This window comes from Topomyia yanbarensis, chromosome 2 (genome assembly GCF_030247195.1).
Source record: "Topomyia yanbarensis strain Yona2022 chromosome 2, ASM3024719v1, whole genome shotgun sequence".
Lineage (NCBI taxonomy): Eukaryota > Metazoa > Arthropoda > Insecta > Diptera > Culicidae > Topomyia > Topomyia yanbarensis.
The window spans coordinates 468,055,201-468,181,851 of record NC_080671.1 but is presented as its reverse complement, the minus strand read 5'-3'; the positions used below and the strand labels follow the sequence as shown (position 1 = coordinate 468,181,851).

The window sequence follows — 126,651 nt, the reverse complement described above, 5'->3', positions numbered from 1 at the left end:
AGCGTCACAGTCAGTGGTTTACTAGGTGCGCGAACTACTAACGTTCAGAATCTAGAACTGGAACGTTCATCACATGACAACATTTTTATTAAAATAGATTTTTTAGCGAATCGAATTTGAGGTAGCTTATACTAAGAATTTTATCTAGTGTTAGAATAGTTTGTTCGCACTTGATTCGTAGTAATGCTGCCTAAGCTCGACACCTGCCAGCAGAAGACAAAAGATTAGGCCGTAAGATTTTAAGCCTGTTTCTAATGACTCTGCCACTTCTAGTTTTCCGATCTGTATATTTCACATCCTTACTCTCACTGGAGTACTATGGCTCTAACTTTTCATAACTCTCCCTATTCAGTTATCTCTACCGAATTGAATGTTGTTAAAAAGTCAAATATTACTCTTAGAGAAGACAACCAAGAAAAAAGAAAAGCACCAAGAAATCTCGAAAAAAATAATCAAAATTAGTAAAAAAACTGAGGTTACAACTGAAAAGTTATCGATTGTATTCGCGACGAGAAAATGAAATAATTTTGAAAGGCCCAAAATAAGCATACACTGTAAGTGAAAAACTTACCTTGCACGACTAGCGCGCGCTTCGTCTGTAACTACTAAAGAAAGAAGCAAATAGCACTGCAAGATAATTTGTATTTGTATTTGTATTTGTATAAAAAAAAAGTCCAACTGACAATTTGTCTTAATGAACTATACTAAACTAAGGTAAACTAAACATAATTAAAATAGTGACAATACACGACGACGAAACTGCGAAGAGTTCATGACGAAGTCGAAAATTTCAGCAAACTCGTTGAAGCGACGACTCATTGCTAAAATTGGACTATTGGTAGCGTAGTTAGTGCTGCGCATTTCAGAATGCAGCAGGGCTCGAGGGCGAAGAGAACGGGTAGGCGCGTAGAGGTTGATTTGCGCTAGTAGCTCCGGATCATCATATTCAGCCAGCAGAATCTTTGACACGAAGGTAGCTTGCGCTGCATGCCTCCGGCGTGTTAAAGTATTAAGTCCTAAAAGACGACAACGGTCCTCGTACGGTGGCAGGTTTAATGGATCGTTCCACGGCAATTCACGTAACGCATATCGTATGAATTTACGCTGGACTGCTTCGATCCTAAGGCTCCACGTAGCTTGATACGGGCACCAAACGACGTTTGCAAATTCCAACTGCGGGCGCACCAATGAGCAATAAAGAGCCTTGAAGCATAGAGGATCCCGAAATTCGTTGGATATTTTGAAAATAAATCCCAGCAAACGATTGGCTCTGTCGATGGTCGCTGAGACGTGATGAGTATACGTTAGCTTATCATCAAGAATGACTCCTAGATCCTTCACGTGGTCAACGCGTTGTAGTAGAGTTCCTGCGATGTTATAGTTGAAGGTAACCATATTTCTCGTTCGGTAATAGCTGATGACAAAACATTTTGCAACGCTAAGGACCATCATGTTTCTTACACACCAGCTATAAAAGGTGTCAATAAGATGCTGTAGCTCACGGCAATCGGCTTCATTCCGTATAACAAGAAAAAATTTTAAGTCGTCGGCAAAAAACAGCTTTCCTCCACGGCTTAGAACGAAAACCGCATCGTTCACGAACAGTGAAAAAAGTAGTAGACCTAGCGTACTACCTTGAGGAACTCCGGAAGTGTTGAAAAAGGATTCTGAAACAATATCGCCAATTTGAACAACGATTTCACGGTGCACAAGGTAGGATCGAAGCCAATGGCAGAATCTAGTAGAACACCCTAGCTTATCAAGCTTTGTTATCAGTATCTCATGATTAACTCTATCAAAAGCTGCCTTTAGATCAGTGTATATTGTATCCACCTGCAATTTCTTAGACATTTGTTCCGTGCAAAATGACGTAAAGCAGACGAGATTCGTCTCGACTGAACGTCCTGGGAAAAATCCGTGCTGAGATGTACTAATGTAGTGTCGACAAGCAGAAAATAACGCCTCGTTGATAATTGATTCAAAAACTTTAGATTCGACTCCTAGCGAAGAGATTCCGCGATAGTTCGCTATGTTGCGTTTGTCACCTTTCTTGAATACCGGGAACATAACTGAGCATTTCCAATCCTCAGGAAACGTTTGCTGCTGAAGCGATAGGTTAAAAATATATGCAAGTGGTGTTACAAGTAGGTCCGAACATTTTTTCAAAACAGTTGAAGGTATAGCACTGAGGCCGGGTGCATAAGATGACTTGGTTTTCAGGATTGCAGATATAACCATTTGTTCAGAGACAGTAAACACATCCAAATCAACAGCACAAGCAGGAACGTCGCGAGAGGCATTTTCGAGTTCGTTTGCGGTTGGCGAGTCAGTTGAAAAAACACTCGAGAAGAATCTGGCAAACAGCGTACATTTCGCCACAGTTGTCGTAGCTTCTTCGCCGTCGTAAAGCATCCTTGATGGAAGTCCAGTTTCTTTACGCTTCGTGTTAACAAATGACCAAAAGCCCTTCGGGTTTCGGCGTAGATTATTCTGGATGCGGTTTACATAGCGTTTGTACAGAAGCTTGTTGTAACAACGATACTCATAATAGTGATATCAACCTACTAGTGGATACCAGCCAGCTCTACGATTTCCAGATATCGAATAAACGATAACTGTTTATCCAAACATTTATTGTATTATGGGAAAATGATATAAAAATAGAATTGTTGAAGCAAACCCGATGCCAACTACAGACATGACGGGAAGGGACAGAACAAAAGAGCAACAGTTCTTCATTTGTTGTTGCAGCTTCGGCTTGGGTGTGTTCGTTATGCCAGCAAACAGGATGCGTCAAAGGTGATGAAAACTTTCATGTGAATGGCGGACGAACGGTTCGAAATGCGATGTTTCCCAGCCTTGCGAGCAATGAAATTGTTCCGTCCATTATCGAGTGAGCATGAGTAGAATCTACTGGATTATTCCTATAGAACCGAGAGTCGAATGATTAAAAAGTAGAAGGAAACATTCATAACTGCTCGTAAAGTACGATATAAGCGTTGGAGTGGAACCGACTGCAATATCCGAAAAACCTAAGGTTATTTGGAAAATGGTCCGAAAATCTGAATACTAACTGCTGTATTGTTGAAAAATCCATCTCCGAAAATGCTACAAATATTGCCGAAAAAATCGAGGAATCCCCTGAGAAAGCAGCCGACCGCAAAATATGACCATCGTCGATTCGAACGAATATTTACAGTTGTGTTCGGTTTATGATTTTCTCTGTCAATTGCAATATTTTGATACAAGAGTACTTCCATTTCTTCCAAAAAAATTTGTACGATTACTGTTTTTTAAACAGCAATTCCATTTCTTCCAAAAAAAATTGTACGATTACTGTTTTTTAAACAGCAAAATTATCTGAGAATAAGTTACAGGGAATAAATACTTCTGTTCGAAGAAAATATACACTGGAAAAAAAATATTGTGCTATTTTCCACAAGAACAAAAATTTATGTTAAAAATTTAAATTGTAAAAATCCATTTTTTAAATGTTTTATATTTTGTCAACAAAACCTTAAGAGAAAGGGAACATTTTGAATGTGATTGCACGATGGAGAACTTATCGGTAAAAAAGTCTTTCTAACAATAACTTTGCACATGTTTTTAAATTTCATACTAACTGACACCGAAAACTGTAATTTTATTACAGAATATGGTTCTAAGTATCATTTTAAATCAAAATTCATTTAACAAAAATCCAAAATGCCATAGTTGTCGAGATATTTGGAATTTTGCTCCAACAAGAATAATTAATTCGTATATTTATTCTCTTTTTAAAAGTTATTCTCTGTAATTCGTTGTAATATAGTTTTGCTGTTGAAAGTACAGGAATCGTACGAAGAAAAAGTTGAAAGTAATGCTCGTATTCACGCCCTTTTGAAAAATGTCTCTTGCTTCAAAATATTGCAATTGCCAGAGAAAATCATAGAGATTCATAAACCGAACACAACTGCAAAGTTTCGTTAGAATCGACTCCCATCAAAATAAAGAGCAATTGTTCAAGATGACTGCCCTGCGGCACACCAGCACTAGGGCATTGCAAAAAAAACTTTTTTTTGAATTCTCAAAGGCCCCCCCTCTCATATTGTGACAAATGTCAAAGTAAGCTCAGATGCCAAATTTCACATCATTTGGACAATTTTAGACCCCCGCCCACTTCGCTTGAAATTTTTTGAAATTGGTACTATGGGAAAATATGGAGGAAAAATACATTAAATGCTATAACTTTCGAAGTAGCAATCAGAAAATTACAATTTATACCTCTTTTGAACGGAAATAATCTAAGTATTTGAATGAAGAGATATTTGTTTCTTGAAAAATACGGGAAAGTGGGGTACTGGCTCATTTTGACCCCAAAATCCCCTATTTTTAATGATTTTTCTGCTCCGTGATGCAAATCATACATATTTTGTAGTTTTTCTAATGTGAAAAAATCTCAGAAATCGAACGGAACCATTTTGACCTTAGTTCGAATACGAGAAGTTGGGGTTATAGGGCTTTTTGTCAGTCATATTAAATTTTATCATTTTCTCATGCATATATCTCTATTATTCTTCAATCAATTTTCATAAAATGTAACTTATTGAACGTGTAAAATTCTGAGGAATAAAACAAAAATAAAAACGTTAAAGGTAAAATTCAGAAACATCAAACTTTTTGATATTTACTCTACAAATCTAATTTTTTTTCATTATTTGTCATAATACCTCAACTTCCCCTATTTTTCCAGGAATGGAACTTTTCTCATGTGATCCCTAAGCATATTTTACACTAAAAGTAGTAAATTAAATAAGAATTTTGTTGTTAAATGGAGTTAATATGTGCGATTTTATGATAAAAATGTGAAATCGACACTATATGTCAGATAATTTGATGTTCCTGAATTTTACCGGTAACGAATCTATTTTTGTTATAATCCTAAGGATTTTCCACGTTCAACAAGGTATAGTTTATGAAAATTGAGTGAAGAATAATAGAGATATATTCACGAGAAAATGATGAAGGTTAGTATTAATATCAAAAGGCCATTTAACCCCAACTTCTCGTATTCGGACTAAGGTCAAAAGGGTTCCGTTAGATTTCTGAGATTTTTTTACATTAGAAGAACTACAAAATATGTATGATTTTCATTACGGAGCAGAAAAATCATTAAAAATAGGGGATTTTGGGGTCAAAATGACCCAGTACCCCACTTTCTCGTATTTTTCTAGAAACAAATATATCTCCATTCAAATACCAAGATTATTTCCTTCCAAAAGAGGTATAAATTTTAATTTTCTGATTGCTACTTCAAAAGTTATAGCATTTAATGTATTTTTCCTCCATATTTTCCCATAGAACCAATTTCAAAAAATTTCAAGCGAAGTGGGCGGGGGTCTAAAATTGTCCAAATGATGTGAAATTTGGCATCTGAGCTTACTTTGACATTTGTCACAATATGAGAGGGGGGGCCTTTGAGAATTCAAAAAAAAGTTTTTTTTGCAATGCCCTAACCAGCACAGATATCAAAAGGTGCAGAACGTGTGTCGCCCAATCGAACAAAAGCCCTACGTCCTGTGAGATACGAGACAATCCAATCTGTTAACCAGACAGGAAATCCAATGCGTTTAAGTCAAAATCACAATCGACTACAGTATCGATACATTTTAACTCAGAATCAAATATCATTATGAACGGTATGTGGTGCGAATCAACTCTCATAAATGGCATAGGGAGCTCAGTTAGCTCAAACATATTCGGTTCATTAACAAAAGCAAAATCGAGCATTCTATTATTGTGATTTGATTTGTTTCAAATGTGCAATTCCTGGTAATCCTAAAGTATCATTGATCAATACCGGCGCCGGCCAGGCCCGAACGTAGATCGCCGAAGGAAAGGGAAGGGGAATGCACAGTGGTCGGAAACGCCAAAAACGTGAACCTAATTCACTAGAGGCCAAACCATCGAATATATTCACAAGGTGTCTTTGGAAGAATTGTTTGTATGAATATTCCCCACAATCTGATAATAATTGAAATTAGGCATGGCTTACTATGATCGAACTAAAAAAATAACTTTTTATGCTGACGAGGTAGAAAGTTGGTGTCTTCGAAAAAGTTTTAGAAATGCTCACAGTAAAGAATTTAGTTGAAGAACTTGAGCTTGTAGGACTAAAGGTTATCGAGTTATAAGGCGTTTTCTATGGCAACCCCCTTAAATCTAGTTTTTTTAATATAACTTTTTTCATTGTAACTTTTCGTGCAAACTATGTTCAAGACAAATGTTGAGGTACCAAAAATACATAATATTGTCGAAGACTGTATGTAAAAATACTCATTCGTTTCAAGGTTATTGACGATTTTTACATTTTTTTACACCAATTTCAACTAGGTATAAGAAGGAAAGGTGCAAACCAAAATGCACTGCAGTAGAAAGTTACCTCGTCAGTATAAAAAGTTAATTTTTTTAGTTCGATCATAGTAAGCCATGCCTAATTTCAATTAATATCAGATTGTGGGGAATATTCATACAAACAATTCTTCCAAAGACACCTTGTGAATATATTCGATGGTTTGGCCTCTAGTGAATTAAGTTCACGTTTTTGGCATTTCCGACCACTGTGGAATGGTTAGTACGATACTTGCTTTTGCTAGAGGCCGTATATACTACTGTGCACTCCACAAACATCACGGGAGGAGGATATTTGTTAGTAAGTATAGAAGTTGGATTTTTACTTCTTCTTTACCGACGCCAGAGAGGTGACTCCACTATCTGGACTAGATATCGATCCATCAACTCATAGACCGGGGACCAACGGCTTTACTTCCCTTCCGAAGGAAGACGCGACCACAGACTTGTTCTCCTCAGTTTAGTAGTACGATATAATCTCCAACCACTACAACGGTATCATACTCACCCGTTCGATCACTTATCTGCTGTGTGCACGATGCATGATTTTCGTATATGTCGGTTTCAGAGTTAGGTGGAGAATAAACTGTACATATCTAGAGCGAGCCGGTGTTTAATTTAACTTGGATAGCTTTTTGCTCTAAGTGATCACCATCGATGAGAGAAATCATACTGTTGTTCAGATAATTTTTATGCCTATTAAAATACCCCCTTTGCGTTCGCATGTGCTGGTATGAGAGCTGCGATCGCATCGATAAATCGTATAATTACTGGCTAGTTCAACATTTAAAAAATCTTCATTCAACCAAGTTTTGGCAAATGCAATAACATCGTACTCACAGAAGGAGAGTACCACATATAAGTTATTTATTTTCGTTCGAAGACCTCTCACATTCTGATAATAGATAGTAAACGGCGTTTACTCGTTGCGTTCCTTTTCTATTCTATTCTCTTCTAACCCTTACACAGCCAGTATTGAAAAGCAACCTGGAAAACACTGCAGTTATACTTTAGTGTTTTTCATGTCAATATTAATAATTGAAGCATATTATAATATGTCGCTAATACTGAAACGGCCAGGCCTACTGTGCAGAGTTGGGTTTGAAGATGTTTCAATATTATACGGCAATTGAATTATTCATTTATTAGCGCATTTACCCAAAATTCCACGCGTTTTGCTGATCTGACATAATATCGCGACTTTACATAACGAAGCGCTGACTGAGAAAACAAGTTGTTCCAAAAATTAGCCCTTCGTTATGCAACACTTTGTGCAGGTTGATTATACGAGATACAAGTGGTGCCAAATTCACCACGCTCAGTATTCTACAAAAATTCTTTTTTAAATTACAGAATTGATAAAATTGGCTAAATGAGTTAAACTAATCAATCAAATATTGTTTTAAAAATTGTCCTTGCGTTTGAACCGAAATGGGAAACCCTACATTACTTAATTTCAAGCGCAAATAGCAAATACAAATACTAGTTTACAACAAAAGCTTACTGCCAGCCTTACAGCGGCATTTTGGAACTATTTAGAGCGGCGTATACTTTTCGGCGAATGTCTCAATAATGAACAATTCAACCAACGAATCGTTTTGAAACTTGAATGAGGAAGAAACGAGGACAACCATACCGACCGTTTCAGAATATAGGGGGTTAGGATAAAACGTTGGGAGTGACTTGGCTAAGAAGGTTAATGTCACTCCTTTTGTCCTTTTGGATGAGACAGAGGTATTTACACCTTGCCCCAGCTAATGAGCCTAGGTTAAAGCGCCTTTTCTAGTTCCCTAATATAAAAAAATAATGAATTTAACCCTTAGAGGCGCCCTTTAAGGTTTAAATTCATTTAACTTCGTGAAAATCATTTCAGTGTCAGTACGTTACCGTGATAATTTTGAGATGATTTTCGCAATGTTGTTTTAAAACAACATTGCACAGTTAAGGGTTAAAGCAAATAACTTTCACTATATGGATTTATATGGGCTTCAATGCTATTTAATCTGTAAAATAAAAGAAAGATTAAATAATTTTGGTAACGGATAATTGATGAGTTTAAATACCATTTGTTTATTATGTTATTTTCAATTCTGATCTGACAATTCACTGTCCGAAAAGCAGAAAATTCAGATGATATAAGAAATGATTGGTCCCATCATTTTCCATGACATGGAAGAAGGAATTCATTGGATCAGCTAATTGCAGCTGTCCGATATTTTACATCATTTAAACTGACTTCGCCCGGAGAAACACAAGCGCTATTAAGCAATTAATGGAGTTTTTAATTAAATAGAAACACAGTAAAACTCAATCAACCATGAAAGAAATATACAAAATTGAAACTAGATGAAACATGAAATATAACCGGAACAGGCTCACCGGAAACAGTCTTGAGGTTCAAAGCTTTTCAAACCAGGCGGCCTCAAACTCTTCTTCACTCCTATATCCTGAGATCTTCCTTGGGCCTTCCTTTAATGTTGCGGATCGCCTGTCGTATTGGATCGCTCGCCTCTTCAGCTCTTCCGGAAAGTTCCTCCACTTTTTTCCGAAAAATCGTAGAAAATATCGCGAGAAAAATTATCGACAGAAAAAATGAACTGTCTCTAATCAGATCTCGCCTACTATTCCTACACACTATTTGTCCATGGAATGTTTAAAATGTACAAAATGAGCTGAGCTTCTGTAACTCCAAGAGTTTTTGTTTTTGCTATGTGCAACATCAGTATAGTACAAGAAATATATCGGTTTCGTCCCTGCATAGTGCACCGGTGTAGTGTGAAAAAAACTCATGCAAGTTCACCAAATAAAATTGTCGATAGGGCGATGAGCCCATTTTCGCCATTTTCTATTATAACACTACCCATTTGAAGCCATTGGTTAGAGCAGTGTCTGCCATCTTTGTTCAACGCATTGAGTCAAATGGTAGTGCAACAATAGGGGTACTCGATTCGAGTTTTCGTTGCGCTCAAACACGAAAATTTCGTTATTTTCAGCACATCTCTGTTATTATATTAGTTTTTAACAACGAAGCAAAGCTCTTTATTTCATTTTTTACGCATTCCATTAATTATAGGCCTAGAAATTAATAAATTAGTGAGGCACCCTGCTTAGTATGGTGAAAATAGGCACTTTACCCATTATAAATTGTACTCCCTTATTGCTCATTGGATTTCCTATGTGACTTCACGTAACACAAACTTTTTCGGTTGAAATAATGTAAAAATCAGAACTTCATCATTTCTCGTTAATTGTCCCTAAAAACCGTAATGTCTATTCACGATACACATCGACGCACATTGGAAACCGTAGGTATTAAAAGAACAGCGCGAATCAGCTGTTCAAAACCGAATTTTTAACATATTTATTTGTCAGAAAATCTAAACGCAAAAAAAAATTTCTTTTTTCGTCCCACTTGCTACCGTAGCTTACTTCGATCTGACGGCGTTTACTGATGGCGTTTCGAACCAATCTCTTCATTTTTATTATTTTCATAATAAACAATTCAAAAGGAAAAATACAAAAGGAAAAAAACTAGATAAATTTAAAATAATTCCTCTTGTTGTGAATTACTTTTTAACAAATTTCATCATCCCATGCAGAAAACTTCATACATGGTTAGTCAAACATATATAAGAGAGCGGCATGTTCGACTTTTTGTTCCGAACGGAAAAAACCACGCGCCGTCACATCCAATTCAACGCCATTTTTGCACAGTTATTTTTGTCGCTCAAAAGCTAACTTAGAATTCAAGGAAATACAACTGTTCAAAGTTAATATTTCTAAGTGATCTATACTCAAAAAGAATGAACAAAGCATAAATGTTATGTTTCGATCTGATTTTTCGCCAATTACAAATTATAAACCTATAGCATTTTCTAGAAACGGATACCTATTATTTGTAATGATTGCTAAATAGCAGTCTAAAGCAATCTGAAATATCTTTTAATATAATTTTATGAAGAAATTGGAAGTAAAAATAATTGCTAATTGATTAGTAGATGGGTCGATATAATGAATACAACAAATTCGTTTTAAATGGAAATACCGCTAAAATAAATTTGAATTTAAATCCCATTCCTGCACAGTGTCACGTTTTAAGGCAGTAGCAACGGTGATGACGATCAGTTGATAAACCGCCAAAATCGGTATCTTTGGTGTACGATCTCTAATTGAGTACAAGTCCAAAGAGAATCCCGCTGGGCGTTCTTCCTATATGAATAACACATGTGCTACGACTGTCACTGTACCTACAGTGTACAGTACAGACTTGTGAACATATTATTTAAGCAAGCAGGGACAAATTTTGTGAGTGCTGCTGCCGTAGTCCCTCATCAAAGTAGTTGAACATCACGAAACTGCATTGGTTTAGTAGGCGAAGCTCTCTACGCCATTCAACGGCAAATCGAGCGCGAGGAGTGAACTGTCAATTAATTTTGGTGGTCGATCGCGGTGGTAATTTGTCTCAAATAGATTTCTGGCATGTCTGCTTGGGGAAAACGATTAGCGGTTGTGGCGGAAGGGTGATCAGTTAGCGTTCCGGGATAGGAGCAGCAGCGTTGGCCAGGTCGTAGCAATGTACGGTTGGTTCTTACTCAAATATCACCACCACTACCACTATTAGCTACGCTTGGGTATTATTTTTCTTTGGCTGTTTGTGTTTACTGATCTAGAAGTGTCATTTCAATTAATCGATTTGGCTATTATGCAGGTCATTTGAGAAATGATATAGTTTGAATATTTCATTTTAAAGAAGCTTGTGTATGTATTTGATTAGTCATTCCAATTTTTGCAAAATGGCGGCGAAATTTAATCCTATGTGACGGCTCGCTTGAATTCCGAACTTTTTGAGATTTTTTCACTATTCATTTTTAATCAAGAATCCTCTTTGCGGCAATAGTATCTTCTGTTATATTCGTACGAATAACATCACAAATAGTGCGGATAAATAGTACCTTACTGTGCAAACTTTTTGTGACTATGTGAGCGCGCAAAGCATGGGAGTAAAACGATATTGTATCTCGTGGTTACATTTTTGTTGATATTTTGATTGTAATTAGCCTTTATCGTCCAGAATGGAGTTATATAATATTTGCACTAATATTAACTGATTTTAAAGGAAATGTTCCGAAATTCCCAGTCTATCTTGGACTGAGTCATCAATTTAAAGAACAAATCAAACAGCACAATTTTGTGAAGTTGCAAGTATAGTTTCGCTACAAATTTGTCAGTAGACATCAGTTGTAGCTATGTGTTAGAATGTGACCGAGACTGCACATCAAGATGGATATTAGGGTGGGACAAAAATTAGATTCCAGCTCCGAGCAACTTTTTAGGTAACATTTGGGTCCTAGAAGAACTGTGCATATTCTTAGCTCGATCGGTGAAACTATATTTTTGCGCCCACTGTTTAAAGTTTACATGGGATTTTGTATGGGAAAATTAACTTTCACAAAATAATTCCTCCAGGAGCAGCCCATTACTTCCTAAAAATAAATCGTTGTGTGGCTTTTATAGGAAATTTAATAACTTGAGAAAAAAGTTATTAAGCAGAAACCGATTGATGCTCTGACGATTGATAAAATATTCATTTTTTTCTAGCACCACTGCAGTTGCAGATTAATGTGTCTAAATCGTTTATCTATACTATTTGGCCACTTCGCAAGGTTTTAAGGGATAAATTGAGGCTTCTTTTGTACATAATAAGAGAAAGTTAAAAATGTTGTATACAATTAGACCGTCAGAAGCAGTGATGCTATGAAAAGTGAAATTTTCATCAATCTTCAGGGCATCAATCGATTTTTGCTTGATAACTTTTTCCACAAGCATCAGATCGTTTTGCAGTCTTCTAGAATTTGTTTCCTTGACAAATTTCCAATAAAAATCAGACATCTACTTATTTTTAGGAGATAACGAGCGACTCTTGGAAGTATTAATTTGCCAAAGACAATTTTCCCATGCGAAATCCCATGTAAACTTTAAACCGTGGGCGCAATAATACCTATAGTTTCACCGATCGAGCTAAAAATTAACAGAGTTGTTCTGGGAGCTAAATGGGACCCAAAAAGTTACTCGGGGTTAAATTTTATTTTTTTTTTTTCATATAACCATATCCCACACTAAATTGGATATGCTTTGAAAACAATTATTAGGAGCTGAGATCTGGCAGGTAGATTCTTACTTAATTTATTTTGTTTCGTTCCGTGCTGGTGCTTGGATTTTTTTTATTCAATTCGTTGATTTGATAAGGCTCGTTTGCGTTAGCTCAAAGGTGCCAATTTTGTTTTGTTTTACAGTTTGAATTACTTAGAACTATTACATATTGATTTTTTAAGGAGATTTTATATTTATTTATTTACTTCGTCTTTGGCGAATTTTGCCATACAGACTGTTACTTAAATTAATTTAACATATACAATAACAATATATAACAAAACGAGTAGTCGAACAACGTGCAAAGGTAACAATACATTATTTCAAACTAACTAGATTAACTAGATTCAGCACTTCGGAGGCTCCCAAATGTCAAATTGTCCTAATGGCCGTGTTGATGGAGATAGTGCTGTTTTTCCTAGCCTCGCGTCAATTTCTACTTTGAATGAAATGAACGACATTAATGCCTCGTCCTTCCATTCAGGTACGAGTTTCTTCACAATTGCAGCATTAGTTCCAAGTGATTCAGCGACCAGAGTAGCAATATCTTTCTCACTCACTGTGTTCTTGACACGAGTAAAGAAGAGCCAGCAAAGATTAGTAGAATTACTTGACTCCGACGAACCAGCAACCCTACACCCTTGTTTCAATCGAGTGGACGACATTTGCGGGATGGATTGAACAAGAGGTGAACTTGTTTCCGTGAACGAAAATCGCGAACCAGCCATTTCGGTAATCGATTCACGAATTGCGGCGATTTCATGTTTCATGTTCGACACGTCTTCGATTAAATCAGAACTGTACTTATCTGTCTGAGTATTCACATCGACAGCAACAGTAGCCGCAAGAGCAGGGGTAAATGAAGTAGCATCTGTGATCGCCTCGCGTTTATCTCGAAAAGCCTGCATCTTGCGAACGCCGTCCATGATCGTCGAACACGGGGTACACATCCACCAGATATTCTTGTACCTGTTGCAGCAGGTGACCTCTGCAGTAGTCAGCACAGCACATTCTGCATGATAATTATCCTGACAAAATCCATCGCAAGAAATGATTACTTCTCCGGGCGCGATAGGCAAGGCACATTCACAGCAAAACATCTTCAATCAGCGCGACTTTCTCTTGTTCAGTACTGGTAGTATGATGAAGAGCAACGTTCTATTGTGTTCGACTGTATAGCTATCTTATACATATTCACAAGGGGGTAAATTAATTTTCTTAAGATTAAGGGGGTCATTTAGTTTTTATGGCAATATGGTTTGACATTTTAAGCAGGGAGATTATTGGAGCAAATAATTTTTAAATAAGGGGGACAATTTTACAACTATCTTAAGGATGGAGGTTGATGGTTTTCTTTTTATGCCCAGCTGTAAATGCTGTCGAATATCAATTTGACAGTCAATTCGTTATATTCGGTGTTTTGCAGACGAGGTACGCATAAAATGTTAAGCTTGCCAATATTTTCCAGTAGATTTGAGCGATATTTTTCAAATGTTGATTATTATCCGTGTTTATTTTACCGTGGTGTTTAAAATCTTATATTTCGGAATGCAGTTAGTTTTGATGTGATCTGGTTGCAACATCTCCAGGTTTGAACCGGAGTCTTCGGGTTTCACGGAAAAGCCTGACGGTAATTGAATATGCAACGGGATATGGAGATATGAATTCATCTTGTCTCGGTAAAAGTCTTTTTACATCCTCCAGGTAGATTCTTTGTGGTGCATCGGTTCCGACTGCAGGATACTGACCGGGAATGGTGTGCCGTAAAGAAGAAACATCTGTACGTGAACTGTTAGGCTGAAAATTGGAAGTGGGTACTTAACTGGAGTCATGTCCACGTGGGGGGTTCTAGAAACCCATACAGCAAGGCTTGGAACTTTACAAGTGAACCAAGAACCGCTCAATACCCCCGAGCTTGGGCTAGGATCTCGTTTAGCAACTCATTTCCCCTAGTAGACGCCCGTAGCTCGTCGAGCGGCTCTATTCCCTGAGCAAGGGCCTTCATCTGGCGTTCTTGGGCTACTAGTCGGTGCGGGATTGGGTGCTACACTAGATGGCGCAACTTCAACCGGAAGTAAGAAGATCTTCGGGATGGCGCGTTGAACAAGCCGGAAGGTCGACTTCACAGTGGCGACACGAACAAGTCCATAAGGGCCGGGATAAACATTGAGCACGCGTCCCAGGGGTCATTTCAACGGGGATGTTCTTTTATATTTGCGACAGTGGACCCAACGGCTAGGTTATCCATGGCTACTGTTCAGCGGTAGCGATGTTGTGCATTGTGGCGAGATACTCCTTGAGCCATCGCGCCCGAAACTGCTGAGTTAGCTGTTGTACACTTTCCCATCGAGACAATCAGGAGCTTCTCGGTAATCTGGATCGGGTACTGCATTCAGCGGACGAAAAATCAGAAAGTGTCCCGGGATCATAGCAAGGCCATCGGAAGGACTATCCGGCAACGGTTTGATTGTACAAGAATTTAGCATTGACTCGACTTTGTAAGGTGCGCATTTCCAAGAATTTTGTCTTCACGGACTTTACGCAGCCTTTCCAGATGCACCTAACGTGTGAGAGCGAGGTGTAACCTTGGGTTCGACACAGCTTTTGAAGTGCGTCCAGTTCTCGTTGTGCTCCAACGAAGTTCGTGGCGTTGTTACAGTAGATATCCCAAGCAGTGATGTCCCTATCCTCTGTGCAGTAAAGAGAAATTGAAATTACTCCCCACACTCTGGCAAGCAAAACGAGAGCGCTTCTCTTTCGTTCATATACACCACCGCATTTGATATGTGTAAGCGCATGTTGATGGCAGAGGTAAATTTTCATACACCCAACACTGGAACGATCTAGAGTGTGGAGAAGAGCTCTTGAAATTCTCTGTGACGCGCTCAGATAAATTCGCATCCGCGCGCGCCACAGAGTCGCTGTGGTGTATTCACTGGAGTGTGTTCACTGGTGTGTGTGATCTTTGGTTTGTTTTCGTCTTACAAGCGGCAGTGCGGGTGAGATTGATTTTATTTGCACAGGTTGTTGCATTGTGTTTTGTGGATGGTAAAGCTTGGTAAAGCTTACGAGTTTATAGAGTGTTGTTACACTACCGTGGGAAATCTGAAGTATTCGAGCCTAGGGGCAAACAAGGAAAACGTTTTACGTATCAATGTATCGGCTGGTATAAACAAAGTTTTATAATGATCTGTAGTATCAGATTAATCGTATAACAGATGTAAGACGGGATTTGTACATCCACATTAGGACCGGCCTATTTTTTGTTCGACTGAATAACTCAATGGTAATTTAACTTATTTTGATTGCGAATTTGGTGACGCCAAAAAGTAAAGTGTTCCATTACAAGTAATGTCCTGGTATTACACACGTTTTCGATTATTATCATACGCAGGTGTTGCGATTGCAACGAAAAAGAGACAGTTTTCCGATTTTCTGAACGATGTATTTTACAGTATATGACAGCGTTAAAAAATACCTGCCGGAGGGATACATAATTTTTAGTGTAGGTGGTACATATTTCCAGTTAGTGGTTCGATATAATGTTTAGTTTATAAATTTAAGAAAACTTACGTTTAGTGTCCCTTTTATGTCATTTACAGTAGTTCAATTGGTGGTGGTAATGCTAAAATAAGGTTTGTAGGTTAGGTTAAGTTCACCACGTTTTCATACTGAATATTTTACCTCTTATTGCGTGTAGTATGATTAATTTAGTTTTTACGATACCGTAGATGAAAGGATAGCAACTTTGTAGTACCTAAGGATTTTTATGGTTTAATTTAATTTAGTTAAGAACAATATATAGCACTAAACTAACCAATTTCAATCAGCCGTACTAATAGCTGTAGGATTTTACTGCTTTTAATTAGAATTTTTCAATTTATCGTACTGCACTCGTTTTTAGAACTATAATTTTAGATTTACTGCACTGTACTTGATTTTAACTAGAATAATTAATCTACTGCACTATACTTGTAGTATTTAATCCTGAATTATAAATGGCAAATAAACTTTAGTAGAGTACAACTTTTCCTCGCTGACTTGAAATTCTTTTTGACGTTTCTCCCTCGATCATCTCCTAACGCCAGCGGCGCCCGATTTATAGGGGCGATCGCACGGCAAAGATGTTTACATATAGGTGCAGACTATTATTTTATTTGGATGTATGGTGCGGTGCAACGAGCAGTTGCGACAGCAGGCATTGTAATTCTCTCTCACTCACGCGAGAAGAGGCTTATCCGATGTCCAACTTTTCCGAGATAAAGTCCACATAAAACAAGATAAATTTCACTAGAATTCACATTGTTACTTGTTTTTTTATGTAGCGCGATATTAAAAATAATGACGTGCCAATTTAGAAGCGCTTTTATTAGACCGGTATAGTGCTTTCAAGGGGTTACAGCACTGTAGATTTTTTAAAACATTTAATTTTTATTTATTGGTTGAATTTTGTTTACTGGTGCTTTGGGATGCTGAATACGATAACAAATATTAAAATTTTTCGCAACGCCTCTTATGTATACCCCGAGTATACTGAGAACGTGAACCGTGTTTTTCTCGAAATAATTTTTTTTGATCTGGCCGGAAATGTAACTCGAACAAATGATTTTTGATCAGCCTAAAATTTTTACAGCATGTTCAAGATTACTTTCTCCAGCGATGTACGTGGGATTTAATTTTTTCATTGCATAATTTTTAATAAGCAATTTTGTGTCGATTTTTAACACATTTTCAGCGTATTCGGCTAAAAAATGTGCCATTTCGCGAAAAATCAAGGCATAGAAAAAATCTTACGTACGCCGCTTGCTGTCGTTCTAAGAAGTTTAAAAAGCTTGGGTTTTTGGCTCTGGATCAAAAATTACTGGACATAGAGTTCCGGCCGTGGACCCCTTCCAAAAAAAACTCCCCAACGGGAAAGTGCTGCACAGCCGCCATCTTGTGATGAAATTACTCGAATAAATCATTTTTTTGCAATTCATTACTTATGTTATATATCTCATTAACCATCCGGAAGTTGCGCTTAGGGCCCACTGAACGCGCAGCCGCTGATGCTTTAAGACGATTTCGCTTAATTTTCAGAGCAGCGTGCACTGCCGGAAAGTTAAACAAGATCTCAATTCATCTCATTATTGCCAACAGTTTTTTCGGCATTTAATTAGCAAGGGACTGGAAGGTGAAGTATATTTTTCAATATTTAGAGCCATAGTACTCAAGGGAGAGCAAGGTGTTGAAAGGAGAAAGTTTAGAAAAGCGTGGAAGGATCATATATGCAAGCTTAGAGCTCACCGGCGACTTAACCTTTTGTCTGCTACCGTAGGGGTCAGGGTCTTTTGGCATTAGAAATGCGAATCACCTGAGTCTACGGCATGTCCGAACAAGCGTAAAGTAACTTGTTACTTCATGCTGTCGGAACCGACTCATTATTGCGTCAAGATAAATTCCCGAAATATGCCTATTTTTCGTGCTCTATAGTGGTGTAACCCCTAAACAATTAGTTCTGGAATCTTTTGACGGCATTTTTCTTCTGTGCCATCATTTAAATAAATTAGTTGGTTTTCTCTCGAATTTACACACGATGGAATAATAAGAGAGAGAATTAAAATTAAAACCTAACATGTTCGGGTACGAGTATAGCAAAGAAGTTCAAAATGGCAAATTCACCGTCTTTGCAGTACATACTAAATTGTTCCAAGGAACGTGTATCTGTTTACCGTGATTTTATAATTTGTAAAACTTATAATATTAAGTTTATGTATCAGAGGATGTTTATGACCTCACCGAATAAAAATCTTCTTGTGTAAACCTTGAACCTATAGTTGATTTCGTGACGTGAGGATGTGCTTTTGTTTTCATTTTGATCCGAAAAAGGAATACGATCTACGTTTATTCCAAAAATTAACTTCGTATTCTATACATATATTAATCAATTCACCTGTATGTATTCATGCCTACACTTCGAATCGAGTACACTTCCGTGATTTTTATTCTTAGTCCAATTAGGTGATTCAAATTTTCTAATAAACAGAAATATAGGATTTTATTCATGATGAAATAAATTTTTTGGATATTTAGTAATATTGTATCAGACAATACTAATTATCCTCAACATATTCCAACAATTTATCAATTTCGAATGCTGTAGTAATGCTAACAAAGTAAGTACGTAATAGTTTAATAGTTCTGCACTTTGTGAGTCGCATTTTAGTCACGCTTGGTGTTTCGCTCGCGCTATCGTGAGGGGGCGCGGCGCGGTAGATCTTCTGTGCCGGGGCGGAATCCGGACAAACCTGCTTGGCGAAATCTAATATCCAACGGTTTGAATATTCTGCATTCTCGTTAGTACTGTTTCGGTTTCGCAAACGCCGGGCCGTGCCGCAAAGATAGTGCTCATCGATGTTTCTCTCGTTAGTCTGTCAACGAACCGGCGCCAGTAACTACGTTTTTTGGCTTTCATCAGACTCTTCTTTCGCATTTCTAACGTCGCATATTGTCGATAGCTAGCGGGTAACCCGTGAGGAAATGTTCCTCCTCTTCCTATAACTTCTAGGCACCCTAGTAGATGTTCCCTCTTGTGAGTCACCAGCCTCGCCCTCGTCAGGAGACAAGTGAGCAAAGAATGTTTCGATCGTCCCGCAAGGGAACGTTTCAGTTTATCTCGCGTAGTTTGTACGCGGGACATGCCGAGATATCATGCAGACTCTCTGCACAGTAAGGACACTTTTCGGCTTTCTTACTGCACGAATCATCTAGATCTAGAACTTTCATGGTACTGAATGGAGTTATATTTCCACTAATCAGTCAAAAAAAGATTTACCAATTTGGCATTAAATTTTTAAATATTAAAAACCTAATTTTCAAGAAAATGTTCCGAAATTCTCATGAAAAACAGTTCATGGGGCTATATACGCTCACTAGCCTCATCTATGAACAAATACCGGATTTGATTATGTTGTGAACTTGCATAAACACCGAAATATTGCGCATTTCCATCAAAATGCACTCTCATACATTTGAGCACTCTCATTCAAAATGTGGTAAAGGAGCACGATTCCGCCTAATCACTTGAGGAGCATTTACTTATTATAAACCAAACAGTAAGTACACTGAAAACTCCAAAGCGATCCGACAAGAACATGCGCTTCTTCGCACTTTGAAGGAAGGTGAACATTTATGTGATAGTCCAAATTTGGGTGAATTTAGCAATACCAATAGTTTCGTGGCCAAGCTTTTGAAGCATACGGAGGATATATTTAGGAGAATGAAGGGGTGACCGGGGCTGGTTGGCTGAAGGGGCAGGTTGACCGAGTGTCTTTTATGAAAAGGCTATTACGCGCAGTAGCAACATCTATAGTGATTTTGGTGGGATATTAGGTCGCCCGTGTACTGACGTAATTTGAAATATTTTTTGTGTGGCCGTTTGTACAGGAAAACGTTTGTTGTTTTTCCGGCACTGATAAGTACATTTTTGTTTTTGTGAAGAAATGTATTTAACGCGAATCAATTCGCTTTCTAGAAATGCCAGAAAGATTATTCAAAACCCAACAAAATGGTATAACGGTTTCCAGTGTAACCTTACTTTTGTTTTTGTAAATCGTGATTGTTCTCGAAAATATGCATTGGGGTAGGTTGGCCGAATTGTGTGCGGGGCTGGTTGGTCGAATTGTTTAGCGTAGAGCAATGTGCACTTTAATAATCGTGGAATGCTAAACTTTTTTTAGGTGAAATGGATATTATGCTAATATTTACCACAATAGATGTAAATACTGGTCACGGTGGCACAAAAATGCTAATATTGAAGATTATAAGTCAAAATATACATGAGATATAAGTAATAACAATAAATTATTGACAAGAAGAAACTAGAGATAAGTATCATTAAAAATTGGAATTAAAAATTGGAAACAGATAATTCCAATATTGCCTTTTCAATTCTGATTTTTTTCCTCCTAAGGATTTCCTGGCAGGATTTGTAACAGATCAACCCAACCCCGAACAAAACTCATCCATCAGTATAGAATCCGCTGCAGATGTAAGCCTGCCTGAGGACGACATCCCTCTCCCCAAGGCGAATGCACAGGCTGATTCAAAGAAGCGTCAAGGTCGTAAACGCCAATCGACTCAGATTTTGACCGATTCCCCAAAAAAAGCAGCATTGGAGGAGAAGAAACATGAAAGCACACTTAAGCGTACGCTGACGGAAGAAAAAAAGCAACGGGAGCTGTAAAAAGCCCTAGGGTTGTGTTGTAAACTCCTGAATATATGTGAGAATTAGTAAAGAGGTTATGTGCGTATGTATAAACTACTCACTTTTAATGATCGTTAGTAGTTCTCCTTGGATTGAGAAATGCCAGATCAGTTAGTAAACGCACAACCCTGTTGGATTTTATAACGAATTTAGATTTAGCTTCAGATCCTAATTCAACTTATTTTCTTACCCTATTACTTAAAACGCGGCCTTTATGCCACCACAAATTCAATTTTTGTGAATTCGCTCGTAACAACCTAGTAATTAAATGGAGAATTTAATACAAGGAGCGTAATTCATTAAATTCAATAGTTATGCAACCTTTACAGGTAAATTTAGGCAAATGTTAATTTTAGATTAACTCGATGAGTTTTATGTACGACTTTCATCTATTCTGTTGGTTGTTGGAAAGTCTTTGGTCCAGCTCGTTCTTATTCAACCTCGGTTGACATTGATGTGACGATCCCTCAAATGTGCGACGGATGCGACTGACCGGGATTGCTTGACGATGTCGCTGATCTTCATCGATTGGCGAACAAGGAGTTTGCTGGATCGACGTGGCGCTATCAACAGGTTGGTTGGCCGATTTTTCATTGCACCTTTGATTGTTAATTAAGTTTTTCCCTGATTTTGTTTTATAAATGAAAAAATTCACCTATGTGTTCAAGGGTTTTATCTTCATGACAGCGCAAACCGTTTATCAAAAAGTCTAACCAGAATGATCGGTATATCCAAAAAAGAACAATTCATAGAAGCTACACCTGCTTAGTGGGTTGTCGACTCTGTTGCATATCTTTATATTTCAATGAACATTGTAATATCAATACATTGAATTGACCTACGTTTTTTCATATTTTGTTCTGCAGTATTATCAATGTTTTGAAGTATTTCTTCATTTTTTATTGTGACTAACATGTAGTCAATAAGTACTTAATAAGTATCTTGAGTGTTTTCCCGGGAAAACTAGCCTCCGACCACAACTCGTATCGTTCGGCATATTATTTCTATCAAATAAAAGACAATTCATGCACACATTCTTGACTCTTTTGAATTTCTACGATATTAAAGATTGTTGATTCGTAATCTAGTTGTGAAATTATGGAAATTTTGGATTGACAATTAGTAAAAAATAAGGTTTCTGAAATGAAACGGCTACGGTACCACATCGAAAATATAGTCCCTTTCAAGAGTGTGCAACGAAATACGCGAATTAATCTCAATCTGTCAAAACTATCGACTGGAAATGGGTTTGGAAGCTAGTGAAACACGCTATAGCAAACACTCCCGCACCAATATATTACAATTTGCTATATAACAAAAAAAAAACAAATTTTAAAATATCACGAACTAACATTTCAGAAAATTTTTGTTATAAGCATTACAATTTAATATTGCGTTTATTCATTGCATATTCGAAAAAAATGTATTTTTGACTGCACATACTATGAATCAGATCTCGTATCTTTTTCTTTATGTTTTTGTTAAAAAAAATATAATAAATTTAAAAAAAAATGTTTTACATTTCTTACAAAAGAAATGTATAGGATTCGCTCAAACTTTGAAAACTTTTTCCGAGGCCCGGAGGGCCGAGTTTCATATACCAATCGACTCAGCTCGACAAATTGAAACAATGCCTGTATGTGTGTGTGTGTGTGTGTGTGTATGTGTGTATGTATGTATGTACAAAATGTCATGTAATTATCTCAGCAATGGCTGAACCGATCTTAATGAAACTAGTTTCAAATGAAAGGCCTAACGCTCCCATTTGACACTATTATTTTTGTTTTTCGATATGTTGTTTACTTTCTGAGATATGGGTAGTTTTGTCAAAACAGGGCTGGCTTGAAGCGAATAACTTTCGAACAAGGCAATTATATCGCACAAACTAAACAGAAACAAAAAGCTTATGAAAATACCTTTCCAACAAGCTATAGATTGTCAAAATCCGTTCCCAAACGGCGGAGATATTAAACATTTTGTGTTTTTATTCCTCGCTTATCAATTTTCACCAACTGAAAACGAGATCGTTACGTACAGAGTATTTCTTTACTGGTGTTTTAGGGGTAAAACTAAACCGATTTTGAACATCGGGATATGAAAACACATCTACGTGATTCAAGGAATTCGATTATGAAAGCATTTTGTGAATTACCTATATAATAATTGAACTATTTCTCAAAAAGCAATATGTAAGTTCACTACAAAAACAAAATAATGCGTTCATAGTGATTTTTTTTCTAGAGTTCATGTATTTATCCCTTGGATTAGGCGTTGCGTTCAATCGTGAAGTAAATATTGGATGGTATATAACTATACAGATCATCAAATAATTCACCTAGTAGTGAGATAAGACTTCTCATCCAATTATACTCGTGGCATCACCGAAAGAAACTGTATTTTTGAATCCCAAAACTCTAGCAAAAATTTAGCTCTGCAAAATTTAGATTATATTGGTTATGGCGCAAAAATTACTACTTACATTATTTATAATAAGGATGTAAGGAATCAATATATCGCATAATACACCTATAAAAATAAGGTCTGGCATGGCCTCACATCCCGATCAGAACGACATAACAGAAAGCTATCAAATTTATATCTCATGTTGATATTTATAACTCACTGTGCTATTTTTATGATATCCCAATCAGCAAGGCAAGCAAACTTATATCAAGATTATATCTTCTGGTGATATCATTGAACTGCTAATATGATTTTAATGTACGCATATAACGATGATGTTATAATATATTACATATTCTTTCACAATTATCATTGAACGCTAACTGTAAACTGCAAAGCGCGCAAATGACCAGTTGGTTAAAGCCCCAATAACAAATCAATCAATCAACTGTGAATGATTGTTATATTGCACAAATGACTGTCTATTTGCTAATACGCTGAAGCCTCTTTTTATGCGTATTTATTCAACTTTTAAAAGCAAATTTTCGAAGTTTTTATTGATTTATTTGCGTTTTCCACATGGATATTCAAAGTTCCACGATTTCGAGAATAGATAAGTTTTAGATGCAAGCGATCGGAAAACTTGAAAGTAAGGTGTTTAACTTACTTGGTTGCATTTTGATAGAGATTACCTATTTTCTGAGACACTCGTCTGACACACATAACACTTAAAAACAAAGCTTCGCCCGCTTTAACAGTCATTTTAAATATATTTGTAGTTGGGACTGTAGCCACATTTGAAATTATGGCGCCACTGTCATATAAACAAGCATACGGGGGATAGACTACTAGTGAAAAATTGCTCCCAAACCTGAGGGGTAACATACCAGTAAATGAGTGTTTGGGACCGTGAAGAAAAGGTGGAGCTAGTGTTCTGGGAAAATTGTCGGATCGATGTTTTTTGAGGGAATTCCCTCATAGTGTTATGTCTGTTAGTCTGTGACGCAATTTCGAATATGTGACATATGATTTCAATGTTGAAGCTTTTATTCAAAATGTTTTAGAACCGTAAAGTTATCAACAAGCTGTTCTAAAGATTATAATTTTCATATAAAACTTATTTTAAAGAAGATGCAGGAAGTATCAAGCACTCCAGATGAAATAAAGAAACGCGGATTCAAATAAAAAGCATTTTTTAAACTATTTGTTATGGTTTAGTCAAATGATTATATAAATAATTTTCTTTTAATTGTGCATATTGCGAAACGAATTTGCAGAACTTAAAAAACTGTTTGATATATACTGATTTCCACAATACCGTTATGAATTTTGAGGATCTTCAAGGATCTTCAGGCCGATTTCTCTAATTTATGCGGGTTTTTCATAAACAACCGAAACTTGTCCTGTTTGTGGGTATCTGATTTTGTACGTTCTCCGAATAACCAAAGCATGTTTTTTTTTTATTTAAACCCCCGCATAGAAATGGTCTAGTTTGAGATTGTTGTATCTTTTCATTCCACCTAAGACAGTTTGACATTTACAATGAACTGACAATTACTTTGAATGCGCCTATGTACTAATGTTCCCGTTGTATTCGATGGTGCTTCGTTCGTTTTAAAAAAAAACATCGAACTAACAAATTTTCGTAATAATCAAGATACTTGATTCTATTTGTAGAAATTTAAAAAACGGAATAATACGACCTGTTCAAATTGTTGAAAGATTAATATTTGTGAGTATGCTGCATAAAGCTTTCAATATTTCAAAATGGCCTAGAAATCTCTGAATATATACATATCCCAGCTGGTATTATTGTTTGCTGTTACAATTTAAATATGTGTCTTAGATAGTGCTTGAAACAGCTAAAAACTTGAATGTAAAAATTTTGAATAATTTCCTCCTTAAAACTAAATAAAATTTAGAAAAGAAAATGTATTTTAGAAAACATGAAATATTCTAAAATTAGTCACACCGGAGAATCCTCAACAATTTCTCGTATTTTATGATCATCTGTTATAATCTTCGCTCTTGATAGATTGAACTATTGTAAAAAACTGTATTTCTACGAATTTATTAGATGTGAGATAATTGCACTGGTTTGCTTAATCTTCCCCATAATAAAAATGCCAATAACAAAACCCCGAAAGTGACTTTACTTAAAATTCTCAAAATGCAAGCTTCAAAACTTTGGTATTTGGTTCTTTGAATCTATTCGGAATCATAAGTAACATTTGTCGTATTCTTCGTAAAATAATGTATGTAAATTATTCGCTCAATGTTACCAGATCGCATCGACATTATTTGTAAAAATCGTGTAAATCATGTTAATCTACAAGAGAAGCACCGAAACGCACTATTCAGAATCTGAAAATAGCTCCACTTCCTAATCTGAAAAGATATTATAAAGCTATTCAGTCTATCGTAATATAGGCAGCTGTAATAGTGAGCAAAACTGTATGAAAACAAAGCGTATTATACAAGGAAAACAAACAGTCCTTAGGCTTTGGCAAAGTACAATGTGTGCATTCTGGAAACATCTTCTGCATCTATAATCGTTTTGCCCTTGACGAATCCGTAGAATATTATGCTAACATTAAACATCGATCGAAAGCAACGTCGTTGGTTCATGCAGGAAACATCCTCATAAAACTCAGAATACCCCGGTTCAAATCGCTATATCCACAAATAACAACAAGCGTGTCATATATTCATAATAACAATCAGCCAGCATGTATGCAATCATTTGACAAAACTATAAAAAGCTTTTGCTACATAAAGCTTTTTGCTTCCAAACGAAAAACGCCTTAATGTATGCTATATTTTTCTATGCTATTCTATTTTTAGACTTACACGCTAAATTCGTTGATACTATACAATAAGTAATAAAAGCTTGGCCGTGGGGGAACCTAACAAAATTTGTTATAATTCTGATAGAAGCCTATCACAGGATGCCATATTTTTGATACATACTAGAAGATTTTCTGTTATGTTTTCTGTTATTTTACCAACTAACGAGACCAAAGTTATAACACAACTTGTTATCATAACAAAGTAACTCAGCCTGTAATAATTCTGTTATTTCTTTCTGATCGGGATGCCCTCCCCATCTCTATCTCACTCTCTCTTTCTCTCCCTCTCTCTCTCTCTCTCTTTCTTCATGTTGGTGACAACTTTCACGACTCACATCTATCTTGCTATTTCTCTATCCATTTCTAAGTTGTGTGATAAGATTCTCTGCTAATCTTTATTAATATTCAAGCTTTGAGAAAACAAAACTATTTTTTGTCTGTTACCCTATTATTTTCTTTGCATTTTAGTGTAAAAGAGACTCGCGGAAACAAGTTTAATAATACATCCTACATGTCAAATAAAATATTTGTAGTCCGAGAAAATTTGCAAAATATTTGCCTTATGGGAAAACTATAACTATTTTCAAGGTGATATTGGTATTTCGAAACGTTGCACAATGGGTAGACAGGTGACCATCGAAAACTACATCAACTCAAATTTAATTCAGTTCTATTCAAAGCTTGTATAAACACTATAATAAAGGAAATTCATGGTTATCTCAGAAAAATATGTGACTTGAATGGGAGGTGGGACATTCCACGTGCGATATTTCAACTCTTCGTATCTCTATTGAATTTTGAATAAAACATATGCTCAAATATGTCATGTGAAAACTAAGAACACCTTTTTGTGATGTTATTATTGAAAATGCACATACATTATATTGGTATGAACTTTCATGAAAAATAACGGACCAAAGCCCAAAAATATCCACGAATTAGATCCGGGAAAAGAAGTCTCCCAAAGTCCCCACTCTCAATGGGGGATGCAAGTACAAGGTGTCTTCTAACTTATCGTCGTCCATATCTGCTCTATACTGACACTTCAATTGAAGTTTCAATGGAAGTCACAATTAGTAGTGAGGCATTGGATAATTCAGCACACGTTTCGTTCGAGTATTCCATATTGTACAAGTAAATTAACGAGGATTACAATCAGAGTTTATGCCTTGGACAGATAGTTGATCTGACTACATTTTTGCCATCCGGACAGTTTGAACCATTTCTTTTTCACAGTAATGGATTGTCCAGGGCTTATTTATCCATATTTCCTGAACGAGAATTCCGAACGAAACAATACGCAAACTATAAGGATGACTGGAAAGAGACTGCATTATAATCAACTGAATGCACGCCGTTTATGCTATCGGCATAGCCTAGACACTTCACACTATTTATTTTAGTTCAAATGAAAACTTTGAAATATCTACTGGTCTCTTTTATGAATCGCATTCTCCATCTTTTGCTCTATGTTCAAAGGGCTTTCGTGAGATTTTGTCTACTTTCCGAATCTGTAATAAGTTTTGATGTAGGCGTTCATTTGATAAAGTTATGACATATTTGTCGAATGAAGATTCGTCAAATCGTTGTAAACGTCACGAAAGAATGTGTCATGTGACCTTGTCTCACTTTACTATATTCAATTGCGCGTTAAATTACTGGACCAGCAAATTCTATTCTGCACAATATTTTTCGGGAATATATGCACTTTAACAAAAGCACTGTTTTGAGCGACTTAGTGGAATGTTATATTAAACACAACGACAACGGTTTAAAGGGAATATATGACCAAAAAGTAAACTTTGATTTCCAAAGCAAATTTAACGTTCCAGGTTTCTGATAACTAATTAAGGTCTATCAATAATGTTGAAACACTAAATAATCACGACGCCGTCAAGTAAAGAAGCGTGAAAACGAAAAGACTAAAACAAAAAAAGGATAGAAGCCCTAGAAATTTTGTTCATCTGCGTTCATTTAATCTACTTTATTCGTTTCATCATTTGGATTCACTCTGATCAGTTTATTCATTTCGTGCATTTTAGTCATATCATTCATTTCACTTATTTTATTCACTGTTTTCATTCAATGCATTCTATTCATTTTCCCAGTTCATACATTTTGTTTAAAATGAAGAACATTTTATTAACCTGACTATTTTTTCAGTTTTGTTCATTTCATCCAAATAATTCTTTTGACGCAATTTATTTTTTCTATTAATGTATAACCTTACAACATCGATTAATTCATCATTTCAATCAATACATTTTCATCTTTTTTATTCATTTTGTCAATTCCCTTCATTTTGTTTATTTGGTTCGTTTGTTTCATTTATTCATTTAATTTATTTTTTATTCATTTTATTTTCTTTGTTCATTCCATTCATTTTATTAATTTGAACCCTTAAATTAAATTGATTCATTTAATTCATTTGATTCATTTAATTCATTTTGTTCATATCTTTAATTTTATTCATTTCAGGTTCAGTCATTCCATTTATTTATTTCATTCAATTTGTTAGTTTGAGTCAATTAATTCTATTAATTTTATACTTTTTTCAAAATATAGTCTAAATTTTCATTAATTAAGCTAATATAATTCGATTCGTGTATTTTATAATTTTGATTTACTACTTCGCATGAGTTCTGTAAACTAATGAATGATCCAACAGTGATATGTGTAAGAAATGTCTCATCTCACTGCTAGGTGGATTAAATCGGTTTTTTGTTAAATTTTTACCCTATTTTTTTGTTTTTGTGAAAAATGACGTAACATTTTGTTCAGTCTATATTTTTTTTGTACAGATGTATTTATTCCCTGTAACTCATTCTCAGATGGTTTTGCTATATAAAATACAGTAATCGAACAAAAAAATTAAAATAGTGCACGTAGAAACATCTACGCTCTTTTGAAAGTTTGCTCTTGTATCAAAATATTACAATTGACAGAGAAAAGCATGGAGATTCTTAAACCGAACACATTTGCAAAGTTTCGTTCTAATTGACGATGATCATATTTTGCGGTCGGCCGGTTTCTCATGGAATTCCTTATCCCCATTTCAATCTGCGAATGACGACAGTACTGAATCATTCTATGAAAAATCATGCAAAAACTAAGTTCTTGTAAAACCGTGTGGTAACTTGATCCCCTGCCTACTAGGGCTAAAGAAACAAAGCAGACCATGACTAATAGAGATAAAAGATCAGCTAATAACCTATCTTGATAAATTAATTAATAAGACTACTACTTTCTGAAAATGATGTTTTTTTCTATTTCTATATATTTAGAAATTGTTTGGTAGAGATAATGATTGGGATTAAGAATACCCAGTGTTACGGGGATCAATGATACCTGGTGAACAAAATTTAAAATTTTTTGCTTGTGTTTTGAGACTTTTTATTCGAAAAACGTGTTTTTCTAGACAAAAGCCCTTAGAAAGAAATCGTACTTGAAAATATTCATATATAATTAGTACGACGATCTCATTACCCGTTCAAAAAAAATTTAAAAAGATTTTCGAGACGGATTTAAACCCATATTTTCTAAAATATGATATAACTTTACCAAAACAAATATGATACATTGGATTTGTTTTAAACATCATAAACGACTTAATATTTCATTTTCTTTTCATACTGTGATAACTTCTTGTGTATAGATTACAAGATATGGCCAACGAATCAAATATCCCCAAGGATCAAGTTTTCTCACTGTCCGCTATGCATATTTTAGTATTTATCAATTCTTTTGTTGAATTTGGATATTGCGTCAAATTATTAGCATCTATTATCCTTGATTTGAGTCCGATTGTATTATCGCATCAGACTTTAATGTTAATTCCACTGAAATTATTTTTGGTAAAAATTAAATGTAGTGTAATGACCTTCGACGAAACGATCTTCGGTGACACGAGCAGTTCGCCGAAATGACATTCCATCCATTCCGACAATATCAAATCCAGCCATTTGAATAACATAATCAGACTAGATGGTTTCACAAAAAAGGCGCATCAAACCACTCGACATTCCGGCTAACTTAAAAGCCATTGAGAGATTAGCCATTCCAGCTAATCACAATTCAGAGCAGCCCACGAAAGGGAAAACTTTTCGCTTTTGTTACAGATTTGATTGACGAATAGCGGTTCGTTAGATTTTTCCCTCAAAATGAATTTTGACTCTTGAATTTTATTCCTTAATCCTAAGTTATCCGGGACATGAACTATTAAACCGTGAGTCCGGCGAATTATAGAAGTTTCTATGTTCAAGAAACTAACAAAATCTAAATCGTTAGTATGAAGAATGAGCCTTACATATAACACTATTGCACGTATTTATAATTTTATTAACAAATCTGAAAAAACCCGAAGCAAAATATTTATGTCCAATCGCAAAGGAGACGCATTATCTTTCAGAATAACGTAAAACACTCATTTAACATCTCTGTGCACTCGGGACTAGCAACCGCCGATCAATCGGATCTCCTATGCTGTGTGATCTTCACCAGCCCCGAGAGAGCAGAGAGCAGCCGGTTCACACGCCAGAGAGTCACAAAGAACAGAGCGTAAACGGGATCACTGCAATGCTTTTACTAATGCACTGGTTTAGTACACACAGATTTTTTTTTATTTTGCTGTACATACCCCGTTGCATCATTCATTGACATGCACACGCACACATCGACACGGGGTGGGCAAATTATTGTTAGAATCTTGAGTCGGTTCGAATGTTCTCGCGGTGTTGGTAGTCCGTGATGATCGCTTCGTTGCGATGATGGTCGATTGAACGGCGGTGTCAGCAGATTCGTTCGTAGTAGGCTAGAACGCGTCAAGGGAAACAGCCAGCAAAGAGTGTTTCGGTCAGTGTTGAACATGGCGCGGGTTATACCATTATGATCATCATCGCCTGCTCTGCCACCCCAAAAAGTCAGTGTTGAAGTCCTCGGTACATGTTTTCATCTTCTTGCTGTTGTTCGTTCGTTCTTACCGCCATCATCGTCGTCGTCGGGTTGTGTTCTGCTGTTGGCTGCTGCCAGCCACTGCTGCTCATATGGTGATGTGTTTTTTTTCTACTGCTCGCGCGGGATGAAAATGTGTGCCGCGCGGCATCTCTTCTCTAAGTTGTAGGGCTTAATACTAGATGCTTCGGAGGAAACCAGGCATTTCGTGTTAGAACGCTGACTAATGTAAACGTGCTGACTGTGCGCAGAAGTGTGTTACTGGGTATAGTGTTACTGTGCAGCAAATTGCTGGTGGCCTCAAAGTGTAGTTAGGGGATATCCGCGCGCGCGCCTGTTCAACCCACTCGCTACCCCCACCGCACCCAGAGTCGAGGCAAGCACCCGTATCAAGAAGGGATCACACGAATGCAACTCGGTTCGGTCGGTGGTAATTGATGGCGAAGAGTTCCAAGTGCCGTGGTGTATTCATTCCATATATTTTTCTCTCTCTAATGATCCAATTACCCATAACGTGGAATTAGCGTGTTTGGATGAATCGACGCCAGTGTGACGAGTTGATTGAAAACACATTCGATTCACAGCCGCCTCGGGTGAAGAAGAGTCTTGATGTTGTGCAGTGAAGCGCGCACCAGTTTTGTGGTGATCAATGAAAAGGGCGTGACTATCACGCGCGCACACATGTGACGAGCGGTGGTCAAAGAGTGTTCCCTATTGGAATTTTTCGGTCGATTTTATTACTTTTTATTAGAGTCGAGTAAGTGCATTTTCAACAGGGTGTCGACGTTTTGGTGATCCCACCGAAGAAAGGAAGATTATCAGGCTAACGATCGTGGACAGAGATCAAACAAGGAGCGAAAGCGAAGAAAGAGGCGAAAGACGTACCACAATTATTCCAATTCTTGAAAAAAGGACGGTACCACTCAACATCTGGCCCCTCGTTGTCGTCACCGTCGCCGTCCTTCTTCTCGCTCCGATGGCAATGTGAGTTTTCGAACCCATAAGCGTGTGTTTTGTGTGTTGGTTGGTTTTGTGCGCTATTTTTAGAATGTACTAACTTCAAAAACACTCTTTTGCTTGCTGTGTGTATATGTTCTCTTGAGCTGTTGCTGGTGCTGCTGCTGCTGTTGCTGGCTAATATACACATTTATTGTGACCATCATGCATTAGAGAGACACCCCAACTGATTGGACGAGTCAGACCAAGAACTGCTGCTTGTGTGTATCTTGTGTGTGCTAGCCGCAGCGTATTTTGTTTGATTATCTCAGCGACTATGTTATCAGCAACTGGGACGCAGCTAAGGAATAGTGGTGTACGGCCCCGTTGTTATTATTGCTTCAACTGCTTCAGAAGGCGATAGCAGTTTCCATCAGCACATTTAAGGCCATCATCTCCCTGTCTCTCTCTCTCTTCCACTCTCACTCAACCGCAGCCAAGAAAAAATAACAATAACAGACCGACGAAGAACAAATGCTGGAATGAATTGTCATTGTAAGTTAAATTTGAATTTATTATTATGATACCATCTCGCGGCACGGTATTAACACTGTTGATGTATATGTAGACTAGAATTGCATGCTTGTGTGTGGCAGAAGCAGCTTGTTGATGCGGTGATCGAATTGAACGGCACTGTGGACGTGCTGGCGGCGTCTCCATCATCCATCGCCGCGTCGCCTCTATCGAAGGCCATAAAACTATGGTTCTAAGTCTAACATCTCTTATAACCCGACTACTCGGCGACTGTTCCTAACTCAACTCTTTATCAGTGAACAAAGAGACTCGTTGTGTGCGATGTGTGCTACTTACACCGCTCTTGTGCTTTTGGCTTACAGCACTGGCAGGCTAACTCTGGTGGCAGATTAGAAGAAGCACAACTGTAGGGTATATAGACGTTACAACGGGGAAACGGGAGCATTGGGGAAGGACGGAGACCGCAATGGCTAACCACAGTCTCAGTAACTCTCCGGGACTTTGCCTTGGTGATTAGCCTTGTTCGAAACGTACACTTTTCTGTTTGGATTGGGTGAGCACAGTGTTACCATTTGTTAGTTAAGTTTTGTTGAATTTTCTCCACCAGTTTAGTGCACGTGCACCATTTAATAAGTTCTAAGGTACAAGGTGTTCTTTAGGGTGAGCCATCACACAATATCATTCGAGGTTGGGGGTCGAGGTTAACTACTCCCTCCTCAAACCAAAAAAATTGCATGAAGAAAAAATGTTGTCAAACTGTAGGCGAATAAACAAATTGAATTAAAATATTTATTTTTCGATCATTTCCTATTTAGTTTAGGTATTTGAAACTTTTGGAAACTGAAGAAATACATTCAACTTGAGTATGCTGGCTTAACTTAGTCCATAGTTTCATCATTTAAATAAAATATTATTCCATAAATTTACTTTAAATAAAATAGCGCCAATCAGTATGAAAGATTTTTTTGCATAAAACCTAACCTTAAAAAATCCACATTTCAGAAACTGCGAATAACTTTTATATCATAATATAGCAATCTTATTTCAGAAAGGTTATACGTGTTGAGCTGTCTAGCCATAAACTTCGCTGACCTTTGAAAACTTGACTTTTAAAAATTAAATTATGTTATCTTAAGAAAATGCGTTGTGTTGTGACGATGATTTTGGTGCCTTGCATACTGGGTTTGCCATGTTTCTCAGTTGATTAGTGGTTGAAAAATTGTACTGAGAAGTCAATGTTATTTATACTCAAATTAAAACTACAAGAGTGAAGTATTCGGCACAAGCAAGCGTGTGGCTTCTCAAAGAAGAATATTGATTTATGGAGATTTTTATACTCTTAGCGTTCGGCTACTAGGCGTAAACATCACAGGGTTCTAAACAATGGTAGATTGAACTCCACACAGCCGGCCGTGAGAGTATTCACTACATTACGAATTAACATGATCTGAATGATCGCCTGACAAAATATGTAAGGTCGAAATAAAACAGACGACATTGCGCACAATTACCATTTTTACCAAAATGGATGCATTAAAACACTATTTCAACAGTATATTATATTATAATAGCAATCGTGCAAATTACCATTTTGTTCAAGAACTATTAGAATGATTACAGGAAATATCGAGATAAAATTATTCTACGACGGTACGAAACAGTCTAAATTCCAATAATGAAAAACTTGGTCGACAATAAACATTTAATACTACTTGAAAAGTATGGTTTTTTAGTGTTTCAGATTCTCCTCGTCAGTAACTAACACCAACTTAATGCTAGTTAGATAAGTCCAAACCAGCACCAAATTGGCGCTAGCTAGACACTATAATCCAAAAAGTCACACGTCTTGCGTGAACCCAGTACAATTGGCCTACCCGAGCAAATTCTCACCACAAAACCCCATAAAAATACCATGAATATGGTCCGCGCTAAATATACCGAGTTATGTCTCGATAGTAAACACAGTGGTTCTGTTTGCCGAATGGAACAATTTTGGACAAAACCAAATTTTTGTGCATAAGGACACAACACCTAACATAAAGTATGGTATTCTTTAGTGTTTTGGATTCTCCGCGTCAGTAACTAACATCAACTTAATGCCAGTTAGATAAGCCTAAACCAGCACCAAATTGGCGCTAGTTAAACACTAAAATCCAAAAAGTCACACGTCTTATACCAAAAGACGTTTTCCTAAGAAAAACCTATTTTGCGATTATCAGCGCTTTCTTTATTTTTCGCCTGCGTTGCAACGTATCGATTCCCAGCAGTTGACACCTATCCGGATATAATGGCAAATTAACTGGATCATGCCACGGTAGATTTCTTAGTGCCATACGCACAAAACGTTTCTGCACACTTTCGATTCTAATGCACCACGTTACTTGATGCGGACACCAGATCACTGAGGCGTTTTCGAGAATTGAGCGGACGAGTGAACAGTACAGTGCCTTCAGACAATGCGAGTCGTTGTAGTCCTTAGCAATCTTGGAAATAAATCCCAACTGACGTATTGCTTTTGAAATAATCAGCGAGCGATGCAAATCGAACTTCAGTTTCACATCCAATTGCACTCCTAAATCACACACCTGCTCAACTCATGTCAGAATTGTACCGTTAATCCTATAATCGAACTGCACCGGGCATAAAATACGAAGGAACATGACAAGCTTATTTCTGCTACACCAATCCACGAAAAGTTGTAGTAAACCCTGTAGGCACCAACAGTCTTCTGCATAACGAACAACAAGGTACAGCTTCAAGTCGTCAGCATAAACTAGTTTGCAGCCGGCTCCCAGCAGCAATGCGATGTCGTTGAAAAATAGTACGAGCAGCAGAGGTCCCAAGTTACTTCCTTGTGGAACGCCAGACTTGTTGGAAAGTTGTGACGATATACAGTTATCTAAGTTTACTAGCATAATTCTTCCGGAAAGCTATGAATCTAACCAAGACACTTGCATAAAAGTATTCTATGATCAATTTTATCGAATGCTGCTTTCAAATCAGTGTAGATGACGTCCATCTGCGCTTTGGCCTCCACGCTAGCGACCCACATGGACGTGAAACTCAACAAATTTATTGTCACTGATCTCCCTGGCATGAATCCGTGCTGATCAAACGATATGTAGTCTAAAATAGCACCACTCACAATAACCTCAAATAGCTTGGAGGAGGCTGAAAGATTAGTAATTCCTCGAAAGTTCGCAACATTTCGTCGATAGCAATCCTTAATTATGGGGCATATGAGCGATTGCTTCCAAATGCGAGAGAATTTGGCTTGCTCAAACGAACGATTAAAAATTAAACTCAGCGGTCCAGCACATTGATACCGATCGTAGATCGCAATAGGAAAGGGAAGGAATGTTAGTCCGACACTTGATTTTACTAGTGACCGTATATATTACTGCGCACTCCACAAGTGCCACGGGAGGAAGGAGATTGTTAATAAATAAAATGACTGGAAATTGTACTGGAATTCGCGCGCGATTCGCGATATTGGGAGTCTATGGGAACCCCGCTTTCATTAGGTGCTTAAATTACGTTTTATGAATATCGTAATGTTGGACAGTGAGACAATGTTTAAAATTATACTCAATTCAAATATCATTTTAACAGAAGACAAACTAGCAAAAGGAAAATCAACAAAAAAAAATTAATATAGAAAAAAATAAGTGTGGAAACCAACTGAGAAATATCGATTATTTTCGCGACAAGGATATGGAAAAAAAATTTGAGCGGTGCAAAATTAACTGAATTGAAAACCTTACCTTATTATTATCCTAACTACTATAGAGAGAAGCAAGTAGGTTTATCACGACTAGAAAAGAAAAAAATGATCAGAGTAAATCTACTAATTTAGTACAAAAGCACAAGAGAGATCGCCTGTGCCTGCCCCTCCGTTACCGACCAGTACCCATTGAGACCGCAAAATGTTTATTGGACAATTTACTAATTTAGCACAATAAAGATGCACAAGTTTAAAAGATGCAGGAGATGAAGTATAGAGAATCCTGTTTTTGTCGCTTTTTAACCTAAAAATCAGGCTAAAATATTATTTTGTTCATTAGATTTTTGTCTACTTAGCACTCAATAATATAGTGCATGTACTACTCAATACAATATAATGAGAGAGAAACATGTAATGAACATGGTTTAATGAACTGAAAGCAAAACAATGAACATGTCAATAAAATATTTATTTTTCGTGCTGATATGACTGAAGAAAATTGTTAACTGGTGTTCAATCCTTCTCGCGAATTGTTAATTCTCAAACCTTATATATGATTGAAGTTATCATTCCACTCGGACAAGACCATGCGTTTTCTCTATGCACAATTAATGCTTAGTTTCCTAGTTGGTCAAATAAACACTAAACAAACACCGAAATTAGTTTGTTCAGTTCACAGAAATGTCAGCTCGATAGACATAACCCGGCCATACAATGCCACTTCATGTTACCTACCAATGCCATCAAATCACCGAATATCTAAAATTATATGCGAAAAAATATGCGCAATTTTGAAAATAATAGAATTAAGATTACTACTTATTTTCAATTAAATAAGAACGGAAAAAATAGTTGCATAACTAATGTGTCTCATTTTTAAAATAGGCGCATTTTTGAATTATAATATAATATTGTGTTATAAATTAGGTCTCGTTAGAAGTTAAAATAACAGAAATTTATAACAAATAACAATGCGAGATATAGTTTTGAAATATTTCTGTTATGTGTTTTTGATCGGGAAGGGACACGGGCGAAAAAAAGCTGACCACCGTCAGGCAGAAGACCGTTAACGAGATTATACATTATGCTATATTAATTCCCAAAAGCGAAAATTGAATTAATGGATCAAATTGCGCATTAAGGGCACAAGACCTAACTTAAATTAAGTTTGATTTTTGTGTTTCGAATTCATATCGCCAATTTGGGTACTAGTTTAGATATATCGTTTAAATAGACTCCTAGTTGGTGATAGTTGCTGACTAGATGAATTCAAAACAAATCAAACTTAATGATGGGATGTTCATGCCTACATGTGAAGAAAATAAATTGTTCAGAATAGATGTTAGAGTACCAAGGTATTTTAGACCTAAATTCCGCAAGATTGTAAGAAATATTTTAAATCTTTAAGTGCAATAAAAATAATTCGGTCTTGCTCTTATAGCCCTTTTCACACTATTTTCGTTTTCCAAATTCGAACAAAAGGGGGACTAGACAAACCTTTGTCATAACGGCATAGTAAATATTAACATTGCAGTAAAAAGGATGGTTGAAAAAATTATTTCATCGTGGTGATCCAAATTAAATGTTTTAAGTAATTCTGACCCGCTGAATAAAATTTGAACATGAAAATACTAATGTTTGACATTTCATTTTTCACTGGAGTGGACTAAAAACCATTAATTCAAATTAAATTATTTAAAGTAATAATAATATGTTAAAACAAATTACAATGCGAAACAAAGACTTATTTCTAAGTTTTAATGGGTGATTAAAAAATATATTTATCGTTACAATCTTAATGAATAAAAAAACTGTAGGTGAATTGATAACAGGGTGAGAAAATATATGTACTCACGCAGGAATTGAACATGCGATCTCCCAGTCGCTAGTAGGTTCGTCAACCACGACGCTATCGAGGAACTGTGATGATGTCATCACAAATTCCCAACAGTATCGTGATCACCGCCACAGCCCCAGTGCCTACTAATGGACCCATCGACCCGCCAATGTCTCCTTTAAGCAAATCGTCACCGCCCCCTCTCTTCGATCGGCCAAATCTCTCTTCATTTATTAAGATCTGTAATAAAGTCATTAAATAATGATTCAAGAGTATTTCTGGTTTTCGTGGTTGAAAATTAATTTACAAAATTAAAAGAGTCTTGATATTTTCTTGTGCACCATCTGAATGTATCCTATTTCAACATTGTACAACTCCGCCATTTTCGAGCCGATTTTGACAGATATACACAATTCTGAAACTCATTTAGTACCATTCGTCATTTTTCATTACGATGCAATTAAAAAAAATGATGAAAAAGTTGGACTAAATTCATCTATGCACTTTGTAGGCCTTTAATCAAAGAATTTAAATCCACATACACTTTTTATGCTTTCACTTTAACAATAAGAAATATCCTGTAGTCAATGATACACAAAAATCAAATCAAAAGTTGTAAAAACACACTTATTGTTGTTTGAGCATCTCAATGTAGACTAATAAAATGCTGTCATACCACCATTATAATTATTTTCGATGCTCTACACGACAACAATTAATATTAGTTCGCGTAGTGCTTTCGATTTTCGATAACAGAGGGGAGTCGGGTTTACTACCAGGAGGATTACTTGATGTATTCATATACCATCCAACGTTTATCTCACGAGTGAACGCATTGCTGAATCCAACGGGTAAATTCATCAACTCTGGACAATGAGAGTGGATGTAGCGCAGTTGGTAAATCGATTGCCTTGTACGCAGCGCACCTGTGTTCGAGTCCCGACACCGCACATAGGATTAGAAATTTTTCATAAGGGATTTTTCTAACCCGAAGAGGCGAATGACCTTAAGGCTAAAACCTCTATAATCGAAATAAAAAAAACTCTGGACAAATTTGCACTTTGAAGTGAATTTACACATTATTTTGTCTTCGAAATGAACTTGCTTATTAATTTTTGAGAAATAGGTAATTGTTTATTAAGTAAATTCACAAAATGTTTTCGGAATCAAAATCCTCGAATCACGCAGATGTGTTTGCATACCCGGATATTCAAAATCGGTTTAGTTTTGACGCTAAAAAACAGTAAAGCAATACTCTGTATGGAACGGTCTCATTTTTAGTTAGTGGAAATTGGTAAGCGAAGACTGGAAATACAAAATGTTTAATATCTCCGCCGCTCTTGAACGGATTTTGACAATCTATAGCTTGTTAGAAAGGTATTTTCATAAGCTTTTTGTTTCTGTTTATTTCACGCGATATAGTTGCCTCGTTCGAATGTTATTCGCTTCAAACCAGCCCTGTTTTGACAAAATTACTCATATGTCAGAAAGTAAACAACATATCGAAAAACAAAAATAATAGTGTCAAATGGGAGCGTTAGGCCATCATTTGAAACTAGTTTCATCAAGATCGGCTCAGCCATTGCTGAGATAATTACATGACATTTTGTACATACATACATACACACATACACACATACACACACACATACAGACATTGTCTCAATTTGTCGAGCTGAGTCGATTGGTATATGAAACTCGACCCTCCGGGCCTCGGAAAAAGTTTTCAAAGTTTGAGCGAATCCTATACATTTCTTTTGTAAGAAATGTAAAACTTCTATTTTCAACAAGACCACACCGTAGCCGCTAAAATCAAGTTCTTGTAGAGCAAATTCCCAGGACGCGTTGTTTCAAGAAATGGTGATTTGGAATGGCCTCCTCGTTATCCGGATTTAACGGCACCAGACTTTTTTCTGTCGGGTTTCTTGAAAAGTTAAGTTTCTTCTAGCAAACCTAAAAACCTTGACGAACAAATTAACAAAAAAAATTTTTTGCCATGATTAAGAGGTTCTATAATTAATATAAGGACTTTTTGTAAAAAAAATTAAATGAGATTTATTCTCTAAGGTTCACAGAAAAATAAAAAAAATATTTTAAAAATAATTAGGCTTTGAAAAAGTTGCGAAAACCACTTATATACGACAATTTTGCTCAAAAATGACCATTTTTCATAAATCGCATTTGCGGAATCTCTAGCTGATTTTTTAGAAACTTGATTTGTTCTACAAAAGTGCTTAAAATATGCTTATCTTTCATTATAGGGTTGAGCACCATGACTTTTCGAACATCGTTTTTTTTGGGACAGCCTACTGTACACCCCTCATATTAAAGATTTGTGTGTCTACTGGTTGATTTTGTCATTAGTTCCTTCAGTTGTGAAAATGGTATGGCACATCACAACACGGAAAAAAATCCGTTCAAAAATTCATGAACAAAAAGTAACGATTTGGTGAACTGAACGATTTACGAAAACCGTGACCAAGTTCCTGAAATTATGAATAATAAACCTCGTATTCATGAAACTATTTCTGTTTTCAAAAAAACTAGTTCACTCCCAATATATGGCGTTACATTAGAATGTTTGGTTGAGTTGCTGTTCCCTGGACATGTTTAGTTTTTGTTGTGATTCTTGTTCATGATTTGGGAATACACAGCCGACCGTCAAACGTTCATGATTTCAAGAGCTTATTCGCGATTCTGGTGCTATTTTATTCATGTGTTCACTATAGGATTTTTCCGTCAGACTAGAATGATTAAAGTTCATGATTTCAGGATTTTAGTCGCGATTTTCGTAATTTCTACTAACGTTATCGTGATATTTTAGTCATGAGTAGAATGATTCATGTGCATGATTTCAGGATCTATGTCACGAATTTAAATATTTTTCTCACGAGTTGTGTGATTTGTGTGCATGATTTCAGGTCTTAGTCACGATTTTCATAATTTCTGTTCATGTTATCGTGATATTTTATTTCAAAAGTTTCCTTTCAAATTTGACACGAAGAGTAATGTGACTAATGTTCATATCAGCAGTTTTGTCATGGTATTCGTAAATTTTCTTGGCCTTATCGTGATCTGTTTTACTAACGATTTTTTTACTCGGAATAACGTGACAATATGAATTGGATCATAAAAATGTGACTAATTCGCGATATCTGGTTCTGTGTACTAAATCACGCACACTATTTGGGGTTTACAGTGCAGTTTTCTTTTTCTGTCCAGACACCTTATCAAACGAATAACGATATTCGCGGACCTAATAGTTTTTTTAGATCTACTGCTCGTACCTATTGCTGGTCACTAGCAGCTGGGCATTTCATTAACAAGTGTATGGAACAAAAATGATTCCACGAATATTACTCCAAAGGTTGTGAAAGAGTTCACTTGAAAATTTCATTACCATATTGCATGAAATTGCAAAAGATTAGGGATCTTCTAAATATTACCAGCATGCTAAATAGATTGTAAATCATGTACTAGAAATCATGAGCCAGTTCACAAATCTACAAATAATATTTTATGATTTCCTGAACTATTTCACGAAAACGAATGGAAAATTGTGACTATTATACTAGGTATCATGAACCTGTTCACGAACACATGAATAATATTTCATGATTTCGTTAACTATTTCACGAGTACAGATATTGTATTGTGACCAAAATATTAGAGATCATGAATTAGTTCACAAGGATTAAATAAATTTAAATTCCGAATTTTGTGAAATAGCTCACGAGACAATAATGAGAATATTCAGGTTTTGCGAACTAAGGTCCCAAATTTCTATGAAAAACATCATAAGTCAACCTTTGGTTTTATGAATATTGTTCATAAAGTTGTGAACTAGTTCGCGTACTAAAAATCGAATAAGAAATGGCATGGCGGAAACCATGACTGACAAAACAAAAACAAATATTTTTCATGCGGGCGTTTTTGAGGGGAAATTGAACATAATTATAAAACACATGATGTTTGTGCATGGTCCTGTTTTCATAACGTAAAGACGTGATTGGTCCAGCACTTTATTCACGCGATTTTGGGAACAATTTTTTTTCTTGAAAATATTGATAAATCGGTTACTTTCAAAGCCACTAATAATGTCGCAGAGATATTCATAAAAAGTTTTATGGTCAAAATTTAGTCGACTTAAACTTAGCACGATATTCTACAAAAAAAACTTCATTTGCCTGTGTGCAGAAAAATGCCCTTGTTATTCTGATATTTGCTCTTCAGTTATAAAAGTGTCGTTCAAGCAAGAATTAGAACTACGTGCACGCCAAGTTAGCGAAACGTTAAAAGTGGCCACATTAACTGTCACCAGCGCAATGGCAACCGGGAGGAATATTGGCCGATATTTTCAAGCATATAAAGCTGTCGAAGCTTACACAGAAACATATGGTTTGGCAGGCTTTCTGTACCTGTGGTTTAAAAGGGACATTTTCATTGCGACCGAGCTGGTCAACAACGCAAATTTACCTTTAATGAAGCAACACGATTATTCCACGCTATTAGTAGTAGAGTCGTTGGTCCCTGTCCATATGTTGAACCGATATCTGGTTGTGGAGTCACATCTCTAACAGCACTAAGTGTATTTTTCTATAGTTCTCCACAAATGTTTCTATGCAGTATACATAATAGCAGATAACTATTTTTTCCAATAGATTTCGGGTTTCTGTGTTCGAAAAATCCACAATGATAAAAGGGCCCAATTGTTGGACCCCCCGGGCACGTAATTTCTCTCTACAGCTCTGAGCGTGTATAAGAATAGAACGCTTGGTAATATGCGCCCGAAAAAATGAAATCAGTTCTATCTCCGGTTTATCCATATAAAATCTTTATTAAACTTTTTTTAAACTCTTAAAGAATGCAAATGTTTCGATGCACTTTGGTATTGAACACAATTTGTTTGGCGTGAACAGCACAAAAGATTGTGATGGAAAGTTTTGGACAATGGCAAAAAATTAGGTAAAAGAGGGCTCTGCTTGCGGTTTATTTCTGTTTAATTTACAATTCAATTAAATTTTGGTGTTAAATTATATATAAACAATGTCGGTTTTAGAATGGATGGATTGGTGAATTTTTTTTCCACGGGCGGATGCTAAAATTCTTATCACGTGTTAGTTTTCGACAGAATAAACATGAAATTTTTCAAAACTTGTTTCATGATACTCATCCCGCAGCACGTTAATGTAGTAGTACCTAGGCATACCGGTGATCTGCACAGTTTGCTCTTTGATTTGTGCCATTGTTCCTGCGGTACACTACCATTGATGTAGTTGAGGCTGCTACTGGTCATGTCAGTTAAAAAATTCGGTTCCGAAGGAATTGTGATTCTCAGCTCTCCGTTTGACATAATATCCGCGAAATTAACACATTTAAAAAAATTAAAACACTCCACCCAAACAGAATAAATTAAGTGACATTCAAAGCTGCTCATAGACGAGGCAACATGACACACGTCACAAGAAATATTCACTATGAATTTTATTCTAGCTGTTTACATGCGACAACACATGTTGCAGTAAGTAGTAGTAAAATCCATAGTGTATATTTTGTCTGGCGTGTTACCTGCTGCCTCATCTGTAGACAACTTGACAAGCTTTTTAAACTTGGTAACTTCTGCCGAAATTGGAGCCACCAGTGATCTTGACTATTATCAAACATGGTGTCTTAAAGCTGTAGAATCCCTTTAAACTTGTTTACTAGTTTTGTTGATATTTGACTAATATCATATAAAATCTTGAAAAAAACTTTTTTTAAATTTTATTATTGAGAATTTATGATACATACCCAATAAATGCTATCGTATTCAATGTACCACTAGAAACATCCACAACAATCTATTTTTGAAAACGCAAATAGTAATTCAAAGCAAATAAATGTCACTTAAATTTCTATGTGAATGGTAAGTTTTCAATGAAAAATATGAGGAAAAATATTGGCGCTCAGTTCGGTTTGGCTTAACGCAGGCCAATTCTGCAAGGAACTTTTATGGATTTAAAACTAATTAACAAGCGTCAATTGGACAAAGTACGCAATAAAAATATATCAGAATCAAAGGAAGGGGTGGATATAGCATAGTTGGTAAATCAATACGCAGCTCACCTGAGCTCGATTCCTAGCCCCGCTCATACCCAAAAAATAGGTGAATAACCCTAAGGTTGAAACATTTATAAACACAACACATAAAGAATCAAAGGAATGTGTTGTTTTTAAATTAGGATTTGTAATCTACAATTTATTTGCAACGTGTTGTTTAGTGCCATACCAAGTGCCATACTAAATGCTTTATATATAACATCTGAGCGTCTACACTATTTCCCAGAACTATCAGCTGGAACTGCTTCCGATTGGTAATTAAATAGTACTGAAACAGAAAGTACACCAAGCAATCGTTATATAGATAAACCGAAGGTTTGACTGATGCTTTACACTCCTGCACAAAAAGAACAACCGTCCTAGTTAGTTATTTTCCTAAATCGGAACCCCTTTATTTTTTACCCTCCATCATCGAAGTAAACTGAACGACCTAGAACTTGCCGAGAATAGATCAGTGCATCATCACTGAGCTACTGAATTTCATCCCCATTTAGTTAGTACGACGGACCAACAGTGCAAAGAAGGCGATAACGATTTTTCCGTCCACCGGCCAGCAGCCGGATCACCGCTGATTGATGATGATACTTCAGATTTTTTATTACCCCTTTTTAGTTACATCACGTGGAAGTTGTTGTTCTACTAGAAAAAGAAAAAAAAACAATTGCAAGCCAATCAGCTAGTTAGTCTCGGTGCATCATCGCATCCGAGTCGTGGAAAAATGGCGATTAGTACCTTTACTTATTTAGTATAATAGCATATGGTAGTGTGGAGCGTTCGCATGCCTCTGCTCTCGGTCGGCCCTTCAATACTAGCTCAATGCACGCTCTGGCTGTGGTTGGGAAGCAACGGCAGTAGCAGCAGCAGCAGCAGCAGCACCAGTGGCTATACAGCAGAAGCTACACAGCCAAGTTCTAACAGCCAAAGAGGCAAGCCGATAGCGAAACGCTTGCAGCAGAAACACGTGCGATCGTTACCTTCACTTGCCATTGCGCGCTTCTTTTTTCTGTTATTCGAACGCCGCTGCTTCCTCGATGCGATTATGTATATATTGTAGTGGGACTTGTTGATTGTGACGATGTCTGAGTGCTTCGAGCGAGCTTAGTACATATTCTATTCTCTTGGATCCATCTCTCTCGCTCTCGCGCACTCTTTGTCCCAGCTCTGCCTTTTGTCTGTACAGAGTAATTTTGCTGTTGCGAAGGGGCACTTTCCGTGCTTTCGATCGCGGTTTTAGAGGTTTTGCTACGTCACTTCACGTGCAATCTGCGGAAAAGATCTTGTTTTACGCATTTAGGAATGCGCTCGTAGCTTCTTTGGCGGGTTGTTGGAAGATGCCAATCAACGATTTAATAAGTGGCTCAGATGCGTTCGTTGATCACATTCGGTTAATGCTCAAAGCGAAGAATATCCGTGAATGTTTAAATTAGCCCATTTTCTCTGATGGACTGTAGCAGTTTTGATTTTATTTATATTTGGATGATTTCCTTAGGTCTTTAAATCTGGATACTACGTGTATACTGGAATACGTCATGAATTCAGCATAATATTAGATTTTGTCCAGAAAAAAATGCTTGAAATTGGCGAAAAAATATATCCGCAGGATGATTTACTACTGATCTGCAATATTTAATTATATTGTCCTCATTTAGTTCCGAGGGCACGGGGGTTCGTTCAAACTTTATTCCTCCTCCAAGGGGGTTTAAATTCTTTCTGACATTTTTGATTTGGAACTTTCGCGCTACCATTGCTACTGACGCTAACTCACTGGTATAGGGTAGACGGGTTCGCCCCTCCCCAATTTTCGCCCCCCCTTGTAGAACAAATAAAAATAATTCTATCTGCTTTACGATCAGGACTTTACTTTTCGACGAATATTAAAAAACAAACTAAGACGATTAAAATATGCAAACTACATTAATTTAAATGAGAATAGTTCATATCAAATTTTTAATCGTAAATAGAGTCATACCTGTAGAGCACCAATTTTCCTGAAAACTAAAAATGGTCATGATTTCTATCACAGGGAAAAATGCATAGATTTTATGATTGAGCGTTAGAATATTCGGTAGCAATGATTTTGAGCATCGCAGGAATACATATCAACGAACATTCGTTATTATTACCATTATTTCATTAAATTTGAACAATTTAAAAAAGTGGCGAAAATTAATGCAAAATGAACTTCAATTCTAATCTTCGCCCCTGGCAAAATCCCATATAGCATTCTTTTCTTTCAATGGGTTTCTATCTTCGCCCCGTTCCACAGTGATCCAGAGCAAAAAGGGAGCTTTTTTGATTTGATTTGATTTGATTTGATTTTAGCTATGTGCTGTCTCTGAGGGAATTTCTTGAAATGAAACTCCCCTTTTTCGATCCTATCAGATCGATGATTGATTCCCCTAATAGTGTGTTACAAAATTTATTTTCTTCAAATATTCAGATAGAAGAATACTCACTTCAGTAAAGTTGTAGAAAAACATACCACGAAGATTTCTTTCGGAGACTTTTGGTATTCGAGATTTAAGGCGCTGTTTGTTAAAGGTCCCTCAAAACAGTTTTTTCATCACAATTTCTTTTATGGAGCGATTTCTAATCTTTTAGAAAGTTATGCAGACAGTAAATACGCAACCATGCTTATATTTACAGAGCTATTTGCGTTTTTCGAATGAAAATATCGCACTTTCTAAGGTTCACATCTCTAACTGAAAGTACATTTTTTTAAATACCGGAAAAATCAGAAACCTACCTAAACAGTTGCAGTGAAGACAGTGGGATTCTGCAATCTACATATTTTCGAATCCCGCGCAGTTGCACTCGATTTCTAAAATATGTTATTAACAATTCAATTAAACTACTTTAATAGCATTTTAAAACATTTTACAAACGTATTGTTTGGTGTTGTACGAATGTATAGGGGAATTCGGGGCTATTCGGACCTACCTGAGCAAAGCGACCTTTAGGTGGGTAGACGTGAAATAATTTATCGGTCAAAGGTCTTAATTGTTAGTTTGAAACCTCAGCTATTTTTGGAGCAATAAAAATCATTTGCACTGCTTCGATCGATTTTTTTAAGATCTTTTGCAATATATTTTTAAACCATGTAGAAACTCCTCACAAAGATTCACGAGATTCATCTGTCAAAATTAATGGTTCAGAATGGCGCTTCCACGAATATGTACGACGGTGAAAAAGTCTTACGATTTTCTGAGATATCGAGGGGGTCCCCCACGGTCTTAAAAGCCCCGGGTTCTCTTATATATTCATGATACGCGCATTCTAAAGAGTACATAAAATATCGAGCAGGTTCGAGCGTTCTCTGCAAGGAAGACAAAACCTATCAAAATACATCCTCTCCATTAATCTTGTTAATAGCTTATAGAGAAATAAGACAAAAATTAATTCGTTTGGGAAGTATTATTAGGGTTATTGAAAACAAATACAACGGAGTTTCTGTCTGTGATTAATATAAGTGAGTAGGGGAACATGGGGAGACTTGACCAAGCGCAAGATTCTATTTTTGGATATGACGTCTTCTATTCGGTTCTTCAATTTTTTTCAAAAATATTTTTATACTTGTTTCGATCCCTTAAGGTAATTTTAAAAGATTGGAATGAAAAATCCTTCCCTTATAAAAAATACTCCGTAATTAATGAATTTGCATTAAATTATGTATTTTTTATCAAACCAATGTTGGGGAAACTTGACCAAGATTTTATGGGGAGACTTGACCAAGTGGCAATAAGCTGAAGAAAAATACAAAATTCCTGATATGATAATCCCACCTCAAACATCAGTCTATATATTTTGGTATTAGTAAACAAAGTTAGCAGTAATATGACTGATTTCGTGACGTGTGAACATGCAATGTAAGCAAAACAGTTGATCCTTAAAAAGAAATTCATAAAAAGTCGAAATTTATGAAATGTAACCCTTCTATATTTTTACTACTACCTAATGATCTCGACAATATGGAAAAATGTCATTATTTTTTGTTATGATTTTTCGAAATTCTTCCCCGCAGTGGGGAGACTTAACCAAAAAAAAACTATCACAGAAAAACTTTTATAACTTTTGAAAAATTTAGCTGAAGATCTAGTCAAGTCTCCCCATGTTCCCCTATCTGTAGTCATTTTGGAAATATTCGAAATATTTGAACGAAACGCTTTTGTTACTTCTAGTCTACTACAAAAAATCTAACTGTTCCATACACGATTTACAAAAAGAATATCAGCTGGTATTTCGAAAATAACTTTTAAGAAAAAATGTTTCCAAATACATTTCATGGTAGAATCTTCACTGTAACTATTTTGGTAGAGGGAAGCTTTGGGGTGTCCTAATTTTTCAAGCATTTAGAGCATTTTTCTAGAAATTTCATTTAGTTAACGAATGGTTGATCCCTTTCACCCGTTGTGGATGGAAAATGGACTATCTTTAATCCAAAACCGTAAATAGATAGAATGAATACAAGCGCTTTTAAATTAACGTTTTATTTCTTTAATATTTGGCAATTGACAATACAACCTGGATTTGTCTAATCTTTTCTCTATTGCCTATTCTGTGATATTGTAGCATGATAGAATTCATGAAATTGTGCCTGGAAGCACGGAGACGAAACAATAGAACAAGAGGGGGGCGAAGATAAAATTTGCGAGGACGAAAATTAAAACAGATCTAGATTCAGAATATTGTTATTTTTCCGTTAATTGTTTTTTTTTTATAACTTTCAATCAGGATTAATTGTTATTATATGATACCTGAAAAGAATGATAAAATCAAATTAGTTATACCAGTTCAATAGTGTTATAAATTCACGGTTTTTTGAAAACAAATGCTTTAGGGTGGCGAATTATAGTACATCTACCCTAATTGCGAAGTCAAAACACTGCATTATGTTTCACAAGGGCGGTTTTTTGTACAAAAATCAATAACTCACAACCCGTTCATTTTAGAGAAATTATGCCTGAAAGAATATTTTTGGGAATTAAATTGGCTTTCTTTTAAAGCAAAATGTAACTAGGGTGGTTCTCTCGAACATTCTTTTCAAAAAATTATTTTTCGAACAAAATGGTACAGCAAGGTACTCACTTCAGCAAAGTTGTAGAAAAATGTTCTTCAAGTAGCATTTTCAAATGCATCAAAGTTATAGCACTATCGGTTTTCATTTTATAGTTATTTTTATTCTTTAACTTAGGGTGTATCTGAAAAAGTCAATTTTTTTAACTATAACTTTTTAAATAGTTAGTCTATCTTCATACTCTCCATGAAGCAGTTTTAGTACTTTTCATTGCGCATATTTCTGGTGAAGAATGTAAATCGATATCATTTTTCGTTATCGAGCTACGCTCATTTTTTTAAATAAAAATGATAGTTTTCAATGTCCTCTAACTCAGAAAGTTGCAAAAAATAGTAGCTAAATTTGTACTCTTTCGAAAGTGGATCAAAAATACTAAAAAATATCTCAAAATCAACTTTTGCTTTTTTGTCCTTCGATGTCAAATATAAACAACAACACCACGAGTCGTGACAGTTTAATTGGTATCAATCCCATTCATGAATCGAATCGCAGTAGCCGACGACTGCTTTGATGAACGCGTGTAGTGCTTTGTATTATTAGTGCCATTTGGATAGAAGAAAATTGTTCAATCTCTGGAAAGTGACCAAAGGTGAAAATAAAAATAAAATAAAAGTTGTGTTTGAGGAAATTATGAGATCATTTGATGTGGGAGAAAAAGAAAAAAAGAATTTCGCTCAGAATGCAAAAGCTGTAGCAATTAAAATATGTAAGAGGTTTGATCAATTTTGGAAAGAAAGTCATCGAATTGAGACGAAAATGCTCGATAAAAAATCCAAATCTTTTGAGAAGCCGTTAACAGTTCCTACAAAAGATTCAAAATGCACTTCCTCCCAAACCAGCATTCACAGAAATTCGTCGCTTACTCAGAACAGAATGAAGGGTAATCCTTAATTCATTCGCTTTTTAAAGCAAAATGCTCTACATTTTATATTGTTTATATAATGTTCAAAATTATAGGCCGTCCAAAAAAACGAGTGCTTGAATTGTGCTTGAAAAGGAAAAGGAAACTTGCACGAATTCAGGCAGAGGAGTCTGAACACAGCGAGCTTGTCCTTCTTGAATCCGTAAAGGCTGCAGCAAAAAGAAATGGAAATGTTAGCTTGTGCAATTTAATTAGAAAAATTATAGATAATTTCGAGAACATTCCCAAAATGCTGGAGCAACTTGAAAAACATTATCCTATACCAACGGTTCCAAGCGAAACATTAGGATTTTTACTAGATCAAAATTTGAGCAAAGTCACCTACTCGCGATTAAGGTTAGAGGCTAAGGAGCGTAATGGTTTGCGTACCGAAAAACCGCCCTTGTGACCCATAGTGCACTGAGGCTTTAGCGGAACTACTACTATCATATTTTGCAATTTTTATATGCAAATGTTCCATTTCGAAAGGCGTAATTCCCACATTTTCATTTTTTGGTTACTCCAATCAATTCACTTTTAGTGTCATTTGAGGAATTCTAAAATTATGTTTTATGCTGATATTGATCAAAGCTGACCTTGGAAGTAACCCCACGTTACTTCTTATGGAAACTCGAGATTTTTCGTTCATTTTATGAGCTTTTTTCTACTTTTGTGTGATTTCTAACGAAAGTTTGTGGTATGTTTGTCAGTGGAAAAACAACTGAAATTTTTGTAGCACAAGAAGTCAAAATCATCAAAAACGAATACTACAAGAATATTTTGAAGGCTGTAGTATGTCTCTGGGCCAAGCAGCACTTTTTAGATGAATGTTACTGTAGGGCCCAGCGCTTTTCGATTTCACATCTCAGGAATGGTCACCATACTCACCGGATATTAATCTCTTAGATTAAAACAGATTCTCAATATTTTAAACAAGGGTTTGTGAAACTTGTCATAAAAGTTTGGAGTCATTAAAGCAAGTATTGCGCTGGCAATGGGATCGATTAACAATAAAGGAACTGCGGCCCTAAGCCAAAAATTTTGTAAACATGTTTAAATTGTGTATTCGTGCTGCAGTAACTGATTATTTTGTTACTTTTTAGTTATATTATTTATTTTTTGTCGCCTTGTATTTGATTTCATCGAATTAGTCGATGAAATCAAATACAAGGGCGGCGCTGTTCTCAACGTTTTTAATATAACTAAATAGAAAGTATGTGTCCGACAAAGTTATAGTTTGTCTTATTATTAAGCTATCTTCTTAAGAAACGAACTTTTTATGTTATTTTACCCAAACTTTGCTCATTTTTTTCTAATCGTTTATCATTATTCAGCATATTTCACTTCATAGAATTAACATTTTTCCAATTCATAAAATAATAAAAACATAAATCAATTCGAGTACCTTATTAACTCACGTTTGGCAGCACAGACTCCCTCTGAATAAACATTTTAGGGTTCCTTAGCAACTATCTAATGCATATTTGGTTACCAAAATTTGACGTTTTACGGTAAACAAATGCGAAGTGTGTTTTATGCTGTCAATTCAAATGATATTTTGCTCTATGAATATCTTTTGTTGTTCTTCGAATCACAGTACATCACGTAGTGAAGAAATATGCAGAGCAATGGTGCACGGTTAGATTCAAAATACGCAAGTTGGGGGTAAAATTAAACTTGAAGTTTGTTTTCAAAAAGTTTTGGTAGTTTTAACTACAATATATCAGACAATAAAACGAAGAAAAGAACTAATAATTTAGATTAAAAGACGTGTAAAAACAATCAGAATAAGACCGATAAAGAATTGGGTTCATTGATATCTGAGTTTATTTAACTGCACAGCACTGCAATTCACACTCGTGTATTATTAGCTTGGCTGATAGGAGGTAACGTATATACAATAGCAATGGGACAAATTGTCTTATTTTGTTCTTTCTCTCAATTGAATTAATTCGCAATTCAGCGGTGCGACCAAAATGTTGGGACTGGTTGCATCTTTAAGTCAATAAGCTAGGACTAATGCTTCGTTTTCATCGCTTGTGGCAGCCGACTTATCTTTATGTTATGCCACGTGCGGTCTTAAAGAGCAACAGGTAGCGAAGCATCGTCTCTCGTTCTTTTTTGTTCTTTGTGGAATAAATAGATAGAGATGATCAGAAATCAGTAAGAAAAGGGAAAAAGAATCAATCAATGAGAATCAACTCAAAAGCGCCTGTGTTGTCTTTCCCATACACTGAATACAACCGCTTTCGGAATTGCGATCTGATCCTCTTATTATGAATCGAGGAAAATTACGTTTTCGAAAGCACTTTACGTCTTTGTTGTTCGTTTGGCTTTGATACGTCAAATGGCAACAGCTTTCCAAAAGTAGAGTAAACGCTTCCTAATTCAGCTCAGGTCCTCTATTCATCTAAATATAACAACACACGACTTCACAGAATCAACAATTTCATTTGCGAAAAAAACTTTGAGGTTTGAATAATGTTTTAGGATTTATCACTTTCTTAAAATAGGCGCGGTAAATTAACAACAATTTTAAAATAAATCACTCATTATTTTTTTTTTCCGATTTATTACCTTGAAATTAGCGATGGGACAAATTCCTTCATCGCTAATAGCTCAATCTTTGCAATACGCACCGACATCTTTCACCTAACCTCCCAACAATTCACATTTTAATCACTTATCTTGTCCCACAGAACGATTCTTCACTAAATTCGAAACAAATGGCTTACTTCAGAAATGTATTGTAAGGATTTTTTTTGATAATAAGAAAATGATGAAAAGAATGTTTTCAAATTTTTTATTTGATTTTTCCTGAATTTATTTCGATATACAATTAGTATAATTAACATACGCAAAAACACGCACAATGTTACCAAAGCGATATATGATATTGCTTATTAGCTACAAATGTTTCAAACAGTATTTCGATAAATGACATAGTAGTATGCATCCCAATTTTAATTAACCATAAGGACTAATTTCATAGAAATTTTGTTTGAAGGCTTGTTCGTGACAAAATCTGGGCACCCAAAACACATAGATCTCTTGAAATACTCAACCGATTAAATATTGCTCACAGATTTAGATTTATGTCTGTTCTATCTAAAAATGTATCGTTCGGCGCTTTCGAAAGTAGCGTCGAGAGAAGTGCGTGTTAGAAAAGTTATTATGTGCAGTCCAAACTAAAATCTAGGATATCTAAATAGAATACTTCTAAAAAAGCTTGACTAACCTGCAAGTACTGTTCACAATATATGCATCAAAATCGTCTAATACTAGATTGCCAGCAGTTACCAAAAAAGAAGTGCAAAAAACAATCTTATTTCAATAGATCTATGTGATTTTGGGAGTCCTGATTTTGTCGCGAACAAGCCTAAACTTTAAGTTGATTTGACTTCTTCCACACGGAGGAAGTAATATGATGCATAAAAGCATTAGTTTCTAAGAAATAAATTGTACGTAAATTATTTTTTGCAAATATTTCAAACATGTTATCATCGTAGTTAGCATTTTGAGCACACTGCTTTATCGACAAACAATTGAAATTGGAATGATATACAGTGCGAAATCGCATACACCATTCGCATATCCCCTTTATTCCAACGCCTACTATGGGACCCTGCAGAGGTAGTCGCTAAAAGCCAGCTTTCGGATAAATTCACAATACATTTTATGATGGATATCACTTCATTTGTTTTCAATTGGAGTACACCTGAGTCATGATGAGTTAATGATGAACTCTCGACATTTAGGCATTAAAGACTGCTGCCATAGTCCACTTTTAGGGAAAATTTCAGTGAAACCGTTTTTGATCAAACGTTCGGTTACCTTTTGCAAATATATTTACTATATAAACAAACATATTAAGCATGACCGTACAATTCGCAGTTTCTATTCCGTGATCGACCAGAACAAGTGAAATTGCATAGAGAATCAACGAATGGGACCTGGGACTATCCATTCTCAATGTGCACGTTTTGAGAGTTCTATACTTTGAAATGCCCTTAACGGTGTGGGTCACGTCCTTACTGCTATCGAGGAAAGAAAGGAATGTTAGTGTAATAAACGTTGTTATGGAAACCATGTATACCTCTGCATCTCCACGTTTGCCACGGGAAGGAGTTTTTGTAAGTAGGATGAGATAAAGTGTTGCACAAATCGTGATTCACCTTGACAAGTGATACGATCTATGCAACTCTCAGAAGTGTTATCATGTGTTTATTGCTCTGGGCAGCCAGCCGCCAAAAATTTATAATAGATCTATCGTTTCTTAAATTAAATTTAAAATGCACGGTTTGCAAAGAAAGCAACTTAACATAAACAACAATCGCCGAACAGCTGACTGACTATTTCGAATTGAATCAAAAGGCATGTGAACAATTTTATTTTTCCTTGTTTCTTTATTCCGACAAAACGCTACATTCTAAGAACAATGCAAGAACTGTCTCGAGACATTAATCGTTTTAGATATGCTAATGACTATAAAGATTTCGCAATGCAAGCATTATTTATTAAAGTGTATTAACCTTCATGAATGAAATGATAATTATATATATATATATATATATATATATATATATATATATATATATATATATATATATATATATATATATATATATATATATATATATATATATATATATATATATATATATATATATATATATATATATATATATATATATATATATATATATATATATATATATCGATTTCTTTCGCCGCGAACGTTTGGATAAAGTGTCGTTTCTTATATCATCATAATTCGCACGCGTTGTTATGCTAACTGAAGTGGATTTGGCCGGTATAAAATAAGCACTACCGAAGTACCTAAAGCGACTAGCTTTGTAAGTCGAATATACAACCGATACCATGCACGCGAGTTTTTTAAGCTAATTACTAGAACAATATTGTAGATAATAAAAACAAAGAGAAAGTAATTTAATTTAAAACAACAATGTGCCCATAAAATGGAGCACATGTAAGAAATGTTTGTCAAATTCCTGGTTTTGTTCACTACACGTCAATAATCAAGCTGTTTGACATGATAATACTACTCCGAAGTATATGAAAGTACTCAATACAATGAGGACAATAATTATGATTGATTGATGATTTAATTAACTAAAATATAAATATGAATATGACAACAATGCATTTGTTCTTCGTGCTGATATGACTGCCGCAAATTGGTTACTGGATTTCGATTCTTCTCGTGAATTGTCAATTCTTAAATCCTCATACACGATTAAACAGTCATTATTGCACTCAGACAAGATCATACGCATTCGCTACGCACATTGAATGCCCAGTGGATTAGTTCCCTAATTGGCCAAATAAACACTAAACGAACAAAGAAATTAGTTTGGTCAATTCAAAGAAATGTCAGATCTTTTAGCACCACCCGGCAGATACGTGGCAGATATGTGCATTTCTGAATATAATAGAATGAAAACTTACTTCGTATTTTTGCAATAAAATAAGATCAAAGGTTGCATAACCAAGATGGTTCATTTTCAAAGATAGATACAATAAAAATAAGCGATAAGGGACGCGGAAGAAAATATGTAGTTGACCATCGCCTGGAGTAATGGCATGAAGCCAAATCGGGCTAAACAATGGTTTTTGATCGCACGAACGAAAAAACGGCAAAAGCCGTTTTGGAGCCAAGCAGTTTTGCAAATCTCACCTTGTATGGTGCCTTTGATCACGAATGGTTCACTTCGTTTGCCGCAAGTTCATGTTGCCCGCTAAATCCAGTACTTTGAGCCGAATTTCAATAATAATTCAAAGCTACACACCAAAAAATGATGAAATTTAAACGACATGTAAATCAATTCGAATGTAAACATACAAAGATTGAACCAAAAATTTGATTGAAAATTACGTTAAAATCAATTGGATCATCAAACAGCATACAATTTTACACTTTCATCCGTATAATATTACATGTCATTCATTTTACAGCAGTATTCGAGTAATTATGCATTGGCTTTCCGTTTAAAGCAACTGTAATTTTCAATCCACGTGTAAAATTATAATAAAATTTGTTGAAGAAAGCACGAGAAGTCGTGTATATTTGTGGTAAATTTTACATTTATATTCATGCTCCAAATATGTGCATGAAAATAAACTTAAAATTACAAAATATTTTTTTCTGTGTATATTTCTCCGCATTGGAGAACAATTTGGTAAAAACTATTTTTTCTACATTAAGGATAATTTTTTTTTAAATAATCTTATGCGTGAAGAGCACAAAATTTATAACTAAATTAATTATGGAATTTGCGTTTCGAATTCGTCCCATCAGAATCCGACACTAACTTAGTGACATGACTAAGCTAGCGCCGGATTGACACAGTTTGTGTTCCTAAGCAAACCTCTAGTCAAGCGTGATGGCTCGCAAAAAAAAGCTCATTTTAAGCTGATGAGAACTAATGAAATCGAAACATTTAATTTGGATTAGCAAATTTCATTTGTCTTAAGCTATGAATAACGAACATTAACTTTGATTAGTTCTTACATACATTCACGGTGTAATTGCCCAAGAAGGAAATATATGGTTTGAAAAACAACTCATGAAAGAAAGAATGATGCATTTTTTATTCATTCAACGAATACATGAATATTGCTTAGATTCTAAAGACAATCAAAGATAGAACTACGGAAACTGTCTGATATGAGGGAGGGTTTTTTTCCGTGTACTGTGTCGGTTACCGAAACAGAAAAGGTATGGTCATGAACGTAACAGCCGTAGCCTAATACTGCTGCTGTTCATAATACTGCAAGTTTGCATAGGTTCCAAACTTAATGTTTGTTCATTATTTTGCTTTATTTGTCAATATTTGGATACACTGGTATTGGAAATACATCTAATAGGCTTCAAACATGCTTGAACCAGGACTGTTCACCTAATTGAAGAAAGCATCCAGCTCATCCACGGGAAAAAAAATCTACACTTATAAGTGATAAGTGATAAATCTCTTATGGTATTTTTTATTTTGCAGTCTCCCGATGGTATGGTATAACAAAGCGTAGTTTTCTAATAACCCTAAAAAACAAGCCAATGGTTGAAATTTCTACAATAAAGTAAGCCTTGCGATTACTTTTATATTTTTCTGTGAATTATGCCTAACGTACATTATGACAATTATGCCCAAGATTCATTATGCCTAACGTTCATTATGCCTAACGTACTTATGCCTAACGAGTGTTTTATCCTCGATCTCATCCAAGGCACTTGGAGATTCAATTGTTGGTAGAGTCACCAAGCCCTCTTCGCAGAGGTCCCAGTGCGTATAGTTGAAATTACGATATATGATGATATCTAGCGAGACATTTAAATGATCAAAGAAGATGTACTGATGCCTAGAGAACTACGGTTCGTGCTTGTCCAGTACGAGCCAATTTGCCAACTCATGCGTAATACTGTCAGAGCAAAGAGGTACATCTAACACCTCTTCTCTGCCAGCTCGTTATGCGATTTCCTACATTAAGTATATTCATATTTGTAAAACATCAGAAGGGTATGGTTCATTATGCGGCAAAAATACCGAACAATAGACGTATTTCTTGCCATACCGGCTTGAACCTTCGTTCGAACCGGTCACAAATCTTGATAGCTCCTGGTTTACCTAGAGTTTTTCAACAGCAACAGTCTTTCTAAAGATTACCTATATTTTTTAACAATTAGTCTTTCTCAAGACTACCTACTTTTTCTACTCAATCAGTCTTTTTCAAGACTAAAACATTTTTCAAAAACAATTCAGCCTAAAGAAATATTTCATTCTTCCAACATCCCTGGGTCCTCCCAGGCCCTTGTGCCAAAAATTAAAGCTAAACGGAAAAGGATATCTTCTCCACCCGAAAATTCAATTGACTGCAGCAACTCATTCGATGTTTTATCCGAACGTGAAGCTGATAAAATTTCTAAATTTCCTCGCATTGCGCTTAATGCCAATGAGAAGAAAACGCAATCACCTCCGTCGATAACAGTGATGATCTCCGACTTCAAGGCCTTTCGAACTGAGCTTTCGACGTTCCTTCCGGACGTGAAAGTCTCTTTTCAGATTGGCCGAAGAGGAGAATGTCGAGTTACAACGGAGGAATTGATTGGCCACAAACGACTACTCCAGTATCTTACGGAGAAGTTATAAAAAATTTATTCATATGATTTCAAGACAGCTAGACCATTCAAGGCTGTCTTGAAAGGGATACCACAAGGTCAAAGTTTGGATGAAATATCCAACGAATTGAAAAATTTACTTGGCTGTTCTCCTTGACAAGTTATTCTTATGAAGTGAAAGGCTAGCGGCGATAACACGCCAGTACGCTCTGGAATTATCCAGGAGCTTTATTTAATTCATTTTAACCATAATGAGGTTAATAATTTGAAAGTATTTGAAAAAGCACGTTTTATGTTCCACATGCGAGTAAAATGGGAACATTATAGACGACATGGGGGCAGAATTCAAAATCTGATCCAGTGTCGTAGATGCCAAGGCTTTGGGCACGGCACAAAAAATTGTCATTTGGATTCCAAATGTATGATCTGTAGTGATAAATCGCACACGAAAGATACTTGTCCGGTGAAAAAAACCACAAAAAGTTTCAAATGCGCTAATTGTAGCGAAAATCATAAATCGAATTTCTGTCCTGTCCTGTTAGAGAAAAAATTAGAAATTCTCGTTCTAGACAACAAAAACAGCAAATAAAAAATGTACCTACTTCTTCAGGTACACTTCAAGAAAACACGTCCAAACGTGTTAATCCGAATCAAAATAGATTAACAATTTCTTCTACATCCGTCACACCATTTTACAATGGTGTGTCATCTTATGCTTCAGTGGCAGGTAACAAGGCCCAAAATAACGGCTAACGTTACCACGCCCACAAACTCGTTTGCACCCAACGCTTCCTTTAGTCCAATGGATCTAGGTAGCGTAACGGGAGAAAAATCAAAATACCTGCAGGACTCTATGTTACCTATGATGATTGCTATGTTAAATTCTACCTCCATGTTTGAAGCTTTTCAAGCGGGGTGGAAATTTGCTAACAAAATTGTAATGAAATTAAAGTTTAACAATGACTTTTAATAATCATTTTAATTTATTAAATTGGAATGCTCGTTCACTAAAAACGTGCGAAGACTAATTTTTCAACTTCTTGAGGATACATAATGTGCATATAGCCGTTGTGACCGAAACTTTTCCAAAACCAAATATTAAATTGAAGAGTAACTCTAATTTTGTTATTCATCGATTTGATCGAATTGTTGGATTCGACGGAGGAATCGCAATAGCGGTTAATCGCAGGATCAAACATTCCGTTACGCCGTCTCTTGACACCAAGGTTATCGACAGTTTGGGTATCGAAGTTGAAACTGATCTTGGTATCATTTTTATTGCTGCAGCCTATTTGCCTTTTCAGTGCACTGGCGAGCAAATTAATTTCTTGAAAGGAAACTTACAAAAACTTACAAGAAATCGGTCGAAATTCTTCATAATCGGTGATTTTAACGCCAAACACCAAGCCGGGAATAATGCTCAAACCAATTCCAACGGTAAACTACTTTTTAATGATTGCTCTGCTGGTTATTATTCAATTTTGTTCCCGAATGGTCCTACATGCTATTCGTCTGTAAGGAATCCATCAATAATTGATTTGGTTTTGACAGATCAAAGTCACATTTGTAGCGAATTGATTACACATGCTGACTTTGATTCTGATCATCTTCCAGTAACTTTTTAACTTTCTCAAGAAGGTGTTTCCAATCCCATTAGCTCAGTGTTCAATTATCACAAAGCTAATTGGGAAAGGTACAAAACTTATTGAGAATAATTTTAATCATGACCTTGATTTACAAAATAAAGCTGACATTGATACGGCATTACAAAATTTAAGTATATCTATAGTTGATGCTAGAAATTTATCAGTAAAATTTAATACTCCTATTATTGACGACGATCTTCAACTTCTGATTCGCTTGAAGAATGTTCGAAGACGTCAATATCAACGTTCTCGTGATCCTGCTATGAAATGTATCTACAAAAAGAAATTAAGCATAGATTCACACTCTTAAGAAATGAAAATCTCGCGAAGGAGGTTGCACAAATCAAGCCAAATTCTAAATCTTTCTGGAAACTTTTCAAGTTTCTTAAGAAACCTCAGAAGCCAATTCCAGCTTTGAAGGAAGGTGACCACATACTTCTTACAAACGAAGAAAAAACTCAAAAACTTTCTCAGCAGTTTGAAAGCATCCATAATTTTAATCTCAACGTCGTGAGTCCTATTGAAACCGAAGTCTTACAAAAATATGAAAACGTTTCAAATCAAGTATTGTCTCTAGACGATATTGTTGAAACAAACTATGATGAGATCAAATCCATCATGAAAAAATATGAAAGCTCCAGGTTATGATGGAATTTTTATTATTATTCCTATTTTGAAGCCAGATAAAAACCCAGCAGAATCATCTAGCTATCGACCAATTAGTTTACTCTCTTCTATTAGTAAATTATTTGAAAAAATCATCCTAACTAGAATGATGTCACATATCAATGAGATTTCTATTTTTCTTCCAGAGCAGTTTGGATTTCGTATTGGGCATTGAACTACTCATCAACTTGTGAGAGTAACTAACATGATAAAGGCAAATATCTCAGAGGGCTATTCCACTGGAGTTGCTCTTCTAGATATCGAAAAAGCTTTCGACAGTGTTTAGCACAAAAGTTTAATTGCCAAAATGTGGGATTTCAATTTTCCAATTTACATAATAAAGATAATTAAAAATTATCTTACAAACCGTATCCTACCGGTTTCTTATTGGAATTGTAAATCTAATAAGCTACCCGTTAAAGCAGGCGTTCCTCAAGGATCAAGCGTCGCACCAATACTATACAATATTTTTACCTCTGATCTTCCAAATCTACCTACAGGCTGTAAAAAGTCACTTTTCTGTGATGATACTAGCACTTCAGCCACTGGTAGGAGTCTTCGTATTATCTGCAGTCGACTGCAACGAAGCTTGAATATTTTCAATGATTACCTGAAAAAATGGAAAATTTTCACTAATGCGGCAAAAACTTTGATTGTGTTTCCGTATAAGCCAAGAGCTTCTTCTCTTAAACCAAATAATAACCATATTATTAAATTTAATGGTTTGAATTTAGCGTGATCAGATCAAGTTAATTACTTAGGTTTGATTTACGATAAAAAAATAACTTACTTTTAAGGATCACATTGAGGGATCCAAACAAAATGCAACAAATATATAAAATGTTTATACCCTCTTATAAACTTATAAATAGGAATTCTAGGCTCTGCCTAAAGAACAAACTATTAATTTAAAAACAAATATTTAGACCGGCAATGCTATATGCAGTTCCAATCTGGGCAAGCTGTTGTGCTACTAGGAAGAAAACGCTTCAAAGGATTCAGAATAAAATTCTGAAAATGATTTTTAAGCGTCCTCCCTGGTTTAGCACAAATGAGTTGCACAGACTCGCAAACATAGAAACATTAGAAATTATGACGAACAGTATTATAAGCAACTTCCGACAAAAATCGTTGCAATCTTCAATTAGCTTTGTTTATAGTTTATAAGTAAGTTTATAAGATTTGTTTAGCTCCTTATTCACAAGACAAGTAGGTTTAAAACATCCCACTGAAAAAAAATACTTAACTGCGAAAGCATATTATATCTTAATAATAATTAACCGAATCATGTAAACAATAGGGATGAAAAGTCACCACTTGTGGCTGAACACCCAATATACTAAATTAGAAATGTAATGCAAACAAAACAATATAATCAAATAGAAAATAATATACAAAAAAAGACGTATTTCTTGTATATATTATCTGCAGTCATATTGCAAAAAGCGCGTGTTATGAGGCCGGATATAAGACGTGCGTCAATAGCACTATTCGCAAGTATGCATGTACGAGGCATTTCACGTGGATTTGTCATGCCATTTTTGTTAAAAGCTACGAAGACGGGGTTAAGTATTGTTCTTTCAAGGAAATACGATTCTTAAACCAAACCTATGGAGGCTCTTCCTTCCTGCACAAGGCGGAATAGATATCTATATTCATGTTCATGCTGAATATTAATTTGTGCTACTCTAACCATGGTCGATCAGAGCTCTACAGATCTTCTGCACTTATTGACACTCCGTGCGCGACTGGCACAGAAACCCAGTGGCTCAATTCTGGGCTGAGATACTTCAACTCGCAGGATGCCCCACGGCCTCTGGGCTTGTTTTGTCCGGAGAAAGATAACAGATTGTTATCAAACTCCTAGTGGACCACAGCCACATGCGAATACCAGCATGAGTTTGGAGATTGAACTTTAATCCAGATCCGCTACGAAGGATCGGTAAACTTTAACAGACCTTGAACCGAATACAAACACGGTTTTGAAAATCTATACCGAGAGTTTTGGCTTGGTTTGAAGAGGATCTACAGTGGAACTGCAAATTCTGATGTTGGTTTTTAGAGAAGAAAACCGCATTGCCAAATGCACCAAATATTTGCTGTCGGAAGCGAAACCGAGCTTTACAACCTTGGCGAAGAGGGAACGTACAGCGGCACAGCCGGAAAATCGATGTACAGGCCATATTCGATTATCCGTAGTCTCGATTATCCGTAGACTCGATTATCCGTAACTCGATTATCCGTAGTCCGACCACCCGAAGAAATCGTTTTGTTTATCCGCACATTATTTTTTCTCAAACTATATTACACATCTATATTTTATTATTTGATACCAACTACAGTTTCTGAAAGAATAAATATTTTCTAAAAAATAATGAAAGCTTCGTAGAAATACAGAAATTTTACTTATTTAGCATATAATTTTGTATTCGATGCGATGGCTTACATATTTTCGCACACCAATCAATTACAACTTATACTAATTACAGGTTCTGGAAGACCAGAATTCTATGTTCTTAAAATATATTCACAAAATTACGTATAAATACAGAAATTTCACATTTGTGACATAAAAAACCTTTTTTCTACCCCAATATTTAAATACAAAAATCGACAGAAATTGATATCAGGTACAATTCCTGGAAGCACAAAATTTCAAGCTCTCGTAAAATTACAATAGTTTGGGAAAATAAAGAAATGTCATTTAATCAACAAATATTTTAATTCAATGCAGTTTTCTATAAAATTTTATGCACCTATTCGATGGGCTACAAACTATAATTTCCTGTTGACGCCAGCTATAATTACTGGAAGAACAAAATTGTAAAATCTGTGAGTTTCTCTGAAATTTTTAGAATGAATACAAGAACCGATTTTTGAAGCTCCATTATGCATTGAAGACTGACAAAATCTAAACATTCTTGTTTCATATTGATTGGGACTATCTGAAGTATGATATGAAACTCTACACAACTCTTCGCAATCGGTCTATTATTGTATCAGTTTAAAAAAAAATCGAAACGTTTTAATCACTTTAAGAACAGGCTATTTAAGGACATTTTGAATTCTTAACATACTTTATCAAACGTTTTTTGCTTTAATTCCTTCATGTAACTAAATGAGAAGACTTTGTCTTAAATTTAGCTGAAAAAACCGGGTTTTGACCTGAAAAAAATTGTTGAAGAAAAAATCGGAGGTGGACAAACATGGGAATAAAAAAAAATTCTGTACGAAGTAGTTGCCCTCAATAGCCTTTTACACCAACGTTGGTCCTTTGTTGTACCAACGTTGGGCGACGCCCAGCAGACCGTTCAGCAGGCGTCTATTATTGGACCTGTGTTATTTGATTTTGAAACAAATTTTTGGGGGTTCTCAGTGAATCTAGCGTGTTGCTTTTCTTAGAGGATACCCGAAGTTTTGTTGTTGTATACAAACCAGTGGTGCGTAATCTTAAATTCAGTTGTTTTTTCGTCTGAATTTACCGAAGTCAGCAAAGAATTTAGTTTTATGCGTCTTGATTATTAGACCAAAGTATATTAATCCAATTTAATCGAACACAATGCTTTAAAATAAGTTGGCTATATAACTTTTTTGTCTTGCATGTCTTACTATCACTTTATAGAACATAACCTGATCGATATTCGTCTCGCTTCTTTAAGGGGGGTAAGGGTTTCAGCGTGAAAAAACACTTTTTGTGAATTTTTTAGAACTTTTCGTGAAGCGAATTGATCAAAACTTTTGTGCATTATAGTATATCTTTCAATAACATGCTGTAATTTTTCTATGCAAAAATATCGACAAACAATTCGGTGGCGAAGCTTTTTGTAGAACGTCTCTGGAAACCATTAACAACATTCATAAAAATATCACACATGAAAAAGAGAAAGATAAGAAATTGCCCTTTTTGGATGTGCTTATAAAAAGAGAGGGGGTCCTTGACTTTCGAAATATATAGGAAACCTACAAATACCGAGAGAATTATACCAAATACTTCAAACCATGCCTACCAGCATGAAATGGCCGCTTTTCATCACATGGTACATAGAATGCTTACTTTACCATTAGGGGAAGAAGCAAAAACTAAAGAAACTGAATTCATTTTCGAAATAGGTAAGCTCAACGGGTATCCAGAGCAAACCATCTAATCAATAATTAATAAAAAAAAAATCTAGAATGTTTCTAAGCAAAACCTCGTAGAAATACAGCTTAACTCCAACAACTGAAAATTTAAAAAGGTTAGTAGTAGATTTCAACTAAAATACGGCTTATCCACTTAGGAAAAAATTAAAAAAGTTTGGTATAGATCTAGTTTTCAGTTGTAAAAATTACCAACTAAAATCAATACTAGGATCCACAAAGGATCCGATAGAAACACCGAGCAAATCGGGGATATACAAAATATCATGTTCACATTGCGATAAAGTTTATATTGGACAAACCAGGAGAACATTAGAAATTCGATTCAAAGAGCATATTGCGGAAATAGCAAAAGCTTCTAGAGAATCTGCTAAAGATTTACCATTCCACTTCAAATCCAAGGTAGCGGAACACGCTTTTTCATAAAAACATAACTTAACTATAGAAGATATTAAAATTCAGCGTCAAGTCCCTAATCCTTGGAAATTAGACGTAGCTGAAAGCCTGGAAATTTTCAAACATTCGTCACTTTTCTTATTAAATCGAGACCAAGGTAACGGATATTCATGGCTCTTCGAAAGTTTACCTACATGCAAAAAACGGTCAGCTTCATGCATTTAGGTACCCACCGACCACAGCCTACCCAGTTTCCTAGATAAAACGACTTTACAATTCCGTAATTTCCTATAGACTGATACAAACACTAAAGAAGATTACAAGTAGTAATCGAAATACCGGTATCTATTAAATAGTGAAGTGCAAGTGCATTTAACTATAAAAATCATAGTGGAATTAAACGGAAGAAAACCTTTGAAATAATAAAAAAATGATTGTTTTCACGCTGAAACCTTTACCCCCCCTTAAACGACAAAAAAAAGTTCCATAAGTCAAACAGTGATGCATGTACCTTTGATCCTGTTTTTCAACATATAACAAATACATTTAATACATTTTTTAATTTTTCTGCACCCTACGGATAATCGAATCTGGCCTGTATTATCATCGGGGCAGCTCGTTTCCCACTTATGATCGTGATAACGATCAAAGCAAAAACATACATTGTGTAGGTAAGCACGGGGGTGCTTGGTGGTGTAATAATTGTCTACAGAGTAATTTGAATCCGAAAGTAATTCTGAGAGACAGGTAAACCACACATAGAAGCATTTTGGTCCCATCAACCATGTTTTGAAAGGACTAGGATGTTAATTAGAAGAGTGTTATATTGTTTAATAGAATGACACATTTTAGTAAAGTCTATGATTCGACTTCGTCTCACCAGAAACCGACACTATCTTATTGCCGGAATAATTGAACGCCGGGTTGACGCCAAATCCCAAAACGGAAGACTCGCATCAAACGACTGGTCAAACGTGATGTTTGGATTTGTGCCCTACACGTACAAAGAGTGGTTCCACTAAAAAAATCAACCTGAGCAATTGTTTTATCCTTTTGATATGTAGTTGTACTCAGCTCATTTTTCTCCGCGGAAAAATCGATACCCAGCAATTAGACAAATTGTTCAAGGTGTCTTGTGATAGTCTTGTCACCACTTTTGGCTGAACACCCAATAGCCAAAAAATTTTAAAAAAGTGATTCATCCAATCAAATAATATTGAACTGAAAGTACATCTCCACATCTCTGTGCTTTGCGGCTAAAAGTCAGTATTAATTGAATTAACGCATCGCCCTCACACCACCACACTGTTTGCGGTAACCTCAATCCCAGATCGCCAACAAGATTTGATTCCTACACCGCCGCAGCCAAAGCGCTTGATCTTGATCGAAGAATTTTAACTAGTGAAGGTCTCATCTCGCTTCGAAGTTGACCCTATTCCATAAACGTTAAAGTAGCAACAGCAGCAGCAGCAGCATCAGCAGTATTCGTGTAGTAAAAAGTTCTTGAACCGCTTAGAACGCACCGTCAGATCGACCAACGCGCACGCTCTAATCCAAACGCTCACCACCGCCGATCGCGTCACGTGACTGCGTCAAACATGAACCTATCGGCAGCCTCTGCGCGGCTGCTATCAACTATGGTCTGACCAGCTAGCCATCATCGCATAAATGGACGCTCGCACGACCCACTGAGCGCCGGCTTGAGGGTACCTACACCGAATCTTATTAGTCGATTTACTACTTTTTTCTACCATGACCCACTGGCTTTTCTTCTTTTATTCATCGAATTAATCTATTATGGATCACGTTCTCCCGCTGCGTTGCTGCCGGTGTGCCTTAATCTCTCGCTCTTTCCGAGAGCGACTAAGTCAGGCTTAAAAGCCGTCGATGTCATGCACTCGGCTAAGTGTTGTGAGAAAAATGATCGCTTAGCAGTAGACTAGTCACATTTCAGTTGTCTTTACCATCTCAGACGCAAAGAACTCCTTGACATAGTTCTGATATAAAAAAAAGATCATCACATCACACTTCGCTCATAGAAGAAAGATGCCGAGACTGCGAGAGACAAGCTGAGAATGGTTCATACTACATATTCCTATATCAGTAGTGAATTAGTGACACGCGTTGCACCGTTCGTTCTATGGGAGCTTGAAAAGCGCAAAAATGGCAATATCTCTCTGTCCTTGTTGTGTGACAAGAACAGCTTATGTGTTTCACCATGATATGTACCCACATGCCTGTATGCAGGCTAGGCTTGATTCGGGGCTGCAATTTGCAAGAAAATCCAAATACACTCTGCTTAGGTCAGCAACTAGCTGCTCCGTCAAGTCAAGAAGTGGCCGGTCTGAGAGTTGGGTTGTGATCGGAATGGGAGAGCGGGGTATCGAGACAAAATGCAAGTGAGCAAGTACCGACGAAGGTTTAAATAGGCAAGATCAAAACGTCAAAATGGCAATAGAACAGCAAAGACGGCGTTGAGCGAGAATATTCTTGGTCAGGGTCGTAGCCATAAGGGGAAGTTCAGGGTTATGGAGTTTGCAAAATCGTCATACAGTAGGCTTTGAGTGGTTGTTATATACGCTGCACATTGTGTCCATCGTTGCTGAAATGATTCTCGACAATTATCAGCGTTTTTCATGGAATTGAACTGCTTATGAATTGCTGTTTTATTTAGAGAAATTAATGCATTGAAATCGCGTGTTGCCGGGCACTGGGGGTGGGTCTTTGCTATTATTTATAGTGTAGTTACGCAAAAGTTGTTCTTGCTATAGTTGTTGCTGGCTATATCAAACGGATTTTGTGAAAATTTTGCATAATCTTAGCTATAAGGAATCAGGAATAGAAATCTGTGGTTTGTGTCTTGTCGTATCTTCTCATCATTTCCCTGATCGGAGGGAAAAAAAGAACGAAAAGGCAGGAAGTAGAATTGGAAGGGTGGAAAAAATGCCAGCACAAAAAAAAACAAACAACATGTAAGAAAGCTTAAAGCACTTGACTGGGCTGGATTAAAAGTTTTAGTATGTTACTAAGTTGCGGTCTACAATTTTTAAAAACAAAACTTTTTGAGCGACTTTGTGGAATGTCATAATTAACCCTCTTAAGACGGATCAAGTCTCAGTCGCCCAATCACAGTGTCGTCTATGTAAAAGGGAAAAAAATGTTCCCAAAAAAAAAACAGAAAACAGAACCATGAACAAAAATCATGTGTTTTGTAATTATGTTCCATTTCTCTTAAATAACGCTCGCATAACGCTTTTATTGGTGGAAAAATTTGTTTTTGTTTTGTGAACTTCAATCACGGTTTCCGCCATATTATTACTAAATCGTTTTTGTATTACGTCAACTAGTTCATAATTTTATGAACATTGTTCATAAAATCAAGGTTGACTCGTGTTCATAGATTTAGGAACATAAGTTCACAAAATCAAAATATTTTGAATATTTTGTCGCAAACTATTTCGAGAAACTCGGAATTTTATTCATGAATTCAGTAACTCCTCGTGAACTTATTCATGGTTCCTAATATATTAGTGATGATTCAATATTCAAGCTCGTGAAATAGTTCGCAAAATCGTAAAACAACATTCATTATTCGTGAACTGGTTCATGATTCCTAGTATAATAGACAGGACCTACCACTCGTGCTCGTGAAATAGTTGACGAAATTATAAAATATTATTCATGTATTCGTGAACTGGTTGGTGATGTCTAGTACTTGAGTTACGATCTATCTTGCTTGCATGTGGTATTTAGGAGATATCCCAAACCATTTTCAATTTCATGCAACATGTTCATGAAATTTTCACGTGAACTATTTCACAAAATGTGGAGTATGATTCGTGGAATCATTTCTGTTCCATGCCCAGTTTTATGACATGTCATATATGCCCAGCTGTTAGTGACCATTAATATGTACGAGCAGTAGATATAAGAAAGCTATTAGGACCTCGAACATCGATATTGATTTGATAAGGTTCAGTGTGATGTCTGGAGAAAAAAAAAACGAAAACTGCGCTGCGCACCAAAAATATGTTATAGGCTTACAAATCGTGTTCGTGATATAGTTCACAGAACAATATACCACGGATCAGATTCAGTTTTATGCTCCATATAAGGTTCAACTGAGAAAACCTCCGGGAATTGTGTCTGCCTTTTTGGAGTTAGCATCAACCCTGTCACTAAGTTAGTGTCGGATTTTAATGAGATGAAGTCGAAATGAAAACTCCATAACTAATTTAGTTATAGGTTTTGTAATATTTTTTTCTGAATTGTTTTCCACTAAGGAGAAACACAGCATAGTGCTCAAAAGTCGGCCATTTTTGAAATCGAAAAGCAGATTTTTCGCTACCATTCACACAAACCTCTTTAAAACTATTCTGAAATTCTGAGCAATGATAGAATATTATTGGTTGATTTTCATGAAGATATATCGAACGGTGTGCACAACAGCTTTTTTCGTTTTCAAAGATGGTCGCTTTCGAGGCTTTCTCTATTGACCCTTAATATTGTCGCATTACTCCGAGTAAAAGCAGGCTATAAAAAGTCACTTTTCTATGATGATACTAGCATCTCTGCCACAGGTAGGAGTCTTCGGATTATCTGCAGTCGACTGCAACGAAGCTTGAATATTTTCAATGATTACCTGACAAAATAGAAAATTTCACACAATTGATTTCCGCATAAGCATAGAGCTGCTTCTCTTAAACCAAATCATACCTATATTATTAAATTAAATGGTTTGAATTTAACGTGGTCAGATCAAGTTAAATACTTGGGTTTAATTTACGATAAAAAACTTACTTTTAAGGATCACATTGAACGAATTCAAACAAAATGCAACAAATATATAAAATGTTTATAACTGGTTTAGCATAAACGAGTTGCACAGACTCGCAAACATAGAAACATTAGAAATTATGACGAACAGTATTATAAGCAATTTCCGTCAAAAATCGCTGCAATCACCAGTTGCAACGATTAGCCTCTTTATAGTTTATAAGTTAATTTTAAAGATTTGTGTAGCTCCTTATTCACATGATAAGTAGGTTTAAAGCTTCCTACTGTAAAATACACTTTACTGCGCTAGCATATTAAAACTGAATAATAATTAACTGAATCGTGTAAATAATAGGGATGAAAAGTCACCTCTTGTAACTGAACCCCAATACTGAATTAGAAATGTAATGCAAGCAAAACAATATAATCAAATGGAAAATAAAATATAAAAAAACTCCGAGTAAAAAATCCGATAGTAACAAGAAAATAACATATCGCGATAAGTGAAGTTACGAATATCATGATAAAAACTTCTGATAACATGAACATGAGTCACATCACTCCACGTGTCAAATTCGAAAGTAAGCTTAACAATCAAATATCACAGATAACATGCTCATAAATTACGAAAATCGTTAATAAGATCCTGAAGTCATGAACAAAAAATCACACTACTTGTGACAAAAATAGTGATTGAGATCCTGAAATCATGAATATAGACCACTCTGCTCGCGAGAACGCTTATAGAAATTACGAAAATCGCCAATAAGCTCTTGAAATCATGAACAAAGTTTAACTGTCGGCTTTGTATTCCAAAATTATGAACCAGAATTATAACAACAGCTAAACATGTCCAGAGAACCACAACAGTAACTCAACAAAACATTCGAATGTAACGCCATTGATATATTCGGGGCTAACTAGTTTTTTTTTTTGGAAACACAAATAGTTGAACATGAATACGAGGTTTATTATTAATAATTTCAGGAACTTTATCACGGTTATCGTAAATCGTTCAGTTCACAAAATCGTGCCCTTTTTCCATAAATTTATGAACGGCTTTTTTCTGTGTGCCAAAAGCTCAAATTCGCAAGGTGAGATTCCTTAACTGAATTCACAAAGATCACCTGAAAATAACTCAGCGCGCTGAATAGCTTCCATGTGATAATTACATAAAATGCATAATCTAAAAAAATATTAGATCATTGAAAATCACTTAGATACACTTAGATCCAATTTGAAAATGTATCACTTTTCTCGTTTCCTCTTGGCAACCGTGGAATTATGAATGGTTTTCGATGAAACAGTTTTCGATTACGAATTTTGATTAATTTGAAGCAATTAGAGATGCTGAGACTTAAAAAACAACCCAAATAATGCAATTATCTTCATCCAATCAAACGAATATTGAGGAAGTGACAGACAAATTTATGAAAAGTGGATAAAATATATGGTGGTCCAAATTAGGTTGATTAGCTAGAACATTTTCGTATACAATCAACCAGAATTTTGGACGGAATGCCCTCTGTAGTTCTTATTTTGTGCAAAAATATTAAAGTTTCTTTTCTTTTCTTCACTTGAGGTTTCTTCAAAGATAAAGTCAAGATTACCATGTTCCATATAAAACAGTCATAATACATGGTCCACGCAATGTGAACCAGTGAACCAGGTAATAGCAAGCTTATGATAGTCCCTTGAATATAAGCGTTGTTGCCATCCAAACGCAAAAGTGAAAACCCCATGGATACCTGGCACTGGTAAACAATAAACAATCCTACGATTTTTTCTGTTCCATGTCTTTCAACTTAAGTTTTAAAAAATCGCCTTTTCTGGATACAGTTAAAACAAGTATCACACTACAAGAAATTGTTTATGTAATAAAAGTGAAGTTCTTTTTCGGTCCCGGAATGTGTAGAAAGAAAGCCCACGAAAGCGTAACTCTGTGTTATCACGGCTTTAGACCAAATACTATTGCCTTTCGCGGCAAATCGATTTAATAATTTAAATTGTAAAAACTGATCGCAATTATAATTATACCACCAGTGCACAGTGGTCCAGAATGTAAATTTAGCAGGAATTTTGAGATATTACTAATACTAAACTACTTAGCCTTATTAGGTCTTTGAAGAAGTTTTCGCAATTTATGAGCCCCCTCTTTTTGTTAAAACAACAGTTAGGGTGGTTCTAATTTTATCAAGATTAACTTTTTAATCATTCTAGCTAGAGCCAAACGACCTTCAGCGAAGTTTTAGAACGACAAATTTTGGAAAAGTTTGCTGAAGACATGTAAGCTCTATCTGTCATACTTTTTATTTTACAACAAATTAAAAGTCGGAGCTTGGGGTGTTTCTTAGAAATACAGTTTTATTCAAATAACTTTTGCTGTATTCATTTAAAACTGAAGTAGAATATCACTCATTTGGGGCAAATAATAGATAAATAAAAATAAAAGATTCTTTTTGAGCTATAAATAAGGTCATGATTTGAGTTATAATTGAGCCAAAAATGGAGAATACTATATTTTAAAAAAAAATCATAAAATTGATTTAAGAATCTATTTTTGAAATATTAAGTGCTTATATCTTCTGAACAATACAAGCTAGAGTTTTGATGTATTAGAAGAAAATGCTCGTCTTCAAAAACTCTGAAAAACATCTGAATTATAGGTTGGAAAATAATGAAAACTATAAGTTATATTAAAAATTTGGGTTTTCAGGAATTGACTCTTTGTAATATGTTTAAATTACTTTCACGGTGAACAGTATAAAATGCAGTTTCGTTTTTATGATAAAATATTGCGCATTACAATACTTTTCAATTATTTTAAATAGTGGGTAGGGTGGTTCCAAATTGATTAAAATCAGAAAATTAACTTTTTAATGGTTCGAGATAGAGTTTCGCTGTCTTCCAGAAAATTAAAGAAAATGAAATTTTAGAAAGCTTTGTCGAAGGCACTGAAACTCTATGTCGTGTACTTTTCATTTTACAAGCAATTTACCCAAAAAAAAAATTCAGGGTGTTTCTTAAAAAATGGTTTTCTTTGTATAACTTTTGCAGTTTTGATTTTTCATTAGGATCACTTTAGAAATACTTTTAGATATTTTGAAGGAGAACACCTTGTCTTAATATATTGAACCTCTAATTTCACTCGCTAGAAAGTTATATATACTTTTTACTAAAAATAAACTATTTTTTGAGTAAATATTGCAAGATATAAAAAATATCGTATTTGAAATTTTTTGATGATCTATGCTACAAAGCATGCTATTTCATATGAAAGCAACGGTATTTCAGTGCCCGAATCGAAGATAATTCTATTTGAAAAAGTTATATTTTTATATAAAAGTTCTTATAATTTTAAAACGAAAAAAGTTAAGTAGTTGGTTTAAAGCAAATTATGCGCCCTAAAATAATCTTCAAGTTATCCGAAGGGTACTTTAGCGTAAAATAAAAACTTCAAAAGTTATAGAAATAAAACCGTTTTTAAGGAACACCCTAAAGCTTATATTTGAATTCCTCGTGCAATGGAAAGTATAAAAGCTAAAGCTTGCATGTCTTCAGCAAATTTGTCTAAAATGTGTTGCTCTACAACTTCATCGAAGACAGTAAAGCTCTATCTCAAACCGTTAAAAAGTTATTTTTTTAAAATTGCTAAATTTGGAACCACCCTAGCATCGGTTTAAACAAAAAAGGGCCTTGCAAAGTAGAACAACTTTGCCAAATATATTGTAAGGCTAAGTCATTTAATTTTAGCAAAAAGATAAAATTCCTGCTAAATTCACATCCTGGACCACTGTGCAGTGTCGAGAAATATCACAATAAAAGTACTTATCAGAGCACTTTTCAATTTTATTCCAAGGTGCATAACAAATTAAATGCGATAAATGTTTGTCAATAATGTTATGTTGCTATGCATCCGACGCTCGGGACGACGTCTGTAAAGACGTCATTTGTTCAATTAGCAAATTGTCACTTTGACAGTGAACCGTATTCACCGAGGGGTCACATGTGAGTGGTACATGAAAAAAGCGTGACCATATCTTGAGTTTATCTTTGGTTTCTTTTCGAAACACTCTAATTTTTCTGTTTCTCATTTTCATTGCATTTTTTCAAATGTACTTCAATCACACACCACTGTAAAAACACCCGCGAAACTATAACCGTTTACTAACAAAACTTCAAATTTTCTGCCATTGTACAGATGACCGAAGGAAATTGTCCGAAAACTCTCATTTGCGCGTTTGAATTTTCACTTCCAATTCCATTTTTTCTCAATGTAAACAAGCGAGTCGGTGCTTAGCAACAAGCGTGCGTTCCTGGCTTCCACATATCTTCACCTTAAAATCTTGACGGGAGCAAAAACTTCTTCCGTGCGCCGTCGATGGTTGCTACGATTCGACTATCGGTGTCTCAGAGGAAATTAGAAAGCAGAAAATGTCCAAGTCTGCCAAAACATACATAATTTGGCAGGCAATTTGTTCATACGTAAAGCGAAGCACACTGTTCGTGACAATCCGGAACGATCAATGGGAAGTTAAATCGAAAGCAGAAGTGAGGAAAAATTGGATTTTCATACAAAAACAAGTATGCCTAAACCTTGTACAAGACCTTATGAGCAGAGTGTAGAGTACGTAGGTGCATTTGGATATGGCAATGAAATTGAATAAAAAGAACATGGAAAAAATTTAATAATATATTCAATTTAATTTCCTGAAAGTTTGATAGAGATTCCTACCAAAACAAGACCAGGGATGGAAAGTTCAGGGAACCAGGCCTGCTAGAATTGAGCCATCAGTCAATATTTTTCGCAATGGAAAGTGTGAGACCGTAATAAAAAGCGCGAAGATTGACGTGCACGGAAGACACTACGTCGGAAAAGCTTCAAACGGATTTGCTGTCGTAGCATGATCTGATTGAGTTTTCGAACAGCAGTCTAATGTCGGCGAAATATTCGGGTAAAATTTGATTGGAGAATCGTTGTCGAACCTCCAATACTTCCTTTGAAATAACCCAGTTAACAATTTCACTCACAAGAAATCTTTTTTTTTTTGTTTGAAAAGCGATTGTTCAATTTGTCTCCCAATGTACTCCTTGGAACTCTGCTACGCCGTTGATTGAACTAATTTACATTTCCAGACGTTCAGAAAGGCGTGCCTAAGATCATCAATACTGTAAAGGATCCCTTGTTTACTCATGACCTATGAAATAACAGAAAATACTGAGTTGCTCAAAGGCGACCGGTTTAATTGTCATGCAAAAATGCTAACTCTAGATCCGTTCAGCGCAAATCAAATCGATTTTCAGCAACTTCTAAATAGTTTGATTATACTTACTGCCAGTAGAAACTTCCATTCAATAACAATACCTCATTTCGTCAATTTGCTGAAATTATAACGTTTGTACTCGGTTTAAGATTTACTTGGAAATCACGATGCTCTGACTGTTATTAATTGAAAGGCATGGCATACTGCGTTTTCATTACAAGTGGCATGATCACTGACCACGTCGCAGTTAGTTTACATAAAAATTTAGTTTTGCACATAAAAATTCAAATTCATACTCAAATTGGGTAGTCGAATTTTGAGTCATTGCGGTACCGGAAATTTGAGGGGTCTTCCTCGGGCCCGAAGATAATACATTAACCAACACCTGGCGAAATTGTACTGGAGGATGTCTCAAGTTAAGTCAAATTATTACACGTTGCTGATAAAAACTAGATCAAAGCCTCTTTCAATATCCAAGAAAGCTGATGCCATTTACTCTTTGTGACCATAGGGCACACAAATTTCTGTTGACAGCAACGCATGGCAGTCGTTCGTGCCTTACCTTTGCGACAGTAAAATGGTGTAACTGACAGAAAACCTTTAGCTTCGGAAGCTGCTCGAGTTAAAAAGGAATCACTTTCTCGAACAACTTCCGGATATAGGACAACATTTCAATCGACCGATACGAGTTGTGATCGGAGGCTGATCGTGTGGCACAATTATTCTCTCGAGAAAATAATTAAATTTATTTTTTGCCAGGGTCTGTCAGATTCTTCAACAAGTTGTATTTGTTTCTGTCTGAACCTGGGGCTTTATTTTTAATTGATAAGAGTGCAAATGTTTCGTTCGCGGTATCCTGAGCGGTCGCGGAGCGTTAGATCTTCTCTACCGGGGTGAAATATGGGCGAACCTTCTTGGCTAAATCGAATATCCAACGACTAGTACTATTTCCGTTTCGCATACGTCGGGACGTGCCCCAAAGATTTCTAGTAGATGTTTCTCTCGTTAACTAATTCTAATCTCGATAGCTAACTGTCCCATCGTCTTGGAAGGCGGCCTTATCCATGTAATCCAAGTCTCAGCACTCTTTGTCTCACCAATAATTGAGAGAACGTTTTTGGAGGTTCACAACGGGTACTCGTTTCGTCTAAGCTTGAATTGCGATGTGCAAAATCAAGACGTACAAAAAGATGCACGCTTCCTCCTAAAGTTAAATCTATAGAAAAATTTATCAATTTTATTAAAATTTCAAATGAATTTATTTTCGGGATGATACTTCTGCAACTCCAGTTTAGGACAGTAATCAAATCCATGACATTGTTCGATGAATTAGAAAAGGTGAAGAGGCCTTGGAAATCGATCCTTTTTCGACCTCCATTTGACCATCCGGAGACGCATCCATCGAAATCATCAATGCACTGGGTCAGCGCCCTCGCAGTCCCTCCAACATATAGGAGTATATCCCAGATAAGTGGTACGTTGCAACCTCAAACTGAAAAAGTTTCTCGACGAAAGGAATTGCGGATTACGAAAATAACACAAATTAAATAAAGACAACAATAGAGAAAAAGTTCTAGTGCAAGCTTTTACAGCACTGTAATAGTCTTCCATTTGACTCTAAAATCCCGACTTATCTATCAGTGGTTCATCGTCCACCGAGGAAATGGTAAACAAAAGATGCACCGGTTCGATCGTGTTGTGTCTCTGTCTTTATCTTCACTCAGAAAATATCAACATCAAACAACCGACCACCGAAATGCATCGTTAACCGATAACAAACTCTCAGCGTGCAAGCACAGATCACCCATACAACAACAACTAGAAGGAAATACCGACGAGAAGCGCATGCAGAAAATACCACCGAATTATATTTTTATTTATTCACACAAGTAGTGGCAAGTGCAGTACACTACTTTTCCATACACCCCCAGAATGTGCATCGGTTTATGCTGGGGAAAGGTGCATTAAATGCGCCCCAACTGCGTCTTGTTCAGAACAATTTATTTTAATATCCATGCAACATACACCTAGATTTGATTTAAACTAACCTCCAAAAATGTCTATTAGTCCAACTAATAGTGATAATAACCAATCAAATTATCAATAAATAAATAAACTTGTTGCGCATTTTATGCGCTTCTACTCCACCATCCTATATCATTGTATCATAGCGCTAGACACCGAGTCTCAACACATGCGAAGGGCAGGCCATGAGCTCACACAGCAAGTCCTTGCGTTGTCGCGGCGGCTGCCATAGGGCAGACTGTTTTGTCCGTTTTGTCGGTCCGGTCGGACACGGTGGTAATAAGATGCCTACTGCCATGCATACAGTCGCTTGATGCCATACTGTCGTCGTCGTCGTCACCGCCGCCGCTACGCCGGCCACCGTTGCAGTGCTGCTGGCGGTCGCGCATGAAGCGGCGATTTTTTTCCCTTTAGTTGACTGCTTAGGGTTGTAGGGGTGATCGAATAGTAATTCAGACCAACTGTTTCACCTATCAATGTAGTTGGATTTCAAGAAATTTAAACATCGCTCGGCGATCTTGTCGTTTCTTAGTAGATGTTTGATGTGTGTGTTTACTCTGCTTTGATTCTTTCGACTAAAATGACGCCGTATCCTCATCTACTATGACGACACTTGATGTTAAGCCAATTTTAAAGGCTAACACAGAATGCTACGCCACTGACGCAGGGACAGGGCCAATTGGAAATGTTACAATCTTTGCAGGCCAATATCTTATCTCATGCTGCGTCAGCCTTCTAGTCAACATCCCTACCTACCTTCTCCTGTTACCGCTGAAATGATTGTTAAAGCAGAAGTAGGTATAGATGGATGGATGGATGGATGAGTGTACCTAATGGCAAGGCAAGGAACGAAAAAAGTGGTGCTGCGTCCGTACTTGGTATCTAACCTACTAGTGCTGATGGTGCTGTTGACGACAAATGGACGGAAGACGCGTCCGAATGCGCATGCTCCTGGTTTATTCATAGCAAACCCCACAGCACTAGCAGCAGCAGCAGCAGTAGCAACAGCAGCACCACCAGCAGAAGTGTAGAAACAGAAGCAGCAGTTGTTAGAGCTGCTGGTGAACAACTGACAGAAACTTACCACTCTGCTGGTATGTGTGGTTCTTCACTTTTCCGACTTTCCTGCCAACAAAATAATCTCCAATTCGTGGAAATTCCCGACCGAGCAAGGCAAATAATTTATAATTAAGTGAAAAACTGTTCTGTTCATTTCCCCGGGGGTGGCCAGCCGGCTGGCAGACATAAATCGATGGAGATCATCTAACTAGCCAACATCGTGCAAAGGTTGTTGTGTAGTGCAAAGATCATCATCCGTTCGGTTATTGGTACTGTTGCGACTGCTGCTGCTGCTGCTGCAGGTGAAAAAGTGGGTGGCTTGGTGGTAGTGTTACCAAGGACGAGAAGAGCCACCAGTCGAACGGGTCGACTGAGGTAGTGAACGTTGAACGTGTGAAGCCAACCATTTTCAACAGTTTTCCACGTACTGCGCTGGGTGACCTTTGAGTTGGCAAGCTACGAGCGAAAATTTTCCTGTAAGCCTCGAAAAGCAGAACAAAAAATGGTACGTATTGATTCAACTAGGATGCAGCAGTACCTTGAGGGGATTCGTTTTCGTTGAGTGTTGAAATGTCTTCGGTTCGTGTGTGAAGATGTGTTTAAGGCGGAAAAAGTTATTAAAATACTCTTCTCGTCTCATCCCGTCCTCGTGTTGTTTAGGCAGGACTCAATATGAAGAACGAAATCTATTGGTAATAAGATGTTTGCATTCGTTATGATATGAATACACTTACAAAGATCACCTCCGCTCGGTTTGCATTCAATAATAGTTTTGTCTACCGTCATCCTCTGTTGACAGCCGTGACCATGGAACTCGTCGTGAAGTACGCTGGCAATAGCTGTGGACATTGAAATAGACATTGCCAGAATACTCGTGTAACTTATCCTAATTCTGTTTCGGTGTAAAATACTTAGCAGAATACTAAGGTAGTATCTCTTGCTGCGACATGCACGATTATTACACAGCGTTTGTTGGAAACAAGGACAGCCTACTTTTTGAAATTGGATTAGAGGTTTCTCGATAGTATGCACTAGCATAAATATTGAAAAGACTTCATGGGTTTCAAGGACTGCAGTTAATCAAGTAGTTTTCAGACTTTGTATGATTTGATTGACAACTAGGACTGGACTAGGTCAAATTCATTCATTTTCTATCCATCCACACAATCTTATAATAAAAATTTAGATATTTAAAAAAAACGCTCGACGGTCTTCGACAGGGCTTTGCGACATTGACATGTTTGCAGATTGAAGCCTGTTTATATTTAGTGTACTCCTAGAAGGTAATCTTCGATACAACGTACCCTCGATATAGCGTCACTCGATATAACGGACATTTTTCCTCGATATAACGTAAATATTTTTTAATTTATATTTCAGGTCCAAATTTCTCTTCAATTACGCATGTATCCCATATTTTAAGAATTAAATATATTACACACAATCTTAAAACGTACTGATTGGGCTTCTAATGAGTATATTAGCAATTGGCTACTTCATTGAAGACTACTAAAGCGATTTTTTCCCATTTGCGTATGATCGTAATAAAACCAACCATTCATCTCAATAAATTATACAAGTTCTAACTGGTTGGTTGGATTCGGGACTGTAGAATCTGATTTTCTGGGCCGAATGACAATGTTTTAAGTTTAAGTTCATATTTGATGACAATCCGATACAATCGCTTCCTGAAACTCCCGAATTCGGTTCTTCGGATTACAAATTCATCTTATCAATTTTGACATTTGGGTCCTCAAATTACATCAACTATATGATCTACGAATCATATTGAAAGTAATGCGGACACATTTAACTCCGATTTCGGGTATTCAGTTCCCTGGACTCATGATTGTTTTGTCTGTTTTGCATTGATATTGCCATCATGTGACGCAGGAAATGACGTCCCCATGACGATCTGCGAGCGAGGAATCCATTGATATTTATCAAAATTTTACTGCTGGTTTCTGAGACTCCTGAGTCCGGTTACTAGAATCGATGATTGTTTTTAGATCATGTTATGTGTCTCATTAAGAAATAAGAGTGAGAGATCATGTTTGTAGTTACACGGACATCTGTGCACATTTTACGACCGGTTTAAGGTATTTAGAAAACCGGTTAGCGGACTGAAATATATTTTCAGAATCACTTGAATCGTGGATACAAGTGCATCTTTTCTAATGCTTAAAGTTCATAAATTGCTTTCATTTGATGAGGCGCTGGCAGTGGGAATATCAAAAAAACACTTTACAAGCCCAGATACAATAATAATAACTAATGGCTTAATAATTAGGAAAGGAGTCAAAATAAGAATATTTTCAATAAATTTAATTCATATAAACAAGAAAAATAATTGTGGCATCTTTTTTATACAACCGCTATAATTTTGGTATAAGAAAAGTTGTTTCACACTGCTAGGTAGGTTAGATTTTCAAAATCAGTTACGCAGTATCAAAATTCTACAAAATAAAGTACCATGAACAACAATTCTGTGAGAATTTTGCATGCTTCGATATAACGTACAATTCGATATAACGTACACTTTTTAAACCGAGATGTAGAGTAAGGTGGGGTAAAAGTGCGCGTAGGACTTTTAGAAGCACGCAAGCGCTAGAACCTGGTAACTCTGCATGGATTTAGTGTATCATTAAGTCAACTAATCGCACATATAAGCATGAAAGGTTTGAATATAGTGGCTTGAAATTAAGGGGAAAGCTGCTTTGATGTAATTTTTTGAATTTTGAGAATCATAAATTGGCAGTTTGAATAAATTACGATCTATAAAACTACAGTACCCTAAAAATCTTCAACATATGGTTCGTTACGAGATATATTTGATTTGATGAAAAAAATTCAGTAATTTTCGTAACAATTTAATAAGTTAAAAAACTGACGGTGGGGTAAAAGTGCGCATAGCATATCCGCCCCAATAAAACAGACGCGAATGAAGCTTTTTATATAGAAATTGAACTAGGTATTCCATGGTTTAAAGAATGGACCAGTATCTTCAATAACTGTGAGCTCAGTGGTCAAATTACAACTTATATGAGCGGTTTAGGAACAAAAGTATCAGCATAACTGGTTCCAAGGGAAAATATAGAGTGCCGAAAGCTCAGAGTAATTAAAAAAGAAACAAAAAACCTGCTTTAATCCACCTAGCGGTGCAATTGTGCCTTTCTCATTTCTCTAAACTATGGCACGGAAGCTTTTTATGTTCAACATAATTGTGGAAATGTCCATTACATTCTTAGTACACTTTGCACTTATACACAATGGCATGCCAGCCACGAACTTGATGAGCTACGTGTCGACGGTGGAACACTTGAAACAAAAAAATATCATACTCCATTAGCCTAATCAGCATTAGTTCAATGTTATCTGCTTGCTAACTCATTTTGTCATGCGGGGGTGGGTATGTGAGGAGGGCGTAAGTCCCATGAACGAACGACTCCCCAGCTTAAATTGGTATGCTTTCCCGATCAGAATGAAATAACAAGATTATATCAGAACACAATTTTTGTATCATATTGTGTTATAAATTAGGTCTCGTTAGTAGTTAAAATAACAAAAATTCATAACAAGTAACAATGCGAGATATAGTTTTGAAATATTTCTGTTATGTGTTTCTGATCGGGTTGTGATACAGTGGTGGTTTAAAGATGATGGGGTTGAAAGGGAGGGGTATGAGGGCTGGAAGGGGTGGTGGTCTGAGGTGTGATTTAAAGAGATTTTTAAAGAAGGAGAGTGAACAGTAGAGGGGGGGGGGGGGTGTAACCCCTCTCCGTAAACCATCAACTATGCCCCTATCAAAATCCAGAAACCTTATGCGAGTCGAAAAAAAAATTTGGCCCTGGATTAGGTTGACGTTTTTCAGAGTGATTGCATAACCTTTCTATATGAGAAAGGCAAAAATGTGCCAAAATCCAAAAAAGTGAATCGTCGTCAAATTTTTTTTTTCGAGTTTGCATCAAATCTCGACGTTTCATTCGTACTGAAAATGTAGTGCCTTTGAATCTTTCGTGAAATTTTGTCTACTTTCTGAATCTGGAATAAGCTTTGATGCAGGCGTTCATTTGATAAAGTTATAACATATTTGTCGAATAAAGATTGGTCAAATCGTTGTAACGTCACGAAAGAATGTGCCATAAAAGCCAACGGTTGTATGTATGTGATTTATGGACTTCCAAACGGCTTCACCGATTACCTTAAAAATTTATACGTAGTAGACATTTGTTATGAATTCGGAACAAATTGGCTTTTACTTCTTTATCGTTGAAAGTTGCAGCAACGCGCGACGGGTATTACCTAGTAATACTTAAAAGGTTTGTCGTTGATTACAGTATAATCAAGAGTGTCGTGTTAGTTATTAGTTAGCGCAGAAGGAGATTATTTATTTCGAATTTTGAAATCTTTTTGAAATGACCATTTGAGTAGTGATACTCGTTATTAAACATTTATACAATAGTCAAAGTATGCCTTTAATCGTTTTGTGGTGTAGTCGACAAAAAAATCGACTTTTTATCCGCTTAATTGTTAGTATTGAACATCTAAAATAGTCTCCCGCAATCGCGGTGGCCACACTGACCTTCCTTTATTTTAAACAGCCATGCATTCCTCGCGCGTATTTGCTGTAACACACGCAGCTTTCAACCCTCGGCAATAATTTTCAAAAAAACTGACAACGATAAAAATACTTCTTCGCAAATTTTCAAGAGAAAATACTCAATGGGTTATTTTCTGCAGCGTTCTTTCCATGATGTAATTTGATGTGGGACACCCTTTTAGGCCCGTGCGCAGAAAATGCTCATGGGGAGGGTTTTGATTTTTCTACGTTTCTTATAAAAGAAAGGGTAAACTTTGACGATTTTTTGTGAGACCTGGAACGCCGAGTATTGTATACCAATCGACTCAGCTCAACAAATTGGGTAAATGTCTATTATCGAGAAGGAATGGAATTGGTTAGCGGTAGTGTCTGATTGGTTTTAAGTAGTTAATCCTACCGACTAAACAACCTCCTGAATCTTGGCATCCTTATCCATCCGGCGCCACCGTTACACTGTATAAACATTGTTCCTAAAACCGTGAATAAAATACCATGAATTCTGTAATATTCACGTTTTTACGCTACGAAAATAGGACTATTAACAAATATCATGTATTTTATGATAATGTTCAATTTCGCTGTAGTGACGCCCTCATAGCGCGGAAATAGTGTAAATATTTGTTTTTGTTTTGTGAAATTCAGTCACGGTTTCCTTGCCATTACCAAATCGATTTTCTGTACGTGAACTAGTTCACAATTTTATGATCATTAAACTCAGTTGACTCATGATATTATTCATAGATTTAGGCACATTAGTTCGCAAAATCAAAACATTGTGGATATTTTCTCGTGATCTATTTCACGAAACTCGAAATTTTATTCATGAATCCATTCAATCCTCGTGAACTAATTCGTGATGCCTAATATATTAGTTAAGACTTACCATTCGTGCTCCTGAAACAGTTCACAATATCATGAAATATTATTCATGTATTCAAGAACTCGTTCATGATTCCTGGTATAATAGTCACGACTGACCATGCGTACCCGTGAAATAAATCACAAAATTATAAAATGTTATTCATGTCGTGAACTAGTTCTTTTTATTTAATATAATATTCACAAGTTACCATTCGTTCTTGTGAAATAGTTCACAAATCCATCAAAAATTATTCATGTAATCGTAAACAGGTTCATGATTCCTTTCTTTGAGTTCTACAAGATGACACGAATGAACTCATTTTGTGGGGTTATGTCGGTTGGTGTAAAACCTAGTATATTGCTCACGATCCAATATCCGTGCTCGTGAAATGGTTCCCAAGTTCATTACATATTACTCATGTATTCGTGAACTGGTTCATGATTTCTAGTATAATGAAATTTTTACGTGAACTAATTTCACAAAATTTGGAGTATTAGTCGTGGAATCATTATTGTTCCGTGCACTTTTCATGAAATATCCAGCTGCTAGCGACCAAAAATAGATACAAGCTGGATAGAAAACGAAAACTGCGCTTAGCGCCACAAATTGTGTTCGTGATATAGTTTACAAAACAAGATACCGCAAACCAGTCACACTTTTATGATCCAGTTCTTCTTATCACGTTACAACGAGTAAAAAATCGATAGAAACCAAAAAATAACAGATCGCGACAAGGCGAAAAGAAATTACGAATACCACGATGAAACTGCTGATATCATGTCACATTACTCCACGTGTCAAATTTGAAAGTAAGCTCTAGAATAAAATATCACGATAAGATAAACAGAAATTAGAAAAATCGCGACTAAGACAAAAAAGCAAAAATTGTCACTAAGATCCTGAAATCATGAACATAACTAAAAATGAATCCTTAGTCGTAACTAAAATATTACGACAACATGAACAGAAATTATGAAAGCCATGACAAAGTTCCTGCAGCCATGGACATAAATCACATTACTCGTTAATGAAATATTCAAAATCGTGACTAGGATCCTGAAATTATGAGCATGAATCACTTTACTCATGACTGAAGACTTATGATGACGTGAATAGAAATTACGAAAATCGCGACAAAGATCATGAAATCATGAACATAGATCCCGCTACCCTGGCATAAAAATCGGATAGTAAACTCATGAATAAAATAGCACGGTAACGTCATACGAAATCACAAAAATCGGGGATTAGCTCCGGAAATCATCAAAATCGCTTGACTGTCGGATGTGTATTCCCAAATTATGAACAAGACTCATAACAAAATCTGAACATGTCCAGCGAACAACAGTAACCCAACCAAACATTTGAATGTGACGCCATGTATATAGTCGGGACGATCTAGTTTTGTGGAAACACAAATTGTTTCATGGATACGAGGTTTATTACACATAATTTCAGGAACTTGGTCACGGTTTTTGTATATCGTTAAGTTCACGAAATAGCGATCATTTTTTCATGGATTTATGATCGGATTTTTTCCGTGTAGGCACTACTTCAGTGGGGATTGTACTCATGCTCTTTTTATTTTGTGCTAATCGTTCATGTTTTTTTCCATTGATGCTTTTTTTTGTTTGCTGTTCAACCTTCTCGGTATATCTGACCTGCTCAGATCTGCTGCAAATTTCGTCATCTATTGAGACATGAACCGATCCAGAGATGTCGACCATAATGATTTACATCTCTTCACAACCACCTTCGCAGGGTTTCTTATCCTTCTTGGCGTTAGTCGTTCCTATTTATTTGCTAGCTGCTGCTGAAAATTTTTCGGCGGCGGAATTCCTCCCGATAGCGATGACTATTTTCACGGGCCAGTTAGCTGTCAGTCACTCCGATGGAGAGATCATCGGAAATAAATAATAATAACGATATCTTGATTTTCTCTGACATCATGCTTTTTCCTTAGATCACTTTGCTAGTCCGCTGACCGACCTTTGCTGTGAAGCTGATCTACTCACAACTAGTGCTAATATCGAAACATGCCGAAACATGAACCGATCCAGAGATGCCGACCAACATAACGTACACTCCTTACCAGCCACCTTCGCGAGGTTTATTCCTTCGTTTTTTCAACGGCTTGTTCCTAGAGTGACCGAACTCGAATGACACGGCTCGCTGTATAATTTCATCCCTGAACAGGAAGTTTATAATATTTTGAAAGTAATTCAAAACCCCCATGGGAGGGGTTTGAACCCCTAAACGTTTTTCTCGAAACCGCTTAATTTCTTATGAGAATGCACAATAAACTGGTTCAATTTTTGACTATTAGCTCCACCAGGCTCTGCTGATTTCTTTTATGACCCTTAGTAATTGTGCAAATTTTATTACCGATCGGTTGTGTCTACGGACCCTCCAAAAATTTCAAAGTTTATATGGAAATTAGTATAGAAAATCGGTTAACATTGAAAATCAATTCTTGAAAAATCACCTCGTCAATCAATTAATGAGAACACTAAATATTTCTAAAGGTATTTTTCTACTGAACATATTCGTAGAACATTGAAAGTTTGTGAAAATTCGCTGAGAAAAGTTATAAACTAAAGAAGCAGCATAACTTGAAAATAATCATTGCAACCCTGTTTGAATAGCTCCATCATTATACAAGTGTAAACTAGACTTGCCACCCACCGCTCGCGTATGGCAGATGCGGCGTTGATGTATTGCACAATATGTGTAGCCTGTCGATGAACCACAGAAAACTTAATGAAAGTTTTTCTCCCTATTATTTTGAAGAAATGTAAGGGAATTTTCAAGTAAAATATGACATTTTTAGCTTTTCGTGAAGCAGGTTTCCGAAGCGCGAACTTTTTTCTGTATTTTTTTTTTGGTTCATCGAGTAACTATTAAACGTCTTGAAGTTCAACAGCCTTAATTTGCATTCCAACCGATCGTTATTTCGAATGAATGTAATTTGCAATCTCACTAAGGATATTAAAATCAACAGTATATCATACTCGGCCTGCGGCCCGGGTTTAGATTCGATCGTTCATATGTATATGTGGCTTCGAACGTCTTTGATTGCCATGAATTCATTTCTATACAAATTTGGGTAGAAGCATAAAGATATGTTTTCTGTGTCGTTTTCTTATTTGAAAACTATCAAATTCGAATAAGTCCGGAATTGCTAATATCTTGCATCCTTAAATTTGGAGGCTAGAATTTTTAAGTCCAGATTACTGGTATGATCAGATATAACCATCATTAAATCCAAGCATTTTGATTCTAAGGAGATGTGGCTTCAAACGAATTTCGATAAGTCCCTCCAGCATTTCCGAAGTAGTCAGAAAATTTGAAATTTGAAATGTTATTCTATGTTCTGACAGCAAAAGCTCTCTATTCACTCCAAGTAATAATCAGAATTCGACGGCATGCAGAGCTGTGGAGACATATTGAAATGTGCACTCGCTCGTCCAGTAGCAGATAACAACGGAAATTAATCGTCAATAGATTTTTCCTTTCTCCCCGTTTCAAGCATGCTTTCCATACTATTCTACAAACAAATATAAAAAACCTACCAGTGGCGGATCCAGGGTGGTCCGGACCTGAAACCTACTAAACGAAATTTTTGTTTCCTTTTCAATGCTAAAATATGAATGGATTTTTTCCAGTTCACAATTAGCCAGCTAAGTTATAAAGATTTCCTTTAATCGGAATTCACCAGCTTGGATTTCAAAGTGGTGTCAGACATCGATATCTGCCATATACCCGTCATCCCATTTCGAATTACAATTACGTGAATATTTATAAAACAAATTACTTGAATTGATCATGCTAAAAGTTCACGATGACCGTAACCATGTATTTCATGTCGTTGACACTTTGATTAAAGTAAGAAATTCTAGTCAAATACACTTAAAAATTCAAATGTATGTTTTGTGTACCCTACCATTATGAATAAACTTGTTATACAAAAATAAACTCAGCAGATCTTGAAAATGTGGAAAATTCATGCAAACATGAAGATGCACAAATAGTAAATACCAGCACTGGCGGCGATAAGAATATTATTAGAAAAGGATGTGTTCCTATTCTTTTGCCACGGAAAAATAGTTGGGTTCAGATACACAATAATAGTGAAACAGAATGCACTTTGGGCAGTTAATTCAAATGCAACCATTTTACATGCTGCCGATAGGTAATATTGATGATTGGTTTTTGACGATAAAAATGTTCAAGCATATATTTTAAATTCTTGTGTACTAGACATAAACAAAGATTTTGCGTTTTATTCAATTCGTTTAATTGGTACGGAAGGTTTACGTTAGCTTAAAAGTGCTAATTTATTTGCATTTTATTTTGCATATCTTAAAACTATAGTATAACATTGATTTTTGAATGAAATGAAATTTACAGCTATCTTAAAGCCAGGAATACATTTCAATTAACAAGAGAGGGTAATATAATTTTATTAGGATTAGTGCAAGGAATTACAAAGATTTTGTTATTAGAGAAAGAACCGATTCTACGATAGAACTACTCCAAAACCATTTTTCAATCGCTACGCAACGGAACAAATTAATTGAATTCTGCATAACAATAAGCAATCCAGCCTCTTCGAAGCTTCAAATATTGTAAAGTGCTACTCTGTCGCGCTGTGAACAATGTGATGACACAGACAAATATGATCTCGGTCCAAATAAATATATGCCGCGTAAGCCACATCCATATGCGATTCGTTGCTAAAAAGGCGTAAATGATTTTTCCTAGCACATCTCCCGATTTTTGAAAAGCATCCCTTATGTTAAATTTGCTATTGAAGAAGCGTTTCAAGTTCCTCTGATCAGCATCCAATACTAACATTTCCGGTGCTAACTTAGTCCTGTCACTAAGTTAGTGTCGGATGTTGATGAGCGCAACTCGAAACACCTTTCCAATAACTAATTTAGTTATAAGTGTGCCCTTTACACGCAAATGTAGTTTGAAACAATTTTCTCGTTAATGGAAAAAAATAGTTTTAACCTATGTTTTCCCCACTAAGGATAAATATAGCTGACCAACTCGGACGAAAATAACCATACACCATACCGCAACGAAGCGGAAGCGTTCGTTCACCACGCTCAGGCAAACAATTCGCACAGTGTATGGATTTTTTGTCAAAATTGTTCAGCCTAAGCATAATGTATTGTGCTACCTGTCTTCAAAAGAGAGATCTACAAAACGTGAGAATGTCTCGTAGTATCACTAGCTTGTCTGCTGCTTCAAAGCAGTTTGAAATTATAGTAAGTGGCATACTTGTTGAAGGTACTCGTAATAACATTTCGCTTGACGAACATAGTTCTATGTCTGGACAAATTTCACTTTGACGTTCCTCACAGAGATCGAAAAATAAAGCTCAGATTGATGCAATTTGCACTGACCTCAAAGCTGCTGTTGACAAAATCGACCACCGAATTCTTCTTTGCAAATTGTGACGTCTTGGTACTTCTGTACAATTACCGGCTTAGCAAGGCTCGTCTCTAACTAACAAAATATTACGTATAAAGGTCGGTTCCTGTTTTCGGCTGCACTTCTAACTCGTCTGGAGTACCTTGATGTAGCGGAACGGTGCTCAAGACGGACACCTTAAGGTTAAACAGCAAATTCGACTTATCCATGGATGCATTGCTCCCAAATTGCACGTAAACCGTGTTTTGAGATCATGTACCGACGAGATAGTATACTGAATTCAGAAATCTTGTTGTTGAACTCTTTGAAGTTTCCTGCTACTTCAAAATTAAATTTTAATTTAATAATTGTTCAATTATAGGGGATCAACAATTTAAATATTCCGAGCATAAGCAGAACATTCTTCAGCTGTTGAAGCAACATAATTCATAAATTACCATTAAAAATGGGTAGTTCGAATCCTCAATTCCCGAAGAATCAAGCAAATTATGGGCCACGGTATGATAAACTTCACGCGTTTTTTATATTTAAAATGAAATAAGTTGTACCGCTTATATTTATAGATTCGTGTCATTATTTATATTTGAATGCAATTTCGGACAAACTTCACCTGATAAAGTAGACATTCAATATTTCTTCTTAATTGAAACGAGTACCCAAAACGATTCTCGGAACCAGTTGAAAGTCGACTATACCGTGTTTCATTGCATCAACAACGCTGTATTGCTTGCATTCATGAATTTAAGAACTACGGAAATATGTAACCATCAATAATGAACAACTTTTGGGAAATATATAACTTTTAACACTGTTTGAATGGCAAATAACACTTATTTTGCGTAGACAGCCTTCATGTAGTGCTAGATAAATGATTATGCTTGGTCAAATGAAATAGTCAAACGAATCCTTGATACAAGCACTTCTGATTTCAGTTAGTTCAGTTCGAAGTAAAACACAACTAATCGAGCAGTATTATTATGGTTTTTTGTCTTTTGTGAATTACTAGTACATAGGACATTTTTCAGTTTTAGGGTTAAGAGAAGAGAGCTACAAGAACTGAATGAGAGTTCAAATAACGAAAAAATGACAACAAATAATTGTTTCCAAATTGTGTCCATCTTGTAACAATAAAAAATACTGCAGTTATAGACTCGAAATATAGCGATGTTCGCCCGTCTATCTACGGGGTGTCTTCTGACATACAAAAGCCCCGGGATGATGATAGAATGCAGATGAAAATCGTACTATTTAAAATCATTAAAGCAGTTATAAATAGCAGTGCGCTTCACTCACGAAATCGACCTCAACCACATTATGAAGTACGAAGAATTTTTTGCTGGCTATGCTCTATCATTCCTCATACTTGGTCAAGTATGAGGACTGATAGAGCATAGCCAGCAAAAAATTCTTCGTATTTTTCATCATTTCATTATATAAACCTTTGGTCTAATGTAATCTTCTGTCTAATGTAACATCTGCTCAATTCAATAATACCCAGGGGCTCCGAGTGGTCTTAATATGGCCGAAAATTCCGAATTATTTTATGACTGATTCAGTGTGAACGATATAAAATGTACTATGTACTATTGAGATAATACGGACAGCGTTGAATAATTCATTTGGCTCGTTTCTATAAAAATGTCTTAAATACAAACGAAAATCTAACTATTGAACGTAGACAACCGCTAAATATGACTTCGTGGTAATCCCCGCACTATCTAGCTGTGTTAAATCGAGGAAAACGGACGAATCACCGGAGTACAGTGAGATTGGTTCAAGATCGTTGAGTAAAATTTAGAACACTCGGATTTTTCGCTCAAGGTCACGGTATACAAATCAAGTCAAATGATAAATTTTAGATATCAGTTTAAGCACATAACCAACAGATACTGTCAATAGTACACTTAATATATGACTTCCACGTATTACCCACAAAGTTGTCTGCCGTTATACGCATAATTGTCCCATGTACATAGGGAATCCCGTAGAACATGGAACAAATATGCGTATAACGGCAGTTGTGATTTAAAGTGATTATTTAACTCTCTTTATGACAACGATAAAAACGAATTTTAAATTTCGACTTCAAAACATAAATGTTCGCCTAAAATTATATGTACATATTAAGAAGACCCTCAATTTATTCAAAAATACCGGTTAGAAAAAGTAAATTGTGATACTTTGTTTACTGGTCATCATTCAACCTATTACCCACACAGTCCGCCCGTTTTAACCACAGTTTAAAAAAAGCAGATATTTAATTGTTTTCTACCTTGTTATTCTTATAACACCTGGACACTTGAAATACATCGTACGAAACTATAACATAGTATAAAAAAGAAAATTCATTAAATCTTGAGGCCTTGATAAATTGTCGTTCATGAAAGAAAGAAATGACTTTTAGAATCTGAAGAATTTCTGGAAAACCGCATAACGCATGCGGTATATCTGCATTAGTTTAGCATCGAAAAGGCTTTGCAAGACTATGAGAGGTTGAGGCTAGGTATAAAAGTAAAATTTGAAACATGTCACGAAGATGGGGTATAATTTTAAACGACTGCCCATGATCGCATATTTGTTCCATTTTTATAGGATTTCCTTTCTTTATGGGACTGATTTGCGATTATGGGCACTGTAAAGCTGTTTATTGTTGATGATTTTGCCATATTTAATCTCCAATCGATTTAGAAAAGTCCGACTTTAAAATTGTTTGTAACTTTGTTTTGGTATTACAACTGTTTGTTGCGTTTTACGAATTGGTAATGGATTTTCATAATTCGCGTACCAATCAATTCAGACAATTACCAATAAAACAAATTATGCCGAATTAATTTTTGTTTTTAAATGGTACACTATCCGAGCCCCAGTTCGTTTGCTTTCATAGCTGAAATATTCAACCGGTGCTGAAAGTTCAGTTACTTACCAGTTTGGAAGTTAGCAAAAGTTATACCAGTGTTGAAACCGGGGAAAGATCCTTCGGTTTCCAAAAGCTGCCGACCCATCAGCTTACTCTCTGCTCTCTTCAAGCTGTTTGAGAAATCAACCAAAAGCTGATTTTTTTCTTTCACTAATGAGCATGCCGTTTTCTTTAAGGCGCAGTTTGGGTTCCGCAACGGAACCCACCCATCAACTCTCTAGAGTTACCAATATCATCCAGCAGAACATGGCGATGTCCCAGATGACAGCAATGGCGATTCTAGATATCGAAAAAGTGTTCGACAATGTGTGGCAGCATGGTGTTTACGATGCATTGATACAATTTTCCGATGAATCTGATTAAGATCATCAAAAATTATCTTTCAAATGGTGCATTTCAGGTTTCTCTGCAAAATTTTCCTTCAGATAAATTTTTCATCCCTGCAGGTGTGCCCCAGGAAAGTATCCATGGGCCCATTTAGTACAGCTTCCAACTTCCCACCTCTCCCAGGAGGTGGAGTCCTGAATTATCCAACTGAATACAAATACAAATCTTCAAATTATTCAAATTCTTGAATAAAAATTTTGAAATGAAACCATATCGAAAGATACGAGAATGTGATCTACGTCGATATAGCTAAGTAGGATTATTGATAAATACTGGTGGGTACACTGGTGTAAAGCCTGATTTTTTTAGTTTTAGTTACGAAATGAATAAATACGTCCCCAGGCCCTCATGATGATCCTATAGTGGAATTGAAACATAGGCGAAGATCACATAGCAATCGACGCAATCACATTATCAAATGAACATCACATCACATATTTCTAACACTCATTACGCACCTATGTTCTATTTATTTCCTATCAATCATATATCTGAACCAAGCCACAAACTAACGCTTTCAACTTTGCTATCTCTCTTTCTCCCGTTGATTTTGCAGGACGCGCCCAAGGAGAACGCCACCGCCAATCCTGAAATATGGATGCGCCTTCCATGGTCCAACGTGAAGGCGACAAATTGATCGTGCGGCGTGTCGTTAGTGGAGACGAGGTATTCCTTAATCAACAGTCCAGTTCGGTGTCACCTTCGCCGGCGTCGAAGGATCACAGTCAGCAGTCGGTACAAGCAAGCCAATCTCTTGCCGATAGTCTAAAACTATTATCCGGCGAGGAAGATTTGAGCAGGTTTGGGCTAATTCTAGAGGACAGTGCTAGCAAGGGTGGTACCAGTGAACCGGGTGATAGTGCTGAACAACAGTTGCCCCAGTGTAAAATCAAACGGAACTACTCGTGCAGTAGTTGTACCTACTTCACGCAGAATCCCCGGAAATATCTGACTCATTTGCGAGATGTGCACGGTGAGAAGATCATTATCAACGAGTGCAAAAGGTGTCTGTACGCCTCGCGGCACTATCAGAAGCTGGTGCGCCACATGAAGATGGTACACGGTTCGACGGACGGTATCAAGACACCGTTTAGTTCACGCAGACGACCGACCTTTCGAAAAGAGTTTATCAAGAAGAAGTACAGTATGAACACTAATCCGACGGCTAGTGACCTGTATAATCAGACCAGTGCAGAGTATATCAATCAGCTGATGAAGTCGGGACTGAGTAAAATGTTCGAAAGTGCGGGAGGCGGGGGAGGCGAAGGAACTCACGAAAATTCAATCTATTTTCCAGGTAGGAAATTCTACTCTTATTATCAAACTACCTATTTGAAAACAAACTGTTCAAGCAGCGTCTGTCATCATTGTTTAACACATTGACTCAAATGGTAGGATGACAATTGAGTTTAATATTTTGCCAAACCGAATATTTCACAAGAACCAAACTAAGAGAAATTATTAATATGCATACCATCAAGTCCAGTCCGAGTAATGGAAGTAATTAAATAGTGTGGTACTCTTCATAATAAGATATAAGTAGGGTCATCACCTATCTCCGACCAAATGTGCAACGGAAACTTGTTCTGAGCAGGTATGCGACTGTTACAATGCTGGTGACTGCCGAGTACCGATAATCGTTTATTAAACCTGAAACTAATTTGCCCTTAATTAAATTATACCCCTAAAACTATATCTGTATATGAACTTTGTTTACATTTTAACGACATTCAATTAGCTAGATATTACTGGGTAGAGAAAGTTATGAAAATTTAGAGCCATTGTACTCAAGTAAGAGCAAGGATGTGAAGTATACAAATCATATCTAGTTTTCCGATATGTATGCTTCACATCCTTGTTCTCAATTGAGTACTATGGCCCAAAAAATTTCATAACTTTCCCTACCTAGTGATTTCTATTTAATTGAATGTCGTTCAAATGCTAAAAAGAAAATGTGACTACATATAGTCGAAATAAAAAAAAGAAAAAAAATGAACTTATGCATCTCCGACACATCATTCCTGCTATGCACTCCAATGCTTCGGTATGCGCTCTTCTCTGCGTTGATCAGTTGTATGTCGTGGTCGGTCCAGCGATTTCTGTTGGAGGGTGGCCTCCAGTTTACTAGTGCCCCGATGCCCTAACTGGTGGTTTCTCGCGATCGGTGCTACTTGGCGTAGTCCCCGAAGGTGGACCTAGCGTACCTCGGCGAAGAGTTCCCCGACGAAAGAACGTCAACCCGAAACCGTTCACGAACGCTGTATTCTTGCTTCGCTGTTGTCCGCTAGAGTCTGTCCTGCGATTCCTGGTGGAGGATTGCTTCCACTTCATTGGTACCCCGACGATTCAAGTCGGTGATTTGCTACGGACAACTCGGGACAGTCCCCGAAGGTGGATCTTTCCTACTCCGACGAAGAGTTTCCCAGCAGTGAAAGATCTTTCAAAACCGATGACACCCGGTCTGATGCCGATTTCGATCTTGCGATTCTGGGTGGAGGTTGACTTCCAGTTTGCATGCGCCCTGACCACCATTTGCCGGAAGTGTTTCACAATTCAACGAAAAAATTTCCTGGCGCCGAAAGTTCACTCGAAACCGTTATCTCGATGCTGTTCGGTCAGGTACCGAGGGCAGTACTGTGATGCGGGGTAGAAGATGACTTCCGGTTCTCAGGTACCCCGACGACCCATCGTCGACGATACGTGACGTATAGTTTCATCCAAGGCAGTGGATCTAGCCTAGCAGCTGGCTTGGTCGGTGCCACGATTCCGGTTGAGAGGTGACTACTAGTTTATCGGCGCCTCGACGAGCTAAATATTACGGCCCTCCCACATGCGTAGTCGTGTTGGCTATTAAAGTTTATCCGATCGTCTATCATCACTCCCAATTCTCGCCTTCTGTCCCTGCCTTTCAGTTACTTATCAAAACCACCTCGGTTTTGTGGTGAACGAACGCGCCTCCAGTTTTCCACAGCCTCCTTGGCGAGCACTTCTACTTCTTCTAGTGATTCGCTGATCACTAGTCGCGTCGTCCGCAAAACCGACAATATTCACGCCCCTGGGGAAGCTCCGTCGTCCATAGTATTCCAGAGGGTCGGACCGAGTATGGAATCCTGTGGAACGCCCGCTGTTTCACTCCAACAACTTCACTCGAGAACTCTCAATCTGTGCAAAGAATCGGCGATTGCAGACCAACTAGCGCTGTTGAGGGCATTTTGACATCCAGCGTAACCACCCCGCAGTAACGGTTTCCTCTTTTCTTTTGTCTCTGCGCAGCCTGCATAGCTTCCCCCCGTATACTCTGTCAAGCTCTTCGCGGACTGTGTGCAACTTGGAAATCGGACGGTGCGCTAAAGGATGTTCAGGGAGCTTGTCTGACTTCGACAAAACAGCACCAGCTTTTGCCGCTTCCAGGTGTCGGGGATGTTACCATCGTGGATACACTACATACGTGGCGGTCCTAAACATGTCCGGATTCGTTAGGATTGCTGTTTCCAGAGACACATTGGGCTGACCGTCTGATTCCGGTGCCTTCTTGATTCTCAAATCTTTTTCCAACGCTATTAGCTCCTCGTTGGTTAGTTGAGTGAGTTTCTTCTTCGTAGTCATCCTGAGCCCCTAACGACATTGCAAGCCAAGCTCTCGGTTAATGCCATGGAAATAACGCTTCTACGATGCCTCTCATCCTCTCCAGCTCCTATTTAATGGTACTGCCGGTTCTCTTATCTTCGCCATTCAAACCCTATAGGTGGTGCCTCCCGAATTTGAATTGGTGGTGCAATAAAGTTCCTCTAGGCTCCTCGTACTGCGGTTCGTACCACCTTATATGCTAATCTTATAGCTGCTCTTTCAGCGTCGCCAAGGCTCTCTGCATTCTCCTCCAGGTTCCGCTGGAAACGTGCATGTAGATCAGCAATAGTCGGATTCCTCCAGAGGGTTGGACAGACAGATGATTCACTCAAACCTCAACGTTCCGACGAAAGCTCTCCTGTCGAAATTGGTTATTTTTCAGTTCCACTCGTTTGATTGAGTCACATGCACTTCTACCTTTATTGCTTCCAATAATGTTCTGGATCGCTTGGTGGTCTGTGGATGCACTCGTTGCACATTTTCCATTTCAAAGCTATTGCCAGCCCGGGGTTGCAGAAGGTAACATTAATAACTAATTGCCGATCTTCCCAGCACTAGGTGATACTATCGTTGGCAACATCTACGTTCAGCTTTCCTCCTTGGGTTGACGAAGCGGCTGCCCAATTCTACTGCCCACAAGCGTTGAAAATCGCCGGCTGTGACCACTGGTCTCCAGTCGGTAAGCCCTTCTGTCAGCCTATCGAGCATTTCTGTGAATTGATCAATCGTCAATCGCGGAGGTGCGTAACAGCTACAGAAGAAGACTCCATTAATTATAGCGATAACAAAGTCTTCATCCGTGCGATAAACAACTTCTTTGCATCATCCAAATTGCCGCTGATATTGCGTTATCTGATATCCAATTTCCATTGCTGACCGGGATACGGCATGGCTCCGAGAATATAGCTACATCACACTTGGACTACTGTGTGAAGGCCGGACATCTTGGATCTGCTATAACGTGATTGTTTCCTTCTTCGTTTACACAGACATTTCGGAGACTGTCAAGTCTTTTGGCTTATGGCCTTCTTCCCCGCATCCTCTGCATAATTTGCTCATGTCAGGTCCACTGCAGTTTCTAGCAAAATGCCCGAACTCTTGATACTTGCAGCGCACTACCGGTTGCTGAGAGAAACTCAGTGGACATACCAACCAGCCTACCTTGATCTTCCCGGTTTGTTCTGCTTTGTTTGCTGCATCGACTGGAAGCCTAACCGAAGACGCTTGCTTCGCTTTCTCATACGGATCGTCATTTGCACTTGTCCAAACTTGCACTGCTCTTTCAGAGGTTCCTTTAGCTCTTTTTCCAAGGATACTTCATACAGATCCTTGCGCTAGATGGTTGCCTCCGGGCATAAGGTTCTCATTTGCACCGCGTTACCCGACTGATATTATTACCATCTGCGACTCCTTGAGTGCCGAGTTTATTTGCGTTGTGAGCTATACCTTGTCGTACGAGTCATCGTTAGCATTGACCGTGAGTGCTTCACCTTTGTTTCGTGTCTTAAAGAGCTTTTACTTTTCGGTCCTATACTTGTTGTTCGCCTTCCGTTTTGTGCTGCCGACAATTTCCCAACGAGTTTTTTACCCACGTTTGTGGCTGCTTCGTTTGCTATAGCTGCTATAGTTATGGGTATAGCTGACGACGTACCGCATTTATTCTTCAAACGCCGGTCCCGGAACAGACGCTGTTTAGAACCGCTCGCATCGTGAATATACCAGGGTATACCAGGAAAAATCTCCATAATAAACTGCATACGACCCCAAAACATTAGTCACATCGGCTTTTAGACCATACCTCTCCAGTACTGGTGGAACGAGAAATAAATAAATATATTTATGAACGGATAGAAACGTTTCAGTTTCATGTGGAACCTGCCAATTTCCCAGACCATGCGAAATTCTTTCAGAGCAGAGCGTTATGTCTAACACCTCCTCTTTCCCAACTTTCGCAAAAGTTGATCGGTTTCCCACATTCAGAATATGGAGATTTGTACTAGTTATGTACATTTATGTTATGTACAGTCGGAGCTGCCCCAAATGATGTGATGAGCATTTGCATCACTGCCCATAATGAGCAGAAGCCCATTTCTATCATAATATGATACAACGCTTTTGAAATCATCAGATGGAGATGACTCGTTATGCGGAAGATATGCTGAACAATATATGAAAAAATTTCTTGCATATAATGCATAAATGCAATAATTGACAAGTTTTGTTTTGGCTGAATATGATATTTTCTTCAAGTTATTAGTTTTTTAACTTTCGTAGTTATAAAATTGAATATTTTTAAATCACTAATAACTCGGAAACGATTCAATATATGGAAAAAAATTAAATAAAAAAAGTTGTGCGTTCAAAAGAGCTTACCGAAAAAAATTACAAAAATGTTGATATATAACTTCTGAAATCTGCAAGTTTTGGAAACAAATTGGATTTTTTAAAGTTGAATGATTTTTTTTGCATGTTATTTTTTTTAAATATCAAGAATGTTAAAAAGGTTGTGTAAAAATTTGGGAGTGGATCTCAAAATACTTTGCGAGATATTACAATTACAAACTTAAATTAGTTATAATTGAAATATCCCGTAAAATACTTTGAGTTCTATTCTGAAATTTTCACATAATCTTCTCGATAATTATAAATTATTTGAAAAGGCTTAAATTTTTTTTTTGGCTCAACCTTGCAAAAATATTTGTTTCTTACATTTGCAGAACAAAAACAAGTACTGTAAAAAAATTCCGGTGAGATCATGCGAAAACGCAACTTTTATTATTTAATTCTTTTTCCACAACTCTAATAGTTTCTGAGTTATCAGTGATTAAAAAATGTTCAATTTTATAAAATTTATTAAATTTACAAAAATATTTTATAAAGTTCAAAAACTCATTACTTGAAAAAATATCATATTCAGCCAAAGTAAGAAACTCGTGCGAGTTATTATATTATATTAAGAAGATTGTGTTAAAATTTCATAATGGAACTCGAAGAATTTTACGAGATATTTCATTTATAACAGCCTTTTTTTATTTCGTTTATTTGATACGGCTTATAGCGGTAGCTTAACGGAGCTGTGGATCTTTTATGTGTTTACAATACGCAAAAAATAAAAATAAAAAACAAATATTATTGTTTGTCCGTTGGATCTCGTGCGCGCAACTTTTTATTGAGAGCGGAGACCTTTCGCGGCTCGCCTACTGCGTCATCGCGATCAGAATGAAATAACAAGATTATAACAGAACACATTTTTGTTATAAATTAGATCTCCTTAGTAGTTAAAATAACAGAAATTTATAACAAGTAACAATGCGAGTTATAGTTTTGAAATATTCCTGTTATGTGTTTCTGATCGGGATGGGGACCGTTTAATTCTCTCCTATCCTCCACATCAAGGTCATCATCGTTAAAAGTGCCTTGGTGCTCGCGACCAGATGTTCTTTCCTGCTTCTTGCACTTACGGGTGACCAATGTAAATCCGTCTTCATTCTTATTATCTTCATCACCGATGTTACTTACAGTTGTTTCAGGGTTGCTGGAGGCTGCTTTGGCAGTTGTCAATATGGACTGAACAGCTGCCACAAATTTGGCAACCGTTTGTGGTTCAGGTATTGGTATTGACAATTCTTTTTTGGGTTGGTTTGCCGTGGATGCGTTGGCAATCGGTAGAGATGCATTCTCCTCTGTATCTTCCGCGCAAGGTTGTCCGTGGTGCGCGGTCTGATTACAATACTTGCACGTAGGAGTTTGCCCCTCATGGGTGCATAACGTAGTTTGATTGATAGTAGCTTCGTGGATTTTGAGTTTTATAGTCAAGTGGGAGGAGATAGGTCTTTCGATCCGCATCGTCACCACAAGAACACCGTTAGGTGTACCCGGGAAGAAATTTCTCCACGTATCACGTGTAACGGATTCTACTTCTCCGTATTGCGACATGTATTTTGCGATTAGATCAGGAGGGGTACGTGGTGATAGGTCATGTAATTTTACATCTACATAGTCTTTTTCTATATACACGGGAATCTTAATTCCAACTCTATCACTTTATCCACGTGCTTCAAGTTGTTCTGCAAAACGAAACGTTCGGCTTGTGCTAACGTGTTAAATGATATGAGCACTACATTGCGAAGATGATGATACTGTAGATACATAACCTCCTTGAGCTTTAGCTGCATCTTCACCTTCAGCAGGTATTCCACTTCACGAAAACTCAATCTTATTGAACAGAATTTAAAGTCAACGACCGCTGTGTTAGGTCGGAGCAGAGATTTTTCGTCAACTTTACTCATGATGGCAAGAATAAATTAAAAGTTTCCTTTGTTCTCGAGACAATGCACACTAGATCGAGAGGTTGCTAGTTGTTGTTCACTTGGTTCGATTGTACGTCTGACTTGGCCGGAAGTAGAAAGTAGACTGATGTATAACAGGCTTATCACTGGGCGTTTAGTGTAAAATTGACTTGTTTTAAGTTTTTAATTGTAATATCTCGCAAAATGTTTAGATATCAACTCCTAAATTTTTACACAACCTTTTTAACACGATTCTTAATATTTAAAGAAAATAAAAAGTAAAAAAAGGCCCAAGTTAAAAAAATTGTTTCTGATAATTACAAATTTCTTAAGTTAAACAAAAAAATTCTCGTGATTTTTTTTCGGTAAGCTCATTTAAAAACGTACCTTTTTGTATTTAATATTTTGTCCATATATCGAATCATTTCCGGATTATCAGTGATTGAAAAATGTTCAATTTTATAAACTTCAAAAGATCAAAAACTAGAAAAAATACCGTATTCAGCCAAAACAAAAAATAGGTGTCAATTATTTTCAGCTAAAGAACGTAAGAAAAAAAATTGGAAGGAATTTTTGTCTATGTTACGGGCAGTCAGTGTAACTGTGATTGTACAGATATTGCAAGTTGTGAGCTGCGATATGAGATACGCGTCAATAGCCTTATTTGCAAGAATGCAAGCACGAGGTATATCACGTGGGCTAGTCATGCCTATCCTGTTGTAAGCAATTAATGCAGTGTTAAGTAATTTTGCAACATAGAAGATTCCTTTATGGAAGTACGGAAGTATGGTTCTTGAACCAATGCTGTAGAAGCTTTACCTTTCTGCATAAGTCGAGATAGATTCATAGTTGCATAGTTGCAAATACTTTTTCGACAAAAATTTATTTGAGAAGGCAATTAAAAATTTAATATCTTGTGTATGAGGTAACTAGAATAGCGAAAGTTCTAAACTACTGCATATTTGATATCAACTATATTTATACCAACCTAATTTTCGCTTCGAAACAAGATCAGACTCGAGCGGGCATGGCGGAATTTGTACATTTAATGTCATGTACGCAGCTCACCTGGGTTCGAATCCCAACCCCGCACACAGGAATAGAGATTTGTTATAGGAAAATTCCTAACCTGAATGAAGAAGCTAATGACCTTAAGGTTAAAATGTCTATAATCGAAACAAAAATATGATCAGACTTGTAAGGGTTAAACAATTAAATGGTTTGATTAGAAGTCATGAGGTTGTCTTCAAATTTCGCCAATTTGAAATCAATTTTTTTGATTTATTGAATTTCCAATCTTCGAAAGCGCTGGATTAGTATCGAAAGTAATTATTGAAAGAAAAAACCCTGCTTAGGGTTGCCACATCGGTTTTTGGAGGCGAATTCCGTGTCTTCGTTCAGGTAAATCCGAATTCGCCCGGAAGAATCCATTGGATTATTTTGCAATTTTGCGTTGCCCTTTTCTTTATCAGGAATCTTCCACCACCCAGTCCTCATCATCCTGCAGGCCCTGTTTGTTAAGAAGGGCCCCTCTTGGCGTTGACAAATATTATTTTAAAAGTGCCATTTGGGTTTACTTTACCCCATTGAACCTTCGCTTCAATGGATTAAAGTTCCTCACAAAGATTCTCGAAAGAAACTGAAGTGTGATTTCACACCCCGTGTTTGTTTACTGAGAAGCAGAGCAAAGATCGCTCGGGTTGTTATCCTGCACAGCGAGAGTGGCTGGTGCTTTTGGATTCTTTGTGAATATCCGAGCAAGCGAAGTACTACAGCCAACTAAATCAACAAAACTGTTAACAAATGCAAAAACATACAATTAAATGTGAACGGCACAGAAAGGTGGAGTCCTTTACAAAAACATGACACTCTACGGTGAATGTGAAGAAAATAAGATATTTTTCCTCCTAGTGCTACGAGCTACATAAGAAATAAAACAGCTCAGCAAAAGTCTGCTGGTCAAAGTACCACTAGAGGCGGTAAATCTACCTCTGTTTGAGAGCTCAATTGGTCAAATGAATCATCAAAAACTCTTGATATCCCAAAAGAATTCGAAATTAATCCCAAAATTTAAATTTAAAATTTAATATATTTGGTTTGCCGTTCATTGTTACAAAATCTATAAAAAATCATATTACGAGATACGAGATGAAACCGAAACATTTTTGTAAAGGTGTCATACTCAGATGACGTAGCTTTTTCGGCGATTTTCGACTTCCAATTCCCCCTTGAAAAGAAGCCAGGGATGGAAAAAAATACATTTTACAATTCTTTCAAATATCAACATTTTCATTATAACAGCAAATTGCGTGACGAGTATAGTGTCTTCTACTCGCGTGGTCTAAAATTAAGCACTTTTTTGGGAATAAATTGTAAAGCATCTACTCAAAGGATTCAGAATTTTTTTTATTTTGAAGATACATGTTTTGACTTTTCAATTTTACTTTTGAAGACGAAAAGAAAAATCTCTCGCGACCTTGAACTTCATTGATGACATCGATTTTGAAACTGCATGGGTCCCGCTTAAGTAAAGTTTTGGCAAATTGGGTTATCTGCAATCAGAAAAATCATATTTTTATAATCATAGTCACGTTGACTATGTTTAGACCAGAGGGATTTCTTTTATTTTATAATTTGCAAACTTTTCTTTTGCTGATTTCTCTTAACTCGCTATAATTTCAACGTGGCAAACATTTGAAATTGCTTCTATGAAGTGTAAAGATGTGGAATAATGCGTATTTTTCATCAAATTTTCTTTCGGCTGCGGAGTAATGAACAAAACAAGCTTGTTTATAAAAATCCCTTTAGCCCTTTTTAAGAATTAATATTGAATTATAAACTTAAAACAAGGCAATTTTACACTAAACGCCCAGTAATAAATCTGTTATAAAAATATCTCGTAACATACTTCAAGTTCCATTCTAAAATTTTCAAATAATCTTCTTTATATACTTATGATATAAAAAAATGTTCTCAGGGCGGCTTAAAAAAAATTGTTTTGCTTCTAACACTTGGATACCACCAAAAAAGTTTTGAATTTGCAGAATGCGAGTCATTCCACGTCAGATTTACAACTACAATTTTAGTTCCCTCTCGGTTTTTAGCATTCTTTAGCTAAAAGTTATTGACACGAATTTTAAACTTTGGCTGAATTTGATATGTTTTCAAGTTACGAGTTTTGGAACTTTATAAAATATTTAATTAAATTTCAAAAATTTAATAAAATTGAACATTTTTTTAATCCTTGATAACTTAGAAACTATTAGATTAGTGGAAAAAAGCATTAAATACTGAAAGCTGCCTTTTCGCGTGATCTCATCGGATTTTTTTTTAATATTTATTTTTTATGTTATTTATGTATTCTGCAAATGTTAGAAGCTTGTTTTTTTTTGGTTTTTCAAATAATTTATAATTATATTGAGAAGATTGTGTGATAATTTCAGAATGGAACTCGAAGTATTTTACGAGATATTTCAATTATAGCAGACCTATCACTGGGCGTTTAGTGTAAAATTACCTTGTTTTAAGTTTACAATTGCAATATCTCGCAAAGTATTTTGATATCCACTCCCAAATTTTTATACAACCTTTTTAACATGATTCTTAATATTGGTTAATAGAAATCAGGAATCAGTCGAAACGCACCCAAGTAATAAGAAAGGATTTGTGCCCTTCAAGTGCAAAGACTGGTTTTTACCAGTCGTCCTGGTGAGAAATTTTGGTGTTTCAAATTCATTCAAATTTGACTTATTGTTTAATTTTTTACCTTTCTCCTATTTTCTTACTCATCTTCTAGTTTTTAGCTTTCCGTTTTTCCTAGTTTTATTTATTCCCATTGTTCATTTAATATAATTTTATTTATTTTTTATACTTTTTTTAAGATTATTTTCGTTATTGTTATTTCTTCATGTTTTCCATTTAACCTATTTTGAAAGTACTTTTTCTGTTGACCATCTTCATATACGTTGATTTTTTTTATTTCCCTAAAAAATATTTGATTTATCTTTTCTTGACACTATGCGCACTTTTTCTTAACTTTACATTTAGTTCGTTGTTTGAATTTATTTCAAATTTCATTTCTAGTGCATTTTATATTCTTTAAATAATATCCATTTTATTCATTTTTTTCGTGTTAATTTCTCCATTTTTGTTGCCTTTTTCTACTATGTTTTCCATTTTGTTTGTTTGCTCGGTTTTTGTTCAATACTTCCAATTTTCTTTACTTTTTCGTCTTTTCACCATTTCAATTTTCCAGTTTTTCGAAATTTTCTGGTTCGTTCATTTTTTTTTAATTTCTCTATGGTTATTTTATTCTTGTCTTTTATATATACTCCTCTAGTTTTATGTACTCTTAACGTTTTATTTATTTTTTCTATTGCTTTAAATATGTCTTGTTTTCAATGTTAAATAAATTTTATTATTCTTGATTTATCGAGTTTTTCAGTTTTATGCATTTTTTATATTAATGTTTGTATTCTTTTTAGTAGTTTTTTTCATTTTCATTGTTTCTTAAAATTTGTTCTATTTTCTTATCGATTTTTCATTATTTTCACCATTTGTTCAGTAATGTTCGACTTTTTTAATTTTCGCAATATGTTTTTCTAATTTCCTGTTTTCTTTTATCAATTTTGTATAGGTTTTGTTTTGGGTTTTCTCGATTAAACATTTTTTGACAATTGATATTAATTTGTTTATTTGGTTGATTTTGTTGTTTTTAGCACTTTTGTACATTCTCTTAATATTTAGTTTGCCTATTGTTTTTTATCTTTTGCCGTTGGTCGCCGTTAAGATATTTTTAATTTTTGTAATCACTACATTTTTAATCTTGCCATTTCCTTACTTTTATAAATACTATTGACAAAAATGGCGCTTTTCAAAGTCACCAAAACTGTAGAAGAGGTATTAAAAACTCCCAAAGTATAAAAAACGTTTTTTTTTCTTCATTGGCACTGCAAACAACTGGAGCAAAAAACTGGTACATAAACATAAAACTTTAGTGTGCTATACATAATATCAGTGAACTCCAATGGATTTCAAACATAGACTTTTTTGTACTCAGGCAATAGACAGTGGTGGGGGCCCGTACATTGGACCCCCCGGGCCCGTATTTTCTCTCCGCGGCCCTGGTCATATATCTAAATTGTATGATTATATGATACAAATATCAGATCGAGTCGGCATGCATGGGCTGTGACACCTAGCCTCGTGTTGGGTCTGCCAACTCGGATAAGGCTGACGTATTTATTCTTCAATCGCCGGTGCTGGAACAGACTCTGTTTGGAATCGCTCTTAGCGTGGATATACCAGGGTATACCAGAAAGCATCTCCACAGTAAACGGAATACGACTCCAATACATGAGTCAGATCAGCTTTTAGACCATACTCATCCAGTATTGATGCGACTATTTCGCTCACAATTTGTGTCGACAAAAACGATGCAAGTAGCAAGTGAATCACGTATCTGTCAATAGAGTAAAGTATTAGTGATAGTGGCATAAAAGGGTAAGTCCTTCATTTGAGGTTACTTAGTTATCAAGCATGTCACTAGAGACTCAACAACCCAAATTTATTGTTTTAGTTTGAAGTTTGGGTAAAATTGTCTAGCATGTTAATCTAAATTTAAAATATCCACAGATTTTTCTCTTTGCTGCGATTTTCCGGAATAATGAAAATCGTAAAACTGTGATAAGTAAACTTAATCGTCAATAAATTCATGAGCTAGTTGAAGTTAATTTCAATCAGCGAAATAGTTGGTTATGAAACCAAAGCCACTATTTGGGTAGTGTAGTTTTATTATTAGACAATTTTAATTAAACACAATATTATATATATTTTTAGCGCCGTTTTTTAATTGTTTTCGTCAAGAGATACAGATTCACAATACATGTTTAATCAACACACTTCTCAGAAAACACCTTTCGCCTCCATTAAAATCATGAAGAGCGTGAGCGCTTAATTATTTTAAATTTCCAATATTCTCGTAATTTCATTCAATTATACATTGCTATGTAGCGTTCCAAACACTTGTCCGGCAGTGCGTAGATACTTTTTTTATTACGTTCCAAATCGTGCTGCGCATTTCGCAAGAACAACAACCCAACCTCTATCAAAAGTGTACTACACTAAATATTTGCTCAGTCAACAGTCTTAAGTATCACTATGTAAGCTCAAGAGTTGCACCAATCTAACACACCAACACAACGTTTCCTGTTTCTTACAGCAAACTTCAAGCACGGTCTTACACTGTCACCGACGGACCCGACGGCGCAACAGTTATCGCAGCTGAAGGGCTCATCAAACATAAATATCTTTACTGATAACGGCAATACCTCATCGCTTGGTGGTGCTGGTGATTCAAGCAGTCAAGTAAACAACGTGAGTCTTTATCGCACTGATTTCGGTACCTTTTTTCATTGAGTTTAATTTTTTTCCCTTGGTAGGACGTATTGGCCATGTTGCAGCACAATTTGGTGGACAAAAGCCAACAGCTAACGATAACACCTGCGTTAAGCAACAGTGGCGGCAGTGGAGATGTGATGGTGAAACCAAAGAGGAAAGTTCGTCCTATTCCGGATCTGATTCCGTTGCACAGTATTGGTCGGCTTCATTTAAGTGGAGAGATTGGGAAGACGTACCACCTAAACCCGGAGGTTACCATCAAGAGCCGAGTGATGGTGCCGACGGACAGTGATAACAACAACACCGTAGATGCTGGTACGTCTACAAAGTCACCCTTTATCATCGATGATGAGAGTCCGATCAATCTAACCGCCGATCAGAATGGCGATAAGAGTCTACAGCATCAATGTATTTTCTGTCAAATCATGGTCAGGACTACGGACGACTTGGCGCTGCATCTGCGAACTTTTCACAGCGAGGAATTGTTTGCGTTACTACTGCAGAAGAAGCCTGAAGATAGTGGCCAGCCGGAAATGCAGGTCTACACGGCGGAAAGCTTGACGATTGATATTTGGAAGAGGCTGTTGGAAAACAATAAAGCGATTTTGGACGAGCAAGAGGCACGTGAAAATGAAAGTGATATGCAGTCGGGACAGTTCTCAAACGATGAGGATGATGCAGAAACCGTTGAATCGGCCATTAGTAAAAATGATACTTATTGCGGAATTGAGACCGCTCCGGGTTATGGAGAAGTTACGAAAAAGATCGTCATAGAAGAAAACACCAACCAGTCGTGCATCATGAAGAAAGTTTTCAAATGTCCGCACTGTTCGTTCTGGGCTTCCACAGCATCCCGGTTTCATGTACATATTGTGGGTCATCTTAACAAGAAACCGTTCGAGTGTTCACTCTGCTCGTACCGTTCCAACTGGCGATGGGACATCACTAAGCACATCCGCTTGAAGACGATCCGTGATCCGAGCCATAAAACCGCAGGTGTGCTGATGAACGATGAAACCGGCCGGCGGAACTACACCAAGTACAACCGCTACATTACGCTGATGAAGGTCACCGACAACAACTACAAGGAAAGTTCGTCCAGCTCGAAATCGTTGATCGACACGAGCCAGGCCGATTATCTTGCAATGTGTAAATCCGGCGAAAGTCCGACCAGTTTGAACAGTCTGGCCAAAATGTACTCCAGCGAGGAGCTAGCCCAGGCGTTCAATTTGGCCAACATGAACCAAATGGTTCGCTTCGAACCGGAGATGCTACAGTCCCTGATGGGAATGCCGAAAGGCTTGCCAGCCGAAGACGCTAAGCAGTCGCCGCAGAAGGTGACATTCAAGTGTAGAAAGTGCAATTTCAAGTGAGTATGATGATATGTGCGGAGCGATTGTACGGGTTTTGTACTTTCGTACAACGAAGAATTGAAAACTCAAATTATTTTATAGGTGTAAAACTGTCATAATAACAATACATCTTTCCGCAGGAACCCCTTCCGTGAGCTGGTACTGCTGCACGTGAAATCGACGCATCTGAACGTGGATAAGTCCACCAGTGAGGCGGAAATCGATCTGCTGACGTGCGAGGAATCGGAATCCGGAGAACCGGTGGAAAATGCTACGGCAAACAGTACGCTTACTGCACCCTCTCCGCTAAGAACACCTTCCTCGCCACTATCGGTGGTCAGCCCACGAAACGATAGCGGTAACATCGGCAACCTGACCGGTGCCTCCACCTCCAGTGCTACCACTACCACACCCAGTGCGGCTTCCGGTGGTTCGACCGGGGGCTTCCACAGTAACAATTATACTACTAACGCTACATTTATTGGTGTCGGATTAAACTATTCTCAAACTGTAGCTAATGACAATCGGTTGGGAACTACCTATACTATCAGTAATACTATCCCTAGTGTCGTGTTTGGTGGTGAGGTGGATAGAACGATACATACTGCTACTAGTGCGACTACCAAAACTACTACTACCATTTGCGCTAGTTCGGCATCGGCCAGTACTAGCACTAGCAATACTACTACTACTCCTCACACTGCTAGTACTACTTCCACTACCACTACTACTACAACGGGTGGCAAGGGCGCGTCCAACACGTGGCGTCCGAGTGCCCCCTATCGGTGCGGTCATTGTCATCAGGTGTCCAATTGGAAGCATGTCATCCAGGTATTTCTTTGTTCAAAATTTTTAACTGCCTAAACAACACCGTGAGTTGTGTTTTGTGCGAGTGAATTTGTGACGTTCTGCATAGAATTTAGTGAATCACAGTAGTGACAGTTTTTCTTTTAGTGTGCTCATGCAACCATTGGGCAAAGATCGTGAATAACCCCTAACACAGGCGACTCTTGACAGCATTTTAGACTCGTTTCGAAATTTCAAGTGCGAATCTATGATTTGAAGATGCTGCAGATCAGATATTAGATATCACTGCAATTATTTCGATTCAAACATTTTGTGATAAAGCAATCGTGATTTACGTTGATTATATACTCAACGTGTATTATTATTGAAAAATATTTTTACTAGGAAAAGTTAACTACGATGAATTCTTAGTGATCAGTAGGAACAAAGTATTAACCCCGCAATTGATATGTACACTAAGAATCGGTTGCGCAGATTGTCAAAACCAAAATGTAGTTAAACAAATAATTATTTTTTTGGTTTTTGACTTAAGTGCCAATACCTTATTTAACCCTCCGGAAGTCGCGCTTATGGCCCACTGAATGAGCAGCCGCTGGAATTCTAAGACGATTTCGCTAGATTTGCAGAGCAGCCTAGCGCGACTGCCGAAAGCTTAAGACTGTTTGGTGGCATCCAAAGGTAAAATCAGTTCGAAATGTTAAGTTGACACATTCTTTCGTGACGTTACAACGATTTGACGATTCTTCATTCCATTAATATGTTATAACTTTATCAAATGAATGCCTACATCAAAACTTATTACAAATTCGGAAAGTGGACAAAATTTCACTATAGATTCAATAAACATAAACTAAATATACTGAAAGAGGATTGTTTAATGACCGATAATGTAACGTGACGTTACAACGCGTCACAAATTAGAACTGTCAACGTATTTCTATAAAAGTCAAAATATCTGCTCTATAAGATCTTTTATCAAGAAAAAATCTTCTATGATGTATTTATAAATAGCATACGAATAACTAGGTGTCATTAAATATATTTTTTATCGTTTTGTTTCATAATAAGCATCTTTTAACTTTCGTGACGTTACAACGCTCCTTTTTCAGAAAAGTGATGTCTCATTGCGTTGTAACGTCACGAAACTCTTCAACTTTTCTATAACTCTGTAAGTTACGCTGGTGTTATTGTTTTGAGTAAAATTTTAAATATTTATCACATTCAGCCGTTTTAATGATAATTTACTCGAATAACAATATGGGGTTGTCGAAAAATCACGCAACAGGTCATTTTTTTATTGTATCAGAAATAATTGATCAAACCAAGAATTTGTTTTCATATCTATTGTAGGTAGATTTGAACCATTTGACACATTTCTTTATTTGACAGGGCTCAATATAGTGATTTAAAGGAGTCAGAATAGCAGCTTTTATCACATATTTCACAAACAAAAATAAACTGGCAATTTAGCTTTATTTAATTTGGTAAGGAATCAGTTGCCCGATCCGAGTTTATAGTATGATATTTGTATTGTTGGGCTTAAGCAAGTGGATATATACGACAAAGCGAGCACAAATTAAGCGCCAGACAATCGACAGTGCTAAGTACACTGAAATATTGTATATATTATAGTTGCAACGATTCAGAGAAAAGGAACACGTCACATCGTCGTGATGTTACGAAAGAAAATGTGTTACATCCAATCGTCAATTCGACGGGTTTTTAAATGTCTGCAGACACCAATAAACACTTCCTCGTCTATCTTTTTTGTGCTCATCTGAATTTATGAATATCACGCTAGTATAATTTCCTGTTTACGAAACAACTTGAAAGCGTTTCAATAAACCATACGAAGTACAATTTGACACTATATCTGATAAATCATTCAAGCGTCTGATAAAAGCTAAATTAGGTGACGTTACAACGCAAAGTGTATCCTGTTCTAACTTTAGTTCCACACATCCAATAAAAGAAACTGCGGGCTTTTTAGAAAAGTATTTTTGAATACAAAGAGAATCAGGAATATAAATTTGAACAAAATTTCAGTTTTTTAATAAGATTAAAAAATAGGCATTTTTTGTGACGTTACAACGCAGAAACAACCAAAACTTCTATTAGTTCAAAAAGTATTAGTGGTCAAACCAAGAAAAAAATATTTCTAGTTTTGTTGTTCTACAATCAATAACGAACAAATTCCTTTAAACAGATAAAAATTTCAATCATAGTTTCATGAAATAGAACTTTTCTTAGAAGTCAATAATTCAGGAGCCATTTTCCATTTCCCAACTTATTTTTCTATATATTTTTCAACTATTTGTCGAAATGTCAATAGTTGGATTACATAACTTTTCAATGGTTTAAACACTACCGAATCGAAGAAAAAATATTGTGATACCAAAATAAGACAAAACAAAAACCTCTTTCTGGTGTACAAGTTCGCGGAATGTGTCAGTTAAGCGAACGCAATTACGTGAAAAAATGGATAAATGAATTAAATGTGTTGGGTGGCAGCTGCGGTTGTGTGTGTGTGATCTCGCTTTAGAGGCAGGGTACGTTCACTGTCGCCAATGCGATAATCATGTGTTCTTTCTGGGACGTTATCATATCCCAGAGATAGCATAAGGATTTATGTATCAGGTCGGAGTCCCAAGGGTTGCAGGTTCGAATCTTGCCTCTGGGGAAATATTTTTTTCACATAATTGCTTTCGATAAACTCACCATTACGATCTGTTTTCTTCGTTGGATGTCACCAAAAGAATGTGCCAAGACATCGCGCTTTGTGCTGCTGGGCGGAAAATTAACTGTATTAGAACAAATCTAAATCTATTTCGAAAGTGGAACTGATTTCCAAAGGCAGTATAATATTGCAAAATTGGTAAATTTTTATCATTAAGGCAAATATATTGGATCGAATTCGTAGTAATGTCTCGGAAAGCGCTTTAATTTAAAAATGCATTTACACAATTAAAAGGTAGCGCATGTTATTTCAAAATCCAGAAACCTTTGTGAGCCTTGTGAATTCATGCGATGCGAAGATTTTACTCTGCTCTTAGTCACCCACTGCGAACCTCTTTCGCTTAGTATGTTATTCATGGTCATGAGCATTGGGTTCGCACTACTTTGTAAGAAACAGTTAACAAATGCCGCGCAGTGAACGAATTTTCGAAATTTTTCCCGAGAAGTGCGCGCATTAGCGGATATCAAATCAGTCAAATTTCGAACATAGAAAATGCCTTTGAAATTCAGTGATTTTTACAAACACCAAATTAATACCTTACTATGTTTTCCTGTTTTTTTTTTTATATTTTTAGACTTTTTATGCGCTGTGCATTCATACGAGTCTGTAAACTTAAAAAATAATGGTAACTAAATGTATACACACTACATATTATCAACGAAACTTCAAAGTCACAAATTATAAATTTAAATTTAGCGAGAGTTTAGTTAGAGCTGTATCGTCAGGCCAGTAGAGTTTAGGAACTTTGTCCTCGGTATTTTTGTCGTTTGTTACAACTTCGTCGATGTTGTTACATTCTTCTACGGAAGAGCTCTGTGAATTACAAGCAAAACAAGAGGGATTACTGTATAGCACGTTGGCTAGGTATGTCCTAATCTAATGTAAGTTGACCTTTATCTTCGTCTTGTTTATAGATTCTAGCCGTTGCAGTTTTTGTATCTTCGCATTTTGAGCATTTTCGTGCATTAACGAGCCGAAAGAGTTTCGAGTATCTTTTACAAATAAACCATATTGACACTGACTTGCTGGGAGAAGGCCCTGCTGCTTGTGACCCCTTTTTTATTTTTTTAATGCATTTCGTAAAGTTTTCTTACTGTTACGTTTGATCGACCGTGAAGTGGTTAGGAGAAGAATATCATTAGTGAAAATAAGAATCTTAATATTGGCTGGGAGTTTTTATTTTTTTTAGAATTCATGACTATTAAGAAAAGGTACAATTCTAAAGAAATCTTGTAACTTTACTTCTAACACACAAAAGAGGCGTTCCAATTCACATACATTTACATTTAATTAATCCCTTGTTCATCTAGACTAATTTCTACATCAATCTTTTTTTTCATATATCAGAAGATTTGAATCCTATTATAAGACAAAAATATGTCGTTACGTTGATTGCGTTAAATGTAATTTTCATTTTTTCTAAGTGTGTCAGGAGCTGATGCTCGGAAGGGATCCTGAGCGTCCGGTCCCCCTCCGAAATATTCAATTTGTAGAGAAATTTTAAATGGATATCATTCTATTAAACAGTAACTAATGCGTTTACACAATACATTTTGTCTATTTTTAATTTTTCATTTTCAAACCAAGCTTTTTACTAGATTTATTTCTGGATCCGCCCTTGGTGTAGGCACTAAGTACTGATCTCTACTACTCCATTTTCGAGGCACTTACTCGAAGAAATGGTTGACAACGACTTTGAATTATCTGTGGCCTAGAAAACTGTTGAAAATAGATGCATATTTCCGCGTACGCGCCAACTGTATATTTATTTATTCATTTCATCTTGGCGACAAGCGCCTTGTTTGACAATATTGTACCTCCAGGTTATATCGAAGACTTTCGAAATGTCAAACAAGTCAGTAATTTGTTTGTTTTCATAAGCTTGCTTTAGATTTCCTATGAAAAATGAGAGATATTCATCCATAGATCTCTCTATTTGGACAGCAGAAAGCCTACCAGATGCTATTCTTTCCAAAATTTTGTCTGGACAGAAGTTTGAAGAGATAGGGCGGTTGCATCAGTTTGTTGATTTTCTACCAGGTTTTGGAATAAGTACAACTATAACCTCACCCCGAATTTCTGGGTACTCTCCTGTTGTCCAGATTAAAATATGTTAGGCCAAAAGTGTATATTTTGCGTGATGCGGGAGGTGTATGATCATGTGATAATTTATGTTGTCTGGTCCAGAACTTTCGCCTTTTCCCAAATCGATTGCTTTTATACGTTCGTGCGTGCATGGTGAAAATGGTATTGTATTCCTCGGTAGGGTTGAATCGGAATCTTCTTCCTTTCTGGTCGGTTTTGTGGCTTAAAAACACTGAACCATAAGCAGAATTTGCTGAAACTTTTGCAAAGTGATCGGCTCTAGTTTTGGCAACAATAGAGAGATCGTTGGTAGTACCGTTTGGAGTATTTACTACGCGCGTTTTGGACCAACTCACAGTGGTTCTTTTCGCCAACAATTATGTACGTTCGCGTTCTCTATTTATAGTACAATCGAAGTTATTAGCCGTTGTTTGTGAATGGCCCCTTAAGAGCTTTTCTTTTCAATATAACTCCTTAAGTATCGAAGATAAAGCTTCAGCAAGTTCCAGTAAATTGTTCGTCTTATCAAGATACATATCTCTCCAAAAGAGATCTTTGGTCTATTTCATGTGACTTGGAAGTTATTTGATATTTTTTGGGAAAATTAGCAAAAGTTTTAAAAGTAATAACTTTTGAACGGACAAAAACGAGCAGCCAACTCTAACTGCAATTAAAAATGCTACATAAACACTATAAAACTCAATAAAGTTCACTTATCTCTCGTTGTCTCCAATAGAGTTATAGATAATTCGAAAAAACTATTTTTTTTTTCAAAACATCCCCAATATCCTCGAAAATACTCGAGATAAGAAAAAATATGCGTTAATAAAAATTGTGTATTTTGACGATTGAAAGAATTTCGTACAATATATGAAACCCGTAGGAATAATAATCGAAAAGTTTAAAAAAAATTGAGGGACATCAAAATGTAACGAGATATACCTTCTTAAGCATTAAAAGAAGAGACTTTATGTATTCAGCAAAGATATTCGTGAAAGTAATTTCCATAACTTTTCCAAAGACGTTAGCTCATTTGTTTCAGCAGATTTTTTTTTGAAAAATCTCACTTATAGGAGGATTAATCACGAAAATCATAGCAGAAAATGACATTTGCTATTTTTATAATTAATCCGAAAACATTATTAGCGTAAACTCAACCGTTTCCACGTTAACAACCAATCACCATTTAAAGCACTTTATTCTTCAAAAATTGCCAAATTACTTTTAAAATACACGAGATAAGTCATAGTTGTAATATAGAAAGTTTTGGTAATTCAAACCTTCTTACGCTTTTTTTTGTTATTCATACCTTTTTACGCAACATGCTGAACCTGTCAGAATGATATTTAAAAATTAGTACTGAATTGGTTTTAAAGAGATCATCCATAAACAATCAGCAATAATGATAAAGATAATAAAGATAAAGATTATGTCTTCGTCAAAGTTGTTCGCAAAAGCTTGCTCTACAACTTTGCTGGAGACATAATTTTAATATATGCACTTGCAAGAAAATTGGTGAATATATCTCAAATTTAGGTGGATTAATAATTAAAATAACAACACCATATAAAAGGGCTTGTAATGTCTACAAACTCCTCCGAAGACGTCAATAACCCACACTCAACGATTTATGCGCAATTTTGTTAAAAGATCGCACAATTTTGGTAAAAAAAACACTATGCAACTGTGGCTTCCACGAAGGGCTCTAAGTCTACCCTACATCACGCCAATTGGAGTTTCTGAATGGCATGATTAGGTAAAATAAGGACAAGACTATTTTTTAGGTGTTGTGAACCTCCTCGGACTACTTATTTCTCAACGACTCTATATTTTTCGGAATGGAAGCATCAGCGGCCTTCAATATGGTTGTCGATATGAAAGCAATGTTTGTTACGGTGGGAAGCTCTTGATCAGTACTGTTCTCAAACAATGCCCATTGTACTGCGTTTGTGCACCAACCCACTCTTCTCTTATATTCCGAATATGTGGTGATGATAAGTGATGATCGCTACCGTACAAATACTGTAATACTTCCCATTGAAATCTGCAGCTTTGGATCATTTAACCAAAGAGAGATCAATTCCAGTTGTGTTCAAAGAACTAGAACATAAGTGATTCTCTGTTCCATCATTTAGACTTCATTCGGTTCCTATGGTTGGCACGGAAGTAAAAGGAAACAATGGTGATTTTGATTGGGTGCATAATATTAATGGTAACAGCTTGTAAGTGGGTACTTAAATGGAATTCCTCGTGTGCGAGTGTAGCCGTTTTTACGGCTAGGGCAACAGTAGCCCTGAAACTTTTGTAAACAGGGCCTCTTTTATCGTAGCAGCAAACATAGTCTCTCAAATTGGGGCTATGCGATGCTTTTCTTGTAAGGTGGTTTTTGTGAGATAGATTGTTGTCACAGTTTTTAAAGTACTGTTACGCAATAAGGAACTATTCATAAATTATGTAACGCAAAAGTTTTCCAAAATGAACTCCCCCTCCCTCCATGTAACAAATTGTCACAAATTTCTGAACCCCCCTCCTCTATTACGTAACAAATCCTAAAAAAAAGTTTTCTTCGGTAAAAACATGTTACGTAACGATCTAGCTTACTCCCACTCCCCCATATGTCACAAACATGTCACAAATTGTCGTATCCCATCCTCCCTAAAAGCATTCCTGAGAATCCGAACCCCTCCCCCCCGAAATTTTTCAACTTGTTGAGAAATTTTAAATTAGTTTCTGCTTTAAATTCGTTCTAAACTCAAAATCATGCCACACCAGATTTGACCACCAAGACTGATTTTAATTAAATGAGGTTATTGCATATTACGTGTTGTACAATGAACATTTCAAAATCGAAATTTCGGACCGCCTCCGATTTTTTTTTCTGGATCCGCCCCTGGTTTATACAGTTTCATAGCTACAGCTTCCAGAGAAGAAGTTTAGATTCCCGGAAGAAACGACCAGATTCAAGTATTTCCGTGGATCGCCAATAGCCGAATGTACCAAGGGCCCCCCTAAGGTGCTGATCAGGGTCAACTATTTGCACATACAAGTCTCCCATCAGTTAACCCAGTGGAACTCGACTGGACAATATGCGAACCTCAATGTAGTGAAAATGCGACGATCGGATTCGCTGGCCATTACGGAGTTCGAGACCAGAAGAATTTGGTTATGCAAGAACTTTTTCGAAGGTACTTCACGTTGGAGTAGTCTGGTCTAGCTATCATGGTGCTACCAGAACCGGCAGAAGATGGACATCTCAGCACTAGTATCGATGAAGTCCAAGGTGGTCTATCCTTGAAATGAAACTGGTAGCTGCAGTACTCGTCACGAGATTGGCTGTTGCTGTGAAAGCAACAAAGGTCATCCAAATGATGACACCTCTACTAGTTCAGCACCTCACTTCTCAGCATCGTCCGTTCAATTTCGTAGGGTTTGACTATGCCGGTCCAGTTATCGCCAGGATCGGAACACCTTCAAAGCAGAGATGTGTTTGTCTATTTACATGAATAACTACCAGAGGAATCCATATGGAATTACAAGAGAGGTTCACCATTGGAGTACCTGCGGACCCTACACGATGGCGGAATGTATACATTCCTCGCCGTACTAGCCGAAGCTGAAGATGTAGTGAACTCTCACATATGTGTCACAAGAATTACCAGAAGTGGAAACCCCAACGCCGAGCCACTTCTTGCACGATCTTCTTGCTAAAGATCGCGAAGAGATAAAGAGCTTATTATACATCGAAAGGTGTGTATCGTTGTATAGACGCCAATTTTGCCATTATGGAGTTTTGCAGTGTAGAGAGTATTCGCAAATTTATGTTACTGTAAATTATTAACTTATTTTAAAGCTTGCGTTAGAAAAAAGAGACCCGATTTTCCATGCAATTATAATGACACCTGGCGGAGGATCCACCGGTGAATGGTCAGTAAATATAAGTAGACAACATAGGCGAAGACGAAGAAGTCCGTCATGGTAGCGCACTTTGTGTCAGCCGGATACAGCTGAGCACCCATATACAAGATCCTGGCGCAGCTGGAGAAAGGCGAGCACGAGCCGGGTTCCGTCCATCCGACGCGTGACTGGAAACAGCAGCAAGCGCTGCAGCAGAAGACGGAAGGTAAAGTGGCGAAAGCTTTCCGTGTCTTGAGAGTCGAAAGGTCGGTGCGACCGGCCAGATGCTCAAAAATTTTTTTGACGGCATGGACATCGTCATGAGGAAACGGAAGCATAAGCGGTCACCCAAAAGAAGTGCCTGAAAGTGTTAGTCAAAGATGTCCTGACGTTCGACGGCAATGACTGGAAGGGTACCGGCTCTTTGACGTCCGTTAGGAAGGATGTGAGAAGCAACGTTAAGTACATCTCTCACCCGAAGTTCCCAAAGAAGTGTCTGACAACCAGTAGGAAGGTGGTGATAAAGCCGAAATTAATCCTAGTCGTCCCCAAGAACTCCATTGCCAACATCTGTCTTTTTGACGGCTAAGGTAAAAGCTACACAGCTCAAAAAAAATATCAATTTTATCGTTGACGTAATTGCAAGCATGACAGAATTTAACAAACCATAATTCACGAAATGACGAAATATAACCGCGCTCAGTTTAATTTTACATGAAACCTATAAATTACATGCGCAGTGACATACAATTACACTTACTGCCATTCAGAACAAACGCTATATTTGGATACAATGGTGATTCATACATGCGAGCCTGTATGCGATGGTGATTTTCATTTACAAAGGTTTTTCACGAAGTTTATTCTAGCTTATATCAGAGAAGAGAAGTGCCACGTCGAACAAAAAAAATCACGAAAGTTCTCACAAAAGCGAATCGGATTTGTTGCTGGTTTTCCTTGCTTTGATTTGAGAGTGCACCCGTATGACGTTTCAACTAGTATAACTTTTGAGACTGGCTCGTATAAATCGTTGCAGGCGGTAAGGTCGAGCTTATATGTCTGTTCTCTGTGTTTATATCCTACAGGAGGTTTTTTATGGTTTTCATGCAAGTTGCATTGCGTGCAAGTGTTAGCGATTTAAATAACTTTGGAATGAATTGGGTTGTAATCCAGTTAAAAAGAGCCCAACCAGCGTACTAGTAAACTCTCAGTTTAATTAGCAAGAAAGCTGAACCGCAAAGAAAAAGGAAATTTCGAAAATATCAGTGTTTTCTTTGGCACTGAAAGCCCCTTCAAGTTGTTCAAATAGAAATCGTACTCTTCTGATTCTTCCTTTCAATAGACACAAATATTTGTATTATTCTGGGAATTCCACACATCATCCCATCATATTTAGCACATTCATATAGATTGTACAAATCACAGGGCGTAGGTGGAATTAGTCAGATTATTTGGAATGTTTTATGTAGAGCACCTGTTTGTAGTTAGTGCAGAATTTAATTATTATGCTAACACTAACGAAACGGAACTATTTGAATTATTTTTCACCATTCTGTTCCTCTTTGCAGAGACACTGCCGTTTAAAGCATAACGGAAACGTACTAATCGAGATGGTCAACGCCACGAAACCATCGCAAAACGTAACTGATACACGCAATTTGAAGAAAGTGAGAAAGCCATTTCAATCATTCGACTCAGTTTCACAGGATATCCCCGTACAGCCGGTCACGCTGCACCCGATAGCAATCGTCCCCGAGGTCAGCCTCATCGTCCAGGAGGTGCCGATCATTCAACCGCCGCCTTTGATATTCTCCACCGCCGCCGCCAACAACAACGACTTCATCAGCAGCACCGTCACCGTCACACCAGCATCAACGCCTACTCCAACCGTACCCCTGACATTCATCAATCTGACGGAAGAGTCTTCCCTGGAACCGCCGCCGCAAAACCTTCCAACGCCGATGCAAACCGACAGTGCTCCAACCAGTGATGCCCCGGACGAGCACGAAGAACCAACACCGCCACCAGCACCCCGAACGAAACGGTACCAGTGTGAAGCATGTCCCTATGTGACCAACAGCAGAACCCAGTTTGCCTATCACAAATCGTTCCACAAACCACGTGGCGATCCATACAAATGCAATATTTGCTCTTACAACGTTACCAAGAAACATCTGTTAATTCAGCACCAAAAAACGCATTCAGATAAAAATGTGTCTACGGTAGCCACCACCAGTGCTATCAATTCAGTGGGTAATGGTGAACTCTCGCTCGTGATGGGGAACAAAACAAAGTCCAGTGGGCTAACTCCAGCAGAAATTCTAGATCTCACGAACTTGATGAGAGCCGAAGTTAGTATAACACCTACCCGCAACAGAACCAACGACAGGAAGAAGCTAGATACAAAGAGAAAGACTGTCTTCTACTGTACCAATTGTCCAGCGCGATACTTGGACGAAAGTGAGATTGTGATACATCAGAACAGACATACGCTAAAAGAAAAGTATCAATGCGATCTTTGCTCATTCTCCACATGCGACGAGTCCACCATATCAACCCACAGGAACGTCCATTCAATGAACTACGACAATGGAACTGCGGAACTGCGAAAGCTTCACAGCGAAAGCGATCGCCATCCACAACCCAATATGATCCAAGTAGGCGAACAAGAAAAGGCATGGGTCGTCGAAAAAGACTACAACGCAATCAAATCTACGCCTGCTGCGGAAACAGAACCAATAAAAACTCGTCCCCGTAGATCAACCCGAGCAAAAAAGAGTACGACCAGTGAACCGCCCGTAACCGAAATCACCAAGGAACCTAAAAAGTATAGTTGTGAACACTGCGATTACACCGATCGCTCCGAGAATTCCTTCAAAGAACACATGCAAAAACATTTCGCCGACATACTGTTTCCAAAAGCGAAAAAGTTCATGAAACTATGCGAACCGGGTGAATCATTAAAATTGATTGCTACCGCCGGTAACAATCCAGAAGACACATTTGAGCTGACTTATGATACGGACGATTCCGTGCCCAGTGATGACAGTACCGATAAGATAATCATTGAAATCTAGACAAGATAACGCAATACTTGAATGCACTTTTGTACAATTTTTTCTGACATTTTCCAGCACACCAGTATAGGAACAACATAAAAACACACACACACATCTTCGAAAGTGAAAGAATTGACCAGTGCACAGACGACACCTGACCTAGCCTTAAGATATCTTAGCGATAGTTTCCATAATAAGTCAAAGAGTGAAGGTTCTTCGTAGTTTGCCATTCAACCAAAATTGGAACAATGAGAAAATCTCAAACAAGTACAAATTGCAAAAAAATTACTTTTTAAATTGTTAGATATTTAAGCTGTCTAGGCAACCCAACAAACAGTTCATTTGCTTCCCAACGATCGCACGTCTCCACGTGCATTTTACCTTAAGTTACACCAACACAAGTTAGACACAGACAATGGGCTTTAAAGGGTGAATTGTAATGATTTTAATGTGTATAGTTTCTAGGCCTACCTTGATTGAATAGCTTTTAGTGTTAGCTCTTCCTGCACGCACTCGCAGTTAAAGTAGATCGCTTTAGCAAAACGCATACGATGCGCTTCGATAGATGGCTTGAGAAGAATGATGATGATTAGTATTATTGGGTTAGTAGCGTTTGTTAGTGCCGTATTAGGAAGGAAAATCGCGACAAATTCCATTCTATTACCAGTAACTGTTAGGACCATACAATCGGAGCCAAAGTGTATAATCAATCAAAATTATTTAACTATTTAGAAGCTCTAGAATAGGAGGAACTTTTCGTGTCATATTTTGAAAGAAAAATATTAAAGAAAGGCAGTACACTTTCATTGTCAGTTGTAATGTATGTGTAAATATAAAATTAGATGTATCATTTGTTGTTGAATTTGATTTATAGGAATATGGCGTTTAATAAAGAACATGGTTATTTATATAACAGCGATTGGTTCATTTATTTCTAAAGTTTATAACAGAATAGGAAGATGTTTGTAATGTTTATTTACTTTTCTCAATTGAACTGTTCAATATGGTATTATTGGCTTAAGGTTCAACTGAGAAACCTTGGAAAAGCGGCCATGTTGGAAAACGAATAAAGCAGTTTTTTCTCACACCGTTGGAAAAATCTTCATGAAAATGAATTAATGCAGTCGAGGCATTGGTAGAGTACTAATGATTAATTTTCATGAAGATTTTTCCAACGGTGTGAGAAAAAACTGCTTTTTTCGTTTTCCGAGATGGCCGCTTTTCCACGCTTTCTCAGTTGAACCTTAACAGCACTATTCGCATCTCTTCCTATTTTCTCTGACTTAAGGGCATGTTCAGAAGTGTTTCAGTTCTAGATTCATAATTTTCACAGTTCTATAATATAAAACAGAAAAATTTAAAACTAGAACTTGCTCTACCCAGCAGCAGTTTTAGCGGATGTTCTATTCAATTTAAAATTCATGTCTCGCCATGCCTTCAGCGTTACTGCATTCAAATTTATTTTTCCTCAGTCTATCGGGTCTAAGTGTCTGTGCTGAAAACTTTCCAAGTATTTAAAACACAGTTCTAAAAGTGTTTTAAAATCAGTAACAAATAGAACGGCGTCGTATAACAATTTTAAATTTTAAAACAAAACTATTCTAAATTATAAAACAAAACGCTCTGCTGGGGATGTGAATGTTTCATTTCTAGATTCATAATTTTGACAATTCTATAATATAAAACTGAAAATTTTAAAACTAGAACTTGCTGTCCCCAGAGGCAGATTTCGCGGGTGTTCCATTCAGTTTAAAATTAATGTCTCGCGATGCCTTTAGCGTTGCTGCATTCAAATTTATTTTTCCCCGGTCTATCGGGTCTAAGCGGCTGTGCTGAGTACTCTCCATGTATTTAAAACGCAGTTCTAAATGTGTTTTAAAATCAGCAACAAATAGAATGCCGTCGTATAACAGTTTTGAATTTTAAAATAAAACTGTTCGAAATTATAAAACAAAACGCTCTGCTGGAGATGTGAATGTTTCAGTTCCAGTTCTATTTTGAAACTCCTATACAAAATAAAACGCTTCTGAACATGCCCTAAGAGTCAAACAAAATGCTCCATCACTGATGGAGCGTCAATCTCACAAACAATTTAGCCAAATGATGGCTTAAAAAGTTCTTGTTCAGCTTACAGACTTGTTATGCTTTCGTTGTTTGTTGGGAAGCCCAATTTTGCAACGTTATTTTTCACAATTTTTAAGCTTTTCAAATTGGGCTTGATAGAGAACTCATTTTGGTATAAATTGTATACAATATGTGGTAAGTATGCGATAAGGTAATAATATTGGGAAGATTTCGGTATCTTTAGGATAAGGGCGTAAAAGGCAACCGTCAACAATTATTTTGAGAGGAAATTCGGAACGAATCGTTACTCGGCAGTAAGTGCTATGCGGAGAGGAGAGCAGACAAAATGGCAACCCTCAATTCTATTGTAAATAGCGAGCAGGGCTCCCAAAAAGAGATAGATTGGCTCGACTGTCTCAAGAATTTGACAGTTTCGCTGGCTCAAGATGGCGTCTCCGCATATCTCTTACTGGAGAATAACTACTCGCCACAGGTATCTAGCCTAGATTTTGTAACGGTAGGGGCTTTAAAATTATTGCACAAATCTCGACAAACATATGATTACGGCTTAAAAGCCAACTGTCAAAATTCTCTTTGAAAGGAAATTCCGGACAAACCGTTACTCTTCAATCACAGTTGTTGGTAGTAAACAAAAGAGAAAAGTTTTCTCTTTCATTAACTGCTGCAAACTGTGTTTAGCCAGTAACGGTTTGTCTGGAATTTTCTTTCAAAGAGAATTTTGACAGCTGACTTTTAAGCCGCAATCATATGTTTGTCGAGAAATGTATTAATTCTGATGACTTGAGATAGTCACTAGATACTGAATGAAATTTTGGAAAGTAAAAACAATTCAGAACTAAGAAAATTAGAAACTAAAAATCCCAAAATCTCTACAAGAAAGGCAACAGAACATCGACGAATTATTGATTTTTATTGTTTACTAGCTAATACCACAGACTAACAGACATAACACTATGAGGGAATTCCCTCAAAAAACATCGATCGAATTTTCCCCACTAGCTCCACCTTTTCTTCACGGTCCTAAACACTCATTTACTGGTAGGTTACCCCTCAGGTTTGGGAGAAATTTTTCACTAGTGGTCTATCCCCCGTATGCTTGTTCATATGACAGTGGTGCCATAATTTCAAATGTGGCCGCAGTCCCAACTACAAATATATTTAAAATGACCGTTAAAGCGGGCGAAGCTTTGTTTTTAAGTGTTATGTCTGTTAGTCTGTGCTAATACCCATCACGCGTTGTTGCGATTTTCAACGAAATAGGAGAAAAACACAATTTGTCCTGAAACGCCGTCTGGCGGGCAGATAATCCCCATTCAATAGCACACAAACACGCTCCATAACAAATGCCTACTATGTTTAAATTTTTACGGCAATCGGTTAAGCCGTTTGGGAGTCCACATACCAACAAACATTGACTTTTATATATACAGATTTACAAGTTACAATTCACTCTAGCAGGGCCGTCAAGAGCCGCGCCGGGCCCCGGGGCTTAAATTACTGACGGGCCCTACTTTGGATGACCTCTTGTTTGGATATCGATTAAAAACATTGTACAAACTTTCTAAATCAAACAATTTTTATATAATTCGTTTATTTGATAAGAATTTATGTGATAGTTTAACCGAACCTTGGGACTTTTATATATTCACAAGAAGAAAAACAAAATAAAGATAAGAAAGCGAATATAAGTGGCTGTCTGTCAGAATATCTTACGCGCGACTTGCTATTACGAATGATAACTTTTTTTCGCGGCGTTATACAACAAGTCCACGTCATTGTTAATGTTGCCGTGATGATCGTCAAAAGATGTAGTTCGTAGCTTCGAGCGTGAATCCGTCTAGTTTTGCAATTGCTTCCGCGTTGATGGTCCTTGCTGTTGATTTTGAGGCACTGGATGAAGCTATTGTTGTCATCACCAGCCACAATTTTGGTTACAATTTGTGATTCAACTAATGATAATTATTTGTGTTAATATAATCCACAAACTAACGGACTTAGCACCGTGACATATAAAATTATGAGTCTATTTATCTATATATGTAGACGGGCTATATGTATCTAAGTATTGGTTACTTTGGTTTATTCTTTAAAGTAAACAGACGGAGATGGCTTTTGGTCACGGTTTTAGCAAATATTATTTTATTTTGTCTTTCGCCGATAGACAAAATAAAATAATATTTGCTAAAACCGTTACCAAAAGCCATCTCCATCGATTGAAAACAAAGTGGTCGTTCTTCCAGTTAGCGAAAATTCAGGCACTAGCTTTCGTGAAGGCATTAATTTGCATTGATGTCAATTTTGGGATAAAAACGAAAATTTCAACGAATTAATGCTTTCTTCAAAATGAAGTTTTCAAAGATAAATTTAAGTGTATAAGTTTATTGTACGAAGAAACCGCCAAAATCAGAGATACCTAAAATCATTGAGCAAGAATAAACGTTTTTCAAGGGGTGGGCGTAGCGTAGTTGGTAAATCGATTGCCTTGTACACAGGGCACCTGAATTCGAGTCCCGACCCCGCACAATGGGTTAGAATTTTTTCAAAAGAGATTTTTTTAACCCGAAGAGACGAATGACTTTAAGTTAAAACCTCTATAATAAAAAAAATAAACGTTCTTTAAAAAATGCACTGAAGACAAATATTACTGTTTTTGTCGTTCGCTTTATGCTGGCTCAAGTCTAAGCAGAAAGTAGACTGAGAAGCGATCTTTGTTGGATAGAAACAGACTGTACAGCGAACCATGTTGAGTCAGTTCGTTTTAAATCCTGATGAAGCCCCATTCTTGTGCAATCAGATAATTATTACTGGATAAAAGTCATATATAAACACTTGGACAATTTCACGATTAATGAAAAAAGTAGCTGACACACCCACATTTGAACTCATGCTCTTGCGCGTTGCACCCCTGAATGTTAGCACTGTTGTGTTCTTGCACATGAGAACAGAGCGTTGAAACTTAAAAATACCACAAATACCACAATAGATCTAAATACTGGTCACAGTGGTTCGTCTCCAACAAAAAAAAAACTTTAAAGAACATCCACCATTCGATGCTGTCGCGTGTGTAGTGAATGAGCCACACTATTGCGTTCAATGGTGAGGAATGAATAAAAAGCAGACAGAAAATAAAAACTCGCCGTGCGTTGATATAACAACCAGCATAAGCACGTGAATGTGGTGGCAATACTTTTAAAGTTGCGCTGAAGGAACGTGTTTAGCTATAGCAAGTGTTGAAGTGATTTTATATGCTTGCAAGCATAGCATGAAAAAATATTCAAATTCATTGAATGAAAATTGATCATATCGAACAATCCGCCCATTCATCCATGCAGATTTCCATTCGGCTCCGATTATTACACGAAGCGACCGTGCAGCAACGAATCAAACGCATCAAAGTAGGCCCTGGCACAATGTGAACGATGATGATTGTTGTTTCATACGCTTTATCAGCATTTGAAAACATTTTCCTAGATAATTAGTGTAATGAATATATTGTACGATATTCAACTGAATGAATAAGATGGATAGTTGAATGAATATTTTTTCTATTCACTGCGACTTGCGAGTCGCAGCAGGTTCATTTTCAGCCGTAAAAAAGCTTCGATTATTTTTAACTCTGCCTGCAAGTATTGCGAGCGGCTTTAACTGTAAAATTTCAAGCGATGCTAACATTATTTGCAAGTGATTGTTACTTGGAATTATTGCAAGAGATTTTTGTTTTGGGTTTAGAAGATTAAACAATTTGCTGTCAAAAGATTTCAGTTCACAAACACACTTTTAGTCTGGCTTTGTCGCAACAGTGAGAAGCGGAAAAAGCACCTTTTTATGATAATTTTACAGTCAACTAACAATTTCATACAATAATCTTTCATTCTTTTAACCTAATAATGTCCGTCGTTTTTAAGCAGTTAGTT

The 126,651-nt window shown here is 36.6% G+C and overlaps 1 protein-coding gene across 5 annotated transcripts; it reads left to right on the top strand.

The window, feature by feature from the left end:
* Positions 1 to 30,787: 30,787 nt before the first annotated feature.
* Positions 30,788 to 121,565, top strand: LOC131686168 (uncharacterized). Of its 5 annotated transcripts, none has more exons than XM_058970370.1 (7): positions 30,790 to 30,955; positions 31,764 to 32,478; positions 92,960 to 93,700; positions 106,540 to 106,694; positions 106,760 to 108,087; positions 108,211 to 108,901; positions 119,162 to 121,565. In XM_058970370.1, the coding sequence occupies exons 3-7, from the start codon at positions 92,998 to 93,000 to the stop codon at positions 120,668 to 120,670; spliced, it is 4,386 nt and encodes a 1,461-aa protein (XP_058826353.1). In that variant the 5' UTR covers positions 30,790 to 30,955; positions 31,764 to 32,478; positions 92,960 to 92,997; the 3' UTR covers positions 120,671 to 121,565. The 5 variants fall into 5 exon arrangements, with proteins under 5 accessions (XP_058826352.1, XP_058826354.1, XP_058826353.1 ...); XM_058970372.1 differs by having other exon boundaries at positions 30,870 to 30,888; XM_058970369.1 differs by having other exon boundaries at positions 30,788 to 32,478.
* Positions 121,566 to 126,651: the final 5,086 nt, after the last annotated feature.

Coding starts and splice junctions, on each gene's coding strand:
- LOC131686168 (XM_058970369.1), top strand. CDS start 92,998: ATGGATGCGCCTTCCATGGTCCAACGTGAAGGCGACAAATTGATCGTG. Junction 93,701..106,539: donor AAATTCAATCTATTTTCCAG/GTAGGAAATTCT, acceptor TGTTTCTTACAG/CAAACTTCAAGCACGGTCTT. Junction 108,088..108,210: donor TGTAGAAAGTGCAATTTCAA/GTGAGTATGATG, acceptor ATCTTTCCGCAG/GAACCCCTTCCGTGAGCTGG.